The 112500-nt window shown below is 36.8% G+C and overlaps 2 protein-coding genes across 9 annotated transcripts; both read right to left on the bottom strand.

The window, feature by feature from the left end:
* Positions 1-17769: 17769 nt before the first annotated feature.
* On the bottom strand, positions 17770-94723 carry LOC142624107 (putative acyl-activating enzyme 16, chloroplastic). 8 transcript variants are annotated; one of them, XM_075797612.1, is made up of 19 exons: positions 94424-94723; positions 93644-93835; positions 90149-90263; positions 67611-67698; positions 65398-65609; positions 64187-64305; positions 60467-60616; positions 60204-60271; positions 47201-47306; positions 46157-46315; positions 45625-45678; positions 45462-45542; positions 42370-42522; positions 38555-38716; positions 21298-21457; positions 21083-21162; positions 20828-20973; positions 18241-18298; positions 17770-18147 (listed from the first exon to the last, which is right to left on the bottom strand). In XM_075797612.1, exons 1-19 carry the CDS (start codon positions 94622-94624, stop codon positions 18055-18057), a joined length of 2397 nt encoding a protein of 798 aa, XP_075653727.1. In that variant the 5' UTR covers positions 94625-94723; the 3' UTR covers positions 17770-18054. The 8 variants fall into 8 exon arrangements, with proteins under 8 accessions (XP_075653727.1, XP_075653728.1, XP_075653729.1 ...); XM_075797613.1 differs by having other exon boundaries at positions 42370-42507; positions 94424-94683; XM_075797614.1 differs by lacking the exon at positions 38555-38716.
* On the bottom strand, positions 73777-84448 carry LOC142624110 (uncharacterized). The gene is made up of 2 exons (XM_075797620.1): positions 82097-84448; positions 73777-74312 (listed from the first exon to the last, which is right to left on the bottom strand). Exon 1 carries the CDS (start codon positions 84217-84219, stop codon positions 83614-83616), a length of 606 nt encoding a protein of 201 aa, XP_075653735.1. The 5' UTR covers positions 84220-84448; the 3' UTR covers positions 73777-74312; positions 82097-83613.
* Positions 94724-112500: the final 17777 nt, after the last annotated feature.

Raw genomic sequence — 112500 nt, 5'->3', positions numbered from 1 at the left:
CTTTGAGGACGTTCCACACGCAAAGTAGCAATAACAGTGTCTTGTCTATCCATCCAATCCCGATCTCATTAAACACCACGTTCATGGTTCAAATTTTTGTTGCATGGCCTGCAAAATGATGGACGACTCCTCCCCTCCTTCCCTATTTGATGTTTAACCCCTAAAAGACATAATTTTGAAACTACAGAAAATTGTTAGAAATAATTCCTCACAACACTCCCTCACGTGTTTGCACTCAAATTATGTCACTCCTACTTGTGTTTCACTCTTAAATTGGCTTTTTCCCGATATTAGTCTCACACTCTCTTGGATTTTTCCACTCATAGCTTCGCCTTTTCAGTTCTCTACTAAACTAATAAACTTGATCAAGAAATTCAACTTGTAGTGTTTAAACAAATACCAACGGCAAGAAAATATGACAGAAACACTAAATCAAAGGAAGAGGACAAGAGAAAACGATATTCTGGTCTGAGAGAATTGAAACTACAAACAATATTTTTTTTTTCTGTTTTCTATTTCTTTTTTGATGTCTTTTTTTTCACATTTTTTTTTTGGCTGGGTGCACGTCAAAAAAATAAGAACAAAGAATAAAGAACACAAAAGGAACAAGATTGGACAATAACAGGAAACAAAAGATAAAGGGATAGGAAACTGATTTTAGAACCTGTGCTCTGATACCAAATGATGCGATCCTTAATCGACACGCTTTGAGACCCAACAAAAATATTGGAATATTTAATACCAAATTATGTGAACCTCAATCGATACGCTTTGAGACCCAATAAAAATATTGGAATACTTGCCCAAAAAAGCTAAAATTCAGATTTTTGATAGAAACCCTGACCCAACGTTTATAATCGAAACGTGAACCAAAGGTATAAGTTGACCTTGACCCAATGATTATAAAGAATCACAAACCAAAAGTATAAAGTTTGAACGTCACAAGGAAGAAATCCCTGATAAGTTCACAGTTCTTGAAAAACCCAAAGAAGAGCAAAGCTTCACCTTTTCTGATTTTTATTCAATAATATATTGAAAAACGTTTACAGACTTTAGGACCTATTTAAGGGCTCTATAAAACTTGACTGATAAGAAAATATATTCTAAAATAACTCCTAATTGATATCTTACCATATCAGGAATCAAATTTGACCTAAAAAGCATTAAATGCACCTAAAAACAAGGAATTAAATCACCTAAATCTAAAATAACGTTTTTACATAAAAATACCAAAAATAATAAATTACAATAATTAAACAGTAAATTGTTTCCTACATCAGACCCCTTCACTTGAAATAAACTCGTCCTCAAGTTCATCTTTGAAATCTGAAATCTTCCGCTCCAAATAAACAAATACTTCGAATGCTTTAATGACTTGATCCGGTTGTGAAATTTGAATCCTTCATAAAGTGTGGCAGAAAATTTCTTCTCATCTACTTTCAATTTATTTGCAACATTAATCAACAAAGGGTTGATAATAAAATTAAAATTTTCTACTCCAAGAAAATCAACATATTGTATAGTCATCTTCAACAAATCAGCTGAGGCTTGAGGATTGTGAGTTGTGGACTCATTCGCATATTTGACCTTAATTGAACCTTCTACAATGTTCTCAATAATTACCGTCTCTTTTTTTTTTTCAAGTTTTTTTTTTCTTCCTTTTGGGTGCTGGGCGCACGATTTTAACCTAGTGCACGTCAAACAAAAATAAGAACGAAGAAGATAAGATGATAATAGGAAACAAAAGATAAAGGGATAGAACACTGATTTTAGAATCTGTGCTATGATACCAAATGATGCGAACCTCAATCGACACGCTTTGAGACCCAACAAAAATATTGGAATACTTGCCCAGGGAAGCTAAAATTCAGATTTATGATAGAAACCCTGACCCAACGTTTGTAATCGAAACGCGAACCAAAGGTATAAGTTGACCTTGACCCAATGATTATAAAGAATCACGAATCGAAGGTATAAAGTTTGAACGTCACAAGGAAGAATCCTTGATAAGTTCACAGTTCTTGAAGAACCAAAAGAAGAGCAAAACCTCACCTTTTCTGATTTTTATTCCATAATATCTTTAAAAAACGTTTACAGACTTAAGGGCCTATTTAAGGGCTCCATAAAACTTGACAGACAAGAAAATATCTTCTAAAATAACTCCTAATTGATACCTTACCGTATCAGGAATCTAATTTGACCTAAAAGCATTAAATGCTCCTAAAAACAAGGAAATAAATTTAAAAAAACGTACTAAATAATAAAACCCTAAATAAAAGTTGATTTGGTCTGAAATTAGCAGATCCAAAATAGGAAAAAATCTCCATTAACTGATATAGAGCTGGAAAGTCAATTAGTCATTAATTCACGCCATAAATCACTCCCAATTAAGCTAGATCAGCCCTAAATAGCTTGAATTAAATTTATTACGCTTTCATCTTCCTTTGGGCCAAGCTTGGAATGTCCTGCATTAGAATCAGCCCAAATCTCTTGAATCAGCCCATTAAGTGCTTTTTTGATCTTCTTTGATCTTGCTCTTGTAATAGGCCCAACTAGAACATGCAATGGATCCTTGAATGCTTGTTGATTCTCATCAGTAACGTTTTTCATAGATTATTGAATAAAAATCAGAAAATGTGAGACTTTGCTCTTCTTTTGGTTCTTCAAGAACTGTGAACTTATCAAGAATTCTTCCTTGTGGCATTCAAACTTTATACCTTCGGTTCGTGATTCTTTATAATCATTGGGTCAAGGTCAACTTATACCTTTGGTTCGCGTTTCGATTATAAACGTTGGGTCAGGGTTTCTATCATAAATCTGAATTTTAGCTTTCTTGGGTAAATATTCCAATATTTTTGTTGGGTCTCAAAGCGTGTCGATTGAGGTTCGCATCAACATCCATAACTTCGCATTGCTACATGCCAAAGTTATTCGTTCCATCAAATTTCTCTACTTCAAATTTGGCGTTAGAAACCATCGTCCTAATTGCCAAAGGTTTTGTAGAAGACTCTACCAAAGCTTTTCCAGAAGAATCCGTCGAAGATTTTGTAGAGGAATCACCTGACATCTTTCTCCCTAATAATTAGATCCACGAACCAATCACCAAAATCTATAAAGAGAACAAATCCAAATGCCTAGGTAGCGAACCTTGGCTCTGATACCAGTTTGTTGTAAAATAGTAGAAGCTTAAATTATCAAGATTGATATTGAAAATATTTTAGGCTTAAGAAAGATCTCCAAACAAACAATAGGAACGAAGAAAATTAATCCAAAAGAAAACAAACAAAAAATACCAAGATTTACGTGGTTCGGCAATAGCCTACATCTATAGGCAATGACGAACAAATTTCACTATAACAAATTTGAGAGGATACAAATTGGTGTAGAGTCACTCTCACAAACCCAAATTTGACAATCCTGATTTGTTGCCTTGCAAAACAAAAGACTATTATCTGCAAAAAGGAGATGAATGAGTTTAGGACTATTGACTTACAGATTTGTTGATAAGTCCATGTAACCCTAATATCGCATTGAGTTGCAAATTTGTTGATAAGTCCATGTAACCCTTCAGTGCAAAGGAGGAAGAGGAAGGGGGCGAAAGGGTCGCCCTATCGAATACCTCTAGTAGGCTAAATCATGTGGTGTCATATTTTTCCATCCAAGTTAGCAAAAAACTTAACATCAAGGTGCAAAGTGTAACAAGGGTCATAGTTTAGGTGCACAAAAGTGCATTCAAAAAGTTTAGGGTGCAAAGTGTAACATGAGGTATAGTTTAGGTGGCAATGTGTAATTTTCCCTTGTATTTAGGTTTTGTTTATGTTTCGCTTGTTATCCTTTTCTTTTGGCTCTCATATATCATACTTATATTGGTCACGATACAATTGTTAGAGGAACATGATCCTCTCTGGTTCATGTATAATCTCTATATATTAACAGGATTTGGAGGGTTAGTTACTTGTCTTTTGAATTCTCTAAACCAACTTTAATTTATACCTAACATTATTTTAAAACTAATAAATAAAAGAGGGTAGAACTGAAGCACTTGTTTTCTTATTAATTCTTTGTAAAAATTAAGGTACAAAATTCGCCTCATTTTCTAAAATTTTGCTTACCTCTTCAAAATTCAAAATTCTCACAACTTCTACACAAATACAAACTTCCCACCACCATACGTGCATGCTCTCCCATTTGAATTTAAAATTATTTTTCTTGATTTCAATTCAAGCTTTACTCTTAACTTCTATTCCTTATCTTTTATTTTTTATTTTTATAAAAAAATTAAAAATTTTCAGAATTCTCTCTTATTCCTTAACTAAAATTTAAAATTTTTGATAAATTTAAAAACACAATTGCTGGTATTCTTTAAAAAAAAATGTCGTACACAAATTATAAATAAATAAAATCCCCCACTAATTGAAATGTTCTAGAAATTCTATATATTTATTGGATATGAATTTTGAAAATTTAACCGTGGATTAAATGTTCTTTTATATAATCAATACTTCTCAAAATTTAAAAAAAAATTAAAGATCAATTGTTATGTCTCAATCAAATATTTCAATTTCAAGTTTTTTTTTTTTTTTAAATCTAAAATTATACATAAAAAATAAGTTTATTGATTAAATAGTAAATAATATCTTATTTGAACAGAATTTTATGTGTGTATATAAAGAACATGAAAGTTAATAGTTAGAGTTTCAAAAATTCACATCTAATAAAAAGATATTGAAGGAGTTTGAAGAATTTCACTTCAAACTAGTTTGAAGAGAAACCTTGTCTCACAACTTCAAACTTCCACCCCCCATTATCATCAAACAATTATAATGTTACCCAATCTCTTCTCATCCCTATCCTCAAGTCCTCCCTTTTTATACCGAAAACCAAAAACAACAACCATTTTTGCATTTCAGTAACAAGTGACTACATGCTAGATAATTAATAACAACAAAGTTGTTACAAAATTATATGTAGCCTCTGCAATGAACTTGATGATGATGAAAAACCACCAGTTAGTCACATGGTCCTCACAAGCTTGAAACAATTCCTGCACAACACAAAAAGAGATGACCTAACAGAGAGCACCGGTGTGGTGCCGACCAAATACCCTTCAAAGGTCAAATTAGAACTTTTACACAACTCTAGAGTGCCAGAGCTGGGATGAATTATGTGTACCTTGTATTCTGAGGGTTCATTGGTTTTTATAGTAGAGTCGACCTTCATTTCTCGCGCATCAAGGCGTTTCCTTATAGGGAAGATTTTCATTAATGGGCGTATATTACGGAATCCTTCTTAGTTAGGATTCTATCCGCATTAGGACTCATCAAGTTAGAGTTAATCATGAGACGCAAGTTATTTCCATTTAGGAGTTCTTGGAGATCAATTAAATTAGATGGATGTCACGTGACCCTGGATCTGTCCATCTTTTGTCCGTGCATCTTGGATCCGTCTACTATCTACCTACCGATCTAACAGCATCATGTCTACTCAAACGGATCCGTCATCTACGTCTTTTAATCCTCTTCAGTTGCCCTCTCACTCCATGGATCTGTCACCTATTTAACGTGGACCCATGGAGTGACGGTTTGCCTCTATTCTTGAGAAGCGTGTTTTGATTGACAGGCTACCACAGAGTCATTAATACGACAGGGACACGTGGCAGATTTTGATTGATTGTTTGCTTGGATATAGGTGTCCCTTCGTCTTCCGCGCTGTTCCCTCTATATATATGCTGTTTATCCCTTTCATTTTTTATGTTTTAGAAAAAATTTGGCTGATTAGAGCGCAACCGTCCACTCTACTTGATCTGTCACCTCAACAAATTGATATTACCGTTCTCCACAACCTCCCCATCACTATTCTTGTACAGTCAGACTGTAAGTATCCGTTTCCTTATGTTTTATTATTTTAATTTGTCCTCCATCAGTATAGACCTAGAGTCTTAGGATTTTTACCCGTCACTTGTAGGTGTTAAATGTCTAGTGAGGCATCTAGTGGTCAATCGTTTGTCCATGATGGAGCGGGCTACGATGAGGTGTTCCCGTCAGGTTAAGCAAACCCCGGCACCTCCTACGAGGAAAGGGAACCGTCAACCAACTCTCCTTTCGATATGGAGGATGAGGTGCAGGGTGAGGACGGGTCAGAGTATAACTCCAACGATGATTTGGACGGTGTTGATCCTCCTATCTAATCAGTCATAGGTCCAGATGGCTTTAGGGAATTTATATTATTCCCTTTATGGATGGTCAATGATTTCATATCCTCCATCAAACAAAATCACTTCAACACTCTTAGGGAGAAATACCAGATACCTGACAACATACCCATCCTTCTACCCTTCAAGTTCGAGAAATGTTATTACAAGGGCCTTAAAGACGTCGGTGTATATGAGCAAATACTAAAAGAGGGCCTACGATTCCCTCTCAGTGCCTTACACCGTTGTCTTCTCCAATACCTAGGGTTGGCCGTCACCCAAATCTCACCAAACGCTTGAAGGGTTTTTCTGGGTGTTGAAGTCTTATATGGTGTAATGTCCAATGGTGTGCGATAGTTGACAGTGGAGGAGTTCTTCCATTGTTACCGTTCGTCTAAGATTGCCCAATCAAAGGGCATGTACAGCTTCGTGCCGAGCAGTCCAGTGCTTAGGTTAGTGTGCAAGACCCTAGACTCCAACCGGAACTGGAAGGGTCGATATTTTTTCGTTTAAGGGGATGATTGGATGTGTCACCCTAATGACCATGAATATATGCCTGTAGATAAGACCTGGGGCATAATGCCACCGTCTGGTATGTGCCCGTCCTTCTCAACTTATTTGTATAGATTATTGAAGTTACTCTAACCGTTCCCTTTTACAGCTCGGAACCGTCTGCAAGTTACGACCGAACAGTTCAGCTTCTTGGAAAAGATCTTCCAGACCACCAGGTTGTCGGAGAGGACTTGGATAAAGCTCTTTGGATACCCTCCATTGGTACTGTGACGGTCTAGAACCCACCATCGCTGCCCGTCGATACAACACAAGAATACGCATACGTAAGTCCTTAGCTTGTTGTGCTTGTATTATTATTTACCATCATTTTTACCCGTCCACTCTTTGCAGAAATGGAAGATGCCAGGAGAAGGGCAGTCATCAAGCAGCAGGCTGCTGCTAAGAAAAAGCAAGGTGATGATCTTCCCCCCAAGACGGGTTCATCCCATTCGTCCATGAAGAGACCCCCGTCGAAAAAATTTGACCGTCATAGTAAGAAACAAAAAGTGGTGATGGGGTTACTTGCCAGTCAAGGATTCGGCGGATTGAAGTTGCCCCCCAAGCTTGGGTTAGGTAGGGGCAAGGGTCTGATGGTTAATCCAGACCCCGTGAAGGAGAAGCCTCCCATCCTCCTTCGAGAAGATTCCCAGTATGCCCTTAACCAAGTCACCTTCATCATCAAGGATGAAGACTACGAGGATCTGGGCAACCATGCTACAGAAGCAATAGGGGAGATGGCGATGTTCAGCCTCACATAGGTTTTTATTCACCATTATATGCTCCGTCGTATTTTCATCAATTCATACTTACTCTTTGATATTGGTGTAGGGGGTCCTAATGGCGAAGGGATTAATGGATCGTTGCCTTGCCCACGAGAAGATGTTGGAGTGTGTCCGTGTAAAATCAAATGCAACAGAAGAAGAGCTGGCGGAGTTGAAGGCCTGGAAGCTCTGTCATGAGGAGAAACTGAAGCAATCCGAGCAGGTTCGTGGTGAATTGGAGAAGCAGGTAGAGTCAATGAAAGAAGCCTTGGCGGAAAAAGATGATAGCCTCTGTCATGCAAAAGCTGACGCTATTAGAGAGTACCGGGACTCTGACGCACTTCTAAGTGACCTTGGTACCTCTTTTGCTGACGACTTTGATGACTGCATCCATCAAGTCAAAGCTTCTTTTCCTGGCCTAAACCTCTCTCACATCACCATAGATCTTGAGGGTCAGATTCTAGCTCACCCCGTTGACACTGAGGGTACGAACGAGCTTTTTGGTGAAGACCAAAGCGACGGCGAGGCTCAAAAGGTTGACGCGAAAGGATCCGTCGAAGATGATGCTTGTCAACCCTTAACTCAAGAGCCTGATGGCAAGGAGAATACCATTGTAGTCCCAGAGTAGTACATACCCTGTTTTTTTTTTTTTTTTTTTCAAGTTTCAAAATGTATGGGAGAACAACATATTTATCCGTTGTCTTTTGTAGATATTTATCGTATGTATATATTTTTAAATGAATTTTGCCATTTCTATATTGATCTGTCTATTCAAATTCATTCTTCATACAACTAACCGTCCAATTTATTGACTCAGTAAATTCATCCTTCATGGGATGATCCGTCTATTTAATGGACTTGGTGATTTTCATCCTTCTTAGGATGATTTGTCCATTTTATGGACTTAGTAAATTCATCCTTCATGGGGTGATCCTTCCATTTGATGGACTTGGTGAATTGCATCCTTCCTAGGATGATCCTTCCATTTTATGGACTTAGTAAATTCATCATTCATGAGATGATCCGTCCATATTGTGGACTTGGTGAATTTCATCCTTCCTAGGATGATCCGTCCATTTTATGGACTTAGTAAATTCATCCTTCATGGGATGATCCGTTCATATTGTGGACTTGGTGAATTTCATCATTCCTAGGATGATCCGTCCATTTTATGGATTTAGTAAATTCATCCTTCATGGGATAATCCGTCCATATTGTGGACTTGGTGAATTTCATCCTTCCTAGGATGATCCGTCCATTTTATGGATTTAGTAAATTCATTCTTCATGGGATGATTCGTCCATATTGTGGACTTGGTGAATTTCATCCTTCCTAGGATGATCCGTCCATTTTATGGACTTTGTAAATGAATCTTAGCGGAAAGCATTCAATGTGTTCAGAATAAATTCTTCTATTATAATGGATAAGTAGAATATTGTTCATGAAAAACAAGAAAATTGCCCATTGGGCACTAGGAGTACTGTAGAAAATTAAAACTAAAACTGTTGAAAAAATAAACTAGAAATGAATGTGATGTCATTGTCTACTGATAATACTTCTTCAGGTGCTCTGTGTTCCATGGGTGATTCAACTTTTGCCCTTCCAGTGTCTCCAGGTAATACGTTCCCTTCCTATGCCATAAGGTGATCCTGTACGGTCCTTCCCAGTTAGGTCCCAGCTTTCCCTGGGAGGCATCTTTTGTAGCGCCGATTACTTTCCTTAAGACAAGATCTCCAACCTAGAAGTCCCTATGCCTGACCTTAGAGATGTAATGTTTCACCATGATGTTCTAGTACTGTGCTGATCTTTGCTCGGCCGTTACTCTGACTTTGTCCACCAGATCAAGCCTGTAAGCGCATGGCTTCATCATTCTTGCTCTCGTCGCGGTTCCCAACCCGATAGCTCGTAAGCCCTACTTCTGCTGGGATGACTGCCTTGCTACCATATGCCAGTCGAAACGGTATTTCCCCTATTGGTGTCCTTGTCGTTGTCCTGTATGCCCATAAAACACTTGGTAATTCATCCGGCCATATGCCCTTTGCCCCCTCGAGCTGAGTTTTGATGATTTTAAACAAGGATCGGTTCGTGACTTCAACCTATCCGTTGGCCTGTGGGTGGGCAAGCGACGAGTAGTGATCTTGATCCGTAGTTGGGAACAGAAACCTCAGAATGTGTCGTTTTCGAACTGCTTTCTGTTGTCTGACACAAGCACCCTTGGTATACCATACTTGCAAATAATATTCCTCCATACGAAACTTCGGATATTCTTCTCCGTGATAGTGGCCAAAGCCTTTGCTTCCACCCATTTAGTGAAGTAGTCAATGCCAACTACTAGGAACTTCAGCTGCCTTATTGCTGTTGGAAAGGGGCCCATGATATCTAACCCCCATTGCACGAACGACCATGGGGCCGTCATAGGGGTAAGCTCTTCTATTGGTTGCCTTATGAGATTGCCAAACCGCTGGCATTTGTCGCAGGCTCTGACGTATGCGTCGGCATCCTTTTGCATTGTTGGCCAGTAATATCCTACCCAAAGTAGCTTATGCACCAAGGACCTCGATCCCGAGTGATTTCTGCAGATTCCTTCATGGACCTTCCTCATAACGTAGTTTGCTTCTTTAGAGGCGAGGCACCTTAGGTAGGGTCGGGAGAAACCCTTCTTGTATAGGATTTCTTTAATCAAGATGAATCGGGCCGCTTTAACCTTCAACTTCCTCGCGGCCTCCTTGTCGTCGGGTAGCTCGCTGTTCTTTAGGTAGGCGGCTATCGGGGTCATCCAACAGCGTTCATCACTTACCTCTTGCACGTCAGTATTGTCTATTAGTGATGAGAGTTGAAAGAAGGATAATACCTAGTCCGGGACAATCATAGGTTCTGCTGAAGCTACCTTTGCAAGCTTGTCGGCACCTTGGTTCTCCTCCCTTGGGATTTGAATCAATTTCATTTGGAGGTTATTAGTTCGACCCTTCGCTTTCTCAAGATACCTCTTCATTCTTTCATTTTTGCACTCATAACTTCCATTAACCTAGCTGGTTACGATTTGAGAATCGGAGTATACGACCACACTCTTAGCTCCGGTTGCTATTGCGAGATCCAGTTTTACTATCAAGGCTTTGTACTTTGCTTCGTTATTGGTTGTGGAAAAGTCGAGACGAATCATGCACTTAATCTTATCTCCTTCCGGGGTGTGGAGTACCACGTTGGCCCCACCTGCATGTCTATTGGAGGATCCATCTATATGTGGATACTCCACATGGGAACTTCCTCTGCCCCCTAGTCTTCCATGAGAGTGAACTCAGCGATAAAGTCAGCTACTACCTGTCCCTTCACAAGAGTTCATGGTTAGTATCGTATGTTGAACTCACTTAGCTCGACCGCCCATAATGCCATCTGCCTTGCAGCTTCGGGGCTACTCATAGCTTTTTGCAGGGGCTTATCTGTCAGGACAATTATGGTATATGCTTGGAAGTATGGCTTGAGCTTCCGTGCTGCGGTCACTAGTGTGAAAGCTAGCTTTTCCATCTAAGGGTACCTTTCTTCTCCTCCTCTGGGCGCTCGGCTTATGAAATATACGGGCCTTTGCACCTTATCTTTTTCTTTAACAAGAGCCGCACTGACGGCCGCTAGCGAGACAGCTAGGTACAGAAACAACTCTTCCCCTGACTCTGACGGGCTGAGTAATGGCGGAGAAGAGAGGTATGCCTTCAAATTTTTGAACGCCTTCTGGCATTTAGTCGTCCATTCAAATGATCTCCTCAGTGTACAGAAAAAAGGGAGGCATTTATTAGTCGCCCTTGATACAAACCTATTTAGGGTTGCTATTTTGCCATTCAAGCTTTGTATTTCTTTTACTGTCTTTAGTGGGGCCAATTTCATGATCGCCTTTACTTTCTCCGGGTTTACCTCGATCCCCGGGATACCATGAATCCCAAGAACTTTCCTGCCGTTACCCTTAACACGCATTTGCTCAGATTTAATTTCATGTTGTAAGATCGAAGAGTGTCGAAGGTCTCTTGGAGATCGCTCAAATGGTCGGACATGCTTTTCACCAGCATGTCGTTGACGTAAACTTGCATGTTTCTTCCAATCTGGTGTGCGAACATCATGTTCATCAATCTCTGATACGTGGCTCTTGCATTTTTGAGTTCGAAAGGCATTACTTTGTAGTAGAATAACCCCTGGCTTGTAACAAACAAAGTTTTCTCCTGGTCGACTTCATTCAACTTGATCTAGTTGTAACCAGAGAATGCATCCATGAAGCTTAGAAGTTCATGTTTCGCAGTTGAGTCTACCAGTGTATCAATACATGAGAGCGGGTAACTGTCCTTAGGGTAGACCCTATTTAGATTCGTGAAATCTACACACATTCTCCACTTTTCATTGGCTTTTTTGACCATCACTACGTTTGCCAACCAATCTGGATAGTATACTTCACGTATGAAATTTGCTTCCTGTAACTTCTGCACTTCCTCGGCTATGGCTTTGTCTCGCTCTGGGGCGAACACTCGCCTTTTCTGTTGGACGGGAGAGAGTGAGGGTGATACATTCAACCTGTGGACTATGACTGACGGGTCGATCCTCGACATGTCCTCATGACTCCATGCGAACACACCTTGGTTTTTCCTTAGGAACGTTGCAAGTGCTTGTCGTACTGACTGGCTGGCCAAAGTGCCTATTCTCGTGGTTCGCTTGGGCCTAGAATCGTCGAGGGATACTTCTTCTAATTCTTCCACCGGTTCTGCTACAATCCGCTATTCTTCTATGTTTATCGTTTGTAGGTGGTCGTCCATCTCCATCATAGCTATGTAGCATTCACACGCGGATACCTGATTTCCGCACAGCTCTCCTACTCCATACTCGGTGGGGAACTTGACCATCAAATGGTAGGTTGAGGTCACAACCTTCCATGAATTGAGAGTGGGTCGTCCAAGGATGGCATTGTAAGCCGATGAGCAATTGACTATGAGGAATGCCACGTCTTTAGTGATCTGCTGGGGGTAATCACCCACCGTCACAGACAATGTGACGGCCTCAAGGGGGTAGACCTTTGTCCCTCTAAAGTCGACAAGTGGGGCGTTCGTCGGAACTAGTCGTTTTCTATCAATCCCCATCTGCTGGAATGCGGGGTAATAGAGGATATCAGCCGAGTTTCTGTTGTCAACCAAAACCCAGTGCATATTGTAATCTCCTGCTCGTAGACTAACAACAAGCGCATCATTATGCAGGTGGTGAAGACGTCATGCATCCTCCTTTGAAAACTCGACGACTGGGTTATCAATCCGCGTCATCTTCGGTATAGAACCCGTCATCTGGACACTCTGAACCATCCTTAGATATGTTTTATGGGCCTTTTTGGATGACCTCGCAGTCGCTGTGCCCCCAACAATCATCCTTATGTCTCCTATAGTGGTCTTGGGCACTCGTTTTCCCGTCGGGGAGACCGGTCTTGTGGTGGGTTCGTCTTATCCTTGCTAACGAACCTTTGTAGCTTTCCTTGCCTGATAAAAGCTTCAATCTGTTGCTTCAGGTCATAGCAATCAGTCGTATCGTGGCCCTAATCACGATGAAAACGACAATATTTATGCCTTGACCTTTTGTTTGGATCTCCTTTTAGCTTGCTAGGAAAAGTTAGGGCTCCTTCATCCTTAATTTGCATTAGCACTTGATCGATCGGGGCAATCAGCGGGGTGAAGCTTGTGAATTTCCCCGTAGGTGGCTTGGAGCGTTTGTCCTCCCGTCATTCTCCAGTCCTAGCCATTTTCCGTCCTCTGTCCGGCCGCACATCTTCCTGCCTCTCCCTTTTTCTAGGCTTATCTTCTCGCTCTTTAAAGCACCACTGACATGGTTTTAAGTAATTCTTATATAGAAAAAACAAGAACTTACCCTTCTATAACCCATTGGTGAACGCTGCCACAAGTATTCTGTCGTATGCTTCATCGATTGAGAGAGCCTTCTTGTTAAAACGAGCTATGTAAGATCTTAGCGTCTCGTCTTCCCGCTGCCTAATGTTCATCAAGCATGCGGTAGACTTCTTATACCTGTGACCCCCGATGAAGTGTGAGGCAAATTGGGCGCTTAACTCCTTGAAAGTGCCAATGGAGTTGGGCGCCAGTCTGCTGAACCAAATCCTTGCAAGTCCCTTCAACTTAGTAGGGAAAGCCTTGCACATAATCTCGCCTGGCACCCCTTGAAGATGCATTAAGGTCTTGAAGGATTCCAAGTGGTCTAAGGGGTCATTAGACCCGTCATAACTCTCTACTTGCGCCATGCAAAATTTCGAGGGAAGAGGGAACGAACTGACGGACGTCGTGAAAGGCGAATTTATTCACTAGACCAGGTCATCGAGATCGCTAGATACCCATCCCCTGAAGGCGTTCATCATAAAGTCCATCCGCTCCTTCATCATTTGCATCTCAGCGACTATGTGAGGTGGGACGGCTTCAGAAACAGATGGTCGGCTTGTGTCCTGCCGTTCCGGTCTATTTGGAGCGTTGCTACCCTCAGGCCCTTCCTAGTTTCTCCTCTCTGCGCTTGTTCCTTCTTGGTCTTCCTCCTATGTACCAGGGCCTGCATTCTTTTACTGCAACTGCTCCTCCAAATCATGATTCTGCTTGGTTAGGCGCTCTACTGCTACCGCGAGGGTTTGAACTTGCCTCTCCAAGGCCGTGGTATGTGGTTTGTCGCCTTGATTATTGTTGGTTGTTGCTATTGAACGAGTAAGTACCATGCAACTTTTGTCAGGGAAGCGATATGTGTGGCTTGTTTTAGCGATCAGTTCCCCACAGACGGCGCCAATTGATGATGATGAAAAACCACCAGCTAGTCACACAGTCCTCACAAGCTCGAAACAATTCCTGCACAACACAAAAAGAGATGACCTAACAGAGAGCATCGGTGTGGTGCCGGCCAAATACCATCCGAAGGTCAAGTTAGAACTTTTACACAACTCTAGAGTGTTAGAGCTGGGATGAATTATGTGTACCTTGTATTTTGAGAGTTCATTGGTTTTTATAGTAGAGTCGACCTTCATTTCTTGCGCATTAAGGCATTTCCTTATATGGAAGATCTTCATTAATGGATGTATATTACGGAATCCTTCTTAGTTAGGATTCTATCCGCATTAGGACTCATCGAGTTAGAGTTAATCGTGAGACGCAAGTTATTTCCATTTAGGAGTTCTTGGAGATCAATTAAATTAGATGGATGTCACGTGACCCTAGATCTGTCCATCTTTTGTCCGTGCATCTTGGATCCGTCTACTATCAACCTACCGATCTAACGGCATCATGTCTACTCAAACAGATTCGTCATCTAAGTCTTTTAATCCTTTTTAGAACTTAAGTAACGTTGTTTTATGTTTTTTAGGATAAAAGTCTGCAATTGATGGGTAGAGGAAGTGAAGTCACTGTTACAAATGAGGGTGCCACCATTTTAAAGTCCCTTCATATTGGCAACCCGACAGCTAAAGTTCATTACAGAGGTTACATTCCTAACAGAGCACCATCGTCTCAAGTCTGAAAAGATTTTTACCATTCCCTTTGCCATTGCTCTAATTAAAATCGAATTTGTTAACTAATAGATTTTTTGTGGCAAGACATCACCACTGCTGAGTTTCAATTCATTGACCAGTGATAATGGGTCTAAAGTTCCGAAAGGTTAATGATAATATAATACAAACCATGATGCCTCTCCTGGTGAAGACTCAAGATGGTATTGTAAAAAATTGGAAGAGGGTAAAAGTTTTTATGAAGGAAACCACTGTGTAAAGCCCAAAAGAGAAGAAGTTTGTGCAATGGCCAATGAGAAGAATTTTGTGCAGTTTTAATGGCCAATTGAGAGAGTATTTTTGTTTTTTTTTTTGTTTTTTGTAGGAACAAGATATTGGTTTATTGCTACTACATATTAAAGACATCATGTAATTTTGTTGTTATTTGGTTTTTGATGTTATTTGGTTGATATGAAATGAAAGTAGTTAAAATTATATGCTAAACAATTTTAACTTTTTTTTTATAATACAAAATTTAACCATTTAGATAGTTTAATATGTTAATTTCTTAATATTTTTTAATCATGTAGTGTGGAGGAGTAGGTGGGGTTTGAACCCGTTGCTCAATAATTTGTCTATTCTCTTATCCCTATCTATGTACATGTTAAAATCCAAAGTGGTGTACACAATTTTGCCATATTTTTTTAACTATTATTTGGTTTATGTCATTTTTTTAAAATTAAATCATAGAAAGTAAAAAGTAATTGGAGTTTCAAATGTGTGTTACTTCCTAATATTTTTAAAGACATTAACTATAAACTAGCCGCTTCGCACGTGCTATGCGCATGCTCAAAGACTCTTTTATTTTTATTTTTTAAATGTCAATAGTTTCCATTCATCATAATTCGTTGTTGATATAGCACAAAAAAAGTAATACACCCACAAATTCATAAATCACATCACACTTCTAAGTATTTTTGTGAGTATAAAATACATCAACCTTGAATTTCTAATAATATAGATAATATGGACAATAATTTACTAGCTTAATCGAAATAGCATTGAAATCATATGTTTGTGTGTGGATTTGTTCATTTTTTGAAGCTGACTAGCCTCATGAACTTTTAGTTGTATCAGTAAGTTTGCATCTTAAATTGGAATGAATGAAAAATTATGAAACATCAAAAAGCCTCAGAGTTTGCGTGTGGGACAATGTTAGTATTTTATTATTTGAATATGAGTACAAATTATATTATTTAAAATTTTAAATGATACAGTATTGTATACACTGGTTGATCCACATTGAGTCTAGGGTGTTCACAGGACCACCATGACTTGGGAAAAAATAATTATTATATATAAATTAAAAAAAATATTATGATTTTTTATTTTTAAAAAATATTTGTGACCACCCTAATTTTTTTTTTTTGGCCCAACATAATTAAATATGACAACAAACTTGGTTGTAAACAAATGCTACAACTCTACTCGATATAATATTTTTTTTTATTGGACGTGAATTGAGTCAAATTCACTATTGTATTACATTTTCTTCTTATATCCTCTATACTTGAAAATTTTCCAATAAGATCAAATATAAATAGTTATGCCATCAATCAAATTTCTAAATTTTGATTTTTTGTAATTTAAAATTATACATAAAAAATAAGTTTAAGGATCACATTGTAAATAACATTTTACGGACATGAAATTTACATGTATTTTAAGAACATAAAGAACATGCAATTTAATACTTAGATTTTCAAAATATGTAGCCATGTTAATTTGTTTAATGAAAATTGTAGTCTTAAGATACAACTAAGTGTCTTTTGGGAACCGCTTATTTAGTTGAAACTGAAATTTTTTTTGCTGAAAGTACTGTAAATAAAGTTAAAAGGTAGCTTAAATAGTACAGTGAGACTATGAATAGTACCAAAAAGTACAATAGAACCCATAAATAGTAGCAAAAATAAGTTGAATAGTAAACAAATGCTGACTTTTTAATTTATGCCAAATGCACACTAAATTTGTAGCTAAAGTTTGTTCTTAAACTTTGGTCCATTTAACAATATATTAGGTCCTTATAAACACAAAGAAAAATTCCAAGAAAATTTTTATTTAACTAAAATTTTGAAAGAGATATAACTTACAACATTGATAATGAGATTATCATGCAATAATTTTAAAATAAGAAAATTTGTAGAAAGAAATCATAAGACTATGTATTTGTGTATGTGTGTTTTTTTTTTTTTTTGTCAATATATGTTCTCTTTTTATAAAATTCTATATAATTTAAATTTCTTAATGAAGACTCTAAAAAATATTCCTAAAGCCGCAATTGAATATATATACCTTTAAATTTTTAATATTTATTCTGAAATATAAAATGCATCAATTTCAAATAGAGAGGATTCTAATACATTAGAAGACACATACAACATCACATTAATCATACATACATGCGTGATGCAAGTACACCATATATATTCAATATTCCGTAGGGGAGAGCAATAGTGGATTATATACTGTTGTTATTGTTGTCTTTGTAATTTCACAGGCGTTCTGTATTTTGATATTATTATTTTATTTCTATAACTAATGGTGATTGTATATAAGTAATTATCACCAATTTTTATGCACAATATTTTGAAATTTTTATTTTTTGGATTTTATGTAATGAATGTGAATTTAAATGTGTACAATTTATGATAATTATTATTTTTTGTTACCATGTTCATCCAATTAATTTTTGGCTTACTGTGGAAAAATGCACTATGCAATTTATAAAAACCAAACACAATTTCGTTTAACAAAATTACTTTCTAGTAAAAGTTTCAACACAATACAAAATGCAATTTTTCATAAATATACATTACGCAAGTAGAGTTTCCATCTTCTCAAAATAAAGTTAAGAAGTACAGTTACTAAACGCAGCTTTAATTGTGTAATAGAGATAGAAATCATAGCTGGAAACTTGCAAAGACTGGGAATGGCTGTCTCAAGGACTTGCTATACGGTTCATACATAGGGTCCATGGCATATTGGTAAATTTACCAGAGGAAATTTTACTTGTAGAGCTTGTCTATTTGCTCCCTGTACTGAGCTACAACTTTTTCCCTTCGAATTTTCATGGTTGGAGTCATTAAACCATTATCAATCTGCAATCAAATAGTTATCAGAGTATGACATTTATAGATTAATTAGACATGTCAATTGCATTTTATGATTTAATACTAGTTAAATTATCTTACCGTGAAGGGCACGTCCACTACGAGCATTGGTCCTATTTGAAATGAACACTCCGAAGTCCTGCATGGAAAAGGAAAAAACAGAATCATAAAACTGAAAAAAATTTAGCACAATGAACTCTATTTCCTTTTTCCCCCTAATAATATAATTTTAACGCCTTGATGAAACAGAAAAAAGCACAATTTCAACCTGTGTAATCATACAGAAAAAAAGAAAAAAAAAAAGAAGCAATCTTCATAATATGAGACTCAAAGACAGCCATAAAGAAATTCCAGTAATAGCTACTCAACTCAATTGAGTCAGTTTTTTCTTCACCAGATTTATCCTTCCAGACTTCCGGCCATTCCATCTTATGCAAAATCATACTCCTTATCACCTCCTAGGAAGCACCGACGCGGCTGGGAGGGTGCCGCACCAGAGTCCGACACGGCTGCCTGCACGTCGGTGCCGCGTCTGAGTTTTTTTTTTTTTTTTTTTTTTTTTTTTTTTTTTTTTTTTTTTTTCCGTTTCCGGATTCGCGCCGATTCGGCTCCGGCGCGCGCCTATCTGTGCCGATTCGGGCCAAATCGGATCGTATCGGCCGAATATCGGTGTGTTTCGGCCGGAAAAAGGAAATCAGCCGGAAAGGGAAAAAAAAAAAAAAAAAACTTAAATCGAAAATACCGGTGGACTGGACTGGATATTGATACGCCGGTGGACTGAAATCGTATCTCTCCTTCTCCGTCTTCTTCACTTCGTCTTCTTCGCGTCCTCTATTCTGTTTCTTTTTTTTCTTTTTCTCTTTTTCGAAGAGTTTTGTATCTTTGTTTTTGGTAAGACCAACTTAAAAGGCTCTTTTTTTTGTTGTTGTGCCTCTCTGACCAGTGGCCAAACACGTGAGAGCCACATCTTTCTTCTTTTCTTTTTTTTTTTCTTTTTTTTTTTTTTCTTTTTTTACGAGGAGCTACACCTATATTTTGAAACTCTCCCATCTACTTTAATAGATCTGTCAATAATAAGTGTCAAAAACTTTTGTGTACTTATTACTATCTATTTATTTTTCTATTATTATTATTATTATTATTTATTATTATTATATGAGTTTTCTATTATTATTATTATATAAAAAAGCATGCTTAGCAATATATAAAATATATAAATAAAAATATTTTTAATAATTTTTTAATCGCCGCACCCCACCGCACCCGTACCCGCACCCAAATCTGGAAACGCACCCGTGCTTCATAGATCACCTCTCTACTCATCATATCCTTTTCTAACTAAGTTCACCCTATTTGTTCAACACCTTCTCCAACTTGAATTAAATTTCCTCTTTCTTACGCACGTTAATTGGTTTTGTTGCATATGTCTTATCTATCTTCAGCCACTTTACCTCATCTTTTGCTCAAGGGGCACTTCCACCTTTAAACTTCATTCCTTATCATTTCTAGGATTTTAACTTTCTTGTCTTAACATTCGAATTTCAACTATGCCTATTTAATGAATATGTTGCTTCTAAAAGCCCAACAATGTATAACATGAAGTATAGTTGGTCTAATAGAAATAAGTATTCTTCGATCGCATAATACTATTAATGTGTTTCTTCATTTCATTTACTCTACTCTTATTTTATGGGCCACACCCTCCTCAATTTCCATATGAATGAATTACTAATTCAAGATACTTAAAAATGATCAATCTTTAATATCTCTTTGTGGTCAAGTTTTCATTCCCCCTTATCAATGTTTCTACTTCCATTAAACTAGTACTCCCTATATTTAAATTGGGGGAAGGATTAACAGAGGAGTGGCAGTTCTTTAACATCTCATTTAACAAAGGAATTGCCATTTTTGTTTTATTTTTTATTTTTTTAAGATGCTCAATCCAATGAATTCAAAATGGTAAATACTTTATCTTAGCTATATCATTTTAGAAATCTAGAAGGAATTATTAGATACTCTAACAGTTTAACAGTTCCATTTAACATTTATTTTGAATTACTAAACTCCATTCGCGTCTCAAAAAAGTGTGACGCATAGGAAATAAATTTGGTTATTTTCAATCATTTTCCTCACCTAACCAATGGTCTTTGAGCCTAATGGCATATTTGCACCTCACCATAAGTCTGGAGAGATTGTAGGTTCTAAACTTGCCAGGTGCAAAAGTTAATTGCCAAGCAAATGTAAATTTTTTTTTTCCTTCCCCTCCCTCATACTTTGCATAATTCAAACACAGCTCAGAAAATTATAAATTATAAAGGGTGTGGTAAATTATGACTTAGTTAATCCTTGCTTGCCAATACAAGGTCCTTGGTACCCAAAATCATTTCTCAAATGCACAATAAACAATCCAAATCTTTTAAGATCATGATGTTTTTTGGTAAGTCACACACACACCGCTATCAATTATTACTTAAAAAAAAAAAAAGAATTCACTCATGCATCCAGTGGAACTTGAACCCACGATCTCACCTTCCATCTCATTATTATGGGAGGAGAAAGTGCTCTCTAACAACTTGAGGGGCACTTTAATGCAATTGATAAACAACACCACCCCCCCCCCCCCCCCCAAAAATTAAAAACAACAAATTGAAGATAAAAGAAGCCTTACCACTTTTTCAATTCCTCATATAACAGGCGGGTCATCTTTTCCTTACTTAGATCAGAGGCAATGACATCTACAATAGACAGTTTCTTTGCTGCCAATAGAACCTCTTCTTTGTTTGGAACAATAATAGCTCCAAGACGACGTTGATCCTGTATGATATGAAAGCCACCATATAACAGATAATTAGTGGAAGAATTTAGTCTACTAAAACTCAAGAAAGTGAGCGCAAAGGCAGTAACAAAGTTCATTACACTCCACCTGGCCGATAACAACTATTTGTTGAATTAGACCACTTCTAAGGGCAGCTTCTTCCAGCTCTACTGGTTCAATGTTTTCACCTATTTTCTCCAAAATAAATAAATTTAATTAATACGAGAAAATGATGAGAAGCAGGGTTAAGAGAGAGAGAGTCTAAATTGTTAGCAAGAAAGATCTATGACCAGAGTGTTAATGATTTTAAGCTTGTGGTATACCAGTTAAGAGTACTATGGTATCCTTGGCACGTCCTTCAAGAACAACCACACCGCTACAATGACTACTTCGACCTGTTGAATGGTGAGGAGCAATCCAACCTATATCACCAGTGCTTAGCCAACCATCCTCATCTAAGACTTCCTTTGTAGCCCACGGATTCTTTAACACAAGTATCACTTAACATGATTATCAATATGATGACAGGCTATCGTAAATTGATACAAAACCAGCTCATTAGTAAAGGGAAAGATAAGGAGTTCAGAAATTTAATATTAGCTTCCTCAAGGAAAAAAAGAAAAGAAAAAAAAAATCTGGAAAATTACCTGCAATGCAAATGTGGATTCTTAAACTTGCAACAAAATTCCAATCAATTCAAAAACTCAATTCAATGTCTTGTTGAAAGAAAGTTTGATATCAAATAAAACACAAGATTCCTGATCTAAAGAATTATTGAATAGCGGCTAAATCATGGACATTCAAACTTCCTTAGAGATAATCTACTCCCACAAAACAAAGTTTTGGATTAGCAACAGACAAAATAACCTTATGATTATGTATTTATTTATTAAGATGTGCACAACATGAGAGTTATTTATTATTATTTTATATTGGTTCAGGATGATGTTATGCCTAAAAAATTCCCTCAAGAAAGTTGAATGATAGTTGAAAGTGTCTAGCTTGAGCACACAATGTGAAAAGATTTATTTGGAAAACGGAAATTAAAATATTTGACTAATAACCCTTATAATACACAATACCAATTTATGAAGATTGGATGGTTAGGATTCCATTTTTATGTACAATAAAATTTTGCAACTCTTCTAAGAAAAAGGGTGACTCTATTGCAAAATCTTTTACGCATCAAAGTAATGTTTATTAGGAGTGTGAAGAAGGGAGATTAGGAAAGCATCACTGTAGTTCCTTTTCGAGTATTAGTCATAGTTGTCAATCTGAATCGTTTGATATAGTCACAGACATATAGGGTCTTTCCCCATTTTTACTTTGAATAAATTTCTTTATTTTGATGTATTTTTGTTGATGATTTTTCTCAAATGACATAGTTTTAATTTTTTAATATTTTTTGAATGGGAGGTTCGAATTCTACAATGAATATGTCCAATTTATATGCAATAGCCTTTCTGGGTACTAGAGTACCTTGGGAAAATTGTTAGATTTATGCCTCCTAGTTTTAGATATATAGAGTAATTAGATACAATTAATAAAAAATACATATCTATAAATAATTTTTTTGATAGTTACCAAGCCAGAGTTGTCTACTAATCTCAATTATAATCTTATCTTTAGTAATGAGGGAGAGTTTTCCATACCCTCTCCTACTCTTCATATACCCATACATTACCCTCTCCTACTCTTTATATACCCATTGATGAAAGAAGAAGACCAGATTCAAATGTAGATGCAACGGCTAGCTGACAGTCACTTACCAAACGATGACGTTTTTCATTAAGAATAAACAACATCGTTTGGCTAAGTCAAGCTGTGTTTATCTTATTCCCAAGACGACATTGTTCTCCCATAAGTACCACGACACCGTTTCAAGTTCTCTGTGTTAGATGAACAACATGACATCATCTTGAGTGCCTTAATCAATCTTCTTCAGCTCTGCTCTTCGTCTTCACACTTGAGCTTCTGAGATATTTTCTGTCCAGATATTTTTTTTGTAACAAACTAAGATATTTATAGATTTTGTTAGAATAGTTGGTTAGAAGTTTGTTAGGGTGAGAAACCCGCATGCTCAATTATAGAGCTCTATAAATAGAGACTCTCTGTGTAATTTTAGTTTAAGCTCAGAAATACAATTTCTAGAGAATTCTACTCAGCTTTTCTCTCAAATTTTCATTTGTTCTTTCAAGCTTTTTTGTTTTTCTTCATGGTATCAGAGCCATCATCCATGGCTTCCACAGCTTACTCAACCAGCACTAGCTCACCTTCCATAACTCACACTCCACCATTACATTCTCCACTGTTACTTCTCTCTAACATGTCGAACTTGATGTCAATCAAGCTAGACTACACGAATTACATACCATGGAGGCATCAGCTTGTCACCATTCTTGAAGCCTATTCATTGTTTGATCACATCAATAGCACTATGCCACAGCCATGCCAGTTTCTTCTTGATACTCAAGGTCTTTCCACTGTGAATGTGAATCCTGAGTACTCAGCTTGGAAAATCAAAGACAAAGCCTTACTTTCTTTGATCAATTCCACACTAACTACGCAAGTATTTTCTCTTGAGGTTGGTATTACAAGTTCTTGAGAGGTTTGGAATAATTTGGAACAAAGATTCACCTCTACTTCAAGAGCCAATATTCTGAATTTGAAGCTTGAGTTACAAAGCCTCAAGAAAGGAAGTGATACTGTGAATGAGTTCTTGCAGAAGATCAAGATTGCAAGGGACAAGCTTCTCACAGTAGGTGTAGTGGTTGATAATGAAGAACTGCTCTGTGTTGTTCTTCGAGGCTTGCCTAAAGAATTTGCTCACTTCTGTTCAGCTATACGCACTAGAAGTGATCCTATCACTTATTAGCAACTTTCTATTATGTTGAAAAGTGAAGAATTCGCAATGGCAGAGAATTTTGAGACTATACCTCAATCTCTAGCTATGTTTGCTCCTAATTCTAGGCCTAATGGAAGAAATTCTCAGAATCAAGGTTCTAGTAAGGAAGAGGTTGAAATAACTCTACTAGAGGCAGGGGAGGTGGTAGATACAACAACAACAATGGAGGTTCCTCACACCAGAATTATTCTCCACATCAGAATTTCTCTCCACATCAGAACCAGACTAATTCACAATTTGGAAATCAATCCTATAGAACTGATTCTAATTGGCCTATGTGTCAGATTTGTGGAAAATCTGGACAACTGGCACTGCATTGCTATCACAGGATGAATTTTCTTACCAAGGCAAAAATCTTCCAACTAAACTAGCAGCTATGGCTACTGCTTCTAATGCTGCTATCACCAGTAATCAAGATTCATGGTTGGCTGATTCTAGTACTTTAAATCATCTCACAGCCAACTTGAACAATCTCTCAACTCGGTCTCAATACAAGGGTACTGAACAAGTCACAGTAGGGAATGGTCAAGCTCTTCCAATCAACAATATAGGTAACTCTTCTATCCATACCAAATACCACAAATTCATTCTCAAAGATGTGTTGCATGTCCCTATAATTTCTATGAACCTTCTATCTGTGCACAAATTTTGTTTACACAACAATTGCTCATGTCATTTTGATGCTAATGAGCTCAAAATCCAGGATATTCCTATGGGGAGACTTGATGCAGGGCATTTCAAGCAACTATATGTCTATATCCTAATCCACTTGTAACAAATTAGTTAGTTAGTTAGTTAGAAGATTTCTTAAGCCTTAGCCTATAGGATTTAGACACTTGTCAACCATCTAGAGGCTGCCAATGCTAAACAACTAGCATAAGTAGGAGAATGTAAGCTCTTTGTAAATCAGTTTTGGTAATTGAATGAATTGTTAGCCTTTGTGTGCTATTTGGAACTAAGTGTTCTTGCAGAGGTACTTATCCACCTATCAATTTGTTCTAAGTAACTCAGCCCTTTCATTGTTTCTAAACCATACACAAACAGCCCATCACATTCCCTGCATCAAATTGGTATCAAAGCTTGAGATTCTTAGGATTCAAGTACATTTGCAATTTGTTTCTTCATTTTCTGTCCAAGACCCTATCAAGATTCAGTCTTGATTGCTTTTCCTAGCCTAAAATACCTCTCTTCCCAAACCAAAGCCTTTATATGTGCTAGCAATTAGTTTGAGTAGCAAGAAGCCATGGATTTTGAGAAGACAAGGAAGGATAAGGGCAAGAAGCAAGCTGCTCTTGGAGTAGAGGAAGATGATATTGCAGCCAATGGACCAAGGTGTAGAAGGGTTCAAAATGGCTTAGAAGTTGAAGTGGAATTATTGAGGAGGCAACTACAAGCCTTGACTGAACAATTGAGAAGAGATAGGAAAATACAACAGCAATACTACCAGCATGATACTGCTGGAAGTGTAGCTTTATATGAGGAGGATTATGAACAACCTTTTGTTCATATTCCTAGGAGGAGACAAGAGAGGTATGGCCACAATCCTGTGAGGGTTCAGCCAAAGATGCCAAACCAGAATTGGGAATCAAGATTTGAGATTGAATTCCTTGAATTCGATGGCAACTTGGATCATGAGAAGTTTGTGGATTGGCTTAGCCAAGTTGAAGAGTTCTTTGCTTGGTATGATATTCCAGAATCCAAGAAAGTTAAATTGGCAGCAACTAATTTGAGTGGCAAGGCAAGATCTTGGTGGGAGCAGTTGAAGATTCAAAGATTGAGGGAAGGAAAAACCAAGATTCAAACTTGGGAGAAGCTGAAATAGAAACTCAAGAAGCAATTTTTTCGTACAGCCACATCCAAACCCACTATAGCAACTTGCACAAGTGCTGGACAAATTCAAATGCAGCAAATAGAGCAGTGTTGGTTGAGACTCAGCAAACAAAGAGATCACAATCAACCCTTTTCAATTCAAGAACCAGACTAAGTGGTGGTATTGCATCAAACTTCACTAAGCATTGGAGGCAGCCAACCAAGAATGTTGAAATTGGGTCAAATACCACTAGATCTAATGATTCCAAAATACCAGCCAAGAATCAGCCTGTTTTGTCAAAGGGTGAAACCTTGGTGGTTGAAGAGATAGAAGATCTAGACTTTCTGGTTGAAGAGTTAGAAGATCAAGACTTGCTGGTAGAAGAGTTAGAAGATCAAGATTTGCTGGTTGAAGATTTAGAATATCATGACGTGGGGCAGCCTATTTTTGATAATTACATTGAAGAACAAGTTGGTGAAGAAGGGAAAGAAATGAGTGATAGCATGAAATATGTGGTTGAACCTATTTATGATCAGTCTATGGATGAAGCAGCTGTTATTGTTGAGGAAGAAAAGGATTTATCATTAGGAACAAAGGCCTTGCAAGCTCCAAAGCAAGAAATATAGGAAGACAAACACCGTAAAGGTAAAATTTTTCCAATTAATTTCTACATTGAAGGAAGAATTTGTGACTTGTTGATTGAGAAAGGTAGTTATGAGAATGTGGAGTCACAAGATATTTTGAACAAGAAAAAATTGAAGCATCAACATAAATTGTCTTGCTTAAATAAAAGAGATGAGATTAGAGTTTCAAGAGGTTGTTATTCCATTCTTTGTGATGAAGTAGACATACAATCATGTAACTACCATAGGCGAGCCATCTTGGGAGGAAGGTGCAGCACACGTAGTTTGCACAAGATAGTGCTTCACTATTCATTGCAACCAAAGAAGGGGAAAGCAAGTCGCAAACCAATGGTCAAGATGAAGAAGGCTTTAAAATTGGAGAGTCAACCAAACTTGAGGAAAAGTTTGCTCTCAAGAAAGGGAGTCCTCTTAAGGCAAATGCATCTACATTGGAGTTTTAGTTGTGTGGGACTTTGCTGTGCAGAAGCAGCAACATTTGGTGTGCTGCAGCAAACTCATTATACAAGGCAACTGCATCATCCTAGAAGGCTAGAAATTCATACAACTCTTATGGCAACCAAGAGCACTTGAGGTCAAGTGCTTCTTAAGAGGGAGAGTCCTAATGCAGGGCATTTCAAGCAACTATATGTCTATATCCTAATCCACTTGTAACTAATTAGTAAGTTAGTTAGTTGGAAGATTTCTTAAGCCTTAGCCTATAGGATTTAGACACTTGTCAACCATCTAGAGGCTGCCAATGCCAAACAACTAGCATAAGTAGGAGAATGTAAGCTCTTTGTAAATCAGTTTTGGTAATTGAATGAATTGTTAGCCTTTGTGTGCTATTTGGAACTAAGTGTTCTTGCAGAGGTACTTATCCACCTATCACTTTGTTCTAAGTAACTCAGCCCTTTCATTGTTTCTAAACCATACACAAACAACCCATCACATTCCCTGCATCAAGACTCCTCTACAAGGGTTGAGTGAGAGTGGTGTCTATCCTATCAACTCAAAGCTTCAATCCAAGCTTACTTCTTTCATACATGGTTCATCCACTACAGCTCCTAAAGCTTCTCCTTCTGCTTTCAACATCAGTAGGTCTAATAAGTGGTTATTATGGCACCACAGACTAGGTCATCCTAGTGATAATGTTTTACATTCTGCTATTGTTGCTCTTGAGCATTCTGATGTATTCAAATTCACTTCTGCTGTTGTAACACACTGTAAGCATTTCTTTAGTGGTAAAATGCATCAAACTTCCCTTTGTCAAATCGGATTTCCAATCTAATGCACCTCTTGAACTCATTCATAGTGATGTATGGGGTCCTGTACCTGTTTTTTCTGTCAATTATTTTAGATATTATCTTCTTTTTGTTGATGATTTTACCAAATTCTCATGGGTTTACTTGCTTAAACTCAAATCAGATGTCTTTAATATCTTTAAATACTTCAAAGCCACAATTGAGAATTAACTTTGTTAAATTACCGATTGTCCCAAAAACTTAAGTTGTTAGGAAATGGTGAGTTTAATCACTTAACCATAATTTTAACAAACTTAATCTCAAAATTAAAAGACCTTTAGGTCTGATGGTGGTGGACAATTCTCATCTAAACATTTTGCTTAATTTTGTTCATCCCAAGGCATTATTCATCAGTTCTCTTGTCCACACACTCCCCAACAAAATTTTGTAGCTAAAAGGAAACACAAACATCTCATTGAGTGTTCCCTCACCATGTTGTCTCTTTCCAAACTTCCTCTCTCATATTGGTCGTATGCAGTTGCAGCTAGACTTCCCTACTCCAGGTCTACACAATAGGTCTCCTTGGGAATTATTATTTCATTCTGTTCCAGATTGAACACATTTAAGGGTTTTTGGTTGCACCTGCTTTCCGTTACTTAGAACATATAATACTCACAAACTACAACCTCACACTAAGCCTTGTATTTTCCTTGGCTATCCTGCTTATTCTAAAGGATACATCTGCCTTGAACCTTCTTCTCATTGAATATATATTTCTAGACATGTTCTTTTTAATGAAAACGAGTTCTTGTGTCCTGAGTCTCCACCTTGGTCCACTGGTTCCTCACTTTCTGCTGTTACATCACAGTTTTCCACTTTTCCAGCTTGGTTGTCATATCTTTTGCACACTTCTTCTACTGCACAGCCCTCACCTCCTACTGTACCTGTCCCTACTCAGGCTACTGACACTTCTTCACAATCCACTATTCAGGTCTCTACTCGGTCACATGACACCGTCATACCCTCTCCTTCTCCTGTCACTTTCATACCTGTGTCTTCCCCTTCTACTTCTACACAGTCTCCACCTCCTGACACTACTATTTTTTCATCTTTACATCCTGTTATACCTCCACAAGCCATTGCCAAACCAACCACAAATACTCACCCCATAGGTCCAAAGCTGGTATCTCAAAACCCAAAGCCTACGCTGCTAAGCCTTCCTCTATTGACTATACACTTATTGAGCCTTCTACATATAAAGTTACAGCTCAATTTCCTCAATGGTTTTCAGCCATGGATGAGGAACTTGATGCCTTGCAAAGACAAGGGACTTGGAGTTTAGTTCCTCCTCCCTCTCAGAATGTTGTTGGCTGGAAGTGGGTGTTTGAGCTTAAACACAACAGTGATGATTCAATCAGTAGATATAAAGCAAAACTAGTAGCTAAAGGGTTTCATCAGCAATATGGTGTGGATTTTGAAAAGACATTCAGCCCTGTCATCAAGCCCCCTATAGTGAGGATTATTCTTTCCTTGGCTGTTCAATTTAATTGGCCTCTCAAGCAGCTTGATGTACGAAATGCTTTTCTCCATGGCTTGCTTAAGGAAGAGGTACACATGGTCCGACCTCTAGGTTATATTGACCTAACTATGTTTGTAAGTTGCATAAGTCTCTTTATGGGCTTAAACAGGCTCCTCGTGCTTGGTTTGAGAGGTTCTCTACTCAGCTACTTTACTTGGGGTTCCATGCCTTTCTAGCTGATTCCTCTCTTTTCATTCTTAGACAAGGCAAGCTGATGGTCGATCTTCTTGTGTATGTTGATGACATTGTACTCACTGGCAATAACACTATTTTCCTCAATGCTCCTGTCAAGCAACTAAGTCAGGCCTTTAAGTCAAAGACCTTGGTGATCTTCATTATATTCTTGGTCTTCAAATCATAAGAACTGCCAAGGGATTGTTTTTGAATCAAGCTAAGTATGCTCATGATCTGCTTGTCAAACACAGTATGCTTACATCCAAGCCTGCAAAGACTCCTTGTGTTCCTCACATGAGACTTGTTCCCAATGAGGGCAATGTTCTCTCCGATCCACATCCCTTTCGAAGTCTCGTTGGTTCTTTACATTGTTTGACATTCACAAGGCCTGATCTCAGTTTTGCTATTCATCATGTTTGTCAATTTATGTCTAAGCCCACTGATGTTCATTTAGTTGCAACTAAACACATTCTTAGATATCTCAATGGCAGTACAAATTTTGGGATTTTTCTTTAGCTTGGTCCTTTTTCTCTTTTTGCCTTCACCGATTCTAACTGGGCTAAAGGCCCTTATGATTGTCACTCTAGCACTGGATATTTGGTGTATTTGGGCTACAGTCCTATCACTTGGAGTGCAAAGAAACAACTAACTGTTTCTCATTCTTCTACTAGTCTAAATATATGATGTAGGACACAATTTACTATTTAATTATTGTAATTTATTATTTTTGGTATTTTTATGTAAAAACGTTATTTTAGGTTTAGGTGATTTATTTCCTTGTTTTTAGGTGCATTTAATGCTTTTTAGATCAAATTTGATTCCTGATATGGTAAGGTATCAATTAGGAGTTATTTTAGAATATATTTTCTTGTCTGTTAAGTTTTATAGAGCCCTTAAATATGCCCTTAAGTCTGTAGACGTTTTTTATATATTTTGGAATAAAAAAAAAAAAATGTGAGGCTTTACTCTTCTTTTGGTTCTTCAAGAACTGTGAACTTATCAGAGATTCTTCTTTGTGGCGTTCAAACTTTATACCTTCGTTTCGTGATTCATTATAATCATTGGGTCAAGGTGTCATACTTATACCTTTAGTTCGCGTTTCGATTATAAACATTGGGTCAGGGTTTCTACCAAAAATCTGAATTTTAGCTTTCTTGGGCAAATATTCCAATATTGTTTGTTGGGTCTCAAAGTGTGTCGGTTGAGGTTCGCATCAATATGGCTCTAGCCTCCACTGCAGTTGAGCTCTGTTGGCTTCATCAGTTGTTGAAAGATTTGGGCATTTTCCTTTCTACTCCTCCTAAACTCTAGTGCGACAACGTTTCTGCGGTTGCAATTGCTTCTAATCCTGTCTTTCACGCCAAGACCAAGCACATAGAAGTAGATTACCACTTCATTTGAGATCGTGTGCTTTGAAAGGATCTTCTGATTAAATACATTGCTATTAATGATCAGCTTGCTGACGTGTTTACCAAGAGTCTTCCTTTTGCCCATTCTTCCTTCCTGAGTTCCAAAATCATGTTGCCCTTAGCCCCCATGACTTTGAGGGAGGATGGTGAAAGAAGAAGAAGACCAAATTCAAATGTAGATGCAACAGCTAGCTAACGGTCACTTACCAAACGGTGACGTTTTTCATTAAGAATAAATGACATTGTTTGGTTAAGTCGAGCCGTGTTTATCTTATTCCCAAGACAACATTGTTCCCCCATAAGTAGCACGACACCATTTGGAGTGTGTCAAGTTCATTGTGTTAGATGAACAACACGACGTCCTCTTGAGTGCCTTCATCAATCTTCTTCAGCTCTGCTCTTCGTCTTCACACTTGAGCTTCTGAGCTATTTTTTGTCCAAATATTTTTTTTGTAACAAACTAAGATATTTATAGAGTTTGTTAGAATAGTTGGTTAGAAGTTTGTTAGGGTGAGAAACCAACGTGCTCAATTATAGAGCCCTATAAATAGAGACTGTGTAATTTTAGTTTAAGCTCAGAAATACAATTTCTAGAGAATTCTACTTAGCTTCTCTCTCAACTTTTCATTCTTTCTTTCAAACTTTTTTGTTTTTCTTCACCTTCCTTGCATAATCCTCCAATTTATCACCAATTTCAAGATAGATCTTAGGATAGTTATATTCTTTCTTATAGCTCTGATTCCCTATTTTCTTTGTTAGAGGTTCTTATTCCTTTCTGCTTTTCTTTGGACACTAATGACTTACCACACCCTATTGTTCATTTTGTATCATATTACCGTGTTTCACCATGCCCATTTATGGATTAATCAATTCACATGAGAGAACACCCTTAGCGATGATTGACCTACCTAAGTTTTCTTGCATTCCTTTGCTTGTACTCTACTCTCTATTTCTATTCCTTAATCTCATAAGCAAGCACAATCTTTTCTGGATGGAAAATGGATGAGCACTTATTTCTTCATCCATTTTTTGATTATCTAGAGATTTTCTCCCACATGGCTCTTCACAATTCTATTCAAATTCTACTTTTTATTGTTGTTAATCATTCTTGGCCTTTATCATAGCTTGATATAAATAATGCTTTCCTATGTGGAGATCTTCAGGAGAAAGTATACGTGAATCAACTACTTGGATATATTATGGTTGGGGTGAACATTAAACACCTTGTATGTCAGTTGTGAAAGGCATTGTATGATGTGAAGGAGTCTCCTCATGCTTGGTTTAATAGATTCAATCTTGTTGTGCTCGAGTATGGTTTTGGGCATTCTCTTCTGATCATTGTCCTTTGTCACTCTTCGATTGTCACCATTGTTGATTGTCTTGAAAAGATATTTGGTCAGCAATTCTAAACTAAAAACATGAGTGTTCTTCACTATTTTTTTTTTTTTTTGGATTGAAGTTGCACCTTCTCAAATCATTTCTCTATCTCAAAAGAAATACATACTTGATCTGCTATTTGAAATGGATTTCTCGAATGCTTGACATAATAATGCTCATATGGACTACTATTAAATTTGATGGTGAGTGAGGAAAACTGATGCAGTCCATTTTAAAATCAATCTATTACTAGCTTCTGTTGTGTAAGAAGTAATTTCTGGTTTTACTTTTAATAGTCATTATCACTTGTAACAGAAAGTTAGTTAGCTGATAGGTTATTATGATAATTGCAATAGCCTATTAGTTAGGCTTTGGCCAAATCACATGGCAACCACATGGTGAGTTCTTGTAACTAACTCAGTAGCTTGCTTATGTAACTATAAATAAGCAAGGCTGCCTTCATTGTAACTAGTTGAATTTGAATCCAAGAAATCTACCTATGAGGTATTATTCTAAGAGTGTATCTCTTGAAGAGCTAGTTAATTCTTTCTTTTCTCTAAGCAACTTAGCTTTTCACCATTTTTCCTCCATTATAATTTGGTATTAGAGCTTGAGATCCTTAGGATTCAAGTTAGTTTGCAATTTGTTTCTTAATTTCTGTCATCAAGAACCTATCAAGATCCTATCTTGATTTCATTTTCTTATCCTCTACTAGTGAGCCTAAGAATATGTGAAGATGGCACCAATAGTTTACAATAGAAGGAACAAGAGAGGTGTTGCAGTACATGAACCTGAGGTGCAGGTTCAACCCAGGCAGCAGCCGCAACCACACCAAGAAGGAAAATCCCAGGTGACATTGGAGCAGACTGTGGAGCTGCTACGGGGGCAACTTGCTGCCTTGACTGAGGAAGTGAGAAGAAACCGGCGTTATCATCCTTGAAATGATGATGAACCTGCTAAAGATGCTGAAATTGACAGTCACAACAACTTTAGTAACCTAATTGGTTAACCTAGAGGAGGTGTTCCAAGGCAAGTGCCTAGTCCTCCAAGGGGAGAACCAAAATGGGAATCAAACTTCAAGATTGAGTTACCTGAGTTCTATGGTAGCTTGAATTATGAAGAATTCATGGATTGGCTTAACCAAGTGGAAAGAATCTTTGATTTCCATGAGGTGCTAGATTCCAAGAAGGTGAAGTTGATCTCTATCAAGTTGAGAGGGAGAGCTTCAGCCTGGTGGGAACAGCTCCAAGTTCAAAGAGTTAGGAGGGGTAAAAGAAAGATCCAAGATTGGTGCAAGATGAAGCAAAAAATGAGAAACCAGTTTCTGCCTTTCAATTATATGCAGTCCTTGTACAAACAACTGCATAATTTAAGGCAACATGGCAGTGTAGAAGAGTACATAGAGGCATTTTATCAACTGGTAGCTCGAGTAGACCTGAATGAGAGTGAAGAGCAGATGGTTGCAAGGTTCTTGAGTGGTCTTAAAACACCAATTGAAGATGCCTTATCTTTGCACCGTGGTCTGTTTCTGAAGCTTACAATAGGGCCTTGATGTTTGAGAAGTAACTTGCAAGAAAAACTTTTGTGCAGTTCCAAGCTTACTGTGGTAGCAGAAGTACCCAGGTCAGCACTCAAGGAAGGCCAACTACTAACAGTGCACAACCTTTCAAGATTGAGAGTGTAGGTCTGCCTTCAACTTCTAGTGCAGCCAATCCAGTCCCTAAAGCATCACAAAGTTTTACATTTAAGTGCTACAAGTGTGGAGAAGTTGGACACAAGGCCACAAATTGCAAGAAAGGGGAGTTAGGGCTTAAGGCAAGGGTAAAGCTTTGATGATTGAAGGTTGTAAAGACCACGAAGATGAAGAATTTCCAATGTATGAAGAAGAAATTGTTATAGGTGACTCAGATGAGGAAGAAGGCTTGGCTTTGGTAATGAAGAAGACCCTGTTAGCACCAAAATAGGAGGAGCAGGAGGATTGGTAGAGGAGCAACATTTTTCACACCACTTGTAATATTGATGGCAGAATTTGCAACTTAGTTATTGATGGGGGAAACTGTGAAAATGTGGTTTCTGAAGAAGTTGTTGATAAACTTGGTTTAAAGATCGAAGATCATCCTCACCCCTACAAACTGACATGGCTTAAGACAGGCGATGATATAAGAGTTTCCAAGAGATGCATGGTCTCTTTTTCAATTAGAAAGAAGTTCCAAGATTCAGTTTTTTGTGATGTAGTGAAGATGGATGCATGCCATTTGCTGTTGGGAAGGCCTTGGCAGTATGATAGGCACACCAACCATGATGAAAGGAAGAACACCTACAGCCTATACAAGGATGGACAGCATTACACCCTACTGCCCATGCAAGAAAATGTGATTCTTAAAACTCCTACTACTGTACAGCCTAATTCTTTGCTTATTGTCAAGAAATTTGCACAAGAAACTCTAGCAACTGGTGTGGTTTACATGTTATTGACTGCATTAGAGTTAGATGCTATGATAGTGCCTTAATCTATAAAGGAGTTGATCAAGTCATTTGAGGATGTCTTCCTTAACGAATTACCTACTGAATTTCCTCCTATGAGAGACATAGAGCAAGCCATTGATAATTCTAGGTTCTGCATTACCTAATAGGGCTGCCTATAGGATGACAACAATGGACAAGGATAAACTTAATAGGCAAGTGCAAGAACTATTGGACAAGGGATATATTAGGCCAAGTATTAGCCCATTTGCAACAAGGCAACAGAGCTGCCTGTCCTGGATTTAACCTGCAAGATGACTACCTGTTCAAAGGTATGCTCCTTTGTATTCCAAAATGTTCCCTTAGGCACAAGATTCTGCTTGAAGTGCATAACCAAGGCCATTTTGGGAGAGAGAAGACACTGCAGCTCCTACAAAAACAATTCTATTAGCCAGGCATGCTTAAGGATGTGGGAAGACTAGTTCAAAGATGCATGATATGTCAACAAAGCAAAGGGACAACCACCAATGCTAGATTGTATCTGCCCCTTCCGATGCCTAACAAGCCTTGGACCAGCATTAGCATGGACTTTGTGCTTGGATTACCCCCTACTACTAGACGATCAGACTCTATTCTAGTGATAGTGGACAGATTCTCCAAGATTGCCCATTTTGTGGCTTGCAAAAAGACTAATGATGCCTCCAATATTGCTGGTTTATTTTTCAAGGAGATCTATAAGTTACATGGAGTTCCAACAAGCATTGTGTTTGATAGGGACGCCAAGTTTCTTGCCCATTTCTGGAGGGCTTTGTGGAGGAAAATTGGTACTGATTTGCAGTACAACACCAGCTTCCATCCTTAAACGGATGGACAGACTGAGGTGGTCAATGGGAGCTTGGGCAACCTCCTAAGGTGTTTTGTAAGGGACAAACCTAAGAAATGGGAGAATGTTTTACCTATAGCAGAGTTTGCCTACAACTCATCTAGCAATAGAACAACTCAACACTCTCCCTTTGAGATTGTTTATGGGATGCAACCAGCCAGTGTTCTTGACTTGTCAAGCTTACCATTACCCAAGGAGCATCCAAAAGCCATTGAGTTAGCTGACTTCATACAACAACTACATTTAGATATTAAGAAGAAAATAGAGGCCAACAATGCTAAGTACAAGTCACAAGCTGACAAGAAGAAAAGGCAAGTGATTTTCAAGGAAGGTGACCTAGTATGGGTGATCCTGACCAAAGAGAGGAACCCTGCTAGACCTAATACAAAGTTGCAGCAAAAGAAGATTGGTCCTTGTCCTATACTACATAAGATCAATGACAATGCATACCAAGTCAAGCTACCTGATCTTCTACGTATTTCTAACAATTTCAATGTACATCACTTGCTGCCCTATCATGAATCAAATCAGCTTACAACAAGCCACACTTGAGGACAGTGTGTTCTAAAGAGGGACAGTCCTGATGCAGTCCATTTTAAAATCTATCTATTACTAGCTTCTGTTGTATAATAAGTAATTTTTTGTTTTACTTTTAATAGCCTTTATCACTTGTAACAACTAATCGGTTGTTAGTGATAATTGCAATAGTCTATTAGTTAGTTAGAGAAGTTAGATAGGCTTTGGCCAAATCACATGGCAGCCACATGGTGGGTTCTTGTAACTAACTCAGCAGCTTGCTTATGTAACTATAAATAAGCAAGGATGCCTTCATTGTAACTAGTTGAATTTGAATCCAAGAAATCTACCTATGAGGTATTATTCTAAGAGTGTGTACTAATGTGAATTACAACTTGTTGAGAAATTGATTTAATTTTCCGCTACACTTCCCTAACATTACTATGTTGTAGATTGAGATTAGTCAGCATATGCATGCCTCTCTTCAACCTCACTGTAAAGCTGTTTGCTACATCTCGCTGGTTTGATTGTTGTACATGCGCATTGCTTCTATATCAATGACAGATTTTAGAGTTCACTAGGCTGGTAGTTGCTCTGATAAGTTGTGCACCCAAGGTGATTGTACCTTTGGGATGTAATCTTGTCATTTTGCCTAATAAAAGGAAAAATGTTGTAACTCTTTCTAGTATTGAAGTTGAGTCTAGGCTGGTAGTTGCTCCCCGATAGGTGGTGTACCTCTGGCTATTGTACCTTTGGGAGGTAATCCCGTCACTTGGCTTAATAAAATGCAAAAAGTCGTTACTCCTTCTTGTATTGAAGCTGAGTATAGAAGTATGGCACATACAACTTTAGGGATGTTATGAGTTTGTTCTCTCCTTCAAGACACTATTATTGATATTTCTACTCCGATGTAGATGTATTGTACCAATTAGACCACTATCTTTATTGCTATGACTCCCATTTTACTTGAGTGCACAAAACATACCAAGTTGATTGTCACTTTATTTGGAATTTATTAATGAGGGAACAAATTTTTACTCCCTGTTGTTTACGCTGGAGGTGTTTAGAGTTTGATAAGTCAACCCTAACACAAAATATTATTTATATATAAAGAAGTACAAGATATTACTGTTTTACCCTATTACTCAAAACACTCCCCCTTAAGCTAGAGACTATATATCATACAATCCTAACTTGTTATATAGTAAACCCAAACGAGTCTTACACAAAGCTTTGGTAAACATATCAGCAATCTGGACTCTTGTAGAAACATATGGAGTAGCAATTACACCATCTTCTACTTTCTCCCGAATAATATGACAATCTACTTCAATATGTTTGGTTCGCTCATGGAACACAAGATTGGAGGCAATGTAAATTGCTGCTTGACTATCACAATGCATAGTCATAGGCAGCTTCACAACAAATCTTAATTCCTCAAGTAAATTTTTAATCCACATAAGCTCACATGATGTGTGTGCCATGCCTTTATACTCTCAACCTCTGCACTAGACCTGGCAACAACAATTTATTTCTTACTTCTTCAAGTAATTAGATTTCCTTTCTAGAAAGTGCAATACCTAGTAGTGGATTTTCTATCTGACGGTGATCCAGCCCAATTAGCATCAGTGCAGGTGACCATTAGCTTTATACAAAAGACCATGGCTTGGATGTGCTTTAAGATACCTCACAATCCAAGTAACTGCCTCCCAATGTGGAAGGCAAGTATCTTTCATAAACTGGCTCAAAACACTAACTTCCTTTGTGATAAGCTAATGCCTTCTTTAGATTGTGCTACCTTAATACCCAAGAAATAATGTTGTTTACCCAAATCCTTAGTTTGAAAGGAGTTTCGAAGGTATCTTTTCAAATCATCACCACCCTGCTTGTCATCACCAGTGATTATAATATGAACATATACTATCAACAAAATCTTTCCTCTAACAGAGGTACGAGAAAACACAGAGTAATTAGAGTGGCAATGTCGCAATCCAAACTTTAACACTACTTCACTGAATTTACCAAACCAAGCTCTGGGAGATTGTTTAAGACCATAGATGGCCTTATGCAACCTACACACTTTTCCAAACTCCCCCTGAGCAACAAACCTAGGTGGTTTCTCCATATACACCTCTTCCTTCAAATCGCCTTTCAAGAAGGCATTTTTAACATCTAACTGAAATAATAGCTAACCCAAATTAGCAACCAAGGAGATCAAAATCCAGACAGAAGAAATTTTAGCAACAGGTGAGAATGTCTCGGCATAGTCAACATCGTATGTTTGGATATACCTTCGGCAACCAAGCGAGCCTTCAAACGCTCAATAGAACCATTAGGAAAATACTTCACAGTATACACCCAACGACAACCAACAATAGTTTTCCTTGGAGGATGAATAACTAAAGACCAAGTAGCATTTTCAGACAGGGCAGACATTTTTACCTCCATAGCAGACTTCAAAACAAAGATGGACGTAGCCTCCTGGACTGACTTAGGAACAACAGTAGAATTCAAGGATGTGGTAAAGGCATGAAGAGATGAAGACAAGTGATCATAAGAGACAAACTGAGAGATAGGGTGAGAGGTACAAGAACACTTACCTTTGCGCAAAGCAATTGGGAGAGAGGCAGGATCAGGAGGTGAATCACTAGGCGAGGAAGAAGTCTTTCTTGGAGGTTTCTGCCGACGATGATATATCGTGAGTGGTTTCTGAGGAGATTCAATAGGAGACACAGGTGGTAGGAGAGGAAGACAGAGGAGAACTGTCAATAGCAACCGAAGAAGAGTAGGAATGAGATTCATAAAATGTGACATCAACACTAATGAAACATCAGTATCCCTTTTAAGTACGAGAATACCCAAGAAAAACACATTTAATGGATCTAGGATCAAGTTTGTCACTCCCTGGACCTAAGATATGAACATAGCACACAAAACCAAAGATCTTAAGAGGTAGATGAAACAAAGGTGCATTAGGAGAGAGCACAGTACAAGGGATCTGACCACCTAGAACAGTGGAAGGCATACGATTAATTAGGTGACAGGCAGTGAGAACAACATTACTCCAATATGATTTGGCAACACGCATATGGGGGCATGAAGATTAGTGAATTATACCATGATCATCAAAAAATTGAGACAAAGATGTATGAAAATATTCATGAGCATTATCAGACTAAAAAATATGAAGAGAGGCATTAAATAAAGTCTTTATTTCCACATAAAATGATTTGAAAATTGAGTACAATTCAGACTATTCTTTCCTAAGATAAAGATAAGTAACTCTAGAATAATCAACAAAAATGACTATCTAAATCCCAACAATGAGGGAGTGTTTATTGGACCCCAAATATCATAATGAACTAAATGAAAATGACTACTAACACAACTCTCACGCCTAGAGGCAAAAGGCACCCTATGGCGTTTACCCCACTGACATGCTTCACATTGTAAAGACTCAATTTGACAACATGACAAAACTAATGACTTCAAATTCTAGAGAGATGGATGACCAAGGCGACAATGATGCTGAAGAGGCAAGATAGACAAATGAGAAGCCACTAAACGTGAAGAACCACATCGATCAAGGTAATAAAGTGCACTGGCTTCATGCCCTCCACCAATAATCTTCCCTATCTTGAGATCCTGAAAGATATAATTAATGGATAAAAAAATGGCATCACAATTCAAAATTTTAGTGGGTTTACTAATAGACAAAAGGTTAAAAGGAAAATCAGGAATATATAAGACAAAAGAGGGAGAAAGATTAGGACTAAGATTGATAGTGCCCAAACCAGAAACTGTAGTAGCTGAGCCATCTGCCAATGTAACATTGGGAAGACTACTAGATTGTTCAAGGTCAGAGTAAACCTGTGGTACCTGTCATGTGATCAGTAGCACTTGAGTCAATGAACCAAGGGTCCTGAGTGGCAAGACAAGCAGCAGAAGTACCTTGTTGAGCCAAAGTAGCAGTAGAATCAGACCCAACAGAGTTGGAATGCAAAGACGAGGCAATTGTACTCTTCCTCAAGAATAGAGACTACTTTGGATGTTGGTGGAAGTGACTGTGAAGGCGGTTCTTCAACTTGAAAACTAGCGTGGTGAACCGAGGGTTTACCATACAACTCCCAACAAAAATCTATTGTATGATTCTCACCATGATAAAAGTGCACCTACAAAGACCACGTCCTCTACCACGACCCCCTTGGTCACGACCTCCACAGCCTTGGCCCCCACGACCTCGACTTCCACGACCACCTCTATTACTCCCCATATAAGTGGTAAAGGCAGATTTATCACTAGAAGGTAATGCATCAGTACCGGAGGAAGAGAAAGGGATAGTACTCAAGTCAAATAATGTGGCTAGTCAAAGTCTACCAAAAACTTCACTCAATGAAGGGAGGTCTGGACTAGCTAAAATTTGTGATATTACTGGATTCAAACTTTTAGGAAATCCAGAGAGGAAGCGAGCAACATGCATAGAATCTCAATGTTTCTTCATAGTTTTAACATCAGAGGAGAGGGGCTCATAAGTATTGAGTTCTTCACATACACCCTTAAACTTATTATAATAGTCCTCCAAAGACAAATCACTCAAACTCATGGAGAAATAATTTTGATGAAGATCATAAATCCGTTTCAAATTGTTAACACCAGAGTAAAGTTCCTTGGTCTGTTCCCAAACAAGTTTAGTAGTTGGTAAGAAAACCAAACTACAACTGATCTTAGACTCCATGCTATTCCACAAACAACTCGTAATTTGTGTATCTTCAGCTCTCCAATCAGCAAATTTAGGGTCTGTAGGTACAGGGGGTTCACTAATCACGTAATCAAACTTCTTTCTACCAAGAAGAAAGACTTCAACTGCTTGTGCCCACTGAGCATAATTACTTCCATTAAGACGAATGGAAGCAATTGATAACATATCAAGAGATAAGAAATAATTAGGGGGTTGAACACTGTCTTTGGACTACATAATAGCAATCTGAAAAACAAACTAACACTAAATGAATATGCTAGGCTGAAGTTAAACAAACTCCAACTAGCAACCAATGTACTTCAACCAATCAGCAACTCATCTATCAAAGAATCAACACCAAACTATTCCAAAAACAAGGCAGCAACAAATCCATACCAGCACCCAAAAAAAAAAAAAAAGCCCAATCCACCACTAAACATCAATCAACAAAGTCTAGTCCAACAAATCAACCAAAGGCTGCTTGAACAGATAATTAGAGAATGTATTGAAGAAAAGAAGAAAATCAGACCATGTTTGAAACCCTTAGTTGAAAAACTCTGGCAGCGGCGCTAGGGTGCAAGAGCAGCGGCACAAGGACTGGTGAGTGGGCTAGGATGGATCGTCGGAGAAGGGTGAGTAAAACCCTGCCCCTCTTGCGGTCAGGCGATGTCAATCTAGTGTCATGAGCCCGAGAGAGGGTCACCGGCGCTAGACAACTCCTTAAGCCACTAAATTAAGATCGTCGGAGGTCTCCGTTGGGGTCGTCAAAGCTAGCGAGGTGCTATTATGGTTGCCAGCAACAATAGTATCGATGGGTGGTGGTCAAAGGATTAATGGCAGTGGAGGGCTGGTGGCTCTAATACCATGTTATTTATGGTGAAGGTGTTTAGGGTTTGATAAGTCAACCCTAAGACATAAAATATTATTTATATATAAAGAAGTACATGATATTACTGTTTTGCCCCCTAATACTCATAACACTCCTTATTTTCGCAAAATGATTAGTTGGGTGATATTTTGACAAAGTCATTAGCTTTTGCTTCTTTCCAATGTTTGTCTTTCAAAGTGGGCATGTTTAATCCTCCAACTTGAAGGGGAGTGTTAGTTATTTCATTTTTTCTTTTATTTTTTATAGTAAATTACTCATGCACTCGATGGAATTTAAACTTATCACCTCATCCTCCATCCCATTATTATAGGAGAAGGAAATGCTAGTTATTTTTATATTGGCCTAGCATTCTTGTAATCGTATCATATCACTCTAATATAAATACATGCTAAGGTTAAGAAATGAATTAATGAAGCCCTAAACCTAATATCTACTCATTATCATTATTCACTCCTTTCTTCTCACTTAACCCTAATCTTCCATACTTTACAACTCAACTCACAATACTAAAATACCAAGATACATGTTTTAATTTGCCACTGACCATCAAATGAAATGTAAAAAAATACCTTTTGTTTTTCAAGCTATGTAAGTTATAATTACCCATAAAATTGTTATGTAAGGGAAACTTGATCAATATTTGTATGTTAATTCTATTATTTTTGCATAAATAGAGAATTGGTCCAAATTTTTACTCATATAAAAAAAACTATTAGTTTATTAGTATTTCTCCAAAAAACCTCAAAGAAATATAATTATCATATTAATTAAGAGGAAAGAATAACTACCTTATAGTAACCTTTCATCACCTGTGGCCCCCTAACTTTTACAATCCCCTTTGAACCAGGTGGGACAACTTCATTTGTTTCGGAATCTACAATTTTGAACTCTGTATGTTGAATTGGATGCCCTACTGAGCCAAGAACCTTCAAAAGATCATTCTATGATATCATCATTGCACGAACCAATCTATGCAGGAATAGATGTGATTACACCAAAAAGCAAAGTGAATGATGAAAATAGGCTACTGGAAGAGAACTGAACATAGTGATGTGAAAAGGGTTACCTTACATAAGGTTGGAATTGTGATATTACTTAACAATTAGTGCACAATTTGAGAAAAAGGCTATTTAAACCAGCTAGAATTGATTTAAATATGAGGGAGATGAATCTTATAAAAAGATAACTGATAAGTTTAGTGAGTCAACACTTGTTTATAGCATGACTAGTGATTAGAACAGGATCAAACATTAAGGATATGTTTAGTACACTGTAATAATTATTATATTGGAACATCTTCTAAATATTAAAGATAACATCTTCTAAGAACATTAAAGTCTATATTCACTTATTTGAATATCATGATGTCATAAAAAAACATTTCAGAAATGATAAAAAATAAAACTTACACTTATAAAATGAATTCAACCATCTTTGTCTCAATTTTTTGATGATCATGGTATAATTCATCAATCTTCATGCTATACTCCACAACAAAATGGAGTTGTTGAATGCAAAATATGCATTTATCAGAGGTCTCTCATGCCCTACTATTTCACATGCGTGTTCCCAAATCATATTGGAGTGATGTTGGTCTAACTACTTGTCACTTGATTAATCACATGTCATCCACTGTTCTAGGTGGTCAAATCCCTTATACTTAGCTCTCCCCTAATGCACCTTTGTTTCATTTACCACCTAATATCTTTGGTTGTGTGTTCTATGTTCATATCTTAGTTCCCAATATCTTTGTTTGTGTGTCCTATGTTCATATCTTGGGTCTAGGGAGTGATAAATTTGATCCTAGATTAATTAAATGTGTTTTTCTTGGGTATTCTCGTACTCAAAAGGAATATTGATGCTACTCACCTACTCTTCGTCATCTTTTCATTAGTGATGACGTTATCTTTGATGAGTCTCAACCACTCCAGGTGTATCGCCGAAACCTCCAACAAAAACTTCTTTCCTACCTAGTGATCTGCCTCCTGACCCTAACTCTCTTCTAATTTGCACAAAGCTAAACGTACTTATACCTCTCATCCTATCTCTTAGTTTGTCTCTTATGACCATTTGTCTTCATCTCTCCATGCTTTTACCACATCCTTGAATTCTGTTGTTGTTCCTAAATATGTCCAGAAGGCTATGTCCATCCCTGATTGGAAGGCTACTATGGACGCAGAATTGTCAACCTTGTCTCAAAATGCTACTTGGTCTTTAGTTACTTGTCCTTCATGGAAAACTATTGTTAGGTGTATATTGTGAAGTACTTTCCTGATGGTTCTATTGAGTGCTCGAAGTCTCACTTGGTTGCCAAAGGGCATACCCAAACATACAATGTCAACTATGTAAATACACTTTCGCATGTTGCTAAAATTTCTTCTGTCAAGATTTTGATCTTCTGTGAGGTATCTTAAAGAACATCCAAGCCATGGTCTTTTGTATAAAGCTAAAGGGTCACTTATGGGTAGAAGCCTAAAATGATGTTGATTGGGCAAGATTACCATCAAATAGAAAATCCACTACTGGGTATTGCACTTTTTTGGGAGGAAATTTGTTCAGTTGAAAAAGTAAGAAACAAATTGTTGTTGTCAAATCTAGTGTAGAGGTTGAGTATAGAGTCATGGCACACATATCATGCGAGTTATGTGGATTAAGCATTTACTTGAAGAATTAAAATATGCTGTGAAGGTGCCTATGACTATGCACTATGATAATCAAGCACCAATTCACATTGCCTCCAATCCTGTGTTCCATGAGTGAACCAAGCATATAGAAGTAGATTGTCATATTACTTGGGAGAAATTAGAAAATGGTGTAATTTCTACTCCATATATTTCTACAAGAGTCCAAATTGCTAATATGTGTACAAAAGCTTTATTTAAGACTCGTTTGGATTTAGTATGAAACAAGTTAGGATTGTATGATATATACTCTCCAGCTTGAGGGGAGTGTTATGGTTATAAGTTAGGGGTAAAATAGTAATATCACTATGTACTTCTTTATTTATAAATAATATTTTGTGTTAGGTTAACAAACCCCTAAACACTTTTGTTAAATTACCAATTGCCCCAAAAGCTTAAGTTATTGAGATATAGTAAATTTAATCATTTAACCACATATTTCTAACACTCCCCCTCATGTGTGGGCCGAAACTATCTTTTAATCAATGAGATCCAACACATGTGAATTTAAATGGGAGGTAGAATGGAGGAGACAAGGACCAAACTCAGATCTCATGCTTTGATACCTTGTTAAATTACCGATTGTCTTAAAAGCTTAAGCTATTAGGATTTGATAAATTTAATCATTTAACCACATATTTCTAACAACTTTGAATCCAGATAACAATAAGGAATGATTATTCCATTAAGTGTCTATTCCTATGCAGTAAACGTGCCCCAAATGGCTTTATTAATCATTAAGAGCTTCCATTCAAGAATTGATGGAATTCAAGAAATCATAGCTCACTGTAATTTACACAAAACATGTTGTCATAATGTTCTTGGTGGGTCCATGCGTTTTTTAATCCTTACTCATTGTTTCCAGTCTAGTAGGTAGCAAAGTAAAGAAATTCACACATATTCCAAGTATAACAGTGCAGCCCAAATGTTCCCAAGCATATTGAGACAATTTTGGTGGAATCAAGTCTCGCAGCTATACTTGGAATATTTGGTCTGGGAAGGGGTAAATGAATAATGAATCTGTCGATGTCCAGTTAAAGTCTGCAAACTTTTCCCTCCAAACATAATATTGGATCTAGCATTGTAGAAGAAACTAAAAATTTCTCCAAAAGCTCTCCAGTATTTTGTTAGTTAATGTAATCACAGACTATTGCAGGTTTAACTGTTTAAGTAACACACTAAGTAGATGTGTTTCTTACATTACAAGAAGGTTTCCGAGCAGCAACAACAGGAGAAGACTCTGTTAAACCATACCCATTCTGCACTTTCAAACCAATTGCCTGCATGCAATTTTACACTAATATTAGGGACAATGAATACAGACATCCTTTATAGTAAGCCAAATATGCATAATCATCTAACCTCAAAAAATTTATCAACGTGCAAAGGCAAACTACCACCTCCAGTTATGCCAGCCTGCAGCATTGCCAGAGATAGTTTTTCTTAGTCATTCCCTTCTCAGAAATCTATGGTGTAATTTTGAAATTTATAAGATAAATTAAAGCTATAGCTAAGAAGGGAAGAGAAAAAAAAAGTCACTTTTGATTAGGGAAAAATAATAGGAATTTGTTGCAGCCAAAGAGATTTAAATGGAGAAATAATAAAATTATATATTTGCAGTGAAGAGAATTTGCTAAGAAGTTCACCAACTTAAATAGAAGAGACGTTCAAAGCATTTGCCAACTTGAACCAAAGACCAAAATAATAGGAAGGCATGAAATTGTTTGAAAGAACACACCAATTGATCAAAACATTTTCTCAGAGTACTGAGTTGTCTGGAAACTTTGAATGTCCCTTTCTTCAAACACAATAGCATGAAGAAAAACCAGTGCTTGTTTTCCACAAAATTTAGTACTATCAAGAAAGAGGAAAATTAATAAATGGCAAATAATACCTTTGATATTCCAATAGAAGAGTGGATTTTACTATAAACAATTTTCTTTGCCAACAAATGCACAGGCCACAATATTGCTGCAATAAATCTTGCCCATAACCAGTCCAACATTGAAATAAGATATGAAGGTTGCTTCTGATTCCTTGTTAGACACTTTCCCTAGAACAAAATTAAAATTATATAAGCAATAAGCAGAAATGGAATGGGTAGTAGTCACTTTTAGAACTATTAGTTAAATGATTAAATTTACCATATTCCAATAGTTTAAGTTTTTGGGACAATCGGTAATTTAACATGGTATCAGAGTAGGAGATTCTAAGTTTAATATCTAACTCCTCCATTTTACCTCTCATTTAAAATCCCACATGTTGGGCCTTACCTATTAAAAGAGAGTTTAAGCCCACACGTGAGGGGGAGTGTTAGAAGTATTGGTTAAATGATTAAATTTACTATATCCTCATAGCTTATTGAACTAGGTTTAACGTAATGGAACAACATACATATAAGAAAATTCAAAGGCATCCAGTGAAACTATACTTGCTATACATTGTTGGTCCTCTTCCTAAAAATTGTACTTTAGTGTGCATATATTAAGTTAGGATAGTATGCCACAGAAGGATATATTAACCAAGTCATTATAAACCAAACAGCCTGCTTCTTAGCACTCCAGGAAATGAGATTCTGACCAAGAACAAAAGCTCGAGGTAGAGCATTAGTTGACTGGGCAGCCTGCCTTAAGTTTCTAAACTGGGAAAATGTGGGGGGATTGAAACCATGAATCAGTGACAAATTCATCAATTATTTAACTATCTAGTTTTTGCAGTCCTGGTTCCACAATAAGAAGCTGTGAACACGTAGATAGTGGCAGCCATTGGTCAGCAGACCACCTATTGCCCATAGATTTTGTATTAAAACCATATGTGGCACCCAAATGATAAAATCAAACAGAGAGGGATGATCACCTTCAAATAATGCATGAAGCCCCGCAAACAATTGAAATAAGATATTTATATGGCTCATTAGCATAGTAAAAAATGATCAAACCTCATAAATCCGCTTCAACTCCATGTATGCTAAGCTGACTCTTATGAATGTAAGTGCAATCAGCTTACGTAAAAGCGAGCTAGTAGAAATCTGCTTTTGGATCCCACTGCGAAAAGAATAAATTAATCAATAAAAAAATTCTACAAGAATAAGATAGCTTAGCCTTTTTTTTTTAATTATTAATAATGAATTTTATTGAATAGACGAAAACTTCATATTCACAATGATGAACACAAAAGATCTTAAAAATTAAAATATAAAAAAACTCAAAACAAAAAATGTAAGAGAGTTTTGGAACTCAAAATTGGAAGTACAATGCATGAAACCCCAAGCCCGAGATCAATCAGACAAGTACGAATCAAAATGGACTGCAACTGATCAAGAGATCTCTCCGCATCCTCAACAACTAAACTATTCATTTCCCTCCATAGTGACCACATCAAACAGGCCAGCACAAGATTCCATATATCCACAAGCATGTTTCCCAAAAGCAGTTTCACCAACCAAATAATAGAGCTACTATTGTCAATGGCTTGAACCTCAAAACATTTTAAAACTTCACTCCGCAAAACATAAGCAACATGGAGTAATAGATGATTAAATTTTTCCCCGCTATACCGACACAGACAACACCATCCATTACATAGAACCCCCCTTGGGACCTTAGCACACCAAATACTCTTTGTTTTGAGTTTAAACTAGGGGTAAAATAGTAATGTCATTGTACTCCTTTATATATAAATAATATTTTATGTGTTATCAACTTATCAAACCCTAAACACTTTCATCTTAACAACATGGTATCAGAACACCCAACCCACTGCCATTAACACTCCGGCCACCACCCACAACTATCACCGCCGCTAGCCACCATAATAGTCGACCCATAGCTCCGACGACCCTAACCTAGCTCCGACAACTTCGATTTAGTTATCCAGCGCCGGGATCTCTCTTGGGTCTCGCGACACCAGATCGACATCGCCTGATTATGAGAAGGCATAGTTTTACTCACCCTTTTCAAGCAACCCACCCTTTTCAAGCAACCCACCCTAGCTCACTTGCCAACCCTCGTGCCGTTGTTCATGTGCCCTAGCGCCGCCACCAGAGTTTTCAAAACAGGGTTTCGGCCAAGGATTGATTTGGTTTGATTTTATTATTTTTTTCTTCCCAACATTCTGATTCTCTGTTTATCTGTTTAGGCAGTCTTGGGTTGATTTATTGGACTCAAATTTTGTTGGTTGATGTTTAGTGGTGGAGTGGGCATGTTACTGTTGTTATGGATTGATTGCTGCCTTGATTGGAATTGTGTGTGTTGCTATTGGATTTGCTGACTGGTTGAAGAATATTGGTGTTGAATTTGTCAATGTGGTTCTTTCTTTTCTTTTTTTTCTTTTTTTTTTTCGGGTTCACTAGCATATTTATTTAGTGTTAGTTTGTTCTTCAGATTGCTATTATGGAGAACAAAGATAGTGTTCAATCCCCTAATTATTTCTTATCTCCTGATGTGTTGCTATTGGATTTGCTGACTAGTTGTAGCATATTGGTGTTGAATTTGTCAATGTGGTTCTTTCTTTCTTTTCTTTTTTTGGGTTCACCAGCACATTTATTTAGTGTTAATTTGTTCTTCAGATTGCTATTATGGAGACCAAAGACCCTTTTTAGCCCTCCTAATTATTTCTTATCTCCTGATATGTTCTCTATTACTTCCATTCATCTTAATAGAAGTAATTATGCTCAATGGGCCCAAGCAGTTCAAGTGTTTCTTCTAGGTAGAAAGAAGTTTGATTATGTGATTAGCGTTCCCTCCCATATCTACGGACTCTAAATTTGTTGATTGGAGAACTAAAGATGCACAAATTAGGATTTGCTTGTGGAATAGCATGGAGTCTAAGATTAGTAGTAGTTTGGTTTTCTTACCAACTACTAAACTTTTTTGGAAACAAGTCAAGAAAGTTTACTCTGGAGTTAACAATTTGAAGCAGATTTATGATCTTCATCAAAATTATTTCTCCTTGAGTCAGAGTGATTTGTCTTAGGAAGACTATTATAACAAGTTTACGGGTGTATGTGAAGAACTCAATATTTATCAGCGCATCTCCTCTAATGTTAAAACAATGCAGAAACAACGAGATTCTATTCATGTTACTCACTTCCTCTCTAGATTACATAAAAGTTTGAATCCAGTGAAGTTTTAGCTAGTCCAAACCTTCCTTCATTGAGTGAAATTTTTGGTAGACTTAGATAGGCCACATTATTTGGCTCTAGAACTGCCCCTTCCCCAGCACTAATGCACTACCTTTTGGTGATAAACCTGCCTCTGCCACTTATATAGTGAGTAATAGAGGTGGTTGTGGAGGTCGACGTCGTGGGGGCCAAGGCCGTGGAGGTTATGACCAAGGGGTCCATGGTAGTGAACAAGGGGGTCGTGGTAGAGGATGTGGGCTTCCTAAGTGCACTTATTATTATGGTGAGAATCATACAGTTGAATTCTGTTAGGAGTTGTATGGAAAACCCTCAGCTCACCAAGCTAGTTTTCAAGTTGAAGAACCGCCTTCACAGTCACTTCCACCAACATCCACCTGCTTGTCTTGCCACTCAGGACCCTTGGGTCATTGACTTAGGTGCTACTGATCATATGACAAGTACCTCAGGCTTACTCTCGACCTTGAGCACTCTAATAGTCTTCCTAGTGTTACATTGGCAGATGGCTCAACCACTACAGTTTCTGGTTTAGGCAATGCCAATCTCAATCCTAATCTCTCTCTCTCTTCTGTCTTATATATTCCTAATTTTCCTTATAATCTTTTGTCCATTAGTAAGCTTACTAAACTTTTGAATTGCGCTACCATTTTTTTATCCACTCATTGTATCTTTCAAGATCTCAAGATAGGGAAGATTATTGGTGGAGGGCATGAAGCCAGTGGACTTTATTACTTGGATTGCTGTGGTTCTTCTAGTTTAGTGGCTTCTCATTTGTCTATCTTGCCTATTTAGCATCATTGTCGCCTTGGTTATTCATCTCTTCAGAATTTGAAGTCGTTAGTCCTATCGTGTCGCCAAATTGAGTCCTTACAATGTGAAGCATGTCAATTAGGTAAATACCATAGGGTGCCTTTTGCCTCTAAGTGTGAGAGTCATGTTAGTAGTCCTTTTCATTTAGTTCATTATGATATTTGGGGTCCAATAAACACTACCTCATTGTTGGATTTTAGATATTTTGTCACTTTTGTCGATGATTATTCTAGAGTTACCTATCTTTATCTTATGAAATAAAGGTCTGAATTATACTCAATTTTTAAAACATTTTATGTGGAAATAACGACTCAATTTAATGCTTCACTTCGTATTTTTCGGTCTGATAATGCTCGTGAATATTTTCATACATCTTTGTCTCAATTTTTTGATGATCATGGTATAATTCACCAATCTTCATGCCCCTATACTCCACAACAAAATGGTGTTGCTGAACGCAAAATGCATCATTTGTTTGAGGTAACTCGTGCCTTAATGTTTCATATGCATGTACCCAAATCAAGTTGGAGTGATGCTGTTCTCACTGCCTGTCACCTGATTAAACGTATGCCTTCCAACATTCTACGTGGTCAGATCCCTTATGTTGTGCTCTCTCCTAATGCACCTTTGTTTCATCTACCTCCTAAGATCTTTGGTTGTGTGCTATGCTTACATTAGGTCCGGGGAGTGACAAACTTGATCCTAGATCCATTAAATGTGTTTTTCTTGGGTATTCTCGTACTCAAAAGGGATACCAATGTTACTCACCTACTCTTTGTTGTCGTTTCATTATTGCTGATGTAACATTTGATGAATCTCAATCCTATTTCTCTCCATTGGTTGCTAGTTATAGTTCTCTTCCTTGTCTTCCTCTCCTACCACCTGTGTCTTATACTGAATCTCCTCAAAAACCACTCTAGGTGTATCGTCATTGACAAAAACCTCCAACAGAGACTTCTTCCCCGCCTCCTAATGCTGCCTCTCTTCCAATTGCTTTGCGCAAAGGTAAGCGTTCTTGTACCTCTCATCCTATCTCTCAGTTTGTCTCCCATAGTCATTTGTCCTCATTTCTCTATTCTTTTACCACATCCTTGAATTCTACTGTTGTTCCTAAGTTTATCCAGGAGGCTATGCCGAGACATACGATGTCAACTATGCCGAGACATTCTCACCTGTTGCTAAAATTTCTTTTATTCGAATTTTGATCTCCTTGGCTGCTAATTTGAGCTAGCCATTATTTCAGTTAGATGTTAAAAGTGCCTTCTTGAATGGCAATTTGAAGGAAGAGGTGTATATAGAGCAACCACCTGGGTTTGTTGCTCAAGGGGAGTCTGGAAAAGTGTGTAAGTTACACAAGGCCATCTATTGTCTTAAACAATCTCCTAGAGCTTGGTTTGGTAAATTCGGTGAAGTAGTGTTAAAGTTTGGATTACGACGTTGCCACTTTGATCACTCTATGTTTTCTCATACCTCTGCAAGAGGAAAGATTTTGTTGATAGTATATGTTGATGATATTATAATCACTAGCGATGACAAGAAGGGTATTGATGGTTTGAAGAGATACTTTCAAAACTCCTTTCGAACTAAGGATCTGGGTACACTTCGTTATTTCTTGAGTGTGGAGGTAACACGATTTAAAGAAGGCATCAGTTTATCACAAAGGAAGTATGTGTAGGATATTTTGGAAGAAACTGGCTTGTTAGAATCTAAACCAATGGAGACTCCTATGGTTCCTAATGTTAAATTATATGAAGATCGGGGGGAGCTGTTATCTAATCCTAAGAGATATCATCATCTGGTTAGTAAACTGAATTATCTCACAATTACTCGCCCAGATATATCATTAGCAGTCAGTGTTTTGAGCCAGTATATGAAAGATCCTTGCCTTCCACATTGGGAGGCAATTATTCGAATTGTGAGGTATATTAAAGCACATCCAGGTCGTGGTCTTTTGTATAAAGCTAATGGTCACCTACAAGTAGAAGCCTACACTAATGCTAATTGGGTTGGATCACCGTCAGATAGAAAATCCACTACTAGGTATTGCACTTTTATGGGAGGAAACCTGATTACTTAGAGAAGTAAGAAACAAATTGTTGTTGCCAGATCTAGTGTAGAGGCTGAGTATAGAGCCATGGCACACACATCATGTGAGCTTATGTGGATTAAGCATTTACGTAAGAAATTAAGATTTATTGTGAAGCTGCCTATGACTATGCATTGTGATAATCAAACATCAATTTACATTGCCTCCAATCTTGTGTTCCATGAGCGAACCAAGCATATTGAAGTAGATTGTCATATTACTTGGGAAAAAGTAGAAGATGGTGTGATTGTGACCCCATACGTCTCTACAAGAGTCCAAATTGCTAATATGTTTACCAAAGCTTTATGTAAGACTCATTTGGGTTTATTATGTAACAAGCTAGGATTGTATGATATATACTATCCAACTTGAGGGGGAGTGTTATGAGTTTAAACTAGGGGTAAAATAGTAATGACATAGTACTCCTTTATATATAAATAATATTTTATGTGTTAGGGTTGACTTATCAAACCCTAGACACTTTCATCTTAACAACACTCTTCAAAGGAAAGGAATGGTCATTGATGCCACAAATTGCCTTATATAAGACTAAACATCAAAGTTACCACTCCCATTCAAACTCCATCTCATCTTGTCACCTCCTCCCATATAGGCTCCTGAGAATAAATATGATAAAATATAAAAGTAAAAATAAAAAGAATACAATACATGGACTCCAACATCCAATCACGAAAGTCTGTGGAAAAACATATTCCACCTGATAATCCAATGTAGCAAAGACTAAAGCCTCCCTATCTGCTGAACACTTAAACAGAGTAGGGTACAAATCCTTTGGAGGAATGTGTCCACACCATTTAACGTACCAAAGCCTTTCTAGAATATACTGATGAGAATCAACAAGAATTAAAGGATTCATTGCATGTTCCAGTTGAGCCTATTACTAAAGCAAGATCCAAGAAGATCAAAAAAGCACTTAATGGGTTGATTCAAGAGATTTGGCCCAAAGGAAGATGAAGGCGTAATAAATTTAATTCAAGCTATTATTGATAGGGCTAATCTGGCTTAATTGGGCGTAATTTATGGTGTAGATTAATGGCTAATTGACTTTACAACTCCATACCAATTAATAGCTATTTTTCCTATTCTAGAACTGCTAATTTCAGACCAAATCCACCTTAATTTTAGGCTTCTATTATTTAGTACGTTTTTTAGCTATTTTCCTATTTTTAAGCTGCTAATTTTAGATCAAATCAACCTTAATTTAGGCTTCTATTATTTAGTACGTTTTTTTTATATTTTCCTATTTTCAGTCATGTCTTATAAATAGCATGCACTCATTGTAATGGAGGGATTATTGAATAAAAATCAGAAGAAAAAAAAAACGTGAGGTTTTGCTTCTTCTAGTTCTTCAAGAACTATGAACTTATCAAGGATTCTTCCTTGTGGTGTTCAAATTTTATACCTTCGGTTCGTGATTCAATTATAATTATTGGGTCAAGGTTTGTGTTTGCGTTTCATTTATAAACGTTGGGTCGGGGTTTCTATCAAAATCTAAATTTTAGCTTTCTTGGGTAAGTATTCCAATATTATTTGTTGGGTCTCAAAGCGTATCGATTGAGGTTTGCATCAAATACTAGAAAGCCAAACAAGGCATTCATGATTCCACTATTAAGAAAAACCCAAAAAAAAAGGGGAACTACAAAATTGAAAGGATAAGAAAATAGAAATTATGTTCAGAACGAAAATTCCTCCAATAGTATGTATATAAAGAAGATCAAGTAACTGAATTTCTGAAAATATTACATATGGACTAAGCAGCTAGAATTTGTAGAAGAAGAATACAATATTAAGAAAATGGTCCTCTGTCTTGAGAAGTACAAGAACACTTTTATACCAAGAGAAGTACTTAGAAATGCCCTGATGCGAAGTCAAGTAAACTCTAAGAGGGTTTAGCACTATCATGTCTCCCATCATCGACTGTTTGAAGCAAGGTGAGTTTAAATGAACAAAGGTTGTTGCCAAAGCCTTTAGAGAGACCAAGAGAAAGATGACAGAAGCACCGTCATGTGCCTCTCAGATTTCACAAATGTTTTTGAAGTGGAGTGCAACACATTGATATTGGCATAGGTAGAGTATTTGGTTAGGAGCGTCACTTGACAACCCATTTTTGAGAGAAACTTAAAAAGGCTAAGCAAAGTTACTTGACATGTGACAAGGAGTTCTATGCATCATACAAAGCTTTATGGAATTGATGCCATTATACCACAAAAGTTTTTCCTCCATTCTAAACATGAAACCCTAAGCCTCCTCAACTCCCAAAAGAAGCTGAAATTTAGACATGGTAGTTGGTTCAAGTTCCTACAGTGCTACTCTTTTGCGTTGAAGCATAGGTTAGGAGTTGAGAACAAAGTGGTTAATGCTCTTAGTTAGTCTTAGTGATGAGCATAAAAATCACAAGGTTAGAAAGGCATAAGGAGCACTATGAGTTGTGCCTAGACTTTAGAATGATAAATACAACCTTGAGCAACTGGCAGCGCCCTATCATGGACCACTACACAGTCAAAGAGACTTCCTAGTGTGGGGAATTCAAGTTGGTGGCCTTTCCAGATATTTTGGACATGATAAGACCATTGAAGAAGTGCCAATTTCACTAGCCAATCCTCAAGAGAGACATTGCTAAGCTTATTAGCCAACGTCTTATATCAATTGGCCAAACACCAAAAGTAGAACACTAGCCTTTATACCTTATACCTCACTACCTGTGCCACACTCCCACTGACAAGACATGGATTTCGTGCTAGGACTCCCATGTACTCTTAGGAAGCATGATTCAATTTTAGTGGTAGTAGACATATTCTCTAAGATGGCCCTTCATTCCACAATGTAAAACCTTAGATAAAATTGAACTTATTCCTAGCACCAAGTGAACCTTCATAGTTTGAGCTAATGATAATCTATTAATCCATCAAATCTTTTTTGATAAGTAGTACAAGTTTTATTGAAAATGAAAAGTACTCTATGGTCACAATGGAAAGTAGCTTAAAAATTACACAAAATATCAAATAGAAAATCTAAGGGAGTTTTGGAACTCAAAAATGGAAGAACAATATGTAAAACACCATGTCAAAGACCAATCAAATAAGGCACGCATCATCAAGGATTGCAATTGATTAAAAGATCTCTCAACGCCATCAAACATACAACTATTCCGTTCCCTCCATAGTATCCACATCAAGCATGCCGACAATAGATTCCATACATCAGAGGAGTGTTTCCCAAACCAATTTCTCCAACAAAATAATAGAGTATGGACAATTAATGCCAACACCCACTGGATCTCAAACATCCTAAACACTTCAGTCCACAAAATATATGCAACATCACAATGAAGTAACAAATGATTCACCGTTTCCCCACTACACTGGCACATAAAACACCAACTTACTAATGAGAAACCCCTCTAGATTAGATTATCAAGAGCGGGAATCTTAGCTGACGCTGCTATCCACAAGTAGAACAACACCCTCTTTGGGGCCTTAACTCTCAAAATGCCTTTCCATGGAAAAGAATGATCATTGGTACTGCAAATGGCCTTGTTGTAAGATTGAATATCAAAATTGCCATTCCCATTTAATCACTGTATCATCCTACCCACTCCCTCTCCTCTAGGCATCTAATAGTAATTATGATCAAAAATAGAATAAGCTACCTTCAACTCCCAATCATGAATATCTTTGTGGATCTGCAAATTCCAACACCTAACCTCTATCTGAAATTGCAACATATTAGAGACTAGTGCTTCTTTGTCCTCCTCTAAAAACTCGAACAAATTAGGGCATAGATCCTTAAGAGGAAGGTTGCCAATCCAAAGATCATACCAAAGTCTTATACGATTTCCCTCACCTACCTCGAAAGCCATATGTTGGAAGAAACTATCCGAACCCAATCTAATAATCCTCCACGAACTACATGATGCAGTTCATTTTTAAAGCTAGTTGTTTACTAGTGCTTATGTTGTATGATAAGAAGATCCTTTCACTTGTAACAAAAATTTAGTTAGTTGATAGATTGTTAGTGATAAGTGCAATAGTCTATTTGTTAGTTAGAGATGTTTGTTAGGCTTTGGCCAATCACACGGCAGCCACATGATAGGTTCTTGTAACTAACTTTCTATCCTATCAGCATCTTGCTTATGTATCTATAAATAAGCAAGGTTGCCCTCATCGTAACTAGTTGAATTGGAATCTAAGAAATCTCTACCTATGAGGTATTATTCCAGAAGTGTGTCTCTTGAAGAGCTAATTCATTCTTTCTTTTCTCTAAGCAACTTAGCTTTCTAAAACATCTTTTCTTTTCACAATTTTTCCTCCATCACTACACCCATGCATGTCCTCTACTAAATTTTGCACACCATCCACCCCTATCGTCCCTATATTTGGAGACAATCACCCAATGCCAGAAGTGAGTAGCTTCATGCCCAAATCTCCATAACCATTTCCCTAGTAATGCTTGATTAAAGCTCCCAATCCTCCTAACCCCTAAACCACCTACCTCAATGGGTGAACAAACCTTAACCCACGCTACCAACAGGTACTTAAACTCCTCCTGCAAAGCCCCCCACAAGAAATTCCTGTTATGAGTAATAGGGTCAAAACAGTAATATCATGTACCTTATATATAAATAACATTTTATGTGTTAGGGTTGAATAATTAGCAACCCTAAAACACTTTCACAATAAACTACATGGTATCAGAGCACCAACTCGCCGCTGCCGTTAACCCTCCGACCACCACCTACCGACATTGTTGTCGCCGGCAACCCTAACCTGACTCACTAGCTCCGACGACCCTAACCGAGACCTCCGGCGATCTCGATTTAGTGGCTGAAGGAGTCATCCCGCACTGGTGACCCTTTCTCTAGTCTCGCGACACCAAATCGACGTCGCCTGACCACCAGAGAGGCAGGGTTTTACTCGCCCTCCTCAGGCGGTATCTGGCTTACTCGTCGGTCCTCGCGCCGCCGGTCCTGCACCCTAGCGCCGCCGCTGGAGTTTTTCTATTGAGGGTTTTCAACCATGGTTTGACTTGTTTTTTTCTTTCTCCCCTTCTTCGATACGGTCTCTGATTTTCTGTTCAGGCAGCCTTAGGTTGAATATGTGTTGGATATTTTGGAAGAAATTGGCTAGGATCTAAACCAGTGGAGACTCCTATGGATCCTAATGTCAAATTGTATGAAGATCAGGGGGAGCTGTTATCTAATCCTAAGAGATATTGTTGTTTGGTTGGTAAACTAAATTATCTCACAATTACTCGCCCAGATATATCATTTGTAGTTAGTGTTTTGAGCCAGTTTATGAAAGATCCTCGCCTTCCACATTGGGAGGCAGTTATTCGAATTGTGAGGTATCTTAAAGCACATCCAGGCTGTGGTCTTTTGTATAAAACTAATGGTCACCTACAGGTAGAAGCCCACACTGATGCTAATTGGGCTGGATCACCGTCAAATAGAAAATCCACTACTGGGTATTACACTTTTCTGGGAGGAAATCTGATTACTTGGAGAAGTAAGAAACAAACTGTTGTTGCCAGGTCTAGTGCAGAGGCTAAGTATAGAGCCATGGCACACACATCATGTGAGCTTATGTGGATTAAGCATTTACTTGAGGAATTAAGATTCATTGTGAAGCTGCCTATGACTATGCATTGTGATAATCAAGCAGCAATTTACATTGCCTCCAATCCTGTGTTCCATGAGCGAACCAAGCATATTGAAGTAGATTGTCATATTACTCGGGAAAAAGTAGAAGATGGTGTAATTGCTACTCCTTATGTTTCTACAAGAGTCCAGATTGTTGATATGTTTACTAAAGCCTTATGTAAGACTCGTTTGGGTTTATTATGTAACAAGCTAGGATTGTATGATATATACTCTCCAGCTTGAGGGGGAGTGTTATGAGTAATAGGGGCAAAACAGTAATATCATGTACCTTATATATAAATAACATTTTATGTGTTAGGGTTGAATAATTAGCAACCCTAAAACACTTTCACAATAAACTACAATTCCTATGAATCCTTTCTAACCTATCCACCATAGACTTAGGGATAGTGAATAAAGAAAGGTAATAGATTGGGTAGACTGATAGAGTGCTTTTCAACAGAGTAAGTCTACCACCATAGAAAAGTATAGTCTCTTCCAACCCAAAAGTTTCCTCTCCATCTCTAAAGTAGTCCCACATAGAAACTACTTTAAAGTGTGCACCAAAAGGCATTCCCAGATACGTCATTGGCAAACTGGCAATTCTACAACGTAAAATATCTGCTAATGCAACCAAGTTATCCACCTCACCTACTGAGACTACCTCACTTTTACCAACATGGACTTTCAAACTTGTAACAGCTTCAACAAATGAACACCATCTTGATATATAGGAGTTGCTGTGTAGATGCACGACAAAATAGAATTGTATCATCAGCAAATAAAGATGTGAAATATTCAACCCTTAAGTCCCACTTAAAAACCACGAATAAAACCACCCTCCTCAATCTTCTCAACATTTGACTTAGAACCTCCATGGCCAGAATAAATAGAACTGGTGATAGAGGTTTTCCTTGCCTTAAGCCCCTTGAAATACAAAAAACTCCAACAGGAGAACCATTAACCAAAACTGAGAACTAAATAGTAGAGACACAAACAATCATCCAGCTCCTCCACCTTTCCCCAAAACCCATCCTATCCAAAAAGAAGAACAAAGAATCTCAATTCACCTGATTATAGACTTTCTCAATGTCCAACTTACAATAACTCGGAATATCTTACAAACCCATGGGTAGAACTCACCCTTGAAAACCGACTTGCAAGGAAAGGGTGCCCAAGAGCTTATAAACACATGGTTAAGCTTACACTTAATCCATATAGGATACTAGGATCATAACATACCACCATGCTCTGCAACCGACGTCCACAACGGCTCACTCTAGCAACACTGATCCAATGGTAGCCCTTTTTCTTTTGGTGGCTCCACTCACCTATCAGTTATTTTAATCTAGCCTCTAGGTCACCCCCTCCAGAATCCGACCACAAAGCCACAACTCATTTGATCCTATACTCAATGAGCTACTCCCGATTATTCGGGGTGGTGATTGACTCTAATACCAAATGTTACAAACCTAAGGGTAGAACTCACCCTTAAAAACCGACTTGCAAAGGGAGTGTGTCCAAGAGCTTATAAACACATGGTTAGGATTACACTTAATCCATATGGGACAATAGGATCATAATAGAATACGACTCTTCACTCTATTATCTAGGCACTCATTGGCAATAAAAACTGAATCCAAAATCTGTCTGCCTCCAACGAAAGCATTATGTGACTTGGATATGAGTTTATCTATTAGCCAACACCTTATGCACACTATGCACAAGGCTAATGGGCCGAAAATCCTAGATATTCGCTGCATTATTCTTTTTGAGAATTAACGCAAGGAAAGAGGCATTTAAGGAATTTTTAAATACACAATGTCTATGGAAAGTCAGGGAAAAAAAAAAAAAAAAAAAGGCCATGACATCCCCTTAAACCACCCTCCAGCACTTTTGAAAAAATGCCATAGTAAAACCATTTGGACCTGGATCCCTACAGTATTTTCATAGTATTTCATCATCTTTCAGCAATTTAAAAGTAGCCCAGAAGTTTAACTAGACTGTCTGAGCCCCTCACAGCAAAGAGAAGAAAAGTAGAAGGTTCGAGCAACTTGTCACCATAAATGCATGACTCTGTCTTGTGAATAGAGATCACACACAAGGCTAGTAATTTCTACCAGCCATGCATTACATTAGAAAATGGATTTTCTAATTTCCACCAGCCATGCATTACTTGATGAATATACAGTATATTAGTGTGATGATGCACTAGGATCAATATGATTCCCAAGAAAAGGACATACCTGTAGAGTGTCTCATATACTAACGGAACAGAAATTATGTAATGCGGTTGATAATGTTGCAAATCATCCTATCAAAAATAAAATATCAATAAATAGATAATTTTTTTTGCTACATATTATATAAACTTTGAAACCAAATGTAAATAGATAAACTAAAATATATTTACACTCTTTAACATCTTGACAATTAAGGAAATATTAATTCTTAAAGTTGTTCAAAATCATTTAACATGCATAATAATAATTGATCACAAGAAGACTACCTTCAAGTTTCTCACAGTCGTGTATACTTGTTCAACTCCATGTGTGAAGATAAAATACTCGCAAGCTCGTTCATACGCATGCCAAGGTGGAAGCATGCTTACAAATCTATCACCAACTTCAGCAGGTACAATGTCCCACAAGTTTTTTATCTAGAAAACAATTGAAAAAGAAATAGCCTCATTAATAAGCCAATTACTAAAGTATAGCGTTCAATGGTAACATCACAAAAAGTTGAACAACGCAATGGCTTGCCAAAATCCAATGAAAGCTTAGGAAAGTGCAATATATACTATTCACTGGTGTATAATGTCATTGTTATGAGTATAATGCTAGGGGCTACAGTAATATCAATGTACTCCTTTATATATAAATAATATTTTATGTGTTAGGGTTTAGTTAACAAACCCAAGACACTTTTTCCCCGCAACATGGTATTGGAGCAAGCCTCTATCTACTGTTAACCCCACCAACCACAACCCTCCACCTTTCCACCACCGAAGTCCATAGCCCACCCACTTTCCGCCGCCAACAACCACAACCCAACTACTTTCTGCCACTAACAGCCACAACAAACCCAAGTTCACTGGTTGGAGGCGTCGACTAGCTTTGACAACTACTTTGTGGTTCGCATGACAGCATTCCGTCGTTGCCTGACCGCAATGCTGTTGTGGTTCTAGTCGTCTTCCTCCGGCGGCCCACTGGCACACCTTTTCTCCACCAACAGTAACTCCGATCTTCGCACTGCTGCCGGACAGCCTTGGGAATTGATCTGATTTTCTATGGTTCAAATTGTTGTTTTTGGTCTAATATGTTTTGATTTTATATTTGGGTAATCATTGTTGGAACTTTTTTTTATGGTTTGTTCAATACCTAGTGTAAGTTTGATGTTGTTTGCGTTGCTGAGGAGATATTTGCTGGCCTTGTTGGAGTGGCTGTGGTGAATGGCTGTTGGACTTGTTGCTTATTGGAATTATTGGTGTTGAATTTGTCTAGTTGTAATTAGTTGGTTTCGGGTCCACTGGTTTATTTATTTATGGTGAGTTTGTTGATCAAATAGGTCTATTTATTTATAGTGAGTTCGTTGATCAAATGGCTGCTATGGAGACCAAAGATAGCATTCAACCCACTAATTATTTATTGCCTCCAGACAAGTTATCTAATGCTTCCATTTGTCTTACTGGAAGTAATTATGCTAGTGGGCCAAGCAGTTGAAGTGTTTCTTCTTGGTAGAAAGAACTTTGATTACATGATGCTATGCTCACTGCCTATCGCCTGATCAATCACATGCCTTCTATTGTTCTAGGTCGTCAAATCCCTTATATTGTGCAATCTCCTACTACACCTTTATTTTGTGTGTGCTATTTAATCTCTTAGGCCCAAGGGGTGATATTATTGGGTATTCTCATACTCAGAAGGGATACTGGTGTTACTCACCTACTCTTCGTCTTCATTTCATTAGTGCTAATGCCACCTTTCATGAATCTCAACCCTATTTTTCTCTTCTGTTGGTAGTGACAGTTCTCTCCCCGGTCTCCTTGCTTACCCCTCGTGTCTCTTGCTATAACTCCTTAGAAACCAGTCCAAGTGAATTGTCGTCATAAAAAACCTCCAATTGAGACTTCTTCCCCGCCTAGCGATCCACCTCTCGACCCTAACTCTCTTCACATTGTTTTGCTCCAAGGTAAGCATACTTGTACATCCTATTTCCCAATTTGTCTCTTATGGCCCTTTATCTCTAGCACTCTTTGCTTTTACTACGTCAATGTCCTCTATTGTTGTTCCTAAGTCTGTACAAGAGGCTACGTCAATTCCTAGTTGGAAAGTTGCTATGGATGAAGAAATGTTTGCCTTATCTCAAAATGCCTCTTGGGGTTTAGTTTTTCCTCCTCAAGGGAAAACTACTGTTGGCCGTTGTTGAATGTATATTGTGAAGTACTTGCTTGGTGGTTCTATTGAGAGTTTGAAGGCTCGATTTGTTGCCAAAGGGTATACCCAAACATATGGTGTTGATTATGTAGACATTCTCTCCTTTTACTAAAAATGTTTCAGTCATAATTTTAATTTCCTTAGCTGCTAATCTGGGTTGGTCACTATTCCAATTGGACATTAAAAATGCATTTTTAAATGCCGATTTGAAGGAAGAGTTGTACATGGAGAAACCACCTGGGTTTGTTGCTCAGGGGGAGTCTGTGAAGGTGTGTAAGCTACATAAAGCCATCTATGGTCTTAAGCAATCTCCCAGAGCTTGCTTTGGGAAATTTGGGGTAGCAATGTTAATGTTTGGATTGCGCATTGCCAATCTAATTGCTCTGTATTTTCTCATACCTTTGAAAGAGGAGAGATTCTATTGATAATGTATATTGATGATATCATAATCACTAGTGATGACAGAAAGGGTATTCATGATTTGAAGATCTTCGAAAACTCATTTCAAACTAAGGATTTGCGCAAACTTCATTATTTCTTGGGTATTGAGGTAGCATGATCTAAAGAAAGTATCGGTTTATCACAAAGAACGTATGTGTTGGATATTTTGGAAGAAACTGGCTTGTTAGGATCTAAACCAATGGAGACCCCTGCGGATCATAATGTCAAATTGTATGAAGATCAAGGGGAGCTATTATCTAATCCTAAGAGATATCGTCATCTGATTGGTAAACTAAATTATCTCACAATTACTTGCTTAGATATATCATTTGCAGTTAGTGTTGTGAGCTAGTATATGAAAGCTTCTTGTCTTTTACATTGGGAGGCAGTTATTCGAATTGTGAGGTATCTTAAAGCACATCCAGGTTGTGGTCTTCTATATAAAGCTAATGGTCACCAACAATTAGAAGCCTTTACTAATGCCGATTAGGCAGGATCACCGTAAGATAGAAAATCCACTCCTGGATATGGCACTTTTCAAGAAGGAAACCTAATTACTTGGAAAAGTAAGAAACAAAGTATTATGTGCAAAGGCTAAGTATAGAGCCATGGCACACACATCATGCAAGCTTAAGCATTTACTTGAGAAATTAAAATTTGTTGTGAAGGTGCCTATGAATATGCATTGTGATAATCAAGCAACAATTCACATAGCCTCCAATCCTGCGTTCCATGAGCGAACCAAGCATATAGAAATAGATTGTCTCATTACTCGGCATAAAGTAGATGGTGTAATTTCTACTACATATGTTTATGCAAGAGTCCAAATTGCTGATATTTTTACCAAAGCTTCATGTAAAACTCGTTTGGATTTATTATGTAACAAGTTGGGATTGAGGGGTAGTGTTATGGGTATAATGCTAGGGGCAAAACAGTTATATCAATGTACTCCTTTATATATAAATAATATATTATTTGTTAGGGTTTAGTTAACAAAGCCAAGACATGTTTTCCCCACAACAGTCATATTAGCCCATAATCACTTTCTCTGTCATTTCATGTGTACGTACATAGGACCTCCAAGCAATCTATTAATAAGGGTTGAAAGACTTGGCCTTGAAGGCGACAACTATCCCAACAGGTCAAATAAAATTAGTGATAACAAGTATGATGATGATGATGATGATGATGATGTTGATGATACAACATGATGATGATGTTATTGTAGCTCAATCATACAGTACAAACATGAGGAAATAATAAATCAGTGCATGAAGTTTAAATTATTGTTGATATAACATATGCCAAAGTAATACTACCAGAAAAGAACAAACCAAATTAAGCACTCACACCTGGTGCATCAGATTGCGATGTGTAAGCATAACACCTTTCGGATTGCCAGTGGTTCCACTTGTGTATACAAGTGTAGCAATATCATCAGAGCTGATGGCTTCATATATATAATGCTGTCCTGCAAGCAGAATGGTTACTTTCAGAACTTCAAAACTTATTTATTGTACATTAATTGCACGCAAAACGAAAGATTGATGTATACACATCAAAGACAATTACAGAAAATTTTGAATCATCAGAATGAGTGTATTGCAAAAGGTATTCTGTTTTAGATAGGAATAAATGTTTGTTCGCTAGGGTAGCAGTGTATGACAATAAATTTGGTTGAAATCCTAACGAGTCCTACATACTTACTCTATTCTCTTCCTCCAAGAGATGCAGGACTTTTTTTGGCTGCAACTCCTATCCTACTTCTGGCCTCAGTTTTGCTTTATGCTTTTTAAGGAATAGACATTCCAACTTTAATAATCTCAGTTATGCAGATTCCTTAAATTTTAATGATAAAAAAATCCCAGCTAACAACACAAACATATTACTTTCTTTTTTTATTAGGTATTAGATACACACCCGGTGGGTCTTGAACCCACAACCTCATCCTCCACCTTATTCTTATAAAAGGAGGAGGTGTCATTTGAACTAGAGCTCATTGAAAACTTTATATAATCTTAAGCCCTCTACAGACTTAAACAAAATATTATATATGTATATAAATTTTCAGGATTTTTGGGGAAAAATTTAAGGTTGACCTATTTTAATATGATTAATAAAACATGATCTAACAACAATAAGTCTAGATTGAAATAGTTAAAACTCTACACTGATAATACCAGAAATAAGCAAAAACTTTACAGCCCATTGCCTTTATTCAGTACTGTCAACTGTAATGTGCATAGGCAATCTTTTCTCTAAGTAAATTTTAGCAGTTTGTCAGAACTGGGATCTGAAATCACACCCTAGTTAGAGGATCAGAACTTGAGTCTGGTGCCTTAGACCATAATGTACTAGCAATCTGCCAGAACATATATCAATTATTAAGAAATTTTGATTCCACCTCATGGCTCTGTCAATTAAATTAATTTGTTTTCATGCTTTGAGAAACCAAGTGACAAGAAGATATCTGCAGACAAGGTTTTAGTATGAACAATGATACCAAAAATTCTTGCTAATACAGTGAGTTTCTTTAAGTAAACCCAGCTATGCATTGACTTACTAGCATTATGAGAATCAAACAATGTCCTGCGACTCCCTTCTCCCAAATCTACAATTTCCTCATAACTGAAAACAGGCGTCCCCTCTATTCCTTCACAAGCTAGGGATGACTTCTCTCCCCAAAGTAGAATAATAAATCTCATAGCAGCCTTGGAACAGAATGCTTCAGCAATTCGATTGAACATATCAGGACTGTCCACAGTGAGTGCAATACTGTAGTAACAATAACATCAAAATTATTTATGTACCGTAGAGCCATTAAAGATGGACATAGAAATCTAACTGACTAAACTCTCAAGAACAAGTTATAACACATATTGTACATGTGCATAGGTTCTAGTGGTGTCTAATGCTCTCAGCAACTCTTCTGAGGTTTCAGAATATCAGCAAATATACTACTGTAGGCATCAGTTACATCCCAGATGTTAAAGAATGAAATGAAATACTTAAAGAAAAAAGATAAAACTAGAATCATTGCTCCATCAAAACATAGTTACAACAAACTATTATTTTTACATTATTAGACAAAACAGTATCATTTTTTTTTTTAGAAGCAAATAATATCCAGAATGTTTATTTAAGATAGTGGTACTGTTGAAGATCCCAGCAGAGACTTTATATATCCGCCCATATAGCAGTGAAATATATTACTTGATAATTGTTAAATTACCAATTGTCCTAAAAACTTAAGCTATTGGGATATGATAAATTTAATCATTTAACCACTTATTTCTAACAATAATCAACAAGATGCTATAAAGAAAGAAGAAAAGGGCATAGCCCCAATACAACCTACTACACATGCCAAAAACAAAACAAACAAACAAAAACCTAAGATCTAAAATTACAAAGATTTAAGAAATCCAAAAAAGAGGAAAAAGCAAAACCCCCCAATTGCTCTCATCTAATTGGAAAGTGATCTCAGAATAAAAATCTCGGTTTAAGTAATGGAACTTCAGTTCCATCAAACGTACTAACAACTCTCTCCCTCCAAATGCACCACATCAAACATAAAGTAATAGAGTTCCATGCATCCTAACTTTGATGTCTTTTGAAGCCATCTCTCCAACATACCAAAAGCTCCCTCACCATATTACGCATTACCCAAGAAACCCCAAATAAATTGAAAACTAACAACCAAGGCTTCATAGCAATATTATGATACAAAAAAGATGATTAATTGTCTTCCCTTTTGTTCACATACCACACCAGTCAACAATGAAACTTTCAAAACTCTTTCACATCCCAAAGTTACTTATTTTGAAGTATTACACAATGAAATTTAAAAATAAAAAATAAAAATAAAAATCTTTAAGCACGCCCATAGCCTTGCATTAGGCTAGTCCACTATTTAGATTTTATTTTGTGCTGCTGTCCAAGAATATAAAGCCAATTTTTGAAACCCTTGCATTCTTCATCACCATTCATGTTGAAAATCCAACAATGGAACTTCCTGCAAAGCTGATAATAAGACCTTACATAATAATTACGATTTTGTTGACACTAACCCAAGCCAATCTATCCATTGCCCTCCCATTGCCTTCCCCCACATAGAATTTGTAAAAACAATCATCAAGAGATTCAAGTTCCAAATCTTGCAATGCCAGTTAGAAAGTAGAATGCAAATGAAGTCATCATTTACTTGGCCATGGACTCAAACTTGTTGATTTTCTCGTTACTTGTTCGATAAGCATAATAATAAGGGTATTTGTGTAATTATGTTATAAACCCTAATATAAATATATGCTAAGCTGGGCATGAGAGATATCTATGCCTCAACTTGAGGGGGAGTGTTGACAGATTCTATGTATGGTATATGTGGAAAGCTATATATGGTATAATCTTGGGCATGAAGGTGAAGGAAATATTCAAAGAAGGAAACTGAGTAATTAGAGATTATTTGATTTCCTATTTCTTCTATTGTATTCCTATTATGAGTTGTAGAGTTTCTCTATTTAATCAAAGTTGTACACAATGGAATAGGAAAGCAATAATACAATTTTTTTATTCCTCACATCTCTTGTTACTAGTTTCTTTTGTTTCTTCAATTAATATTCATATGGAAGATGCCTGGATATGCATTACAAACAAAGACGGCAATTTCATCCCAAATACAATCTGTGCATATGGACAAACAAATAAATATATACACAAAGATCACAATGACAAGTTTGATTGAAATAAGCAGAACAAACTGACTGAAATGAACCGAACCTTTCAGAGTGATTGTATATATGCAATAGCTCTTCAACTGAAGACCTTGAGCCCCTTACCACATTGATTGCTCCAGTGGCCATTATACCTAGACTAAAATAAAGCAAGAAAGTGAGTTTGAAGTTCCAGAAATTAAGCTACTAGTGAAAGGGTCAACTGCTGAAAATATATATTTGCCTTTTATTTTATTTTGTATTTGAATAAATTTATAATATTCTAAAACTGTCATATAGATATACATATGTATACGTGCATATATCTTCTTCTTTTGGATTGGTAAATAGAGGGAGGGAGGCTGGTAGGGTTCGTACCCCAGTGGCCAGCACACAAGCACCACAAGGTGTTGCAACCACCAGGGTATCCCTTAGACCCCCTACATGCACATATCCATATCATATGTTTATGAATACATATATACGCAGAAAGAGTTTCAACCTATATTTTGACAATTTTAGAAGCAGATGGCATATGTGGTTAACAACTTAACATTGCATCACCAATTAAACTATTGCATGGATAGAGTACATAAAGAGTTAAAACAATAACAAAATGGATCTAGCCCAAAAAACTAAACAAAATGAAAAAAAAAAAAAAAAAGAACCAATAATGAAACAAAGGCACTTTATCCTTTTCTCTTTTTTTTTTATGAGTAAGAAAGATGTATATTCAAAAAACTACTAAATGCAAAGTAGCAAAAAGCATATTAAAAAGTACAAAAAAAGAGAGAAATGTGAAAACATAAAAGAAGCACTAATTACAAAGAAAGAGAGAGCTAAGGAACAAAGAGAGAGAATCACTAGATATGAGTCCCCAAGCCCTAGACCAATCAAAAAGGAAACCGGAAAAGAGAGTAAGCAGCTGCTCATCGGATCTATCTAAGTCCTCAAAAGTCCGCCAATTGCGTTCCTTCCAAATACACCACATCAAACATAAAGGAACTGAATTCCAAATGTAAGAAGAATGCTTCCCCAACCAATTCCACCAACCAAATAGAAAATCTGTCACCGAACATGAGAGAACCCACAAAATCCCAAAAGTTTCAAAGACAAAGCTCCACAACCGATAAGCCCTTCCACAGTGTAACAACAAATAATCCACTGTCTCCCCATAATAACGACACATAATGCACCAGTCAACAAAATCAAAGCCCCTAACTCACAAGTTATCTCCCGTGAGAATCCTATCCCATGCAGCTATCCAAACAAAGAAAGGGACCCGGGGTGCCTTAACCTTCCAAATACCTTTTCATGGAAAAACAATGAAAGAAGAACCATGTAAATTATGATAAAACGAATGGATATTAAAATCCTTGTTCTTTGTCAACTTCCATCTCATACGATCACCATCAGTCGCTGAAGGTAAATTGGATGCTAAGAATTGAAAGAAATTATCCACCACATCCGCCTTCCTATCATTAGGACCCACATGAAACGAACATCCCAAATTCTCCTATCTCCCGCTCCTTGGCATACCAAAGATGAGTATACAGAGCCGCTCTGTTTGCAACAAAATTATACAAGACCGGAAAAGCCAAATAGACAGGAAGATCCCCACACCACCCGGTCTGTCCAAAATTTCACTCTATTCCCAACCCCAACCTCAAACTAGATGTTTTTGCTAAAAACTTCCCAACCCATCAAGATACTTCTCCATAAACCTCACCCATGAACACCCCTTCCCAGCTTGGAGGTCCACCCTCCTATTCTTCCGTAAATTTCAAAGCTACCACCTGTCTCCAAAGTCAAATCTCCTTAACCTCGAAACGCCAAAGCCACTTTCCTAGTAGGGCTTTATTTAGAGGCCAGTTTCCTAATTCCTAAACCGCCATTGGCAATTGGTATACACACCTTATCCCATCCTAACAAATGCATTTACGAATCACCACACAAAAAATCCCTTTGCAACTTATCAACTTTGTTAGCCACATGTGTAGGAATGGTGAAAAGAGATTTAAAAAAAATAAGTAGGGAGGCTAGATAATGTACTTTTAAGCGATGTCAATCAACCACCTCAACGGCATACCAAGATAAGTCATTGGCAGGGACCCAACCCAATAGCCCAAGATCTTTGCCAAAGCATGCACATTATTCACCTCCCCTATAGGAACCATTTCACTCTTGGATATGTTGACCTTTAAACCAGTCATCACCTGAAAACAAAGAAGCAACAACCGAACATGTAGGATTTGTTCCCCATCTGCATCACAAAAAACAATAGTATCATCAGCAAACAACAAGTGCGAAACACATTCCCCTCCGTCCCTCCTACCATCTACCCTAAAGCCGCCAAGTAATCCTACCCCCTCCATTCTCTTTACCATCCTACTAAACACCTTCATCATAACTAAAAAAAACATGGTAGACAATAGATCCCCTTGTCTCAAACCTCTAGAACTACCAAAGAAGTCAGTTAGAGACCCATTGACCAACACAGAAAACAGAACTGTAGAAATCTGGGAAGCACGGGTGCGGCGTTTGGGCCGCCGCACCCGCGTCCGACGCGGCCCGTCGCGGGGACGCGCAGGCGACGCCGCTGCCTGCGCGTCCGTGCCGCGTCGAGCATTAAAAAATTAGTTTTTTCGACGCGATTCACGCCAATACGGCGCCGATTCGGGCGAAATCGGGCCGATTCGGCCCGAATCAGTCCGTATCGGGTGAAATCGGCCGATACCGGCCGAAATCCAAAAAAAAAAAAAAAGGTGCAAACGCACCGTTTGGAAAAAAAACCAAGACCCAACCCTCTCCATCTTCATTTTTCTTGCGCCTCTCTCCCACTCTCTACCTTCACTCTTCAGCTAGGCTCTCTCCTATTTTCTGTATTCTAGTTATTATTTACCATTACTCTTAAATTTGGTACATATTTATATAATGTGAAAAAAAAGTATGTTTAGCAATATATTAAACACATAAATAAAAATATTTTTAATAATTTTTTAATCGCCGCACCCCTCCGCACCCGCACCCGCACCCTACTTTTTCAAAAATTGCCGAGTCCCGCACCCGCTCCCGCACCCGCACCCGAATCCCGAAACACACCCGTGCTTCATAGGTAGAGATACAAGTATGAATCCATCTGCACCATTTCTCCCCAAAGCCCATTTTCTCAACAACTTCAGAAGTGCCTCTCAATTCACATTGTCATAAACTTTCTCAATATCTAACTTACAAATCACCCCCAGAATCTTACTCTGCACCCGACTATCAACAAACTCATTAACAATGAGAACTAAATCAAGGATTTGTCGAAATCCTAGAAAACTATTCTAAAATTCAGATATCAACTAATCTAACACCACTTTCAATCAATTTGCCAAAACCTTAGCCAAGATCTTATAAATACTCCCCATGATGAGAACAAGGAAGAGCTCGAGGAAAAGAAGATTAAATATAAAAATATTCAAGAATTGTGGTCTAGTTTTGATGTCGAACCTTCTCTGCACCTTTGATAGGTCATTTTAGTTATTAGCATTGAGTCTTTTAGGTTGAGAAGCTGCATTTTAATTTAGGTCTATTAGAGTAAGGGCAATTTGGTAATTTTTAGAAATTTAGAATGGGCTGTCCTTGGCCGTACCAAAGGCCCCTGAGTCTTATTTTATGTTTACATATTATTAAGTCTTTTATTTAATTATTATTAGTATTCCTATTCATTCTAGGAATAGGTTATTTACCTCCCCTATAGGAACCATTCACTCTTGGATATGTTGACCTTTAAACCAGTCACAGCCTAAAAACAAAGAAGCAACAACCGAACTTGTAGGATTTGCTTCACATCTGCATCACAAAAAAGAATAGCATCATCTACAAACAACAAGTGCGAAACATATTCCCCTCCGTCCCTCCTACCATCTGCCCTAAAGCCGTCATGTAATCCTGCCCCCTCCATTCTCTTCACCATCCCACTAAACACCTTCATCATAACTAAAAATAACATGGTAGACAATAGATCCCCTTGTCTCAAACCTCTAGAACTACCAAAGAAGTCAGTTGAAGATCCATTGAACAACACAAAAAACTGAATTGTAGAAATACAAGTACGAATCCATCTACACCATTTTTCCCCAAAGCCCATTTTCTTCAACAACTTCAGAAGTGCATCCCAATTCACATTGTCATAAGCTTTCTCAATATCTAACTTACAAATCACCCCTGAAATCTTACTTTGACCCGCTATCAACACTCTCATTAGCAATGAGAACTAAATCAAGGATCTGTCTACCTCCTACAAAACTATTCTGAAATTCAGATATCAACTAATCTAACACCACTTTCAATCAATTTGCCAAAACCTTGGCCAAGATCTTATAAATACTCCCCATGATGAGGCCAAGGAAGAGCTCAAGGAAAAAGAAGATTAAATATACAAAGATTCAAGAATTGTGGTCTAGTTTTGATGCCGAACCTTCTTTGCAGCTTTGATAGGTCATTTTAGTTATTAGTATTGAGTCTTTTAGGTTGAAAAGCTGCTAGATCAATTTTAATTAAGGTCTATTAGAACAAGGGCAATTTGGTAATTTCCAGAAATCTGGAATGGGCTGTCCTTGACTATACCAAAGGCCCATGAGTCTTATTTTATGTTTACATATTATTAAGTCTTTTATTTAATTATTATTAGTATTCCTATTCATTCCAGGAATAGGTTATTTACCTCCCCTATAGAACCATTTCACTTAGATATGTTGACCTTTAAACCGGTCACAGGCTGAAAACAAAGAAGCAACAACCGAACATGTAGGATTTGCTCCACATTTGCAACACAAAAAAGAATGGTATCATCTGCAAACAACTAGTGCGAAACACATTCTCCTCCATCCCTCCTACCATCTGCCCTAAAGCCGCCAAGTAATCCTGCCCCCTCCATTCTCTTCACCATCCTACTAAACACCCCTATCATAACTAAAAATAACCTAGTAGACAATAGATCCCCTTGTCTCAAACCTCTAGAACTACCAAAGAAGTCAGCTGAAGACCCATTGACCAACACAGAAAACTGAACTATAGAAATACATGTATGAATCCATCTACACCATTTCTCCCCAAAACCCATTTTCCTCAACAACTTTAGAAGTGTCTCCTAATTCACATTGTCATAAGCTTTCTCAATATCTAACTTACAAATCACCCCCAGAATCTTACTCTGCACCCGACTATCAACACACTCATTAGCAATGAGAACTAAATCAAGAATTTGTCTACTTCCCACAAAACTATTCTGAAATTCAGATATCAACTAATCTAACACCACTTTCAATCGATTTGCCAAAACCCTGGCCAAGATCTTATAAATACTCCCCATGATGAGGACAAGGAAGAGCACAAGGAAAAAGAAGATTAAATATACAAATATTTAAGAATTGTGATCTAGTTTTGATGTTGAACCTTCTTTGCACCTTTGATAGGTCATTTTGGTTATTAGTATTGAGTCTTTTAGGTTGAGAAGCTGCTGGATAAGTTTCAATTTAGGTCTATTAGAATAAGGGCAACTTGGTAATTTTTAGAAATCTGGAATGGGCTGTCCTTGGTCGTACCAAAGGCCCCTGGGTCTTATTTTATGTTTACATATTATTAAGTCTTTTATTTAATTATTATTAGTATTCCTATTCATTCTAGGAATATAATATTTACCTCCCCTATAGGAACCATTTCACTCTTGGATATGTTGACCTTTAAACCAGTCACAGCCTGAAAACAAAGAAGCAACAACCGAACATGTAGGATTTGCTCCACATCTGCATCACAAAAAAGAATAGCATCATCTACAAACAACAAGTGCGAAACATATTCCCCTCCGTCCCTCCTACCATCTGCCCTAAAGCCGCCAAGTAATCCTGCCCCCTCCATCCTCTCACCATCCTACTAAACACCTTCATCATAACTAAAAATAACGTGGTAGACAATAGATCCCCTTGTCTCAAACCTCTAGAACTACCAAAAAAGTCAACTGAAGACCCATTGAACAACACAGAAAACTGAATTGTAGAAATACAAGTACGAATCCATCTACACCATTTCTCCCCAAAGCCCATTTTCTTCAACAACTTTAGAAGTGCATCCCAATTCACATTGTAGTAAGCTTTCTCAATATCTAACTTATAAATCCCCCTTGAAATCTTACTTTGACCAACTATCAACACACTCATTAGCAATGAGAACTAAATCAAGGATCTGTCTACCTCCTACAAAACTATTCTGAAATTCAGATATCAACTAATCTAACACCACTTTCAATCAATTTGCCAAAACCTTGGCCAAGATCTTATAAATACTCCCCATGATGAGGCCAAGGAAGAGCTCAAGGAAAAAGAAGATTAAATATACAAAGATTCAAGAATTGTCGTCTAGTTTTGATGTCGAACCTTCTTTGCACCTTTGATAGGTCATTTTAGTTATTAGTATTGAGTCTTTTAGGTTGAAAAGTTGCTGGATCAGTTTTAATTAAGATCTATTAGAACAAGGGTAATTTGGTAATTTCCAGAAATCTAGAATAGGCTGTCCTTGGCCGTACCAAAGGCCCATGAGTCTTATTTTGTGTTTACATATTATTAAGTCTTTTATTTAATTATTATTAGTATTCCTATTCATTCTAGGAATAGGATATTTACCTCCCCTATAGGAACCATTTCACTCTTGGATATGTTGACCTTTAAACCAGTCACAGCCTGAAAACAAAGAAGCAACAACCGAACATGTAGGATTTGCTCCACATCTGCATCACAAAAAAGAATAGCATCATCTACAAACAACAAGTGCGAAACATATTCCCCTCCGTCCCTCCTACCATCTGCCCTAAAGCCGCCAAGTAATCCTGCCCCCTCCATTCTTTTTTTTGATAAGTAAGATGTTTATTGATATCAAAAATGAAACACCCTAGTACACAGGGAGTGTACAAGGGTTAAACAGTCAAGAACACAAATTACAGGAATCTAAGAAATCAAGAAAAGATAAAGATGATTGGTTTACAGGAAGCGGTCAACCAATCTCTAAGGGTTCTAAAGAAAAATAGCTTCAAGTCTGAAATTGATCTCTCATTATCTTCAAAGCACCTGCTATTTCTCTCTCTCCAAAGACACCACAATAAGCAATGTGGAACAGTCATCCATATATGCCCATTTCGATGACAACCAAATTTGCCTTGCCAACATGCTAATAGCCCCACTACAGATTGCGGCATCACCCAGCTAACTCCAAACAATCCAAATACCATTGCCCACATATCCATTGCAACCGGACAATGGAGAAAAAGATGATCAACCGATTCACCATTGCACTTGCACATGTAACACCAATCCAATATCCAAATCTTCCTTTTACGTAAATTGTCAATCGTTAAGCACTTCTCCAAAGCAGCAGTCCAAACAAAGAAAGCAACACGAGAAGGAATTTTCTGTTTCCAAATACTCTTCCAAGGAAAGCGACAATCATTGGAGCCCACTAAGAGACTGTAATAATCCTTAACCATAAAACCCTTCTTTCTATCAAGTTTCCAGCACATCTTATCTTCACCAAATCCTTTCACCAAAGCACCATAAATGGTATCCATAAAACCAGCCAATGCCTCTAATTCCCGAGCATGCACACCCCTAAAGAAACTTACATCCCAAAAGAGAACTCCATTATCAAGCTTCATAAGCTCAGCCACACTAGCCTCCTTGTCTCTGCAAAATCTATACAATTCCGGATAACTGACTGCAAGGGAAGTCTCACCACACCAATGGTCTTGCCAGAAATTCACTCTTGACCCATCCCCAACATCATATAGAATGTGGCGAGAGAAAGAAGGCCATCTCTGACGAATATTTTTCCACAAACCCACACCATATGGACCATTAACAGGCCTAGTACACCAGCCACCCCCTTCACAGCCATATTTTACCTCTATCACTTGCCTCCAAAAGGCAGTCCTCTCCATCCCGAATCTCCATAGCCACTTTCCAAGCAAAACTTCATTAAAAAGTCTTATCTTCCTTATCTCAAGGCCCCCTGAAGCAATGGGACTGCATACAGTAGCCCATTTAACTAAATGGAATTTTGGCTCATCTCCAATGCCACCCCATAAGAAATTTATCTGTAGTCTCTCAATTCGGTTAGCCACAGTAACAGGAATAGGGAATAGAGATAGGAAATAAGTAGGTAAATTAGATAGAGTGCTTTTAATTAAAGTGACTCTACCTCCCTTTGATAAGTACAGACGTTTCCATCCTGCTAATCTCCGTTCTATCTTTTCCAAAGGATTGGGTTCCGATTGCCTTATCCTTGCATTTAGCTCCTAAAGGAAGACCCAAATACTTCATTGGAAGAGTACCTTGTTTACAAACAAGAATTACCAACAATAAGTCCAAATTATGCACCATACAAACAGGAACCAATTATGACTTGCCCAAATTTAAATATATGACAGAAACAAACTAAAACCAAAAGAGGATCATACGGAGAAACAGAATCTGGTCCAAATCAGCACCACAAAAAATCAAAGTATCATCCGCAAAGAGAAGGTGAGACACCACCAATGATCTTCCCTCTACACAACCCACACTAAAGCCTGACATGTGACCATCATGAGCAGCCTTTTCCAACATCCTCCCAAGGGCTTCCATAACCAATACAAATAATAAAGGGGATAATGGGTCTCCTTGTCGTAACCCCCTAGAACTCTCAAAAAACCCACAAGGAGAGCCATTTATCAGAATAGAGAAACGAACTGTAGATATACAAAAGAAAATCCACTGACGCCATTTAGCAGAGAAACCACCCTTTTCTAACAGCTGCATAAGAAACCTCCAGTTTACATGATCAAAGGCCTTCTCAACGTCTAATTTGCAAAGTAGTCCCTGCAAATCGTATTTCAATCTACTGTCAAGGCTCTCAATAGCAATAAGTACAGGGTCAAGAATCTGCCTGTTTCTCACAAAAGCATTTTGTGATGTTGAAATTATATCTTCCATGACTGTACGGAGCCTATTAGCTAAGACCTTAGCAATGATTTTATAAACCCCCCCAACAAGACTAATGGGGCGAAAATCCTTAACTTCAATTGCTGCATTTTTTTTAGGGATGAGAGTGATGAATGTTGCATTCAAACTCTTCTCAACCGACCTTTAACATAAAAATGATTGAAAACAGCCATAAGACAGGTTTGAGAATTCCCCAACAAGCTTGGAAGAAAGCCATAGGAAACCCATCTGGACCAGGCGATTTGTCACCATTAAAATTCTTTATGACCTCAAAAATTTCTGCCTCATCAAAGGGTCTATCTAACCAATCTGCATTATCACCGGATATCCTTGGAAATATCAATACTTCTGGAAATGGTCTATCAACTTGCTCCTCAGAGTATAGATTCTTATAGAATTGAGTAATACAATTAGCAATCATGCCTTGATCGGAAGACAAATTTCCATCTACCATAAGGCTCTCAATGCCATTATTTCTTCTATGTGAATTAGCCATTCTATGGAAAAATTTGGTATTTGCATCCCCCTCCCTCAATTGCAACATCCTAGACTTCTGCCTCCAACTAATCTCTTCTAAGAGAATGAGCTTTTCAATATCCGTACGGAGATTATTTTGTTCTAACTTTTCCTCAGCTGTTAAAGGCTGAATCTCTTCTCTAACATCCAGATCATTTAATTTGCTCCATAGATGTTGTTTCTTAATAGTGACATTACCAAACTCCTCTTCGTTCCACTTTTTTAGATCCAATTTCAAAGCTGCCAGCTTCTTAGCTAAAATAAAACTTGGATTGCCTTGGAACAAGTAAGATGCCCACCAAACCTTCACTTTGTCAACAAAATTCTCCAGCTTCAACCACATATTCTCAAAACGAAAAGGGGTTTTACCTCTCCGATGACTTCCCCCCTCTAACAAAATTGGAAAATGATCTGAAAGTACTCTTGAAAGCCTTTTTTGGGAGAACAAAGTGAAGTGATCTGCCAAAAGTGGAGAGAAGAAATCGGTCTATTCTAGAAGCGGAGGAAGTATTGGACCAAGTATAAAGGCCCCCATCCATAGCTATATCCATCAACCCATGGAGAGAGATAAAATCTGAAAACTCATACATAGCCCGAGTACAGCTTTCAGCCCCTAATCTTTCCGAAGGGAAGCGGATTATATTGAAGTCGCCTCCTAAACACCATGGTACATCCCACCAACTAATCAGCCCTGCCAACTCCTCCCACATTTTCCTCCGCTTCTTGTTTAAATTAGGCCCATAGACACCTGTAAACGCCCACTCAAATTGATCCCCAACATTTTTAAATTTACACGAAACAGAAAAATGCCCCACTGCTTCCTCTACTTTTTCCACCACCCTTCGATCCCACATCAAAACAATACCCCCAGAAGCACCTTCAGAACCCAGGTAAAGCCAATCAACATATGGGCAACCCCATATACTTCGAACCATTCCTCTAGTGATCCACTCGAGTTTGGTCTCCTGCAGACATACTATGTCAGCCCTCCATGATCGCAATAGGTTACGAATCTGAAGCCTCTTCTCAACCCCATTCAATCCTCTGACATTCCAAGAAATTATTTTCAACCTCATTTAGAAACAGATAGTGCCCGCACCCTACTAGTACCATTCCGCCTAGAAGAAGTAGAACCATAATTAATTGAACTGAATAGACCTTTCAGCTCTCTGATACCTCTCACTCTTGAACTCTTCAAGTCACGTGCTTTAATCTCCAAAGCAGCCCTACGTTGCAATTCAGCCTCAACAGCTAGCAAGAAATTTGTTGCTTGAATTTCCAACCCTTTTAATGATACACCCAGGAAATTATCAAACCCATTGAATTTACTTTGAAACCAGTCAGAGTAAGATTCCTTCTTTACTGGACTCTCCAGACCCACAATTTCCTTTCCTTCCATGCCCAATGGTAGAGAATAGGCCAGCGGTTCCACCGCTATAGGTGACAAACCCCCTTCGTTTGGCAACTCAGCAACCTCCGAATATGTGTCCGAGACCCAGTCCTCCACAAGTACTCCATCCCCTTCAAACTGAGCTGATGACACCTCCAAAGGTTCTGAGCACTTCAATGGAACCAAAGCCAACTGTTTTTGCACTTCTAGAAACTCTGTGACTTCACTCGGTGGCAAAGAAATTCTTATCGGAACCGCCACTCTCCTTCCGTCTCTCAATTCAAGCACCCACTGATCTGAATTCCCCCATTTCTTGATAACATTGCCGGAATGCTCCTGAAGTAACAATCTGAAGTCTCGCTGCAAAGTATCTTCGCCATCAGAGGTGGTTGCTTGCTCATCGGTCTCATCGGAGCCAAGAGACTCAGTATCGGCCTCGTCGGAGCCAGGAATCCCAATATCGGCATCAATATCGGCGTCATCGGCGAGCCTCAATGACTGGGCTCTCGTCAGCGAGCTACAAGGATCAACTTGAAAGTGCGTCGGCTTCGCAATCACAGCGATACTGCTTCGGGAATCACTCTCGTTACTTACCGAGACCGATGGTAAAGAGCTCCCATCGTGATGGGTCTCGCCAGTTGATAAAGAATGAAGATGGGTTTGTATCGGTTTGGGCCGCCAGACTTGTATGGGTTTGGGCTTGGGCTTTGGTTTGAAGGGAGCTATAGGCTTCATTGAAGGGTTGGGCTTTACCACCTCCTGAACATTGGACCACTGAACCTGCCATCTACCATCCGACCCACACTCCAATCCCATGGAAATCTCCAGCGATACAACTATGCCAGCTATATCTTGAATTACAAACGGAATTTTAGCCTCAGACCTCGCGTGATCTTTTTCAGCATTCAATTCGCGAGAATCATGGGTATGATTGCGCAAGTTTGTTGTGTTTGAATTTTGAAAATTTGGCAGTAATGACTTTCCTTTCTTGCTACCACCATTTCCTCTCCGATTAGTCTCCGCCGCTGCCATCAAGAGAGACTTGGACTTCTCCACTGTCTGCTTCAAGACAGCTTGTGGTTGGGTGCTGATTTTCGACTCAGGAACAATGACTTTCCGCAAGTGTAGTCCAAACCCTCTCCACCCACTACCCAATTTACCTTCTGGCACCACGATAAAGCCTTTCCGCCGGCCATGGACAAGTTCCGAGATCATAAAAAATCTGCCATGGGAATTGGAACCTAATTGCAAGATAAATACCTTGTCACCCTCTCTAAAGGTTCGTGCAAAATTTCCAGCAGTGACATTAGACATGAGATCCTCCACAATAGTTAGCAAACGTTTTGCACCCTCTTTGCCCATGAAAACTGATCGGAGAGAATCTCGGTTTCTCTCAAAAATGCGTAACATAAAATAAGTTCCTCCCTCCTCAACAGAGAACTCAAAGGTCTTGGACTCCACGAAAAAGAAAATGGAACCTCCCATATCAACAGCGTAAAAACCACAATTTTGTGACTAATCCGAGGTAGCCAGGCCTCAAATTTTAGAAATAAAAATGATCATAAATAAAAAATAACAATAATGCCTTGGAACAAGGTACTTCCATTGTCTCACCATCCTACTAAACACCTTCATCATAACTAAAAATAACGTGGTAGACAATAGATCCCCTCCTCTCAAACCTCTAGAACTACCAAAGAAGTCAACTGAAGACCCATTGAACAACACAGAAAACTGAATTGTAGAAATACAAGTACGAATCCATCTACACCATTTCTCCCCAAAGCCCATTTTCTTCAACAACTTTAGAAGTGCATCCCAATTCACATTGTAGTAAGCTTTCTCAATATCTAACTTATAAATCACCCTTGAAATCTTACTTTGACCAACTATCAACACACTCATTAGCAATGAGAACTAAATCAAGGATCTGTCTACCTCCTACAAAACTATTCTGAAATTCAGATATCAACTAATCTAACACCACTTTCAATCAATTTGCCAAAACCTTGGCCAAGATCTTATAAATACTCCCCATGATGAGGCCAAGGAAGAGCTCAAGGAAAAAGAAGATTAAATATACAGAGATTCAAGAATTGTCATCTAGTTTTGATGTCGAACCTTCTTTGCACCTTTGATAGGTCATTTTAGTTATTAGTACTGAGTCTTTTAGGTTGAAAAGTTGCTGGATCAGTTTTAATTAAGATCTATTAGCACAAGGGTAATTTGATAATTTCCAGAAATCTGGAATAGGCTGTCCTTGGCCGTACCAAAGGCCCCTGAGTCTTATTTTATGTTTACATATTATTAAGTCCTTTATTTAATTATTATTAGTATTCATATTTATTCTAGGAATAGGTTATTTACCTCCCCTATAGAAACCATTTCACTATTAGATATGTTGACCTTTAAACCGGTCACAGCCTGGAAACAAAGAAGCAACAACCGAACATGTAGGATATGCTCCACATTTGCATCACAAAAAAGAATGGTATCATAACTAAAAATAACATGGTAGACAGTAGATCCCCTTGTCTCAAACCTCTAGAACTACCAAAGAAGTCAGTTGGAGACCCATTGACCAACAGAAAACTGAACTGTAGAAATACAAGTACGAATCCATCTACACCATTTCTCCCCAAAGCCCATTTTCTCAACAACTTCAGAATTGCCTCCCAATTCACATTGTCATAAGCTTTCTCAATATCTAACTTACAAATTACCCCCAAAATCTTACTCAGCACCCGACTCTCAACACACTCATTAGCAATGAGAACTAAATGAAGAATTTGTCTACCTCCCACAAAACTATTTTGAAATTCAGATTTCAACTAATCTAACACCACTTTCAATCGATTTGCCAAAACCTTGGCCAAGATCTTATAAATACTCCCCATGATGAGGACAAGGAAGAGCTCAAGAAAAAAGAAGATTAAATATACAAAGATTCAAGAATTGTGGTCTAGTTTTAATGTCGAACCTTCTTTGCACCTTTGATAGGTCATTTTAGTTATTAGTATTGAGTCTTTTAGGTTGAGAAGCTGCTGGATCAGTTTTATTTAAGGTCTATTAGAATAACGGCAATTTAGTAATTTCTAGAAATCTGGAATGGTCTGTCCTTGACCGTACCAAAGGCCCATGAGTGTTATTTTAAGTTTACATATTATTAAGTCTTTTATTTAATTATTATTAGTATTCCTACTCATTCTAGGAATAGGTTATTTAGAGTCTAAGTCCTACTAGGAAAAGGATAACTATAGCCTCTATAGAAAGGCTCTTTTGTGTTCATGTTATGGAGAATATTTTTATTAATAAAATTCAACAGCTTGTTTTAATCTTTGTTTGTGTGATGCCAAGGAACTCTAGGTGTGATTGCCTAATATTTTATTTATGTTATTTTTTGTTTATCCCCTGTTTCAGCCCCAAACAGGCGTCAACATTCATTCTCTTCTAACCTAAAGTCTTAAACATCACTCCGTATTTAAGAATTCATCAAGAAACCTTGTATAATGCTGAACTTTCTTAGTGGTCCTGCATCATCCCACCAAGCTAATAGGTCAAAAATCTTGAATGTTAAGAGATTTTAGAAATTAAAGCTATAAAGGTAGCATTAAGAGATTTTTTCAAACTTACAATGCTAATAAAACTCTTCAAAAACTGCTAGGATATCTCTTTCCACGACTATCCAGCAATGATAGAAAAAGGTCATAGAGAAGCCATCTAAACCTAGAGCTTTATCCCCTTACATTTTTCTAACAATTTATAGTATCTCGTCCTTCTCAAACCGCCTCTCCAACCAACCCCTCTCCATCTCCCCAATTTGATCTCCACTCTTCTGACTCCTAATACAAAGTTTTGTAAAATTGAAAAACCTGAGCAGCCACTTCTGCTCCCTCCTCATAAACCACCCCATCCACTTGTAAAAAAGCTCAAATGGTTATTCCTTTTATGAGAATTAGCCATCTTGTGGAAGAACTTAGTATTATTATCACCCTCCTTGATACACAACATCCTCGATTTCTGTCTTCATGAGATCTCTAGAGAAAGAAGATGTTCTACTTGCGACCTCACTCCATTTCTCTCAATCTCAGTGAGTCCAAGAACCCCTTCCTTAGCATCTAATAACTCTAAAGCCCTCAATAATTCTTTAATTTAACGACTAACATTGCCAAATTCTCGGCGATTCTACTGAATAATGTCTTCTTTCAAAGCCTCAACTTTTTAGCAAACACATAACTAGGTATACCCGAGAAGGAATGGCAATTCCACCATGAATCAACTCTATCAACAAACCCATCTACCTTCAACCACATGTTAGGAAATGATCTTAGATTGGTCGCGGTAGAATCCACTAGATCACGTCCGGAAAGTGTTGCTCCCAATCATGTGACACCAGAGCTCTATCAATCCTATGCATGAATGGCTAGTCAGTACCACTAGACCAAGTATAACTCCCTCCCTCCAACGGCAAATCTATCAAGTTTAGATCCTCAATAAACTCATAAAACTTTTCCATAGCTGTAGTAAGACGAGAACCACCCCTTCATTCACTTGGAAAATGAACAATGTTAAAATCCCCAATACAGCACCAAGGAACATTCTAGTATTGCTAAATACCAACAAACTCATCCCACATATAACCCCTTACATTGTTATCATTTGGGCCATAAACCCCTAAACATGCCCAAATAAAACCATCCTCCACACCTTCCCATTGAACCGACATCAAGAACGAACCCACCAAAACCTCCAACTGTTCTAAAACCCTCCTATCCCACATAATCAAGACTCCACAAGCCGTCTAATCAACATCTAGAGCCACCCAATCTACATACGGATAGCTTCATAGAGAATGCAAACTAGCTATCTATCCATGCTAGCAAGCTTTGTTTCTCAAAGGCATACAACATCACACTTCCACTCACGTAACAAGTTTCTCACTACCAGACGTTTCTAGGAGTCAATCACTCCTTTGACATTCCATGAAATCATTTTCAGCTTCATAAAGGCTTGTACTGCCCCAGTGTTGTTTCTACTACACTACCAACACTCTATCTCCCACCATAATTAACCAAGGAAATTAAATTCCTCAACTCTCTTTTCTCTTTACTTGTAGAGAAGGCTACTTTTTGGTTAACAGCTGCTTTCTTCTACTGCTGGTTAACAACCTCCATCTCCCTTTCTAGCCTTTGAAGATAAGCAATACACAACCTTTCATGACGATTCACAGAAAGCCCAACCACTTTACTAAAGCCTGGAATTTTGTGCTTCACCCAATTTGAAACATCCAGTGTACTACCAAGACCCAAAACCTCAGTATCATTGTGCACTTCCGTCGACAAGGCCAGCCCCGAAGGAACAATAGTAAACAGCAGATTACAATCTGCCAAACTCTCCCCCTCACCCGAAACCACTTCTGAGAAAGCCACTTCCTCCTCCATTGAGACACTCAAACCAGATAGGCCATAATCTGGCATCGATTCTATCAACGCTAAATTGGGCTGACCAATCTGAACATCTATCGGCCTAGTGTACTTGTCATCCACCCCCTGAATCAAATGCACACTACTCTCACTTCCAACTTTATCCACACCATTGACACCAAAATCTACAAACCCAGCATCTGACAGTCTCTTAAGGACATTTGCCAAGAAAATAACCATCAAAAGTTGTGGATCTATCATGTCAATCTTACCCAAAGCCACTGCGGAGTCATCGAAACTAAACCCATCGGAGGAACTACTATTCAACTCCATCTGAGCCCTGCGAGACCGTCAGAGTTGAACCCATCAAAGAAATTATGATTAACCTCCATCGAAGCCAATGCAAGACCATCAGAGCTGATCCCAGTCTCCATCCGAGCCATCGAGAGACTATCGGAGTTTAATCCCATCAGAAAAACTATGGCTAACATCCATCGGAGGCTCTGCCTGTTGATCTAACACCGCAATAGTGAACATCGAGGACACGGGTTTGTCTAACAAAACTTTTGTTGTTGTCATCGAATGGGCCAAGGGTGTCAGATTGGCCTTAAAAGATGGCTCGCCCATTTTATAAAAACTTAGGCCTGAGAAGCAAGCGCGGTTGACTAAGTAGAGCCCAAACATGGTTGGGCCAACGTGGGATTCAAGCTTAGGCCCACAGTGGGCTTATTTTTACTTGTTTCCCGTGGAACCCACTTAAAACACTTAGGTCCTCCTTTGTTATAATCTCATGAAGCCCTCCTCTTTCCTTTCTCACCCACCTCCACAATCAAACCTTTCCCTATCTAGCGTGCATTCCTTACAACAATCCCAATACCATAATCAGAACTTCAAAAAAGCCACAAAATCTAAAAATGAATGACTATGTAACTTCCGAAGCATGCATCCAATCATACAATGATCTAGGAAACAAAGCCATAAGAGAACTCCCATTACATTCCATGCCATAAAAGTACAGTTATTCTTGTCATACTCTTGCATAACACAGTTTAGTTATCACTTATCTAATACGAGTAGACTTCTTGTGAACCGGGATAAATGACTGAATGTAAAAGATGGTTAATCAATTTGAGATGATCAATATCCTAAACTTAGAGAGAGGAAATAGATATTTTTGGTTAACTTTCTACTTGACTCTTATTTCTCTCTCTTTTTCTTTTACTTTTTTTTGCTTTTTTTTTTTTTTTTTCTATTGATAGGTAATAGAAGTTTTATTGAAATAAAAAAGTAACACCGTGTTCATGAATCATGATGATTAACACTCTCTACTTGAGAAAAATACAGAAGAATCAAGATGAAAAACTAAAAGATTGTAGAAAATCAAAAATGGAAATACAATACATAAAACCCCATATACGACCCACTAAAATGAAGTCCCAACTAGCAGACACTTCAAAAGATCTAGCAATCTCTCAATATCTTCAAAAGTACGGGTGTTGCATTCCTGCCAAACTAACCACATTAGACAAGTTGGTACCATATTCTGAATTTTGGAAAAATGTTTCCCAGTCCTCCATGCAAAAAGGAGAGAAGAAAATGTCTTCGACATCACCCAATGGATCCCAAACATCAACAAAACTTCTCCACAAAGCATGAGCAAACTTACAATGGAGCAAAAGGTAATCCACAAATTACAAGCAACACTAATTAACTAGGAGCTGACCTCTACACAAAATTATCAATTGTAACAATCCTACCCCTTGCTGCTCTCTATAAAAAGGACGCCATTCTAAGTGCCTTTACACACCAAATACTCTTCCAAGGGAAAGGATCAGTAGGAGGATTAGCCAAAAAATTATAATAAGAGTGAACATCAAATGTACTAGACCTATTCAACAACCAAGTCAAGTTATCATCACCCTCACCCCTAGGCATATTGGAATAAAGTTATCATAACTCTATCTTATATATCTTATACATAATTCATTCCCATTTTCCCTTATTGCATATAAATTGTTTTTAATATATAATATTTATCTGATAGCTTTTATACTTCCCCAAGGATTGATATTAGGATATTATGGTAAAAACTTTCGTAAAAGAATTTTGAAATTATTTTGAAAATATTTTATTCTATTGAATATTTCATAACTAATACTTTTTTTATGGGATTTCATAACTAATACTGAAATAGTTTTAATAAGATATATGATCTATTGAATATCTTTGTTGATTTATTTATGCATGATTATTTCAAATTAAAATTTGAAAAATATTTTTTAATTAATACAAAGATTATTGTATTTATCTTTTAAAAAAATGTATATAAATGTTACCGCATTTTTTATCACGAATTTTTTGAAAATAAACGTATATACTCATATCATACACGTTTCATTTTTTATCCGTTTCCGTATATTTGTGCCAAATTTTGTAAACGTGATTTTCATGAAAAATACCAAATAATACCTGTCCATATACTTACCGTATTATATACGTACCGTATATTGCTAACTATGATGCCCAATCCAAGGATCATACCAAAAACAAATACGATAGCATTTCCCCACAACATGCACCACCTATCCGAAGAAGCTTTACACTCCTGCCCGAATATTCTTCCACATCCCACAACCATGAGTCCCTTTAAGAGCTCTAGCGCACCAACACCCTCTAGCCACACCATATTTAGTTGCTATAACCTAATGCCATAAATGATTAACTTCCTTCCCGAAACGCCATAACCACTTTCCAAGTAAAGCTTGGTTAAACAACCCAAGCCTCCAGATCCCTAAACCACCTCCTTCCACTGGCAAACATACCACATACCTTATCCCAAGTGACTAAAGTATATTTAAAGACTTCCTTAGAAGAACCCAAAGAAAATTCCTTTGAATCTTCTAATCTAGCCAGCACAGCTTGAGGAATAGTGAAATTCAAATGACACAGGATAACTTAATCATCTAATTCTATCCACAAGAGCCTCTCACCATATAGTCCCTATCAAATCCACAACACAAATTTAAATATCAACTAAATTACAAAACCAATCTTGGTGCTTCATTGATTGGTATTCGAAACCAATCTTGTAGAGCGCATCTGAACTCCCCCCAAACACTTTCTCATATTGATGTTTAAATTCATATTAGACTAAGATTCAAATGACACAAGATAACTTAATTATCTAATCCTATCCACAAGAGTCCTATCACTAGACCTATCCTAATCCACAACTCAAATTCAAATATCAACTAAATTACGAAACCAATCTTGGTGCTTCATTAAATTGCATTCGAAACCAATCTTGTAGGACACATATGAACTCCACCCAATTGGTGCATAATCTCGTTGCCTCCAAGGTTTGAAACCATTCATGCGCCTCTCCTTCCATATAATAAGAGGTAATAGAAACCATGTGATGTGGTAAGGTGTTATCAAAAGCCTAGACCTTAAAAGCCACGGAATAGGGTCTCCACCTTTGGTTTTAGTATCTCCATCAATTTCCTTTGAGTTGCAGACATAAAGAGCTTAATGAGCAGATATTTTTGTTGTTTTGGTGCTGTACTTGGAAACTTGTGTGAGTGGCTTGATGGGTACTGTGAGTTGGGTCTTTTTGGTACGATTTTTTTTTTTTTTGCTTATGATATTCAGTGGATGGCTATGGGTAGGTGTACTGTAAGTTTGAAAATTTTCTGTTGTGTTGATGATGGTTCTGGCAGGATGTGGGTTTCAGTGCTAACAAGGGTGAGTCTTTGGTTGCTTGTTGAGATGCAGTAATACCTCAAATTGATCAAAATGCTCTGATATCAAATTTTGTGAACTGGAATAAATTACTGAATGTTAAAGTTAGTCAATTCGAGATGATCAATCTCCTGAACTTAGAGAGAGGAAATAGACATTTTTGGTTAATTTTATGCTTGCCTCTTATTTCTCGTATTGGCGTTTAAATACATATTAGACAATGACACAAAATAACTTACTCATCTAATCCTATCCATGAGAGTCCTATCACCAGATAGTCCCATCCTAATCCACAAAAATTCAAATAACAATACAAATCAAATATCAACTAACTTACGAAATTCAAATAACAACTAATACTTGAGGCAATGATAATTATCTACAGCAGCATCTTTTGGTTCCATGTGTACTTGGGACATAACAAGGCCACCTATGATATGCGATTTCTTGATTTTTGTATCTGTAACAGTTTGCAAGGAATCCTTGGGTACGCAACCTGTATACTTCATTGATTCCTCTTGTATATTTTTTCCTCTTAATAATTTTTTTTACCTTAGCTATAAAACAAAAATGCAGATAAACTTAAAATCCTTAACTAATTTGTTGACTGGATTCGAAGTGTTTTGGGTTTGTTAACTTTAACCCTAATACATAAAATATTATTTATATATAAAGGAGTACATGGTGATATTACTATTTTAACCCTAAATTATAACCTTGACAAAATTGTTCCATTGCAGTAACATCAATATTTTCCTTGATCTTAACTTCTCCATGATTAACCTATCCTCACCTTGCTCTTTTGGCTATTCTTGGAATCTAACATGAGTTAAATTGTAAAGTTGGATTTCTCCCTATAATGTAACACCTTGATGCATTTAACTAACAGCCAATTGAGGTTGTTGTGACAGCAAATTGGTTGGGCGGCAATCATATTTTGAAGGGGAGACGGATGCAATGTTTACCAACAAGGGATGGAATAAACTTGGGTCAAACTTAGAATATTTAAGTTCTTGATCAGCTACTATTCTAGTGAGATATTTTGCAAAAATAGCATCTCCCAACTTATCAAGTTTCTTGCATGGTATAGAAGTCTTCTAGCGCTGCTTCCATGGAAGATACCTTTTCATTCAATTGTTGCAAATATTTCTTGGTTGCTACATAATCTTTAAAAGAAGCCTAAAACCTTGGATTTAGTTCCACGTTGGTGGCCACTATCTCAAATGAGAAATTTTGTCAAGTAGCTGGTGGAGAAATTTTCAGCAAAGAACTTGTGAAAATATTTTTGGCTTTGAAACTAAATTGGTGAAGGACAAGTTGGGGAATTCATCTACGTGTTCTTGTGTTGTAATGGGTTTAAGGTCAGAGGAATCTGTAGACCTAGAAGAGTTTAGAAATTGTTGAAGAAAGGTTTATGGAGTTCTGTTAAGAATTAAAAGCTGGTTTGATGAGTTATATAATGGTCATTTGGTGGAAGAAAGTATTTGGGTTTTAGCATTTTGATAGGTAAAAAAGGGCTTGAATTGAGGTTGTAAGGAGGAAGAAAAGAAACAGCCTGTTTGGTAGGGAATTTCAAGCACAATTTTGAGCATTTTAAACACACTTAAACACATTTCCACACAACTTTTCACCTACACGTATATCAATAACACCCAAACAACATTACTTAAACTACTCTACCAAACACCCCCAAAGAATTTTTGGTGTTCAAGAACTGCACGAACAGTACCACAAGAACAAGAAGAAGAATAGAGAGAATAGAAAGGGAGAAAATAACAATAACACTAACATGCTCAATACTAAAAATCACTCAATATTCTATTGATTCTGTCCTTCGAATATAGATGTATAAGCTTTTTCTTGTACTTGTAGGATCAGGACTCCTAATATGACTGGTAAATATAAAACCTAATAAAGTAACAGCCAATAAAAAACTAACTTGGGCTTAAATAAATAGAACCTAAGATACATAGGATTTTCTAGAAAATTCTAAACCCAATTGAAGTAACAAAATACTCTTTATTTTTAGGGTAACGAACTTACAGTTTTGCCCCTGAATATATAGTTAACCACAACCTATTAACTAAAAACCCAAACTCAAATTAAAAATTGTCTTAACCCTAAGACACACATCTAGACCTTTAAAACAATTTATCCAAAAAAAAAATCTAGACCTTTAAAACAGCACGATCTTTACTTCAATTGGGCACATATGGGCCCGTAAAATAAATCTTGAGTAGGCAAATTTGTGAAGTAGGAACAAATTAATCTTCCATGGCTGCATGAAAAGCATTCAGTTTTTACTTTCCCATGTACCTTACCTAAAAATATATGTTTCCCTTATGTACTTTTCAACATCTAATATAAGAATACAGATAAAGTTTGAAGAACAATACTAAGGGGTGTCAACATTTTTTTTCTTCCTAAAAATTGAGCCCCTTCTTTAAAAGAATTCACTCATTTTGGGATTGAAGGAACTATACAATCTTTAGGAAATGAAATTAAAGAAACTGCTGCATACCTTGATCTGCAACAAGCCAGCGGCATGAATTATCAGCAAAAAGTGCTAGCTTTTCATTTGGCTTTACTCCTATAACTCTTAGGCCTTCAGAGAAATTCAGGATCTCCTGCTCCAGCTGCAATTTTAAAGCGGGGAAAAGGATTAGAAAAGAAAGATTAAAACCCAAAATAGTTACATGTATTTATGAACACTGGAATAGATAACCATCACCCCCCCCCCCTTTTTATAAATATATCAATTGGAAACCTTAAATGCTGCACAAGCTCTTATAAGTTGAAAACTTGAATTGACAAAATGAAAAAAAAAATATATATATATATATATTAAACTTTTTTTTTTTGATAGGTAATAACAACTTTATTGATAAAAAATAAAATAAAATAAAATAAACAATGAAACGATAGTAAACTCACTGCACTAAAAAGAATACAAACCAATCAAATAGAGAGACTAACAGAATTAAGAAAGTCAAGCAAAGAATAACAATGCGTAAACCCCCAAATCCAGGACCACTCAAACAAAGTCCTAAGTAGCAAAGACTTCACGAGTCTACAAGTCTCTCAATTTCCTCAAAAGTACGGGCATTGTGTTCCTTCCAAACTAACCACATAAGACATGCTGGAACCATATTCCACACTTTTGAAGTGTGACTCCCCAACCAAATCCACCATGCAATAAGAAGAGAAACAACATTCTTCGGCATCACCCACTGAACCCCAAACAAACAAAGGACTTCACTCCACAAGGTATAAGCATACTTACAATGGATCAATAAATGATCCACAGTTTCCTCTTCACATCGACACAGGCAACACCAATTCACAAGAGGTAACTTCTTCTTAACAAGGTTGTTTATAGTAAGAAGCCCACCCCTAGCAACTGTCCATGAGAAGAAAGCCACCCTTTTAGGTAGCTTAACACGCCAAATGCTCTTCCAAGGAAAAGACACCAACGGGACTGCTAGCAATGAAGTATAAAAAGAGCGTACGTCAAAAACACCACTACGATTCAATTGCCAGATCATGGTATCATCACCCCCCCTTGGTAATTTGGAGGAGATATGCGCAAAAAAGAAGACAAAATTGTATAAATTAAACAATGAATTAAAAGCAATCAAACATCCATTGTTTAGATCATTTTAATGCTTTACCAAAAGTTTTCTGCTTTCTATCTTTCCCATGGCTACCTGTTTTGTCTTCTTTTACATTTTCAAAAAAATGGTTCCAAAGCCCAAAGTTGTAGAACATTAAAAACATCAAGGTTTCAATACCTTCATGCTGCCAGAGGAAAATTGGGACAATTGGTGTAGTTGAAGAATTTTTTTCACGAATTTTCAACTGTAGTTTTTTGTCCCCATGTCCTCTACCAAACTGGAAATTAAGTTTTTTTTAGTGTATTAATTTTTAGAGATTCCTTTTCAAGTTTATATATGTCTTTTACCCATTAATTTAAGATAGAAAATCTTGCTTGCAGTATGATGTTGAGATTCAAGGCTTTATATCTCAAATATTTTAAGTATTGGCAACTTGACTAACCAATATAACCTGCAACATTATATCTCCCACACTAGCTGGAAGAGGCCAACAGTTACCCTCATTGAGAGAGAGAGAGAGAGAGAGAGAGAGAGAGAGAGAGAGAGAGATTTCTAACATGCTTGAACCTAAAAGTTAAATCGGAGGCATCCATCCAGATTTTTTATGGCAGTAGGCCTCAACTTTATCGCTCTAACAGGTTTATTCATACATCTGGCATGAAAGTGTTAAGGGAGTGGTAATGGTATGCATCCTCAATTTAGATAGTTTGGCACTTCATACTTTTTCTTCAAAACAGCTACAATGGTGGAGATCATAATACCATAATTTAAATGGTAATTTACCTTATATCATACGATCCTCAATACCTGACACCATTAGTATCCTAGGCATACCTAACAACAGAATTTGAATGGACAAACAACTAAAGGGCCAAAATGGAAGCTGTTCAGTTCAGGTAGCTTAATTGATCCTAGAGTCCACTCATTCCTGTATTTAGAGCATGAACACCACCAAATTCTTTCCATGTCAATGACAACTGACTAACAGGGAGAGGGGAGACATCTTGGAGGAAACAAATATAAGAGGGGACTGAAGTTTAATTTCAGAATCAGGAGGAAAGTGCTTGTATTGTGCCAGGGGAGAGATAAGTGTAACCTACCTATTAGTAAATTATAATGACAAGGTTCTCCTTAAGAAGTGATATAAAGTTTAAACTATGTACATAGTCAAATAAAGCAATTCTTTTCGTGGTTTTTCCAAAACACAGGGAAAGCATATTATGAGGAATTACTCAGGAAAAAAAATATATTATGATTTATGAGTAATTTTCCCATAAGCAAATGCAAAAAGGAAAAAACATAGCCATGTCCGGCACCTAGAATCTAAATATCTGTTGGGTATGATATCTTGTACCCATGTCAAAGCACAACACAATCATGTTTATCTCTAAAAATTATAAGTTATCTAAAAACCAAGAAACCAAAAATAACAGATGAGGGACAAGTGCAACAACAAAACCAAAAATAATTAATTTGAAATTGATGTATCATTTCAGCTTTTGGGGCCAAAAGTGATTCTACAGACTACTTACCCAATTTTTTTCAATACATTTCAAGTGGGGGTGAGGTATCCAAATCTTGGACGTCTCCGTTGAAAACACCAAAAAGTGTCATGTGACCTAAACTAAAGGTTATTGGCATTACTAATTTCCCAATTTTTAAGAAAGAAAAAAGGGAGGTTCTTTAAACACTTGTGGAATATAGAGACAATAAGAAACATCTAATAAGAACAAAGAATGGAATTTTTTTTGCATTTAACATTATTTTTGAAATATTATAATTAGTTGTCATGTTTGCAAAACTATGTAACAAACTAGCATCTCGAGACTCTAAAACTCAAGTTCAAAGGTTGAACTCGAGTTTCTAAGACTCGAGTTGCATGTGATGGAAATCTGATGTGGAAAAGAATCCACATGGAAATCAAGTATTTAAAACTCGAGTTCTCCAGTCTCCACACTCCATGAACTGACCTGAACAGACCTCTTCTTCTTCCTCAGTTCTTTTTTTCTTCCTTCCAGATCTGATTCTTCTTCTTCCTGCACAATCTGGTCCTCGTCTTCTTCTTCTTCTTCTTCCTTCCTGATCTAGTCCTCTGTTCTGGATCTTATCTGATCTAATCTGATCTGGTCCTATAGAAATCGAGTCTTATAGACTTGGGTTTACTTTTTACAAATTCGAGTCTATATAAGACTCGAGATTTATGTGGCAAAAAACCTCCAGATCAGCAAGCGGAACTTGAGTCTTTGAGACTCGAGTTTCATATTGAACACAAGCCAATAAAAATCAAGATGCTACTTTACTGAATCGTTTCTAACACATGCTAAATAACATTATTGTCTCCCAAATGCATGCTAGCCTGCAAATTACCTCCAAAGAATGAAGAAACATAGAAAAGTTCTGACCTGTCCGTAAGTAAATTTTGAAGGCGGATTATGGTATGGATCGACCACTGCTACCCGATCAGCATATTTATCTGCCGAAGACCTCCAGATGTCAGGAACAGCTCTCCACTCATGACAGGCCAAGGCGCCATTAGCCGACAAGAATGAACTTTCCAGGAAAGGAGAGTACTTTCTTATCCGCATTTCCTCTGTCTTTAACACAACATAACACAACTAATTGTTAGTCCCTGTAACCATGTTTCTTCAGTGTGTATCACAAACTTACACTCCAGTTATTCTATGCTTTTCCAAGCTCACAAGAAGCTCCATTAAATTTTAATTTTTTTGATTTCTTAACCAAAAAAGGAAGAAAAGAACAAGAACATTGCTATCAGATCAGCAGTCCTGATACTCGTGAATTATCAACTATTAAGTAAGGCATTCAGGAGGAAGCATGTTTTTGTTTGATAAATTAGCGATTGTCCCAAGCTATTAGAAAATGGCAAATTTTAAATTATTCAATCTAACAATCCTCCCCTTTCACATGAATCATCCACGCGCACATATGACATAGGAAATTCCAAATTTAACAGTGTCTTAGCAATTTACAAAGAAAATAATAATAATATATATATATATATATATATAATATTGCAAAAGTAATAGCAGGCAGCAAAAAAAGTGAATTCAAACATAGAAACACCTTTTTGAAAAAAATAAATAAACAATTATAATTATAATTATAATTATAAAAAGAAGAAGGTTAATATAATAGGGCAGAGGGCGTTGAAGAATGAATACCTTGGATTGGCAAAAAAATCGGAATTGAGGTTTGGAAGAAAATGGGCGTCGGAGTCTAGCATATTTGATTTTGGTAGTAGTGAATTTTTTGTAATTGTAAGAGACTTGTTGTATTAAGTAGCTAATGTTGTTGTTGGAGGAGGCTGTGATTTGGTTGGAAGATGATGAAATTGGATGATTATGCTGCATAGCTCCAAACATGATGATGAATCTCTCTCTCGAAAGGAAGTTTGTTAGGAGAAAGAGTTTGTAATTTGTATCTTTGTAGAGTGCGAAATCGAAGTGCGATCTTGAAGTACCCGCCCGCGACAAACTGAAAAAAAATAAAAATAAAAAAAATAATAATAATAATAAGGCAAAAACACCTGGTCATTAGGAGGACACAGTGAATTTAGCTCTTAAATTTTAGTAGCAGTCAATTTGGTTTCTATTATTTTCAATTACAATTAATTTGATCACCACTATTAACTCGCTGACGAAAAATGTTTATAGTCTCTATTATTTTCAATTTACAATCAATTTAGTTCCTACGGTTAACTAACGAAAAATGCCTATAGGACAAATGATGTGCACAATTAGCACAATTAAAGATGATGTGAATTATAAAATAATATTAAAAATGACAAATCAGCATTTTAATTATTAAAAAAATCCAAATTAGCAAAAAAAATATTTTAAAAAAAATTAAAACATCCAAAAATCTTTTTTGGGCAACCAAACATGTAAAAACTAAAAACATAGGAAAAAAAATCACATGGAAGATTCAAGATAAAGTACATCTCGAACTTGGGCAGGAAATCGAACGAGAGAGGTGTGGTGGAGATTGGATGTAGTAGGTGGCTAGGATTTTTTTTCGGGGTCCTTGGAATGGATCTATGCTTAATCAATCTATTATGTCAACAACACAAAACCCAAATTTGGGTTGTACTTGAAGAGGGGGAGAAAGTCCACAATGGATGGTGACAACATGGCAATGGTTCGCAAAAGGCATAACCATGTCCGGTGGATGGCAACGACATGTCAATGGCTTTCTTCAACCCTTGAATCAATGAGCATGTTTGGGCAAACCGATATAACCCCTTGATGGTTTTATCGGCAGATGGAGGAGGGAGATAACAGTCGATTTGGTTTAGGATTCCTAATTACGATTGCGCGGTGGTGAACATTGCTAGGGTGGTTGCTGAAGTGGGTAGTAAAGTCCTGATGAGTCCAGAAAAATCATTAAGGTCGTCCATCATTATGGACGACCTTGCATCATTAGTAGGCCATCAAAGATAACCGCTCAACACATTTAATAATGACCATCAAAGGTCATAAACTCTCATCAAGATAAAGAACATTACAATCAAGGTAATAATCCCCCTAATTTATGTACAACAACTATCTAAGCCACCTATAAAAAGGACAATCTATCTCATTAGCTGAGGTACGTAAAAAAATTACTACAAAACATTATCTAAACACGAAAAATATAGATTGATACTAACTTAAGCATCAGAGGCTCCCCCCACCGGGCACAACCCAGTGGTCTCTTCGATCTATCTCTCTTTATCTTACAAGTCCTACGAGATCATCTAAAGCTCCGGATTGGATGAGTGACCCAACTGATGATTTTGACATCATCAGCTTGGTGCCGTCTGTGGGAACTCGACAAGTTGTTAAGTTGTTCCTGTGACAAAGGGTCATTTAGTTCAATCAAAATATTTGAACACTCCAATGAAACCTCTCCAATTCTTACAAAAGATGATCTGATTCAAACATATTATACTAAAGCATTGTCATTGTCAAGATTGGGCTGAGATGAAGGAGATAAAGAGGCATCGTTGAGACACCATTGTCGTCAAGGCATGACTTGTTAGCCAAACACATAGACGAAGATGTGAGAACCCAAATCAAAGGTCTCAAACCCTATGGCCTTTACCTTTTCTCCTAGAGGGCCCATGCTATAGAAGCAGGGAAACAAAGCACCCATTTGGGTGTTATGGCCGAGTAGAGATCAATGGGATGGTTTGTTCATTATAAGGCATGGACTACACAAAGGACGACCACAAAATTCAAGTGATCTCGACAGTCCTTAAGGATATGGCCCAGTTCAAAGATTACATTATGGTCTTAAGGTCAAATTTATGTGTACCCCCCTTTCTACTTTCCAAGCATTTGCAAACAACATTTAAGCTTATTTCACGCTACATTGTTCTTAAGAGACGTGGGAGAAACAAATAAGACTTAACAAAACAAATGGATGTAAGTCACCAAAAAATGGCTAAGTGATAAGATTCCACCAAGACGGATGTAAATCACTAACGAAACCTAAGTGACAAGATTCCTTAAATGAATGTAGGTCACCAAAAAATGGCTAAGTGATAAAATTCCACAAAGACAGATATAAATCCCTGACGAAGCCTAAGTGACAAGATTTCTTAAATGAATATACGTCACCAAAAAAAAAAAAAAGGACAAGATTTCACTAGACCGATGTAAATTGCTGAAGAAGTCTAAATGACGAAGCCTCATAACTGGATGTAAGTCACCCAAAAGTGGCTAAGTGACTAAATACCCTTAGACAAGTATAAGCAGACAAGGATTCTCACACAAACGCAAGTCACATGCAAATCAAGAATGTCAAACGTGACAACTAGAAAATGAATAAAAGAAGAAGCATCAAAATGATAAAAAATGGTCATCCAAAGAAATTAGCTTGCTCTTCAGCAGTGATAAAAAATGATCGTCCAAAGAAATTAGCTCACTTTCAAGATCAAGCTATGATCCCTCGAACGCCCAAAAAGACTTTCAAAAAGCAGATACTAAGAAGTCGTCACAGAAATACTAACATTCCTGAAGAAGAAAGTAGTTGAAGATAAAGAAGCCTAAATCTAAACAAGTCAAGAATATTTCCTAAGCCTGACCAGCATAAAGCAAAATCAGACTTGGGAATGGGGGGCAACTGATGAGTCCAGAAAAATCATTAAGGTCGTCCATCAATATGAACGACCTTGCATCATTAGTAATAAGATTTTGACATCATTAGTTCCAATCTGCATTACTTCCTTTTGTTTTCTGTTTGGTTCTCGAGAAAAATGGAGGCAAATGTAGTGGGAAAAACAAAAATTCATCTACTACTTCTTACTGGCTTTATATTATAGTTTCATTTCATTTTGTTCTTATTTTCGTTCTGCCTAAGTTTTACTGCACTGAAACACTTGTATTTGTTGAAATGTCTCTGTGATATTTATTATATATTCTTTTTCAGTTTAGTTGCTAAGAAAATGAAAGTGTATTCGGAAAATAATTGAGACTTCTCTGTGACGGTTTTAGTTTGTTGATATTACTTTTGGTTGCTGGTAAAGCAAAGGATCCGAAAAGGATGTGTGTTGCTGTGATTATGAATAGGTGAACAATTATGTATGGAAGAAAATTCTGAAAATGTTCGTGTTTGTGAATTTGTGTATATGAGTGTAAAGGGATCATCACGTGAGAATGAGCATTGTTGGGTTTGATGGAATTTTTTGGGGTGTGATTTTGGTGAGAGGGAAATAAAAGAAAAAAAAAGTTTCACTTTGTTTGTTTTTCAAGAAACTACAAGAACGACAAAGAAAAGAACAGAGAATAAAAATTAAGTTTTTTTTCTTTTTTAAAATTCTGACGTTGACATGTCATTTTTTTTATAGGGGCATTTTTTTTTTTCAATTAAAATTCTTTATTATTTTATAAGCCACATCAGCTTTAATTATGCCAATTGTGCAAATCATTAGCCACGTAGGAATTTTCCAGTAGTGAGTTAATGATAGGGACCAAATTGACTGTAAATTGAAAATAGCAGGGACCAAATTAACTACTATTAAAATGTAAGGATCAAATTGACTGTGACCCTAAAATGTAGGGACCAAAATAGTGTTTTCGCTAATAAAAAACCCCCTCTCTGTCTAAAGTAATCTTTTTTTTTTTGTGTTTTCTGTGAATTTCTTTCATATACAAATTTTGTTCTTTGCTAAAGGTAAGAGCCTGCACAATCAAATTAATACTAGCCTAGTATTAATATATATACTAGCATATAACTTTTTTTTTTTTTTTTAAAGAATGCATAGAGCTGTTATTACATAGTAATAATTGTTTCCTTAATTTTGTCGCATGGTGGTGGGATTCCACGTTGTGTGAGTGAGACACTCGCATTATATATTTTTTTATCAATCTATTTATATATATATATATATATATATATAAATTTGAGACTATGAACATAATTACAGGGACATTATATTTTGCATATGATGATGTACAGAAATCAGTAAGCTGAATGCTGTAGGAAAAATACATGTTTGTATCGGATAAAAAACATACGCAATGGAAAAATTAACAGATCTACTTCATTCCCAATTGATAACATGCACTATGTAAATTTTAGAATTTAAGAACCAGAAAGCATACCCTAGTGTGGTGAATTTCAAAAATAAAGATCAGAAGCACTTGAGAACACTTTTAATCTTCACTCCAATTTCACAAACGCCCAAAAAGTGTGATCTCTCAATCAGTTTCCAAGGGAGAATTAGAGAAAGTGGCATACACTCACACATACACCATTTCACAAGAGTGTTGTTTCTTATCAAAATTCAGTATGCTTCTCCATTTGTATCTAACTGATTATCTAATTAGACTGGCTTTTTGGTCCTTTCCAATTGGGCTTAAGTGTATGGCTTGAAGTGGGACCAATAAGACACTAGCTTCAATGGGTCTTGAGTTTTTCTGTCAACTCTTGACAAGTCTAAAGTTACCATTAATTATATTTAATACCATTATATAAATATAATTGCACTCTAAGTCTTATTAATAAATTATATCACAATACTTTATTGTACATACAACCCCTTCATAAAATATTCGTAGTAATACAAAGTCATGACTATAGACTACAACTTTGTAAATTACTACATTTTAATTCCTTGAGTACTCGGTTTAATCCTATAGGTTATTTATCATATATTTATGAAATCCAATTCCATAAATATATACTTTAATAACTCCTTACTAAAGTGGTTAGGCTTAACACTCTGAATAACCAAACCCATTAAACTTATCTCAAAGGAATATTTTGTATATCCGTTAAGAGATTATGAATTCTATCTTGAGAATATTTGTTCCATCAATACTAAATGTGGTTGCCCAACATACTCAGGTTTTGATCATAACTTAAGATCTCACTCTTGATATATCAAAGCAACCTACACTTCATGATCAAGTCCATTATTCTCTCAGGATTAAAATTTCATGTAAATAGAAGTCGTGAATTTATTATTCATTTGACAGTCGTTAAAAGAATAATAGATCTCACAGCGATTAAGTTCAATATGTTTTAACTCTTAAAACATATCAACATACCAACTAGAAATCTCAATTTCCATGATCAAGGCAAATCATCTTAGTTGATACGTTATAGTCTTCGCTAATGAAATGCCCAATTTCATCACCGACTACGAACTAAAATTCTGACTTTACAAAGAACTTGTGATTTATATCTTCTGTGATTAAATCACATAAATCAAATACTATGCATCTCATGGACTATATGATAATGTCTCAATATTCATGTTACCATTATTTTAGATAATAATAAAACAACTTTATTAATCACAACGTTAAGTCATACATAGCATCATATAAAAGGATTTAAGGGCACACTTCCTAACAAATGCTCCGGGCTTCAATGGACTTGAGGTTGTTTGTGTTGGAAAATCTGGTTTTGTATCTCATACAAAACACATAGCAGAAGCAACAAATATGGATCTATTTCATTCATGATAGATAACATGCACTATGTAAATTTTATAATTTAAGAATAAGATAGCGTACCTTGGTGTGATGAAATCCAAAACAAAAGATTAGAAGTACTTCGGAACACTTTTAATCTTCATTCCAATTCCACTTTACGCCCAAGAAGTGTGGTATCTCAATCAGTTTTCAAGGGAGAATAATTGAGTGGCTTCATTCACACATACACACCATTTCACAATGATATGTCTTTTTCTCTTTAAATTTTTTTTATATGTTTCTCCATTTATAACTAACTGATTATCTAATTAGACTAGCCTATTGAACCTTTCCAATTGAGCTTTAGTGTGTGGTTTGGAGTGGGACCAAAAGAAACCAATAAGACACTAACCCTGGCTGCGTTTGTTTGGGTGTAAAATATTTTCCGAGTGTAAAATAATTTCAGGTAAAAATATTTTCGGGAAAGGAAAATATTTTTAGGTGTTTGGTGGCATTTTAAAAAATACTTTGAAAAATATTTTCAGGTGTTTGGTTGTGTTCTTGAAAATATTATAGAAAACACATTTTCTACTTTATTGCTCACATTTTCTCAGCTTCCAATCAAATATATAACATCATTTCTCAGCAGAGAAACACAAAAGAAACAAAACCCAAAAAAAAAATCATCAAATTCGGGAGAGAAGAAGGAAGAGAGAGAGGCGAGATCGCGCGTTCGAAGGCGAAGGCGAGACACGCGGTGAAGGCCAGATTGCGTGATCGATGGTGAAGGCGAGATCGCGTGGCAGAGGCGAGATCGTGCAATTGGGGGCGACTGGGTTCGAGATCGTGCGGCGTTGGAGTCGACCTTTGCTTGATCAGCGGTGAGAGGCACAACCCGGATGGCGAGATTGCACGGCGTCGGAGTCGATCTTGGTTCGGTTCTTCTTTTTTTTTTTTTTCGAGAAATGGTTTGAAGGTAATGGTTTGGAGATGGTTTAGAGATGGGTTTTAGACCGTGGGAAATGGTTTGGAGATGGGTTTTTTTGGAAATGGTTTGGAGATGGGTTTGGACCGTGGGGCGGCACGATCTAGGCTGGCCAGAGCTTGGCTGGGCTGGCCGGAGCTTGGCTGAGGTGAGCTCGGAGATGGGTTTTGGACTGTGTGAGAAGTGTGCTCGAGCTCTCTCTCTTCAGGTGTGTTTCTGAAAATGGTTTGAAGGTAAAATAAAACTGTAAATGATTTTCCGTTGGAAGGGGCAGTATTTTACGGTCAAAGGAAATCATTTTCAAGTTGACAATATTTTACATGAGCATCCAAACACACGTGATGGTGTAAAATAATTTTTGGAAGTTGTTTATTCCCAAAACAAACGCAACCTCTAATGGGCCTTGTGCTTTTCTGTCAACTCTTGACAAGTTCAAAGTTACCATTAATTATATTTAATATTATTATATAAATATAATTGCACTCTAGGCTTTATTAATAAATTATATCCCAATACTTTATTATACATGCAACCCCTTCATAAAATATTCGTAGTAATACAAAGTCATAAATGTAAAGACTGCCACTTTGAAGATTACTACATCTTAATCCTTGAGTACCCGGTTTAATCCTTTAAGTTCTTCATCATATATTTTATGAAATCCAATTTCATAAATATATACTTTAGTAACTCCTTACTAAAGTGGTTAGGCCTAACACTCTGAATAACCAAACCTATTAAACTTATCTTAAGGGAATATTTTATATCTCCGTTAAGAGATTATGAATTCTATCTTGAGAATATATGTTCCATCAACACTAAATGTAGCTACCTAACATACTGAGATTTTGATCGTGACTTTAGATCTCACTCTTGATATATCAAAGTAACCTACATCACATGATCAGGTCCATTATTCTTTCAAGATTAAGAATTCATGCAAATAGAAGTCGTGAGATTTATTATTCATTTGACAATCGTTAAGAGAATAATAAATCTCACAGCGGTCTAGTTCAATATGTCTTAACTCTTAAAACATATCAACATACCAACTAGAAGTCTCCATTTCATGATCAAGACAAATCATCTTAGTTAATATGTTATAGTCTTCGCAGATGAAATGCTCAATTTCATCACTGACTACGAACTATAATTCTAAGTTTACAAAGAACTTGTGATTTATATCTTCTGTGACTTTTCACATAAATCACATACTATACATCTCATGGACTATATGATAATGTCAAAATATTCATGTTACCATTATTTTAGATAATAATAAAAACAACTTTATTAATCATAATATTAAGTCATACATAGTATCATACAATAGGATTTAAGGGCACATGTCCTAACAATCTCCCACTTGCCCTAAAGATTATTGTGCACTAATCTAACTCTCATTTCCTCCAAATGTGACTCAAAAGTCCTTTGGGGCAAGGTTTTGGTAAAGGGATCCGCTAGATTACTTGCACTATCAATCTTTTCTACTATTACATCTCCTCGAGCAACAATGTCTCGAATAATGTGGTATTTTCTTTCAATGTGCTTTCCTTTCTTATAATTTCCTGGATCCTTGGATTGTGCAACCACTCCATTATTGTCGCAAAATAATGTGATAAGAACTTGCTCCATTCTCATAACACCAAGATCATAAAGGAATTTCTTGAGCCAAATAGTTTCCTTTGCCGCCTCACAAGCAGCAACATATTCAACTTTCATGGTGGAGATCGCAATACAAGATTGCTTAACACTTTTCCAACTTATGGCTCCACCTCCCAAGGTGAACACACAACCTGAAGTGGACTTTCTGAAATCAAGATCTGACTGAAAATCTGAATCTATATAACCAATGGGAATAAAATCCTCACTATGGTAAACAAGCATATAATCTCTTGTTCTCTGTAGATATTTGAAAATATGCTTTACAGCTTGCCAATGTTTAAGTCCTGGATTTGATTGATATCGGCTGATTATGCCAATTGAATAACAAATATCTGGTCTAGTACATAGCATGACATATATAAGACTTACAGCTGCAGAAGTATAAGAAACTTGTCTCATTATATTTTCTTCCTCAAGAGTCTTAGGCTTTTGGTCATCAGATAGAGGAATTCCATGTCTTAAAGTAAGTAATCCTTTCTTGGAGTTTTGCATGCTAAACCGTTCTAGAACCTTATCTATATACCCAGTTTGTGATAGACCTAACATCTTATTCTTGTGATTTTGCCAAAGCTTAATCTCTTGAATAAAGTTAGCTTCACCTAAGTCCTTCATTTTAAATTGGCTTGACAACCAAACCTTTATCAATGACATTACCCCGACATCATTTCCAATGAGTAAAATATCATCAACATAAAACACTAGGAATATTACTATTTTGTCTCGTTGTCTTTTGTACACACATGGTTCATCAAGATTTTATTAAAAACCAAATGATTTGATTGCTTGATCAAATCTGATGTTCCATGACCTAGATGCTTGCTTAAGTCCATAAATGAACATTTTCAACTTGCATATCATATGCTCTTAGTTCTTTGCTATAAAACTTTCCGATTGCATCATATAAATTTCTTCTTCAAGATTGTCATTAAGAAATGCAGTCTTGACATCTATTTGCCAAATTTCATAATCATAATGAGCAGCAATGGATAAGAAAATTTTGATAGATTTAAGCATGACTATTGGCGAAAAAGTTTCATCATAGTCAATACATTTTTTTTGTGTATACCCTTTCGCCACTAGTCTTACTTTAAAGGTTTCAACATTTTCATCTATCACTCTCTTTCTCTTGTAAACCCATTTGCAACCAATAGGTTTAATGCCATTAGGCGCCTTTACAAGATTTCATACTTGATTGGAATATATAGAATCCAATTCAAATTTCATAGCTTGGACCCAATGATGTGCACCTATATCATTCATTGCCTCTTCATAAGTGTAGGGATCCGATTCAGCCTCTTTTGGGATAGCTTCATAAGTTTTTCCCAAACCTATAAATCTTATAAGAGATCGAACAATTCTCCCACTACGACGAGACACCTGTGTACTAGTCATCTTATGAGTAATGTCTTGTGATGTAACTAATACACCCACATCATCCCTAGTTTCATCTATTGGTTATTCAACTAAAGGTTCATTCATTTAAGCCAAAACAACTCTACATCTAAGAGTATAATAATTCATATAGTCATTTTTCAAGAATTTGACATTTGTGCTAACAAACACTTTATTATCCTTATGACTATAGAATAAACCTCCAATAGTTCCTTTTGTATACCCTACAAAGAATATCACTTCTGTTTTAGACTGTAACTTGTCAGACTTTCCTTTCAACACATATACTAGACAACCCCAAATATAGAAATGTCTCATACTAGGCTTACGCCCAGTCCACAACTCTACATGTGTTTTAGGAACAGACTTCGAATGTACTAAATTCAGAAGATACATTGCAGTACTTAAGGCATATCCCCAAAAGGAAATGGGTAGAGTCGAAGAACTCAACATGGATCTAACCATATCTAAATGAGTCATATTCCCTCTTTCTACTACACCATTTTGTTGTAGAGTTCCAGGTAAAGTCAACTGGGATATAATCCCATTTTCAGTCAAGTAATCCTTGAAATCTCCAAGAAGGTATTCGCCACCTCAATTAGATCGAATGAGTTTTATGCGTTTACCTAATTGATTCTCAACTTTAGCTCTAAACTTTTTGAACTTTTCAAAAGTTTCGGACTTCTGTTTCATTAGGTACACATAACCAAATCTAGAGTAATCATCAATGAAGGTAATGAAATACTCATAGCCGCCTCTTGCTTAGATTGATATAGGACCACATACATCTGAATGTACTAGTTCTAGCAACTTTTGGGCTCTTCTACCTTTTGCATTAAAAGATTGTTTGGTCATTTTACCCTCTAAAAAAGATTCACAAACTAGAAAACCATCAAAGTCCATGGGCTGTAAGAGTCTATCTTTGATCAGTCTTTGAATTCTGTTTGAATTAATATGACCCAAATGCAAGTGCCAAAGATATACATCACTTGTAGAATGAAACTTTCTCTTTAATGATTTTAAATGAGAATTATTATCTAATTCAGAATTGTATAATTCATGCTTATCAGGAGTTAAAATATAAAGACCATCAACAATATTGCCAGAACAGATAAACATTTTATCCTTCTTTATTACAACATTGTCTTTTAGGATAACATAATATTCATGTTTGCCTAAATAAGTTGTAGAAACTAAATTCCTACGAACATTAGGTACATATAAACAGTCTTCCAATATTAAAACTCTAGATTCAAAACATAAATTAAACACTCCAATAGCTACAACTAGAATCTTGCTCCCATCAGTTAAGGTAAGAAATATTTCCCCTTTATTCAGCTTTCTAGTCTCCTGAAACCCCTACAAAGATTTGCGGATATGATTAGTACAACCTGAATCCACACACCAAGAATCTGTGGGATTCTGTACCAAACATGTTTCAAGAAGGAAAGTACTTTTCATACATTTATTCTTGTCAGCTTTAAATATTGGACAATTCCTCTTCCAATGTCCTTCTCACCACAATGGAAACACTTTTCTTTGATTTTTTTTCCTTTATTGGCAACTCCTAAGGCAACTTGTTTACCATCTTTCTTGGTGAAGTCTTTCTTCTTCTTCTTCTTTTTAGCCTTGCCTTTCGACTTAGGTTAAGAGGTAGAAGCTTCAGCCATATTAGTGTTACCAAGGATGCCTTCCACTGCTACCAACTCATTCATTAATTCAAACAATGAATAAACCTTTTTGTTCATATTATAGTTAAGTTTGAATTCCTTGAATGATTCTGGTAGTGACTGGAGTATCATATTCACTTGGAATTCTCCATCAATATCGGCACTTAAAACTTTTAATGTATTCAGATTAGAAATCATCCTAAGACAATACTCCCTCACTAAAGTACCTTCAATCATTTTGGTATTATAAATCTGCCTTATAGTTTCTTGCCTTGCAAAACGGTCTTACTCACCAAACATCTCCTTCAGACTTAGCATTATGTCTGAAGCTAGTTCTACATCTTGCATTTGATGCTGTAGAACATTTGAAATAGATGCTATGATATAGCACTTAGCCATCTCATTAGATTTCTGTCAATGATCATATCGTTGTTTTTCCTCAAGAGGAGCATTTAATGATGGAAAGCTAGGATATGTTTAAGTAAGCACATATTTGTGCTCTTCAGCAGTAAGAATAATGTCCAAATTTCTTTTCCAGTCAACATAGTTGGATTTAATCAGTTTGTTTTGATTAAGAATAGCAACAAGTGAGCTAAATGATGCCATGATTTTAAATCTGAAAATAACAAACATAAATATAATTAGTAAACTAGACATTATCAATTTAGCATATAAGCATATAGTATGGAACCTTAATAAAACCATAATATAAAATATGCAATGACAACCCAATCCCATATTCAATATCCCTCTGCATAGAGTGAATATTAAATATTATGATTGATTGAGAATTATTCTTATTATTAGTGCTATCATGATAACTATTATCAAACACTAATAATATGCTGTTTTACATTTAGCCTCTAAGTAATAATAGTAAGAACTTAGCATAAAAGATACTATAATACTTAGTCTAGTGCATACCATTGTCTAGAATCATGTGTAGCCACATTTCATCTCTCTTAACAGGTTTATTTTGTAGTGCCATGATACGAAACACCCTCCACATGGAATGCAAAGCTCAAGGCTAAGATAAGGTATTTGGTTAAACCACTATAAACTAGGTAGTTCAATCTTGTAGCACTATGAAATAAATACTCTTCGCATGGAATGCTAAGCTCGAAGCAAAGACAAAGTATATATTTCATACTAGTATGAACAGACAATGGAGGCCGTTAGATCCAACCCTTGTATCTCTCTCCCACTAGATATTTTTAATTAAATGTTTTTAAGATCAAGAACCATAATAATGCTAAAAACCCTTGAAAACATAATCCTAATCTCATTAGGAATTAATTTCACAATCCTAGCATTAACAAGATATAAATATATATATTATAATATAAACCCATATTACATTATAAACCTATATTATATTATATATAATATAATATATGGATTATTACATGTAACATATGATTATTACATTATGTATAATATACGGATTGATAGAATCCTTTATAAACATTCTACATATGCAAGATGGCCATCAAGGATTTGCACTCCAAGCCAAGCAGTGCATAAACATCCTTTACATGCATGTGTCATCCATTCTGTATAAACAAGTAACATTAAATTGTCTTATGCTTATAAGATGGCCAAGCGGTGTAAGAATAGTCCAAACAAAGCAATAACTAAATACATGCACATGACAGTTATTTCTATACCATTTAATATAACCATATCCAGGCAATTAATAAGACACGGCACCAATACTTAATAGTCAAAGGCCACTTCGAACAAATCAATGCAATACAATGGTTATCATCATGAACAGTTATCTACCAACTTCATCTAGAAGTCTATGGAACTTCAATTTATATATCACATATATGAATCATGGCATATGAATTCCAACTCTAATAACATAAATTCATAAAACCATGATTATCAAACCATGTCTACATAAAAGAGCACGTTCAAGGACACTATAATGCAAACAATTTAACTGCAGAAAATTAAAACACCAAGATAATGACTTTCTTAAATTCTAAAAACCAATCACATGTTATACAATCATGATAATGAAAACCTGGCTTTGATACTAATTGTTGGAAAATCTGGTTTTGCATCTCATACAAAACACACAGCGGAAGTAACAAACATTGATCTATTTCATTCATGATTGATAACATGCACTATGTAAATTTTAGAATTTAAGAACAAGATAGTGTGCCTTGGTGTTGTGAAATCCAAAACAAAGTATTAGAAGTACTTGGGAACACTTTTAATCTTCATTCCAATTTTACTTTATGCCAAATAAGTGTGGTCTCTCAATCAGTTTCCAATGGAGAATAATTGAGTGGCTTCACTCACACATACACACCATTTCACAATGATGTGTCTTTTTCTCATTAAAAAATTTATGTATGTTTCTCCCCTTATAACTAACTAATTATCTAATTGGGTTGGCCTATTGAGCCTTTACAATTGGGTTTTAATATGTGGCTTGGAGTAGGACCAAAAGGGACATATAAGACATTAGCTCCAATGGGCCTTGAACTTTTCTGTCAACTCTTGACAAGTCCAAAGTTATAATTAATTATATTTAATACCACTATATAAATATAATTGCACTTTAGGCCTTATTAATAAATTATATCCCAAGACTTTATTATACATGCAACCCCTTCATAAAATATTTGTAGTAATACAAAGTCATGAATGTAGACTGCCACTTTGAAGATTACTACATCTTAATCCTTGAGTACCTGATTTAATCTTTTAAGTTAGTCATCATATATTTATGAAATCCAATTTCATAAATATATACTTTAGTAACTCCTTACTAAAGTGGTTAGGCTTAACACTCTGAATAACTAAACCCATTAAACTTATCTTTAGGGAATATTTTATATCTCCGTTAAGAGATTATGAATTCCATCTTGAGAAAAAAATGTTCCATCAACACTAAATGTGGCTGCCCAACATACTGTGGTTTTGATCGTGACTTTAGATCTCACTCCTGATATATCAAAGCGACTTATACCTCATGATCAGATCCATTATTCTCTCAAGATTAAGAGTTCATGCAAATAGAAGTCGTGAGATTTATTATTCAGACTTAACTTCCTCAACTACTGTAGAAGTTAGAAGGTTCAGTCTTATCTTCTATAACTGCTATAGAAGTTAGAAGGCTCAGACTTGTCTTCTACAACTACTATTAGAAGTTAACAACTTAGTGGGAAGTTAGAGCAGTGGGTGAGGATTTTACTCATAATTTGTAATAGTAGGACGTGGTCCGGATTACAAGCTTTTGGATATAAACTTATTTTGAAAATTTCTAAGTGTTGAAGGGTCGTCCATCAGGTGCTTCCCTACTCACGGACAACCTCTTGAAGGTGGACGACTTTCTTATGCTGGGTCAACATTTTTAGTCCTGGATGACACTATGGATGAATAGAAGATAGTTCGATTTTTAGTTCAATATTAGCATCCATAACCATATAATATGGAACCCTAAAACTATATTATATTAAGTGTAATGACAACCCAATCCCGCAATTAATATTCCTTATACCAATCACTATGATCAGGCAAGAACTATTCTCATTATTAATGCTATCATGGTAACTCTTACAAAAAAATAATAATTTGTTGTTCTTCCCTTAACCTCTAAGTAATAATGACAGAGCTCTGTAGGGAGATTAATATTACACTTAGTCTAGTGTACACCATTGCCTAGATTCTATGTGAGTCACCAAGTAACTCCACGGTAGCGTAGTCGTTTTTCAATGTAAAAAAAACACTTCATACATCATTAAGAAGTTTAATTTGTAGTACCATGAATTAAATACCCTCTGTAGGGAGCAATGCATATACGCCAAGGTGAGGTGCGTAATCAAACTACTATAAACTGGCAATGGAGGCGATGAGACTCAACTCTTGAATCTCTCTCCCACTAGAAAATTTTAAAACAAGTAGACTGTCTTGAAATCATTGTGATCTTATCACAATTTTAATTCTACATATCAAATGTGTTTAATTGTTTAAATTCAATGTGATCTGACGAAGTCACGTCACAATAGCATAACAAACATTCACGTAATCACAAAGAAGTTTAATCATGTAATCCGTGAAGTGAATACCCTTCGCATGGAATGCAAGGCGCAAGGCCAAGACAAGGTACCTACTTACATTACAATAAACTTAACAAAATGATGTTTTGAATCCAACACTCCCACCTGTTAGTTGGGATTTTCTTTTTAATCATTGTTCTCTAATTACTATTTTAATTGAATCACATTGACTAATAAATAATTTTGGACATTGTGCTTAAAGGAGCTGAAGTTCATAAATATGTTTTGATTTAGCATTGTCATAATTTTCCTTTACATGATGCATTTTTGGAATATAGTTTATGATATGATCATAGTCTTATTGAGATGCTAAAATGTTACATTGACTTCTATCTCAATTGTGCTACAGCATGAGATGCAAAAGTTAGCACTAGGTTTAGACTTTATATCAAGTCTAAATGAGAGTTTTGGTATGAATATCATATACTAGGTTTTCACCTAATCCAAACTTTTGGAATCAATTTTAGAAAATGTATAGTAATAATTAGAGTATATCTCCAAAAGAAATAAGTAAATAGAAATATTTATTATGTACTTTACCATTTTTAAAAGAGTCATATTCCTCCTTCATGTATGCATTGACTTAAAGAAGTCATTGGAACTATATTCCTTTACAATAAAGGAGTGCTAGGTCATATTATCCTCTAAATAGAATTCGTAGACTCGGAATATAACAATAAACTAATGGTTCTAAAAGCCCATTTTCCACCAGTCTAGAATATCATTTAGATTAACAAGACCTAGACTTAGGTGCAAAAACATACATTACTGAAAGATGGAAACTTTCTCTTTAAAAGTTAAACATGTAAATTTCCATCTAGATTACAATTATGGACAATGCTTAGCTTTACCATAATGGAAACACTTTCCTTTAGGTCATGCTTTTGAGTCTAATTTCCTTTTTGGCAACTAGGTCAACTAGATTGCCCAACTGTTTGGTATTATTATTCTTCTTTTTACCCTTACTTTTCAGTTAAGGCTTAGAATTAGAATTAAGTCGTATTGATCCTAGCCTTAGCATTTAGGATGACTTTCGTTGCGTAGAACTCACTCATCAACTCAGATAAAATAAAAAGAATTATTTTTTGCAAAAATAATATGAATTGATCAAATGATTCTAACACGAACTTGTGGATCTTATCCATATGAGATTAAGAATTAATCTCTACATCCAAGGATTCCAATTTATTTAAAGTTGAAAATATTTTCATAAAATGACATAGAATTGGAACTCCTTAAGCTTTTCTTGGCACTCAATATGATTTATATCAAATATCATCTAGAAGCCTTTTCTTGAATTAAGGAGGTGCTGCCATGTAGGAAAAATGCCCATCTAAGTTTCAGCCATGCTCACAATTAAGAAGTGATAAATTATACTGTTTTATAACCTTAACACTGTTTGATAGTCTTTGAGTACATAAAAAAAACCAATTAAAATAAAATAAAAAAGGCTTGCAACTAAAAAAACAAAACTAGTGATATAGGGTCCGTTTGGATAGAACTTATTTTGCTGAAACTGAAAACTGAAAACATTGTAGCAAAATAATTTTTAAATATGTGAATAGTGCCGTGGGACCCATTTTTAATGAAAAAATTGCTGAAAAGTAAATTTTGTGGGTCCATGAACAATACACAGTGCACTGTTCACGGTTGAATTGGTCCACTATTGCGGCTACTGTTCATGCACAGTGCATGAACAGTAGCCTTTGCCTCTTGAAATGTGTGCCCAAAAAAAAAAAGAAAAAAAGAAAAAAAAAAGGAAGACGCAGACGCTGAATAATCCGTATCCAAACGGATACATAGAGATAGGGAAGGAGAAAAAAAAAAGCTTGCGACACAGAGGAGACAGAGTTCGTACGGCTGGCGATCGCTATCATTTTCCCACCACCATCCATCCCTTGCCAGACTTAGACCACCGGAACCTACACCGGTAACCTAAAGGTGAATGCAAGATTAGAGATACGGAGATAGAGAGAGCTACCACCAGAAATTTTTTTTCCCTTTCTTTCTTAGATCTAGGTATGAAATATGAATTAGTTTTGAGAAATTTGGTTGGTTTGATTTTTATTTAGGTATTTGGGTTACATTTGGTTTCAATTTTAAAAGAGGAGAGAAATTACTGAAAGGATGCGTTGTTAATAGTGATGCGTTGTTAAGGCACAGGGGAGAAAGACAGACATCTCAAGGCCGACACTATCTTCAGCCTCCAACCACAAGAAAACTTTATTTCTTCTGCCATCGCACCACCAAAGCCATTATTGTGTTGGTTCCTTTGCCTCTCTGTTGATTCGATATTGATATCATTTATCATCGATTTATTTCAAGTATAGATTCACTATACAATCTTGATTGCACTCTTTGTTTATGTTTCTTTATTTATTTTTGGGTTTGTAGATGGAAAGGGAAAGCCTTTAAGGCAATCCAAAGTCTAAGAAGAATTTGTACGGTTAGGTATATTTTTCCCTTTATTGAAATCTCTTTCAATTTGTGTTTCAAAGATTGTAGTTTTAATGGATTGGTACTTTGGGTATCTACTGATTACAA

This window comes from Castanea sativa, chromosome 2, assembly GCF_040712315.1.
Source record: "Castanea sativa cultivar Marrone di Chiusa Pesio chromosome 2, ASM4071231v1".
In the NCBI taxonomy this organism is placed as follows: domain Eukaryota; kingdom Viridiplantae; phylum Streptophyta; class Magnoliopsida; order Fagales; family Fagaceae; genus Castanea; species Castanea sativa.
Note: the sequence above shows the minus strand (reverse complement) of the source record. Positions and strands in the feature narration are given on the sequence as shown.

Bases quoted from the DNA above. Each gene is read 5' to 3' on its own strand.
- LOC142624110 (XM_075797620.1), bottom strand. From the start codon at position 84,219: ATGGAGTTGAATAGTAGTTCCTCCGATGGGTTTAGTTTCGATGACTCC.
- LOC142624107 (XM_075797612.1), bottom strand. From the start codon at position 94,624: ATGTTTGGAGCTATGCAGCATAATCATCCAATTTCATCATCTTCCAAC. The intron at 60,272-60,466 runs GTAGTCTTCTTG...TATTTTTGATAG, and splicing joins CGACTGTGAGAAACTTGAAG to GATGATTTGCAACATTATCA. The intron at 21,458-38,554 runs GTAAGTGTTCTT...CTTGTGTTAAAG, and splicing joins CCCAATTGCTTTGCGCAAAG to AATCCGTGGGCTACAAAGGA.